The 144,179-nt window shown below is 37.7% G+C and overlaps 1 protein-coding gene across 1 annotated transcript; it reads right to left on the bottom strand.

The window, feature by feature from the left end:
• Nucleotides 1–46,186: 46,186 nt before the first annotated feature.
• Nucleotides 46,187–110,589, bottom strand: LOC134791548 (uncharacterized). Its single transcript, XM_063762597.1, has 7 exons — nucleotides 110,413–110,589; nucleotides 54,345–54,511; nucleotides 52,319–52,502; nucleotides 50,663–50,802; nucleotides 48,271–48,405; nucleotides 47,974–48,058; nucleotides 46,187–46,266 (listed from the first exon to the last, which is right to left on the bottom strand). Exons 1-7 carry the CDS (start codon nucleotides 110,480–110,482, stop codon nucleotides 46,187–46,189), a joined length of 861 nt encoding a protein of 286 aa, XP_063618667.1. The 5' UTR covers nucleotides 110,483–110,589.
• Between the last annotated feature and the right edge of the window lie 33,590 nt (nucleotides 110,590–144,179).

The following is a 144,179-nucleotide window of genomic DNA, read 5'->3' as shown; positions in this document are numbered from 1 at the left end:
GTACCTATAGCACCTCCTTATACACTACATTAGTGGTTCTCCCTTGGATTGCTAGAGGACGATAAACATTTGGGACTCAACTTTAGAGGAAGCTGCGTTGTGCGATTCTCCCTTCAAGCTGCGTGAACTTTTCATAATAATGTTAGTTTTTTGTCAACTTACTGACCCGTTAAGTCTCTGGGAAAAATATAAGGACAGTTTTTCGGACGACATTAAACGGCAACTTGAGAGAGAATTGCAAAATGGTGCGGAGTTTTACATGGATGAAGTGTATCAGTGTGTGTGATTTGCTGATACCCAGCGGAGGTGTCACGGTTTACCTCGGGGTGGGTTTGCTGATACCTAGCCGAGGTGTCACGGTTTACCTCGGGGTGGGCTTGCTGATACCTAGCTACTGCTTCTCTGTGTACATCAGGGTTCATTTTTTGGTAATTGCGCAGCTTGGTGATCTGATGATTTGTTTTGCATATATTTATTTGCGGCAGCTTTTAGTTGTTTGTTCCGTGTAGTATTCGTGAACCTGGCACGGCGTTTTTTAGTAACTGTTTTGGTAGCAGTAAGAGATAATGATGAGTCTGATTCTAAATGGGGTGGTAATCTCTTCATTCCTTCTCGTGGTAATCTTCTTGGCAACCACAGAGAGGAGTGAAGAAGGGGGCTCTGATATTGTGGGTCTTACGAGTAATTCACTGCGAATATATACGTCAAAATGACCGCTAGACAAATCACTTGAAAATCTTAGTTGGCCCACCGGATTACCCACAGTACCAACTCTCATATATAGCTCATTGTTGCGGTAAACTTCGAAAACCCACGGAAACAGTTGTCCTGCCGCTACCAACTCGCAGAGACTACCGTAAGTAAACGGGCGCGACATTTCAAGGCAGTATTCAACGGAGCTGGAGTAATTATCACCGTTACTGTTATGAGACATAATAACAAACTCCTCCCAGTTGGCCACCACGTGACTAACGATTTGCTCGCGCACCTCCCTGGCCATCACCTGCGTATCATACAGAAGATAGGAGATGGCGCGAAACAGCCGGCCTAGCCAAGGTTACAATCGCTATCGCTTCGACAACGAAAAGCATTATGTCTCTCTATCACTCTTCCATATTAGCGCGACAGTGACAGTTGCGTTTCGATCGCTACGGAGAGTAAGCGATTGGCATCTTGGCTACGCGGCCTGACAGGCTCCATCTCCAATTATAGATACTACGGCGTGAGCCAACATGGTCACATCAATATCCAACGATTCAACAGCCATTGTAGGTACCTATTAGTGAAATTTTCCCTGAGCTAATAGCTAAAAAAATTTACTTTAAGGCATTGCATTCTCAAAAGTCTGGATCACGTGTGGCTGTAAATCAGCGTGTATGTTACAACCGTCTATGCTATCTTCGTAATTAGCATTCCCCACCAGGGGCCATAGTTCACGTCGGCTACGTTATATTTTAATTTTGATCCCATTTTTGTAATTAGCGTCCCACAAAACCATGGAAATGATACCCATATTGATATTTTGAAATTTCAACCCCATTGCACCCCCACCAGGGGGATGATTGTTCACTTCGGCTACGTTAATTTTAATTTTGATGCCATTTTTGTTATTAGCGTCTCAAAATACTATGAAAACGATACCCATATTGATATTTTGAGATATCAACCCTATTGGGGACTTTTCCCCCTCTTAGGGGTTCAATTTTCAAAAAACCTGAAACACGTGTTTACTCATTTATCTTTAGGAATACTCCTGTGAAATTTGGAATAAAATAGTCTAACTAATCTTGTTTCCCCATACAAACTTTGGACCCCCATTTCACTCCTTTAGGGGATGAATTTTGAAAAATCCTTTCTTAGTGGACCCCTAGACCTTATAAGGAATCTAGTTGCCAAATTTGGACTTTCTAGTCCCAGCGGTTTGGGCTGTGCGTTGATTTAAGTCAGTCAGTCAGTCAGTCAGTCAGTCAATCAGGTCTTTCACGTTTATATATTTAGATAAGATAAGATAAGATAATCGTTTATTTGATAAAACATGAGTTATAAATAAGATGTCAATATATACAAATTCAGTTCTTTACATGTCTGGCTGGAATTTCAGCATTCAAATATTTATCACAAAATTACATAACAAATATTAAATAAGCAGTACAGAATAATGTTGAAGAGAAAGAAAAAAAATGTCAATGTGTATCAATGTCAAATTACTGAACTAAATTATCTAAATATTGTTAATTATAAATAGTTGTATTAAAGTTTTAATCATTCATGTCATTATCGATTTTCCAACAGTAAACTGTACAATTATTTACATGTCCGGCTGAAATTTCAGCATTCATAAACAAATTAAATTTCCAATAAAAGAAAAAATACAGAAAAAATAAAAAATGTTAATGTGTATCAATGTCAAATTCCTACTTAATTAAATCCTATCTAAAATTATTAATTTTAAAATGTTGTTTTATATCATTTAAGTTATAAAAACAATGTTCCAATAGTAGACTATACAATTTTTTTTGAAAGGCCTTTCCTTCTAGTATCCTTATACCAACAGGAAAAGAATTATACAAATTTACAGCCATACAATAGCAGTTATTTTGGAACAGCTTTAGCCTTTGATGCGTCGGTATCTCTAGGTCGTGTTTGTGCCGTTTATCGTTGCCCTTTTTTTTAAACAAACCTATATTATTTTTAACAAATTTACACATTTCGAACACGTACAAGGATGGTAAAGGCACTATTTTTTTTCTTTTAAATAATGGCTTGCAGCTATCTAAGTAGTGGGCCCCGCATAATGATCTCACACATCTTTTTTGCGCTGTATGTGGTCCATATGTTCATCTGTTCCCTCATAACTTCTAAAGTACTCATTGAAATTTAACAAACGACGTGTCGTTCGAATCATCTTAATTGTCCGCTGGTTATAGCCTATATGACGTCACAAAAAAATTAACACGGCGCTCTCTAGAGGCAGGCGCGGATCCACCGTTGTGGGCACGGTGGGCATGCCCACAACCCTAATAGGGTGCCCTATTGATTCCCCGAGTAGAATTACGCCGAGTTTCGCAGACGCTTTGGCAGAGGAACATTTGGCAGAATTTCATTAGGTATAAGTTGATCGATACGCAGATTTACTTTTCGTAGAATGATAGTTTGGTGAACGTCAAAATTGCCCGAGTAAATTAACCATTGCACCATTGGCCGAAAGACGGTAGGTACCAAGGTACTTAGTTAAATAGCACTCCTAGCTCTCATAAGTATTTAAATCAGCTGACAACTCAAATTATTAGTGATACAGAATATACAACAATTTTTTAAATTGTTAAGTTATGGAGTCTTAAATTTAAACATTCAGAAATTTTTGTACAATTTCTTAAAATAATTCCAGCTTTTAATTGACTGTCATAGGAGTTTTAGAGCGCAGGTCTATATGGGTATGAAAAGGGCCAGGGCAAAGACCTTACAAAAAATCGCATGCCATTTTTGGTGAAATTCCGATACTTTCTAAGTATAGGGGCAAGTGCTCATGTGTCATCATGTGCGCACATGTGGACATTTTCCAGATTTTGGCCTTTTGTTCATAAATCATAAACTATTGATAATGTCAAAAACTTATTTATTTCTTTTGAACAATAATTAAATAGTCTATAATTGCAGACTAGTTTTATCACGTCAGCTAAATAGGAACCAGAGATATAAAATAAATGTTAAAATTGATATTGTGTCCATAGGTACGATACGACTACTGTTTGTACGGTCTGCCAAGAAAGTGGTCTACCACTTTTCGACTCTATCAATCAGATGATAGAGTCGAAAAGTGGTAAACCGCTTTCTTGGCTGACTGTACCTATGGACTGTATGATATTAGGCAGGTTTTGTACCTATGGACAATATTCTTGGTACAACTTTTCAGCAATTATTTTGGACTTGATATTGTCTCCAGGGTCTACAAAGACCTCGGAATCATCGATTAATACGCAAAGCTTTAGACGAATAAAGCTTGATTTTTCGTTAGTCAGGGTGTCCATAGGTACACTACTCTGCCTCCTTTTTATTAACCATACTATTTAGTTATCAATTAAACATCTGGCGAAATGCGAAAACTGTAGAAAACTGTTGAAGCTTATTTTGTGATTATTTACACACTTGTATCATTTACCGAATTCACAAAAAACATTTATATTACGAGGATAAAAATTTAGTTACCTATTAATAAAATAACACTTTTATTATATACAACTACAAGTTATTAACATAATTTTTTTTCAGAGCCAAAAAAATCTCCGTACACTTATAAATATGGTGAATAACTAATTGTTAGTAATATAAGAAAATGATTTTTTTTAAGTTCACGATGGTAGTCTATCGTTAGTAGTTCTTTAAATACCGGCAGTGTCCACAGGTAAAACCGTCCACACTACTTATACTTATATGTAGTGTCATCGAGTGGCACTTGACAAAAACTTTATTTTTTTTTATAAAACCTTACTCGACTGAAGGTTGCTTGATGAAAAGATTACTCTACCAAATGAAATTCTTCTAATAATTGGTCTGCTAATTTACACAGAAGCGAACTGAATAATATGTGAATCAAGAGTCTACCAAAAGTTAGTCGATCAAAAGTTACATTTACGAATAATTGACTCTGCGAAACCATTTTCGGCGAAACGTAAGCGAATCGACAATCTGCTAAAAATTGGTTGGTGGCAATTAGGGTAGGTACCCCAGCTGAATACAGAGCCCTAATTATTTACTAACAATTATTTCTAGGTTAATGCCAGCTTTTAATTTACAGCCGAAGGAGTTTTTTAGCGTAGTTATCTATCTAAGTGTGTATAGACTGAAATAAATCGCTTGCGATCCCTCTGCGAATTTATTGGTCGGGGAATCATCAGGTCCCCTGAACCCCCACTTAACCGATTTTGGAGTGGCTGTGACCACAACCTTTTTTGAGGGCTGGATCCGCGCCTGTCTAGAGGTCATAAAGTCACGAACCAAAAAAATAAAAATAAGTAATAATGACGTGTTGTATATCATTTGAAAGAGCTCAATTAGCACATTTCAAATATATACATATTGTTAGCTTTTGCACCCGGCTTTGCTTGCATGCACCCGATAAAACATTAATTTATCTGGTAGGTAATTCGAACTACGAATCCACAATCGCTCTGGATTCTATCTATCCGCGTGTTACGCGACTACGGCGATACAAGAAGGATTTTTCAAAAGAAATTTGTTTGGCCGCTATATACATGGTGTTTTTTAATGATCTGCAATATTTTATAACGTGAATAGGTATAGAAGTCCAGATCAGCACATTTTTTTACGAGATCGGGTTTGGTCCCGTGGTAAAAGTTGCTTAGTAGGTAATCTTAGTATATTCACCTCGTTAAAATTCGCAGTGGTCAGGCAAAGCATACTGAAACGTACCTAAGTGACGCACCGGACTCGGTCCAAAAGGCGACACTAAAAGGGTCAGGCGTAGCCCGATGTACGTGGCGCGCTGTACGCGGTCCAAAGCCGGGCGCCTTCGGCACCCTCATACTAAAAGAGTCGGGCGTAGCCCAACGTACGAGGCCTGATGTACGCGTTCCAAAGCCGGGCGCCTTCGGCGCCCTCATACTAAAAGAGTCGGGCGTAGCCCGACGTACGAAGCACGATGTACGCGTTTCAAAGCCGGGCGCCTTCGGCGCCCTCATACTAAAAGAGTCGGGCGTAACCCGACGTACGAAGCACGATGTACGCGTTCCAAAGCCGGGCGCCTTCGGCGCCCTCATACTAAAAGAGTCGGGCGTAGCCCGACGTACGAGGCTCGCTGTACGCGTTCCAAAGCCGGGCGCCTTCGGCGCCCTCATATTAAAAGAGTCGGCCGTAGCCCGACGTACGAAGCACGATGTACGCGTTCCAAAGCCGGGCGCCTTCGGCGCCCTCATACTAAAAGAGTCGGGCATAGCCCGACGTACGAGGCACGATGTACGCGTTCCAAAGCCGGGCGCCTTCGGCGCCCTCACACTAAAAGGGTCAGACGTAGCCCGATGTACGTGGCGCGCTGTACGCGTTCCAAAGCCGGGCGCCTTCGGCGCCCTCATACTAAAAGAGTCGGGCGTAGCCCGACGTACTAGGCTCGCTGTACGCGTTCCAAAGCCGGGCGCCTTCGGCGCGCTCATACTAAAAGAGTCGGGCGTAGCCCGACGTACGAGGCACGATGTACGCCTTCCAAAGCCGGGCGTTGAAGGCGCCCTCATACTAAAAGAGTCGGGCGTAGCCCGACGTACGAGGCACGATGCACGCGTTCCAAAGCCGGGCGCCTTCGGCGCCCTCACACTAAAAGGGTCAGGCGTAGCCCGATGTACGTGGCGCGCTGTATGCGGTCCAAAGCCGGGCGCCTTCGGCGCCCTCATACTAAAAGAGTCGGCCGTAGCCCGACGTACGAAGCACGATGTACGCGTTCCAAAGCCAGGCGCCGAAGGCGCCTTCATGCCAAAGGTTGTCGGGCGTAGCCCGATATAAGCGGCGCTCTGCGTGCATTTCTGTACTGAGGAGACCCTCGCAAAAGTAATATAAAGTGACTTCAAATATTATTAGTAAGTAACGAAATCCTGACCCCAAACTTAATTAAATAAAAAATAAGTTCAAAAACTATAACCCGACTACTGCAAATCGCGCTCTAAAAAGTTTATGCCACGATTATAAACTTTAAGGTAAAGTGGCATACGACCACGGCTATCCTTTGAATATCTCTGTAAATATATAAAAAAATTATAACTCTTATAATTTTCCTATATGATAATTTCAGATAAGAATTCTATCTTTTTTCATACTTTTTAGAGCGCGATTTGCGCGGTTTTAGTTTTTGAACTTATTTTTTTCTATGTATAATGATAAATGAATTCTCATTAGTCTATCTTAAATAAACTATTTTAATTACATGCCTACGCGTGGTCCGACATGCATTTGGCCGGTATTTTCACCATTTCTACGAATTAGAGGTGTTTCATTGTTCATATTTCTACAAAGAAAGGCAACGGTCTTTTTTCCAACGGTTTTTACACGTCTATAAAAAGTTCGGTTTCGGCCCAAACTGAGTCAAAACCGGTTTCGATTTCGATTTAGACCTAATTTTAACAACATATTACTTGGACATCACTTTGTTCTGATCTGTATAACTATAACGTTATCTTTATACAGATCCGAAATTCGATACCTGTTAAATATAAAGGATCTCATTGTTGTATCTTGTTCTTTGTCCATAGTTTTGACAGGACGTCTATTGACTGTGAAGGGTTACCTTCACTTGCAATAATACACTAAAATATTTTTCTACGTACAATGAAGCATATATATGCGTACATACATTCATTCTTGAAAAAGCGAATTGTCAGTGTCGTGTATCATGTTGCGTAATTCTCTTTATCAGCAGGCCTATTATGGATGGGTTTATCCACGTGACAAAATATCCGTCACTTTTTAACAGAGCGCGATTGAAAGTGACGGATACCGTTTTATCACGCTGTCACGTAGACAAGCGTCCATCATATCCGTACTGCAGCGGTATCATGGTCGCATTTTTTCACCTGTTATGTCATGCGTCACTTTCGCACTTACGTACTTGTTAGAACGTGACAGGCGTGGTGACAAATGATAAAGACCCGACCAGCCCTACTGGTTTTAATTCAGCCCACAAACAATACATCAGTTTACAGGATACCAAAATATGCATTTCTCTATTTAGAGTTAGACGAAGAAAAGCCTGCATAGATTTTGATAGCCCACGCAGTGCGAGTGTTATTTTAAACGTCAAACTTCTATGAAATTATGCCGTATAAAATAACACTTGCACTGCGTGGGCTATCAAAATTGCTGCAGACTTTTCTTGGTCTTACTCTAATAAATTGCTCTTCCTTCAATCGAATTTACCTGTCACCTTCCTTACGTAGTCTAACGCCCATACTTCCGCCCGATCTTTCTGAGACGTCTGCAAGCGATTAATTATCGTCGACATCTCGTCTTCTCCACTCTGATTGATTACAGTGTAATCTTGTTTGTGACTTGACTGATGTTGGGAATTGTATCACGGTCTAGTTGCTCATCTTTTTTGTCGTTAAATTAGCGTAGTCTTTCATAGGCGGAGAGCAAATGCAGGAGCTGGTATTTGATATAAAATAAAACACATCCAGTTAAGTAATTTTACTATGCGTAAAATGCGTATTATTTTAAATATAACTTTATATTCTTAGGTAAACGTCAAATTAAATTTTCTAAGTAAAACTTTGATATATTATGTTCTCTTTCACACTTTCTGTCAAAATCGGTGCAAAACTTATTTCATACAAGATTCAGCAAAGCAAAGTTAAAACATATCGAACAAAGGCATTGCACACCTCATAAGTAACACTTTCACTGTACTGGAAACTATAACACGTGTCGCCGACTTTTCCGAGTTATAAATTCTCTGAAATGTCAAGGAGAACCTCCAATGTATTCAGGAGTGTCGTTTTATCGGCAAATATATCACGTTTCCGACGCTAAGGATGATTTATGTATGCTCTGAAATAACAATTCAATTCAACGTACACTACCTAAGTTGTTGAATCTGGTTCCTATTTAATCCATGTAACATGTTACAGACATCTAAGAGACTAAATATTTTTATACCATGAGTTCCAAAAAAAGTCTAATAAAAATAACTACAAGGAAAAATGTTTTTCGAGAATATGGATGATATGAATAGAAACTTGGTTCGCGGTAGGACCTCTGAACGTAAAGCAATTATTCGAACCTTTTAAAATCACAATGATCAACTGTTACTAGGGGACCAACTTTTACTGGGCTATTTCATACATTTTGCTGGTCTGATGTAGAAATATTCTATGGGATAGTTAATTTCTTTTTCGTGATATCGGGGTGGTCCCATAGTAAAAGTTGCTGAGTATGACCTAGACATTGACGGGTTTGAGTTTGTTTTACGTTCAGTTACATACTGTATAGCATAACTTGGTGCTAGGTAAAATAAGAACATATTAATCATTAGGGCTGATTTAACGGCGCGCGAACTCGTATGCGATTTTAGTTACATTGCGGACTGTTGGTTAAGTACGTCCAATTCAACTGACCGATCAAAACCCGCAATGTAATGAAACTCGCATGCGAGTTCTTGCATTGTCTAAATGAGCCCTTCACTTTGTATTCATTTTCCGTTTATTATAAAGCTTTATTCACACCCTCCCAAAGCCATTTTCAGGCAATCCTCTCACAAAACTCACGTAGTTCCCACATTTTCCTAAGTATCTTGTGGGTTCACTCCGAAGCACACTTTATCTCGTCTAGCTAATTCCGAGACACATCTGGCATTACGTCGGGGCATGCATCGCGCTCGCAGCGCCACCAGTAACGAACTTAAGTGAAGTTAATGACTTCCAACTCAACTAACTTGCCTCGCCTTCGTTGGAGTTGCCTCGGAATTGCTGTGTAACTAGCATTAACTTGACCCGCAATCGGAAGATACTGTAGAGCAAGTTCTTTGAAAAATGTGCTACGTTTTATGTTGGTTGATATGAGAAAAAGGGAAGTCAAATTTTAAACTGTCAAGTAAATCATACCGTAAGTTTTTACTAGAGAACATAATACAAAACTCTGAGGGCGTCACTAGGCCAATCACATGGCCTACTGTGAAACACGATAGTCGAAAGTTCGGTTTCTGCCTCTCTATCACTCTTGCCTATTCGGTCGATAAACAGGCAGATAAAGAAAAATCGTTTTCGCGTTTCACGGCAAGCCACCTGTAAACAAACCTCCTTGATGCATCAATGTCATAGTGAAAACTGGTAAAAAAACTGTTTAAGGCCACTAGGGGTTTGCGAACTTATACATATTTACTAATGTATAAATTACTCTCAGTTACTCTATGGTTTACTAAACAAATTAGTGCTGCACTCTGGCGGCAGAATATTGCAGTAATACTCCCCATTAAGGTGTCATAACCCTTCAAGTGGCGGTCAACCCGTGAATGGTCGATGCGAAAACCAGTAAACTGTCATCCACCAGTGAGTGGTTAATGAGGTGTTGACGTATTTAGAGGTGAAATTGAACGCATTTAAGTATAGTTACGCTCATCTAGCGCCCAAAATTAGGTAGCGAGTTAGAGAAGGATAGCATACCATAAGAAACACAAAAACACTTGGTATAAAATTTATAGGTGAGGACCATTGATTCGGGAGCGACCGCCTAGTCCGAGGTCAGTCTCGTTTTTTAAGAGGTTGTTTTGTAAAAGAAATTGTATCTTAGGTCCCTTTTATTGATCTAATCTTAAAGATAAAAGTCTTCCTTTGATAATTAAATAGCAATTACCTCCAATAATCAATTAGTTTCATGGTGGTAGTGATTTTTAACAAGGAAGCTGGAAAACTGTCATTCTTCCGGAGTTTGATTAGGTCTGGCCAAATGTATAAACATTAGAATAATTTAATTGCTATATTCAAATAGCCTATATAACGCTAATTCTAACAATATGTGATTTAATATACTTTCAAACATAGAAAAGCTTAAATCGACGATTTTGTAAAATTTTCTTAATCTGCGCTGACCACCCACCGGGGCCCCGCCACTTGACTACTTTTCGCGTTTTCGCTGGCTCCACTTGAAGGGATAATGATTTAATGTTTTTAATCGTCTTTTCTGTTCCAGCAAGTTAAGAACATTTTGTCTTACAATCGCCGATGATGTAGGTAATCGTTTTTATTTTTACAGTAGGTACCTACCTACATCTGGTGCTCCATTACCACATCCTGTGCTATAATAAGCACATTACGTAACTACGTCGAAAATTTAAAGGACCATATATATTGATTATATTGTAAAACGTTATACGATACATGTGCGAATGGGTAATTCGCAACTCGTTGCGAATTTCGTAGTTTTCGTTCTTGTATCGTAAATAACTATTAGACGGTAACTAATAACCAGAAGAACTAGTCAGGATGACAATCATACATTGACAAACGGTAAAAAAAGTATCGGGATGACAGATGCTACGAAAAATCACGTCTCTATTTCAATACATTATTTAAGTTTTGATGGGCGTTTTCTAGGCTCGCAATATCCTTAAGGATGACTCCGGGCCAGACCCGGACCGAGGCGTCTGACATGTCATTTTCTATGACGGCTGATCGGTGATCACGTGGTGATCGAAAACGAAGCGCCAAAAGCTCCTGCCCGGCCCCGGCCCGGTATAGCGTGAGTCAACCTTTGATTCTCGGGTACAAAAGAGATTATTTCTGTTATTCTGCTTAGGTATGTACGAACCTAATGGAAAAGTATGTTGTTAGAAACGTAGTAAAATACAGTATTATGTGGAAATCAAAAGCATAATGATGAATATGAATCCAGAATTAAATAATTTTAATACTGCCTTAAAAAATAAAATGTAAAGTAAAGTTTGACACAATCGACACCACATCACTAGCTGAAACTTCATTCACACAACTCAGCTCCGTTACCGCTACCTGACTCGGCTGACGCCGAAACAATACTCCCATTCATTATTCAGTACAGACTATCACTTTTCACGTACTTAGGCGCCAAGTTTTACTTTGATGCGAAGTTGGCGCAAGAACGGTATTTCCGTGCCACGGATATGTATATAAATAGACGTATGTAGGTATCGCAAATATTCGAAAGAGCGCAATTTTTAAGCTACTCATATATTTAGTTATGGTTGTTTCGTATCAATATGATATTTTGGTTCGGAACTAATATTTACTTTTAGCTGTAAAAAGTGTAATAGTACGTATTTTATATGCGAGTTTTTTTAGTCTCTCAAATTCAGTGTGTGCGTTACGCTAAACTACGCATATTTATTTTAAAACATTTTTATAGGTACATGCGCGTTGTTCAATTTTGCACTTTAATGTACACAAGGCAAGCTGAAATGTACACAAAACAAACAAGAGGTACAAAAATTGTAAAACTGTTAGTAAAGTTTGACTTTTAGTAAAGGATGACTCACGCTAGACCGGGCCGTAACAGGGCCGAGGCGTCCAAGAAGTAATTTTCTATGACGGCTGACCGGTGATCACGTGGTGCTTTCCATAGAAAACGAAACGGAAGCTCCGGCCCGGTCCCAGCCCGGTCTAGCCTGAGTCAATCTTAATACCAAAAACTCTTCGGTTTGAAGATCTTTAGTTTCCAGCAAAAATAAATTAGTTTACTTGAGTTGGTTTAAATAATTATATGTTCTTGTTTGGGTTTAAATAATGATATGTCTGTGTTCGTGTACTAATTAACGAGGTGCAGCTACTGCGAGAGTGCCGAGACTGCATTGTTGTGTGAATCCTGCACTCGCTGCGCTTAGCCTGGCTCCGCGTAGCATAAAGTCTAAAATTCTAAATGCTATGAAAATGTTGAATAAACGTAAAACATTGTTTTACTGAAGGTATAAATTAGCGAAATCCTCCTCCTCATGATCTTTAATATTCCTACAACAAACAAATAAGGATATTAGGACAGTTTTACACAGATTGAACTATCTCCACAATAAGTTTAATAGGGCTTGTACGGACTCGAATTACAACTCGAACAAATTAGTCAAAACTAGTTTCATCAAGTTACTTCGCGAAAACTAGTTTTGACTGAAAACTGAAGTTTTAGTGAAAAACGTTTTCTCCCGAAATGGAAGTTGTATGAATAAAGTTACTTTTGTCAGTAGCTATACTTCCCTCTTAAATACAAAACTTCTACAGGCTCTATTTTATTTTACTCTTTAAAAAAGACTTATTTGTCCTGACGTAAAACATTAAAATTATAACAAATATCTCACCATCTTGACCTGTGAACAACGCAATCTGGGCTCGGTCGCGGCTGCACCGCAAATGTACTTCGGCAGCAATATCGCCCACACGTGACACACGGCCCATTTTGGACAGCCGCAGTACACAGTGCGCGGTCTAATCTCCTCAAGATATATATCTCGGGTAGAAGTAGCAATAAATAAAATATAAAAAAATATTATACGACATTTTTACACAGATCGACCTAGTCCCACAGTAAGCTCAATAAGGCTTGTGTTGTGGATACTAGATGACGATATATCTAATATACATATATATATATATATATATATATAAATAAATACCTACTTATATAAATAGAAAACATCCATAACTCAGAAACAAATATTTGTGATGAACATACAAATAAATGCCCTTACCAGGATTCGAACCCGGGACCTCCTGCTTCGTAGGCAGGGTCACTACCGACTAGGCTAGGAGGCCGTTACCAAAAATTACAAAAATTGCAATGTGCCAAAAAGAATTGAATACATGATAATTATGTCATGAAAGTTTCCAGAAATTCTCGGAAATGTTGAGAATGTTCTTAATATTCTGCATCTTGCACATTGCTAGATAAAGTCTACTCCAGATGCCTCACAGATACTCCTTATTCATCAACTTCAACTTTCTTCGTATCGTTGTTACCCACAAGCCTAGCCTTACTGAGCTGATTGTGGGACTAGGTTGATCTATGTAAAATTGTCCTTTATTATTTGTTTAATGGTACTCGTATCTTTCAGGAAAAATTATTATTCTCCAGTCCATTCTAAAAGCCCACTGTCTTGACTCTGTGTGCCAGCTCAAGCACTAATGAAGCTGCCATGGCAGATTGGCGTTCGGTTGAACCCACTTAGGGCGGGGGAATTGGCTGCAACTTGAAAGAAATTCTGTAGCCTCTCGAATAAAACAGTGTAAGGTTAATTACGGAAAAGTGTGACTTACGAATGAAACAAAATTACTAGCTATTTTAAAAGAAATACCGCCATACTGCTAATACTGCCATACTGGCCATGACTAAAGAAATAAACCTAGGTTTTAATTTGTTGAAATCGATTGCAGTATCTTTAATTATATACTTGAACACAAAAACGAATTAGTTATTCAACTCAACGCGCAAACCAGTACAAATTTTACAGGTATCATTGAAATATCAAATATACTCCATTTTTTTTCATAACTATCTCGTGATTGGTGCCACTACCATATAACCTATTTATAGTAAATACAATCGGTATTGAGGCCCCGTTCGCACGGCAGCTTTTTCAACGCACGTTAAAAAAGCGTTTGAATGACACAAATGGATAACCATGTTTCAGGGTGGCCACTTTCTGGAAAACCGGGAAAACCGGGAAAAGTCAGGGAATTTCGCTAGTCATGGAAAAGTCAGGGAATTGTCAGGGAAATTTAATGGAGGTCAGGGAATAAAAATTGTCTCTGTATGTACATAATAAAATAAAAATAAATATATTAATTTTACCATCTGCAAACATTATATCTTCTTCTTCCTGGCGTTATCCCGGAATTTTGCCACGGCTCATGGGAGCCTGGGCACAGAATAAGTAATAGGCGTGGGGTCCGCTTGAGTACTAATCCCATGATTTGACGTAGGCACTAGTTTTTACGAAAGCGACTGCCACCTGACCTTCCAACCCAGAGGGGAAACTAGGCCTTGATGGGATTAGTCCGGTTTCCTCATCATGTTTTTCTTCACCGAAAAGCAACTGGTAAATATCAAATGATATTTCGTAGGTACATAAGTTCCGAAAAACTCATTGGTACGAGCCGGGGGTTTGAACCCGCGACCTCCGGATTGAAAGTCGGACGCTCTTACCGCTAGGCCACCATCGCTTCATTATATATCTATAATCTATGTATAATCTGCAAATATTATATATCTACTATAATTAGTCTAACGCATTCACTGCCAGGGGGCGTGGCCTAGGAACAAACTTGTATGACGGTGGACGCACATTTGCGTCGGGGGCAGTGAATGTGCTAACCTGTTCACTTTAAAAACCCCAAACGATGTACAGATTAGCCGTTTGGCACACGCATACTAGAGGTCAAAACAAAATTTTTGACCCGCAGTTCCTAAAAATATTTCCCGTAGGAGGGGAGTGCTGAGTCATTGTTTTTTTTGTATGGGAGGGAAATTTTTTTTTTTTCAGAAAAGCTTTTTGAGGCGATTCTAAAACTATACCACATCATTACATTTCAGCCATTTTTTTTAAATTAAAACAAAAATAATTTTCAAAACATACCAAGTTTGGGCTTCTCCAGATACGATATGGCTGATTTTTTTTGTACAATATACCTCAAATGATACGTGATATCCTCATATCTAACCCTAATAAAGCAATTTTGAAAATAATTTCATTTAGTATTTTTTTTTAATTTTTCAATAATACTAAGTGATACAGTCCTACTTCAGTACCTATTCTACGAGACTTAATGGAACTGTACTGCAGATACGGTGCATATTAATCATAAAATGATACGTAATATCCATATATCCAACGGGGAATACCTCTTTAACCCTACCATACACGATTGGTTTCTAAAAAAATTTTTTTTTCTCATACAAAAAAAAACAATGACTCGGCACTCCCCTCCTATGGATTTTTTTTTAGGAACTGCGGGTCAAAAATTTTATTTTGATCTCTAGTATGCGTGTGCCAAACGGCTAACCCCGTACATCGATTTGCGGTTTTCTATGAAATTGGGGTCGTACGTTTGCCGCTAAATAGGTTAATAATAGGTAACGCTATATCCTACCACGGCGGTATAGACAAAATAAATATTGAAAAAAAAATGATCCACGCGGCTCGTAAAGTGAGCATTACGAGCCGCGTGGATCATTTTTTTTTGTACACGGAGGAGCTACACAAAAAGATAGAAAATTTAAGTCCAGGGGGCCGATTTTTGAAATTCGACCACTCGATTTCGTTTATTTCGTTAAATGATATCTCCACTACTAGGCGTTTAAATTCTACTAATAGAATTGAAATCGAGTGGTCAATACCACTTTACCACTAGATTCCCAATTTCTATCGCTCGTATCTAGTAGATGATGAAAATATTTTGAATTAGTCTCTTTTTTCAAATTTAATTTCCAAAATATCGATCCTAGAAGAAAAATTGTGAGGACCAAACTTGTAGAGAATCAAATTTCCTAAAATTTTTGTCCTCACGGTTTTACTGTAAAATCAAAAATGGCCGAGTTATTCAAGAAAAACCGTTTTTCGAATATACACAGGAGCCTGAACACTACTTTTTGAATTTACACTCCCAGTGACCCCTCCCCCCCGAGGGACCTACGAATTAAATCCAACAACTGATTATTCACGGGTAGGGTCGGTTTTTTGGATATAATGACTGGACTAATTCAGATTCTGCAAAAACTCAAAAATGTATTCCAATTACATATTTTATATTTATTACATTTAAGATTATGGTCAGGGAAAAACTTGAAAAAACGCCTGGAAAACCGGGAAAAGTCAGGGAATTTGGGTTATAGTAAAGAGTGGTCACCCTGATGTTTGTATTCACACGGGCGCTTTTTATCAAGCGTTGTTGGATTTTCGACTTTAAGCCTTGGTCGTTAAGTCAAATTTAGAGTGTGGACAGATTCAAGCGCTTTTTTAACGCGCGTTGAAAAAGCTGTCGCGCGAATGGGGGCTTAAGATACATCAAATATTACGTCTAGATACGAAATGGATTAGATATTATTATGTCAGTGCCAAAAGTGACGTTTTTGTTTGAAGAAATCCATATCGTATCTAAAAAAAAATTAGACGCAATAATATTTGACGTGTCAAAAAGTACAAATCGGGCCGAATATGTTTGAGATAGGTACAACAAATTCCTGTTAGCCTTTGTTTCGAGGTAGATTAGTGAGTCTCCCCTTAAGCTCATATATTACACATTCGACCACGCTTTGTGGATCCTTTTAATCTCGTGCTTTACCGGCTTATTATAAAAGACAAGGGTTTTACGGTAGGTAGATATTTTGTCGGTAACAGAAAGATAAATAATGTAGGTACATGGGTTGGCCATATTTATAGAAAAACATTTTGTAATCATAGGGTAGGGTAGAGTAAAGTCCGGATTCGTCCTGAGGATCGCGACGTAAAAATCTAAACACAATGCGATTTTAGTGTCTAGTGACCTTCACCAAGGAGGAGTTTTGGCCGAAGGGTGTCAAGTTCAGGCGTATCACTTGCCGGAGCCTTTGATTTGTTATGATACGACTTTGACTTCCCTCCTAAGGCCCAGCCATATAAATGTAAAATCCAATGAACCTATGGTGTAGGAAATAGAGTTGATTCTGCGTTGTTGAAAAGGTACTATAGGTAGGACCTTGGGCCTTAGGAGGCTACTCGTAGGGCATTTTACACCATTCAGCGTGAGCGATCGTCGAGGTCGTATCTTAACAAGAACAAAACGATTTTTTTTAATTAATCAGAACCCAGCTCTTCGTTGAACTCGTCACAAAAAAGTTACGGACCCCTGGTTTGGAAAATTACCTACACTTTAAATTTAAGTAACGAGTTTCAAACTCTCAAAACATTCACTTAATAGGATTAAAACGTACATTTGGAATAATTATAGTCTCTTAAAAGTTACTATTAACTAGATGATTAATTAAATTTTGCTAAGTTTTAATGAATTCATAACGTGTGCATGTTGTGGAGAGCTGAGTGAGCCATAAACATCTTTATTCCTATTAAAATATAACGTTTATAAAGGCATTCCATACATTGTCGCACGTAGTACTATAATACCATCTAGGCCAAGTATAATTTCCCAGTTCAACTTATAAATAGGGACTCTAATAACAGACCCACGACAGACCGCTTGGCTCAGGTAATTCTCAATACCCTCGGATCGCAACAAGGATGTAATTCCATTTTCATAGCGAGCATGGGCGAGTCAAATGTACCTATGGGGCGAAGTAGCTACTCTCTGCACAGATGAAAAGAGCGACATGACATGAAAGTCCGGCAACGCACTTGAAACCCACAAACAAAACATCACGAACTGGTCACCAATCAAAACCACCACCACCACCACCATCTGGTCTGGTCTGGGCACCATTAAAAAATTGTAACTAAGTATTTTACCACAAAAACTATTAATATGAAAATTGCTTCTAAAAATGCGTAATGTTATTTCCGTTCGAACTCCTCGATTATTTTTTTACTATATTGAATTAATTAAAACAATTCAGTAACGTCACGTCCGTTCGCTCAGTGCTCAGCGAACTGCGTTCGGAGAAGGACCTGAACTCACTACACCTTAAGGTGAACTCACTACACCAACTTTACACCGGTTCGTACTAGGAATTACACGGCTATGAGCTTTCGTTTAGTTATTAACTTTTATCCTTTTTGGGGCCGTCCGGAGCCCTTATAATGTTGTTTCGTATGCTAGTTAAATAACTTTAAACGGAGTTCAGAGGTTTGTGTATTGGCTGTTAAATGTTTTACTAATTGTTTGATGAGGACGACTTCTTCTTTCTCAGGGATCACAAAGATCCTGTAATTAGGTAGTATTTGAAGGTAAAGTTACCGTTTGGTTTGGATTCAGACTACACCAACATTCGTGCAGCAGTATTGCAGTGCGACATAACTGCCGACAGCACTGCTGCCGCAAATGTCCAATCATCTGGGCATCCCGTTTTAGTCAATCTCTCTCTCTTCAATCGGTCCCTCATTGCTGAGGATCGTGACTCCGTTTGTTTCCGTCAACTAGTTGTCTTGTCTCCATCGGTCCCGTTCTGCAGCTTGGTGGAGTGCGTCGTGTTTAGTCAATAATAATGTGTAAAAATCGTGAAATTTTAGTCCGTAATGAAAATTCTTCTTCATCTTTGATGCACTCTTTACAAAGAGGTCGTGGTCATTATGTAAACTTTTGAGCAAATCGCTTAACGACACGTTGCCATTCCTCCCGTAGAGCTGCCTTCCGTGAGCATTCGCTTACTGTGGCCGACATACTGGATTTGATTTGGTCGGTCTATCTCATTGGCCATCTTCCTCTAAACCTATGACCTCCCACTCTTCCTTGCACAACCAGACGTAATGAGAATATACGTGCGGAATATTTGCGTAACTGGGTTGTTTTCCCGTTTTAATGATCTCGTTGTTTAGGGTTTCGTATTCTAAAGCAAGGAGGTAAAAATGAATCCCTTACAGTGCTTTATTTTATACTTGATTGTACCGACAAACATAACGTAAGAAATTTAGGTAGGTACTGAAACATCAAATGAGCAGATAATAACAACTTTGCCGTATTAACAATTCAGTAAACAATACATAATGACCCAATATATCTGAAATTCGATTTAATAACCATCCTGATGGCGGAAAGGGGGTGGAGAGGTACCTAGTGTACCTACACTGATACCTTTTAAAGGTACCTAACTACACTAAAACACACAGAAGATACAATATTTCTATAAGTTACTTAAGGTCTACCCGCCATCCTGGCGCCCACGATATTATCGATGGCACAATATCACCGCACGTCTGTCGCTTCATTTGTAATTAGGACAATACCTCAGCTTCTAATCAAAAGATCACAATACTTCATCAAGCATAAACGAATTATTACTACAACAATAGACAATCAGCAGGTTACGTACGGTAGGGCAATTATTGTCTTATCGCCATATTGTATATTGTATAACGTTCTAATTTGGTTTACTTACAGCAACGTCAAAGAGCCGTGAACATCGAAAATTGACCTTTAAATTAAGCCTCTATCGCTCTTTCATATTAGAGAGAGACAGAGAGAGACAATCCCAACAAACAATTAGGCGACACTTAGCACTTATTTTATCACCTAAAGACATATAACGGCTGGAGAATAGCTATATACTCTAAGCTTACAGGCTCTGGTGACATCAAGGTCTTTAAGAAGTCCATGTATAGCTTTAAGATCCACAGTAGCCGTTTTGGCCGCTATAATGGATCTTAAGCAGCTAGTGTTATAGCTCAAAGTGAATTCTACCACCTTAACATCTATATGAGTAATAAGCAGCTGCAATTTTCACTTAAGGTTCTAAACAGGCGATAAAAACTCTTTTATAGCTCCGTTACTCGCAATCGCTTCTTAACTCTCTTGTCTCACTTACAGTCGAAAAGAGAAGTTATGAGTCACTTTTATAGATCATGTAGTCGCAGACGGGCGTTATTCAATACCTTAGTACAACTTATAGTGTTATTAGAGTCTTACTTACAACCTAAGCCTATAGCGCCATGTTAATATGACCGATGAATCAATAAGCAAAACAAAAACTGTTAATTAGAACGTAAATACTTAATAAAAATCGATAATTTTACTCAATATAGACATAATGTTAGTATTGTTGTATTTAAAACCGGACTTCACGTATATTGTGTAATTTTGCGAAAATTAAATACGGTGGACCACAATTTAAAAAATATTATATTCAGATAAATATGCAAAGGATCAGAGGCCCTTTAAAATTTTGTTAGTAATACATATAGTTATTGACAGTGTAATTAATTTCGCCATCATAAATCCGCAGATAACACCGGCATCGGTGAACTAAAATAATTATTTGCTTTTATTTATCCGCCGTTACATTTCACTTCAAGCTGCCACAGTGCAAGCTTACAAATAATAATACAAAATGGAAACATCTGCAACCAAAGCAGTCAGGGCTAAGGAAAAAATGTGCAATTACCTTCTTGAGTGTTACAAATATTGACTTTAAATGCTAATATACCATCTAAAGCTGAAAGTATCATCTATATAGCTCTACACTACTACTCAAACAGTTAGTAGTCGCTTATTTGGCACCCTTTTAAATCCTAAGTTGTTAATCAACGCTATTACAGCACTACTGTAGCGCTCTTCTACTACAACAGTGTGTAGTCACCTATATGCAACCCATATAGCTCCTAAAGAATTAATTAACACTATTGTAGCTCCACTATACCGCTCTTATGTCTCTTTTTTTATCCCCTAACCCTACTGTAGCACTGTTATAAATCTTACGGTGATAAAATTTGTGCCCAATCCGGGGTTAAAACGGGGTTATAGCCGGCTATAACTCCTATTTTTAGAGTACTAACAACACCTAAAGAGTAAATAGGCGCTTATATAAATCTCTTGTAACCCTTAAATTTAGCGCCTAATGTTAGTTGGGAAATACAGGGTGATTCATGAGACGTGAGCAGGACTAATTTTGCACACTCAGTAACTGATAATTGATCGATCACCGTCATATTTAGGTGAAACAGCCAGATTTTTTCCTATTTTTTAACTTTTTGGTGAGGGCAAATTTAATCCTCTACAATCATGGTCACCCTACAAGACCTAATTAATAAGCATAAAACCTCTTTAATTTTTGATTACGAAGAAAATAAACTGTCAAACTTGAGTGAGATACGAGTTTTCAAAAGGAACCAGACCGCGATGACAGTGGTGACATTCAATTTGACACAGAATATCGGTAGTTTAGTATTCTAATTTTAGGGTGACCACGCATGTCGTAAATAAATTAATAACTTTTTTTTTCAACACGGCTAGAAAATTAACTAATACTGATACGAAAGTGTTGCTTATAATCTACGAAATGCGCAGTATTAGTCCTGCTCACGTCTCCTGCATCACCCTGTATACCAACAAACAACCGTTAAGCTCTGCAGCGAGTTATACCAGAATAGAGGGTCTACAGCGAATATCGAAGTTCGCCAATTTCGGGCATCTTTTTCTTTAATTCCAATAAAGGCGTAAATAGAGTGACAGAGATAGTTGTTCGAACTTTACGAACTTCGATTTTCGCGGTTATAACCCATCAGGGACGATGAATTGACAATGACGATTCATTGCATGATTCCATTAACCCAAAGTCAAGCTTATTAAAGTGATACTTCCCTGTTTTAAATTCAGAAAGGACATTTAAACCAAAGCCCGAATTTTATCACAAAGGACTCGAGACTTTTGCTTTTATAAAGAACAATTGACCGCGAGCAATTCTACCAGTGGAGGATGTTTTCTTTCATTCCAAAGAAACAATTAAAACAAGAACTGTGTATTTGTTGGAACCATTTCTCAGTTAAAATAACAAGCCTATAGAAAACGCCGAAATATGATTACCTCTGAATAACGTGCCATTCGTTAATACAGTGGAACCTCGATAGCACGAATCTCACGGGAAACGCCAAGAACTTCGTGTTAACGAGGTTTCGCCTTATCGAGGGCATCGATTTAGAGAGGTTCTTATAGGTTTCTGTTCGTCTTAAGGAGGTTTCGAGTTACAGAGGTAAAACGCTTGAAATTATAGATAATTATAGAAACGCAGAAAGTACAGTATTTACTGACTGTTTCGAGTTACAGAGGTTTGTTAGTAAATAACTTCGAGTTATAGGGGTGGTAAAACAATACGATAATTTTTTGAGTTATAGAGATAAAAAATGTACCTATACTGAATAGTCGTGAAGGGAATCGCTGCTTACTTCGTATTATGAGGTTGAATATTTCGAGCTACAGAGGTTTTAGGCTCTCAAGGGAAGGGAATGGCATTTTATTTCGTGTTAACGAGGATTTCGTCTTATCGAGGATAGAGTTAGCGAGGTTCCACTGTAGTACCTTACGATACAAGTGCGAAAAATAGGAAATTCGCACGTTGTATTGTACAACGTTTTACAGTACATATGGCCCTCTAAATTTTTGACATAGGCACGTATTGTCCTTAATCCCGCCCTAGGGCGGTAAAGTAGCACCATATTTATACTGTAAATATATTTTATATTATCGCTCAAAACCTATGCCTGCTAAGATCTTTTCAACTATATTTTATCACGTCCTTGTGTAACATTTCAGCTGCCGGGAAACTGTTTTGTCAAAGTTATTTCGCAGCCTTATGAGAGGAACAGTTAATTTAATGCTTTCAACTTCCTAAAGCAACTTTCCGTGCTCCTGCTTCAAGACATTGAAAAGCAGCTGCTTGTTTTGCAGCCAACATAATGAGATCTACTTGATCCCCTCCCACGCTTCTCTCATAGGTGTTTCAAGAGGCTGTAAATGCATATTCGGGGGTCTTAGTAAAATGGACCAGATTTAAAGGTACTATCAGGTCGGGGACACGGAGCGCGGTCGTAAAAAGGCAATTTTGCATAAAATTCGAGTGAACTGCATTTCATGGCTATTGCTTATTGGTAGTTTTCCAATATATTACAACTAATTGCGCATCGAAATAGCTTTTATGTCAATGATATACGCAGTTACCTTATCGTTCAATGATGCGCTTAAAATCATAGCCAGGGTTCGAATTTTTAGTGCGGATGTTTGCAGACATCTATCTATACATATAATAAAGCTGAAGACGGTCGAAAGTCTGTACATGGAAGATATTTGAAAAAAAGTTGGCTGGGGATACTTAGAATCGATAACAGAACACGTTCCAAAAGTTTTTAGAATTTTTATCTGTTTGTCTGTTTATCTGTTTATCTGTTTGTCTGTTTATTTGAACGCGCATCACGTGAAAACGGCTCAACGGATTTTGATGAAAACTTTACTAATCTGTCGAGAAAATCCCCGGCCAGGTTATAGGCTATAAAAATTCAACCCCTAAAAGGGGGGGGTAGCCACAAAACTCGATTGACTTAAGTTTGCCCCTGAATCTTATGGCGCTACTTAGGAAGGAGGGGCAAACTTTTTTCAAATATGTGCTACCACTATTGAGTACCCTGGTAAACTAACAGATGGCGCTGAATTTAATACGTTGTGACATGAATAAGCCACCGAAGAAAGATTTTGCCAAATTAACTCTAAGTTTAGAAGACACGGATATCAACAAAAATAATTGAATAATTATGTTGATTTAATAAATTAATATATATATCGAAAAATGTTCGCGCTCGCTTCGCTCGCGTTTTCAATGACTTTCTAAGATATGGCGACTGCTGCAGCATTACTCTGTTGCAACGTTGCAGCTGCAGCACTGTCAATTTTCGTGATAAAATGATGTGACTGACTTCCATACTAAAAGTAAAAATGTACAACTGTCTATCAAATTGGGTTTTTATATCGAAAAATTTTCGCGCTCGCTTCGCTCGCGTTTTCTATTACTTTCTAAGATATGGCGACTGCAGCAGCATTACTCTGTTGCAACGTTACTGCTGCAGCACTGTCAATTTTCATGATAAAATGATGTGACTGATTTCCATGCTAAAAGTAAAAATGTACAACTGTCTGTCAAATTGCGTTTTATATCGAAAAATTTTCGCGCTAGCTTCGCTCGCATTTTCAATAACTTTCTAAGATATGGCGACTGCAGCAGCATTACTCTGTTGCAACGTTATTGCTGTAGTACTGTCAATTTTCGTGATAAAATGATGTGACTGATTTCCATACTAAAAGTAAAAATGTACAACTGTCTATGAAATTGCGTTTTTATATCGAAAAATTTTCGCGCTCGCTTCGCTTGCGTTTTAAATCACTTTCTAATATATGACGACTGCAGCAGCATTACTCTGTTGCAACCTTACTGCTGCAGCACTGTCAATTTTCGTGATAAAATGATGTGACTGATTTCCATACTAAAAGTAAAAATGTACAGCTGTCTATCAAATTGCGTTTTTATATCGAAAACTTTTCGAGCTCGCTTCGCTCGCGTTTTCAATAACTTTCTAAGATATGGCGACTGCAGCAGCATTTCTCTATTGCAACGTTATTGCTGTAGCACTGTCAATTTTCGTGATAAAATGATGTGACTGATTTCCATACTAAAAGTAAAAATGTACAACTGTCTATGAAATTGCGTTTTTATATCGAAAAATTTTCGCGCTCGCTTCGCTCGCGTTTTAAATCACTTTCTAATATATGACGACTGCAGCAGCATTACTCTGTTGCAACCTTACTGCTGCAGCACTGTCAATTTTCGTGATAAAATGATGTGACTGATTTCCATACTAAAAGTAAAAATGTACAACTGTCTATCAAATTGCGTTTTTATATCGAAAAATTTTCGCGCTCGCTTCGCTCGCGTTTTTAATCACGTTCTAAAATATGACGACTGCAGCAGCATTACTCTGTTGCAACGTTACTGCTGTAGCACTGTCAATTTTCGTGATAAAATTATGTGACTAATTTCCATACTAAAAGTAAAAATGTACAACTGTCTATCAAATTGCGTTTTTATATCGAAATATTTTCGCGCTCGCTTCGCTCGCGTTTTTAATCACTTTCTAATATATGACGACTGCAGCAGCATTACTCTGTTGCAACGTTACTGCTGCAGCACTGTCCATTTTCGTGATAAAATGATGTGACTGATTTCCATACTAAAAGTAAAAATGTACAACTGTCTGTCAAATTGCGTTTTATATCGAAAAATTTTCGCGCTAGCTTCGCTCGCATTTTCAATAACTTTCTAAGATATGGCGACTGCAGCAGCATTACTCTGTTGCAACGTTATTGCTGTAGTACTGTCAATTTTCGTGATAAAATGATGTGACTGATTTCCATACTAAAAGTAAAAATGTACAACTCTGTCTATCAAATTGCGTTTTTATATCGAAAAATTTTCGCGCACGCTTCGCTTCGCTCGCGTTTTCAATCACTTTCTAAGCTATAGCGACTCCAGCAGTATTACTCTGTTGCAACGTTACTGCTGCAGCACTGTCAATTTTCGTGATAAAATGATGTGACTGATTTCCATACTAAAAGTAAAAATGTACAACTGTCTATAAAATTGCGTTTTTATATCGAAAAATTTTCGCGCTCGCTTCGCTCGCGTTTTCAATGACATTCTAGGATGTGATAAAGGTGACATTCGGGTGGCGACTGCAGCAGCATTAGGTACTCTGTTGCAACGTTACTGCTGCGGCACTGTCAATTGTCGTGATAAAATGATGTGATTAATTTCCATTCTCAGCTGTAATGCGGCAATGAACGTCACTCAATTTACCAAAAAATTCACAGATTTCGTGCCTCACACGACTATCGAGCACATTGGAAATGAATCTACGGAATTCGAAAAAATATTGTCGCTGAGCGACGAGAAAGTCTGGATAAGGAAAAAGTTACAAAATAAAACTACAACAAAACATAAAACGGACATAACGCATGTGAACAAACAAATTGCATAATTTCCACACGCGGATCGAAGTTTGAATAATTGTCGCCGTGGCGCATAAGTATAGGTACATATTTCATTTTTCGATTAATAAGCAGGATATATTAATGTTCAAAGTACAAGAAAATTATTACACGGCAAATCCGTAGTCAACTCGAGAAGTGGTAGCCACATCGCCGTTATCGTCACTCGAGTCTTGATCGGCAGCGGCCCATTTGCTGCAAGATATGTATTTTTCTTGACAGCAGTTTGACGCGACGAGAGATGACCATAACAGCGTTTGTCTATGTTGCACCAAACCTGAGTTCCAATAGGTACTACCAGGGTTCAGCATCAGCTATCTTGGGTACTACTCTCCTAAGTGCTCATCAAGACGAGTCGGATGACCAAAACAGCGTGTGCCACAAACCTGAGTTCCTTTAGGTACAGCCAGGGTTCAGCATCAGCTCTATCTTGGGTACTACTCTCCTAAGTGCTCATCGAGACGAGTCCGATGACCAAAACAGCGTGTACTTATGTTGTATTAAACCCGAGCTCCCTCTCCCTCTCCCTCTCCCTCTCCCTCTCCCTCTCCCTCTCCCTCTCCCCTCTCCCTCTCCCTCTCCCCTCTCCTCTCCCTCTCCCTCTCCCTCTCCCTCTCCCTCTCCCTCTCCCCTCTCCCTCTCCCTCTCCCTCTCCCTCTCCCTCTCCCTCTCCCTCTCCCTCTCCCTCTCCTCTCCTCCCTCTCCCTCTCCCTCTCCCTCTCCCCTCTCCCTCTCCCTCTCCCTCTCCCTCCCTCTCCCTCTCCCTCTCCCTCTCCCTCTCCCTCTCCCTCTCCCTCTCCCTCTCCCTCTCCCTCTCCCTCTCTCCCTCTCCCTCTCCCTCTCCCTCTCCCTCTCCCTCTCCCTCTCCCTCTCCCTCTCCCTCTCCCTCTCCCTCTCCCCTCTCCCTCTCCCTCTCCCTCTCCCTCTCCCTCTCCCTCTCCCTCTCCCTCTCCCTCTCCCTCTCCCTCTCCCTCTCCCTCTCCCTCTCCCCTCTCCCTCTCCCTCTCCCTCTCCCTCTCCCTCTCCCTCTCCCTCTCCCTCTCCCTCTCCCTCTCCCCCTCTCCCTCTCCCTCTCCCTCTCCCTCTCCCTCTCCCTCTGCCTCTCCCTCTCCCTCTCCCTCTCCCTCTCCCCTCTCCCTCTCCCTCTCCCTCTCCCTCTCCCTCTCCCTCTCCCTCTCCCTCCCTCTCCCTCTCCCTCTCCCTCTCCCCTCTCCCTCTCCCTCTCCCTCTCCCTCTCCCTCTCCCTATCGATAATTCACAACAAACACCGATAACGAACTCAGCGAAACCTGAAGTCATAAATGTCATGTGAAAAATGTCGTTCTGACTTTTTGACTATTTAAAGGTTAGGCTACAGGGCAAACCCTTAACCCGATCGTCTTTGTTTTAGGCTCAAATTGTAGCTGACTAAATTGTCCAGAGCCGTTTTTCTCAAATTTTTGATATCATTCTTCGTTTCCAAATTATCGAGCACCAAAATCAAAAATTCGGAAAAAAATTAATTTTATTTTCACTATTTCGACCATAACTTTTTTTGTTTTTGACTTTCTCGAATAATTATTTTTGCACCTTACAGCTCTCGTGATTATGCGTCTTTTGAGCCTATTTTTTAATATCATATCTTCACAACTTTCCGAGATATAAGGGGATCGCACTTTTTCGTGAAATCGGAGCCTATACTGGAGCGAACGAAAAGACATTTCCAATGTCAAAAATTCAATGTAATCTTGATGACCCTAGGGAGAGGGGGCACCATGGTCTAGAAATGCTTAGGGCATCAAAATATCTTAATCCGGCACTGGTCGTTTGCGCAGTCAAGTGATTTGGGACTCGCATTACCATGCATTCCCGAAAACAATCGAATCACTCCCGAAAGTCTCGCAACGCATTGAGGTTACAAGGGGCACGTGTCTTCCTCAGGAGTCTGAAGAACACCACGGTGAGTGGCGGTCTAGCCAGGCAGGCCGCTTCGCTTTCGCTCGCGCGCGTATACCTTACGGCTTACTGTATCGTCCGATATACACCTACTACCTGTATATCGGACGTAAATTTGAATAAGGGCGAAAAAACTATTGACTTTGGAGTGTAGTTTTATTTAGTGGTACCTAATTGTAAAATATTTTATCTGGACTACAGTCCTCTAGCATATCCATCTGTTAACTTTACCTACTTCAAGTACTGCCTCCAGGGGAGAGGGAAAGAAATTAGGATTAGAAATTAGCCGCTTACTGACACAGACCGAATTCCACGCGGGCGGAGCCGCGGGCACAGCTAGTGGTCAATAAAATAAGTCTCACAAAGGTTGTTATAAGGGTAATTTTATTTTATTAAATTTGTGTTTTAGACGACGAAAGACTACTGATAATTTCAAGTGGCGTAATTGTTAAATAAAGAGGTAAGTAATTGTTTACTAAAAGACTATTTGAAGTCACCTATGTGTGGTTTGACGTCATCGACACTAAAAGTTCGAGCCCTAATCATAGCATTCTTGATAAATAAATGTGTACATTACTTGCACAATAAATGCCAGTGCTATTAAGCTTGTACACTTTACAGAAAATGTTAGGACATTTTTTGACGTTTTCTTTTAAAATCGTCGGCATTTGTTCAGCTCTGCGTTGAAATGTTAGCTGGTATTTTCCTACATTTATCATGTAAAGCGGATTAACCACTCATAAACGAATCCCGTCGACTCGAGGGTTGTCACCTCATTTTTTATGTAGATTGGCTTGAGAAAGTTTTAATAACGGTAGCTTAGAGCGTTAACTAACTTAACAGTTTGGCATCCATGTTTAAATTTACCAAGGAAGTTCCTTCTTACGCTCGGAGTTATTTTACAATTTCTTATTTTGTTTTAATTAAATAGGCGATAACTAACTACAGTAGCGGATGAAAGAACGCGTCAAAAGTATCTGTTACCCTAGAATTATTTTCCAAATAGAAATGTTACATATCTCTGCAGTTCGTGTTCAAAAGTATTTGTAACTGTCTAATTGTTCTCTTTTTGTTAAGTTATTAAAGAAAATATTTTTGATGCTGACTGTACCTGTGATGAAATGTGTAATTGCATTTAGTTAAACACATGCAAAATGCAAACAGGACGTAAAAGTTAATGTATACGTTCCCGTGCGCAAAATAAACAAGAATTGCAAAACGAATTTGTACAAACTGACAAATTGATGGATCTAATCATTTATTTAAAACCTTCCCGGCAACTATTCCATATCCGAATAAATTGGTGAAAAAACACATGACGTACAAGTGAAATAATGAATGAATTCGCTGACAGCCCTCGTGAATCCGAAATGTTCCCGAACACGAGATCGGCTTGCCTCATACGTTATTCAACAACTATTTACTGGGACTGGAAAGCTGATCTTTTTATCCTCTGACGTTTGCGAGTCGACATAGAGTCAATCAGGGGTAATGTGCGTTAGTTTGTGTTTCTATACATATGTTATGGTCGCACAATTTCCGTAACGAGTACATCCGTGGCAGCCTCGCAGTCCGTGACGTAGCAGAGAAGCTCCAAGAATGTCGCCTCCGGTGGTTCGGCCACGTTTGTCGCAGGCCAGCTGACTACGTAGGAAACATATGCCTTAACCTAGCCCTTGACGGCCCCCGACCCCAAGGCAGACCAAAAAAGCGATGGCTTGATGTCGTGAAAGCAGATATGAGCGTGAACGGGCTCAGACGAGACGACGCCCAGGATCGCGCAAAGTGGAGGAACGCAAGTAGGAAAACGGACCCTGGCAAAGGCCGGGATAACGCTAGGTAGAAGAAGAAGATGGTCGCACAATTTGTATATGTGCCTGCGTTATACGAGTAAGAACAGTGAGGCGTATTCATATTGATTACGTAGTGTTAAGTACGGGTTCAGACATTTGTCAACACATTAAGTAACATTAATTAACGTGTAAACAGGCCAGCGGGCACCACGCAGTAGATCAGTACGGATATGATGGTCGTTTATGTCTACGTGACAGCGTGATAAAACGATGTCGGTCACTTTCTATCCCGCGGAGTTAAACAGTGACAGTTATTTTATCACATGGATAATGCGATCCATGATAGGCCTGCAGGTCGTTCGTGTCAACATAAGATTGAATTGATAACTACTCCTTTTTTTGAAGTATTTTAAAAATTATGTTTGTGACACAAACTCGATCCAGTCGTGAGCCAAACTGTGCGTGTGAAGTTGTAAAGTCGTGCCATCATTTTCAATTTTTAAAAATGCCTAAAAACTAGTGTCCTGAAAGAGTGTAAAAACTATTACAGAAATTTAAAAAGTGTTGATTTTATCTAGTATATTTCTTGCTTAAAATGTCTATCATACTGTCGCTAGTCTCATATTCCATATGGTCCTTTGTAAAGTAATAGAATATTTACCGACTAGTATTTTATGGCATTTTTTGTATGTTCTGTTTGTTTATAATTAATTGTACATTTATTGTTGTCTATTCCTCGACAACAACATTCGTGTTAAGAATAATAACTAAATATTGAGAATAGAAAAGAACCTTACATAGATTCATTCATGATTATTAAAACACAACTTTCTCTCGAGCCTCGCAAATAAATTTCTCATCAAAAAGCAAAAGGCAAAAGAAAAATCTTTATTTAAATGCATGGGTCAACAGTCAAAAGGAAAGTTCATCTCACGTTCAGTCTCGCCAAGGAATTTGTAATAAGCAAAGTCCTGCGCCCGCGTAAGTTTTCAATGCAACATTTAAAAAAATACCTAGTGAAAAGCTTACGAGTTTTTTTTAAGCGAAAACTTTTTTAGCGGCGCTGTGCACTTTTTGTAATGGGGAAAAAATGTTAAACTCGCGACAGCGTAAGACGTAAGACGCTTCGTAAGACGGACACGTGACCTGATCGAAAAACTGTTACAATGGCATTGAGTTTTCACTTCTGCCGGCACTCCCGGAGTGCAACCCGTTGTTTTTTTTTTTTGTTTAGAACCCACTCCTTTTTAGGGTTCCGTACCCTTAGGGTTCCTACCGTAGGGTAAAAACGGGACCTTATTACTAAGACTCCGCTGTCCGTCTGTCTGTCACCAGGCTGTATCTCATGAACCGTGAGAGCTAGGCAGTTGCAATTTTCACAGATGATGTATTTCTGTTGCCGCTATAACAGCAAATATGTACTAAAAATAGAATATAAAAAATATTTGACTGGGCCTCCCATAAAACAAACGTGATTTTTTGCCGTTTTTCGCGTAATGGTACGGAACCCTTCGTGCGCGAGTCCGACTCGCACTTGGCCAGTTTTTTTAAGTATTCTGGTTCTCAAATTGTATGTACTTATGTTCCACAATATGTATAGGTATTGCTTTGGATATTTTTTTTTAGCGGGAATGGGGACCCATTAAGTACCTACTTACCTAAATACTTCACAATTGATCCCATTGTAATGAAGTCAGTGTAACTGTAAAGGTACTGTTCGGATTAACACTCCACCTGCGTTACTACCTCCAACAAAATTGTCATGATTGACATGTCAAAAACCGGGGCAGTAACATCGATTTTGACATTTGCGGCAGTAACGTCGTGCTGCAATATTGCTGTAGTGATGGTGCCGACTGCGTTATTGCAAAAACCGGGCAAGTGCGAGTCGGACTCGCGCACGAAGAGTTCCGTAGCATAATGCAAAAAACGGCAAAAAAAAAAAACGGCCACCCATCCAAGTACTGACCCCGCCCGACGTTGCTTAACTTCGGTCAAAAATCACGTTTGTTGTATGGGAGCCCCACTTAAATCTATATTTTATTCTGTTTTTAGTATTTGTTGTTATAGCGGCAACAGAAATACATCATCTGTGAAAATTTCAACTGTCTAGCTATCACGGTTCGTGAGATACAGCCTGGTGACAGTCGGACGGACGGACGGACGGACGGACGGACAGCGGAGTCTTAGTAATAGGGTCCCGTTTTACCCTTTGGGTACGGAACCCTAAAAACCATCAAATTTAATATAAATTTGTCGTTAAAATTCACTTTTTTTTTGTTTTTTGCAGATCATAAGATTAAATCTGGCTTATAAAATGTCGTTTAACAAAATCAGTGTTTTATTACATGAAACAAGTTCTTTGTTAACCGATTCTCGTGTAATTTTGTGAACAGATTCTATGATTATATAGATTTTTTTTTGCCGATCCAGTTCTTGGAAATATTTAAATGCGGAAATTGTCATGAAGGACTTAAGCGCCAATAGCTTATATGGCGCAAAATTATTTTTCAAAGCTATCCTGTTACATCGTTTCGTGAAGCTGTTTGCACAAAAACACCTTTGACAAATCTAGAAACACGTACGGTAAATCTACTTACGTAAACTACATAAATCAATAAATTACATACGCCCGAAAGGCGTATATCGCGAACACAATCTCTTCAAGTCTCTAGGGACACCCTTCCGATCCAATTCAATTTACTTAACAACGAATAGGCACTAAATTTCATATGAAGAGACATTAATCAGACATGGTTGAATGTGCACAGTTAATTAAACTAATTTAATAAAAATAATCAACATTTTCACACTATTCGGAGACATTTAATATAGGTATTTTAATTTAATTCACAACGAACCAATATGTAAGCGTAAGTGCAATGATTGCCGAGATACCTAATTATATTTTTAGAATATTATTATTAAAACCTAAATTGAATTTGCACAATAGAGTACCTACCTATGCTCCTAATCTAAGAGTATGAACTATCATATCATAACATAGGTAGGTGCGGTAGGTAGTGGTTACTAGCAGGTCTAATAGATTGTAGGTACATATATGTGTAGATAGATAGATAGATAGAATACTCTTTATTGGCACACCTCAGTAAAAAGATACAAAAGAAAAGAACAACTGATTAAATGTAGAGGCAGACAACAGGCTGTCTTATCGCTAAAGAGCGATCTCTTCCAGACAACCTTTGGGTAGCGGAAACAGAGAAATAATCGAAAAAGTAGATGTTGCAAAAACATTATGGAGCCTACGTTTACATACACAATCACATTGAATAAACATACACATACGAAATACAAAATAGACATACATACATAAACATAAGACATACATAAACATACATATAAATATATATAAAATAAACCGGAATATTCGTTGATATTCAATAATTATTTTGTACGAAATAAATACCACTTTATTGCAAAATAAACGTACATATTTCGAGTTGGCCGGATATTAAAATGTGGTTAAAAGATACGTGCATGTTTTATGAAGCAGTTACATCGCAAAAAATCGTTCATCGGCGGAATAAAATTCGTTAGTTCAAATGGGATTTTTATCAGGGGTATTCGTGTTTTATGAGAGCTCGTTATATACATGGTCATGCAGCGAGCACGGATTGGAGCACTAAAACAAGCTTGTGCTGTGCTGGCTGTCAACTTTTTGTCCTTGTTCTGGAGTCCATCTGAGCTAACTCTAATGATTCACGGTTACTGCTACTACTACCTACAAAATGAATAACTAAAAATCTAATTTACTAAATATTCAGTAAGTAATCAAATCACACTCAAAAGTAACACTGTAAACTTTCGCTAAGCAAGTTCAACTCGTACCTATTTATTTTATTACTAAGTATACAACGTAATATACGATCAAGGAATTAGATTTCTAAACCATGTCATAGTAACAATAAAACCAGATCTCTGGCGGCGCACCCGACACTTCGATTCTACAATGGGTGATCGGTGATAACGTAATCCTTTATTGACCCATTTTGTTTGTCAGGCTGTCACTGTAAGAGGTATTAGTAGGAGATCCCGCATATATGGTCGACCTTCACCAATACGTCTGACGGATGAAACTTATATTCTATGAAAGAAAATATGTTCCCGATCATAAATAAATAGGGTTGCCTAAAGAATGACCATATTTCTTTAGGCTATTTTTAATACATTTTTTAAAAAAAATGTTTTTCGTCAAATTTCACCGATTTGTCTGACGAATGAAATAAGTTTCAATGGAAACTATATAACTTGTACAACATAAATCAACTAGGTTGTCTATCTTTTAAGCCTAAAAGTCTTCCCTTCTTATTTTATTTAAAAGCCTGGCAACCATTATTTGTGACCGGATTTTCGCAGGCAACCCTATACCCTACCCTATATGTAATTGCAATAAAATTGCCATCATATTGATGTATTATTCAAGCGTCAGACAGTGCAATTATCGATATAAAATCACCTCTTTAAACACGGCAACCACATAATAGTGACCGGAAAAAGATAGGCAACCTAGTTGATTTATGTTGTACAAGTTATATACTTTCCATTGAAACTTATTTCGTTCGTCAGACAAATCGGTGAAATTCGACGAAAAAAAATTTTTTTTTTCAATTTAAAAAAAAAATAGCCTTGACCATATTTCTTTAGGCAACTCTATTTATTTATGTTCTGGAACATATTTTCTTTCATAAAATATAAGTTTCATCCGTCAGACGTATTGGTGAAGGTCGATATATGCGGGATCTTCTACTATATGAAATGGTAAAGAAATCAAATTCCTTGACATCAGCGTTTAAAGAATTGCAAATAATAAGCGTAAAAGCTTCATTACAATATTTCATTACTAAAGTAAACACTTAGCGATGCGGGCCGTTAAATATCCGAATAAATGCCTAGTTATAGGCTCAAAGGCCTTTGAGGCACGTTCGAGGTGTTTATATAATCGCGCGAGTGCACAGCCAAGAGCGGAAGCGTTGGCACCTTCAAACAATTAAGACCAATTTTGGCAAAGGATCAGACAGCATTAGTTCAAATATAGGGATGTGATTGTGTAGTCACAGAATGTTTTTTTAATTAGGAGCTAAGTATATACATCGTGTCTTTATATGGAGTTTTAAACAGTGCATGTATTGTGCTATGAGTACAATACAATACAATACAAATACTCTTTATTGCACACCTCATTACAGAAAACAATACAAATAATACAGGAAGAAGAGGACCTACCTAAGTATCTACTCGTATAATATGTGGTTTCATATATTTTAAGGCTCATAAATAGTTTCAGTAAATACTTATTCTGCTTTTATGTCTTCTAAATTGTTCTAGAATAGAAATTTTTATACTCCGTTTAATACCTGGTATAAGTCTGTGCGGAAAGAGAATAGTCGTAGACTGTAATGGCCCCCTTACATTCCACGACTCTTCTCTTTCCGCACAGACTCTATTCATTTAGGATGTCCTTACCTAACCTAGTTCATGGAAATCAACATGTGTTTTTGTGGGATACTTATTTTTAAATAGGCATACAATGGTATTTTACTTGATACATTTTTCTTTTTACTGATACACGGCGCGATTCGGGAAATGAATTAGAAATTCACTAGATATGAAATATGTAGTAAAGATATGTGACGTTCCACGGCAAAATGTACCTTATGATGGCTGGCGCTTACGCTATTATTAACGCCGCTCCAATATATGCAGCCGGGGTAATGGTACCTTTTGCCGCGGAACGTCACATATCTTTACTATTTCATATCTAGTGAATCTCTAATTCATTTCCCGAATCGAGCCGATATTATTTTCAATGTAAGTACAGTCAGCATAAAAAGTAACAGATCCTACAGATCAGACTACGCGTCAAAATAATTTACAATTCTCTAATAGCCAAAAAGACATAAGTATGTACTAAGTCCTGTATATGGAACAATCAGAATGTGACAGATACTTTTGGAGCATTATGTCATCCGCTACTATTCTGTACAGCATCAAGCTAACTGTACCTACATAACTCATTATTGTAATGTATATTAGCATAATCTCTTAAGTTAAAAGCAATTTGAAGAAAACGAATTAATCCTATTATTTGCGTCCGAAGGCCATGCGGAAGTTGTATTATATTTGTCCGTGGCGGTCAGAATCGAAATATAATTGAATTTGTTCAGTAAATGACATACAAACACCACCAATTGCGTTTTGTTCCTTTCGGATGAAGCGGCGGCGAACGAAAATATTTGTAGAGGTGATTGGGAATTCTAGATACCTATTTCGATCTTTCGGTGTGTACATAGACGTTCAAATTAAAAAGATTAACCAGGTTGGTTAATCTTTTATGTAAATTTCTTTTTAAATAAGTAAATAAGGGTAGACATCTCAGCAGGTGCGTGTTCCTTCGGGGGTTACCACTATAAGGAAAGTGGCAACCGTGCACATCGGTCCCCGTAGGGACCCCACTCGGGGTCACCACTTTAGTGGAACTGGGTTGGGTGAGTAAAGACTCCGCTGACTGGTAATCTTAGACTGATTTATTCGATCATACCTAAGTGTTTTAATACATCTTGTTATCTTTACGACACATACAATATCTCAACTGAATCAGTGCGTGCTCCAATCCATACTAAGTTATCGACACGCACTGATTATTTTCATGTAGTTTTTTACATCAAAACTGAAATGTGGAACATTCAATTTGTACACACGTTTTCACGTTCGATCTGCAGCCTAATGCTTCAAATAACATAATTATAATTTAAATATAACGTTCTAGTTACAACTGTGTTGTTTTTACATCGTTGACTTAATGTAAATTGGAAGCACCTCGATACAGATGTCGTGCATAATTATTTTCACGGAAACATACGAACGTGTCTTGCTATTTCAGTCAGTCTAGGTACAAAAATGACTGAACTAGCATTACAAATACGAACGCGTCCGAGAAGACACGATGGAAAACAATTATGCACTACATCTGTAATAATATAACAGTGACAACAGACACACGGCTCGATTCGGAAAATGAATTGGATTTCTACTAGACTTCAACAAGTTACGATACGGATAATTTAAAGATATTTGTAAGATAGATATGTCAAATTTGACGTTTCCGCGATTCTGGAGGTCCTCTTGAACGATTTCGACAAGTTATGACTTAGATATCCAAGTCACATCTAGTCGATATCTAATGTAGATCTAGTTGATCTCTAAATCGTCTCAAGCTCTTGTGATTATCTCCAAATCCGAATAGGCCTGACAGTGACGTAACAGTACAATCATAACAGGAAGTCCCTGCAAGTTACCTAGCTAGCTACATAGCTACAACCACCGCAAGTTATTCTTGCTAATTAACAACTGCAGACAGCGAACAATGTTCAGAGAAGCGAATAAACTCACTAAACACTTTGACAAGGGACCAAGGATCAAATCTTGTTAACAAATTGTAAATTACTGAAGTATTTCGTTTATTTGAGGCAACGCTTCGAGATTGAAGTTATGTTTTGTCAACTTGGCTGGATAATTCGGTCTTTATAAGACTTCGGCAATTAATAAAGTACTTATTTGATTAATGTTTCAATTTAATTTTCAGTCAGCGTTTAAGTTACATAAGTTATTACTAGATAAGTAGATTAAGTAAGTTTTCGAGCTTGTTAAAACAGCAAGGGCAGTCGACTGCGAAAAAGAGTACTTAACCACTTGTATAAGAAACTTTTGTGATGAAGTATCCCATAGTGGTCTCCTTACTTAGTATATTATATTTAAGATTTGTATAAAATTGTGCCATAATTATACTTAGATTATAACAATTCATGTATGTACATATAGCTCTATGGATAATAGTTAAGTTAAATTTAATGTAGGTATTGAATATTTGTACGCCATATTATGGTAAAATAAGGAATAAGAATGACATTTGTATACCACTTGTTTTGTACCCTTATTTATGCAAATAAATATTTTAATTGATTGATTGATTGATACTTATTATATAGTACAATTTTTAATAAGTAGGAATATATTTAAGTAAAAACGCGAACTGCAAAAGCTCTAAGATCATGACGCAAATAACTTTCATGTCAGATTTCATTTTGTATGCAAACAAAATTAACAGTTCAAAAGGCTCTCATTTACCAGCGGGTCACCACGAACCCTCGGCTCATTTTTTATGTAGATTGCGTCGAAGAAAAGTTTTACAATATCAGTCTGCGACGCGCGAGATCCCGTCAGAGGGCCTACCGCGAACCACGTTCGACGTGTTGCCCCTCTGTCGCACTTGTAAATTTGTACGTAAGTGCGACAGGGAGGCAACACGTCGAACGTGGTTCGCAGTAGGCCCTCTGGGCCTTAGGGACCAGCGCATTATTAAATTCAGCTATTTTCTTCTGTCTGCCGCCATTCGAACACTTCACAGGCTTAAGTGCCGCGAGAACCTTTACGAGGGCGAGACGAACGAGACGCTTCGAAAATATTAAAACGGTTACGTATGAATCAGTAACGCTGATGGCGCACTCGAGCGATCAAACATTGTTTAAACTGCGCAAATTCGAAGATGGAAAAGAAAGGAGACGTGGAATCGTTAAATGTACTCAGTTAAAATAAATGTCTTGCTCTTGTGTGGTGAAATGAACATTAACATGTTGTTACCTCGTGAAATAACTAGGTAACACTTGAATCAAGTAACAATAAGGAAAATCGGGAAAATACAAATCTATACACAATCATAACATTTTACCCTCTGGGTTGGAAGGTCAGACGGCAGTCGCTTTCGTAAAAACTAGTGCCTACGCCAATTCTGGGGATTAGGTTGTCAAGCGGACCCCAGGCTCCCATGAGCCGTGGCAAAATACCGGGACAACGCGAGGAAGGTGATGATGACACGATCATAACATAAACAGTCAAAAATTGTATTTATACCCAAAATGTAAAGATACCTTTTAGGTACCTATATACCTGTGTTCGTTTTTATAATGCTTCTGGCTACTGACCGTACGCTCACATCAAGCATAAATAGTTAAATACCTCCGTCTGCTGAGGAGAGTTATGTTGTAAGATATGAACATTTTAGCTGAACAATGTTCCTTCGCATTTTACTTCGCGAATATAAGGGAATAAATATATTCCTGAAGACTGTTCAGGCATGCATAGAACTGGCAAGAACGAAGATTCACACACAACCAGCCGGCGTTATTATTTTATTATACAAATAGTTGAAAAATATGCTTACCAAAGATAGCAAAGCTCGTTTAGATTCCAACAACAGTCCTAAAGTCGCTATGTAAATAAATAAACAACGGAGTTATGGTACGGAACGGAATGTCAGCGATTTTTATGCATGTTTCATTTTAAATGGAATAAACGAAGTGAAAAGGAGAAAAAACATCTCGAAAGCAAATTACAGGAAGCGAACGAAACTAAAATGCGGGACGGCTCGCTCTGGCTTGAACTATACAATATTTGCATCCAAACGAGGCCAGCTACAAGAAGATGGAAATGCAAAACCCGCTGTGGAATAATGCATATTGTGTGTTCACGCTTATAGAAAAGGGCATTTTATTAAAACAGAAACTCGCTATTAGACGACTTTACCAATCACTCAAACTAGCTTAACTAATTTAGAGCCAGTTCCTCCAACCACAGTTGACAGACTGATCAACATTAGTCAGCAGTGAACTATGAAACTTCCGATACAAAAATATTTAAGGAACGCTTTAAAGGGGCCCACTGATTAACAGTCCGCCGGACGGTATCGGCCTGTCAGTTGTTCGAAACTGTCAAAATTTTGTTCTAACTGACAGGCCGATACCGTCCGGCGGACTGTTAATCAGTGGGCCCCTTAAGGGGCTACCCGAGGTTTTCATCGATTCTTGACGTTATGTTTAATCGTGTTATGGGAATTAGCCATTACATTTTTAGGGTTCCGTAACCAAACCCATCACATTTGTTCATGGGACCTACGAAAAAATTACAAAAGTTATTTATAAAAATCGAAGGACATATATTATCATTTCATCAAAAGAAAAATCGGGAAAATACAATCATAACATAAACAGTCATAAAAATAAATACCTATTAAGTAGTTACCTGTGTTCATTTTTAGGGTTCCGTACCCAAAAGGGTAAAGCGGGACCGTATTACTAAGACTCCATTGTCCGTCTGTCCGTCTGTCTGTCACCAGACTGTATCTCATGAACCGTGATAGCTAGACAGTTGTAATTTTCACAGATGATGTAATATCTGTTGCCCTCGGTGGGCGAGTTTGACTCGCACTTGTCCGGTTTTTTCTCTAACATTTTGATTTGTTTTCAAGGTTTGATTAGATTTTTAATTTCTATGCGTTTTAACTTACAGACGACCGGCGTCCTACACCCTACACTCCACTACACTAGGACATAGGTACAATTAAGTTTTGACCCTTTGTCAACTTGGGAGAGTCAGGAGGTTAAAGTAAATTCGGCTTCTAAATTGTAAGAAAAATTCGATGCTTATTATTATATCGAAATTAGCAACTTTCTTTCACAAAGATTTTCGCAAAATTAAGTAGATATTAACCCGTTACAACGTATATTAAGTACGCTCGAAATACTTTTGTTATATGCGAACTTGCGGTTGGCTGTGGTTGTGAACATTATACTATAACGTTCGCTCCTATTGGTCTAGCGAGCTCGGGCGAGTGTACTTCTCAGTGGAACCAATGTGAGATGACCTCGAGATCCATAACAACTGTATATAGTTGAAGAACGCACTTATACTAGTCCGTCTGAACCTTCAATGTGCGTGTACTCGGTTAGTTGTTAGAATGGTGGCTGTACGTTGAGCTTTTGTTCTGCTACGAGCATGTTGGTAATTAAATGGCGAAATGGCCTAATAATTAATCTCGGATTCTCTCAAATGCTGTGAAGAGATACTGGAGAGATTATTTAACAAACACATTACAGAAATTAAGGGGATGTGGTATTTGATAAAGTTTTTTTTTATATTATAAACTGTGTGATAAACTAACACCTTGGTGTCATCAAATAAGATATCAATCAATGTTCCAGATGGGCTCAATTAAAGCCTTTTTATTCTAGTTTTGGATATCTGTATAAGATTTTTTTATATTTTTAGGAAACACCGGCGACGGAAGAAAATATGTCACATTTTTACATATACTCTATCACTTTTATTGATATTAAAGATCGAGATTGCGTAAAGTTATGCGATATTACACGGTGCTAAAACAACCGAATTCGGGATGTCACTTGCTTATCGTGTAACAACCTTTTTATTTCACCGCCTTCGCAATAATTTGATAAAATCTGGTGAATATGGGGCTCGTTGTCAACCCGCCAGGCTGGACGGTCGCCAGGCGGTATACGCGGCTTTTTATACACGCACGAACTCGCTGTGGTATACTCCGTTTTAATTTAGCCATTTTGGCACGTCCCTGCGGAACTGCGGATCATTTGTATTAGGAATACGGATAATATGATCCGAGAGGCGACGACTAAATTACTCTCCCCCCTAGGGGAGTCGGTCGTTTGCGTTATTATGAGTCGTCTCGAAAGCCTCTAGTTATTCCCCTCCGTAAACATAAAACGGCGTATTTTGGAAAAATAATTACTCTGTGCATACACATTATTTTTATCACCAATTCGCCCTGTTGTTTTATTTGCCCTCGTGATGTATTGTTATATTGTTTGTTTAGATGTTGTAACCGGTATAAAATTTGTATTTTATTTCCTTTGTTCTTACAGCATAATTAAGAAGGCACTTTTGAAAGATATATAAAAGATATAAAGATATATAAGGTTTATAATTATAATATCATTATAATTATAAACATTTGCTAAATTATGTTAAAATAAAATATGGATAATTAGGTATCTTGTATGGTCGGTGCCCTAATTTAAGTACCCTCGTCGCTATATTAATTGTATAGAAAAGTGGATACCTGTACTAATATATCTATGTACATACATAACATTCATTCTGTTTTTTAATGTATTCCTGGTACCCCGCGATACAGGCGAACCCTAGTGCGGAGACCCCTGCCACACTCTGTAATTTGTATTTTTGGAAATAAAGATTTATTATATTATTATAATATGATACTTTAGGAGTCAGCCTCGCGACTAGCTAAAACCTACATAGTAGAATATACATATCTTCTTTTCCATAAACCTACTGTCATTACCTACGCTACGCCCTCGGTTATTAGTAAAAAGGTTAACATTTGTATATTGACACCTCAAGTCTCATTTAGATGACTTTGAATACTTGATGTACCTATGTATGTAACATCCCTATTGTGTAGGCATCCTTGCCTAATGGCTCGATTCGGGAAATGAATTAGAGATTAACTAGATATGAAATATTAAAGACATTATCTTCATTAATTCATTTTCCGAATCGCACCGTAAGTGTTTAAAATCAAGAAATTTTTAGCTCAAAATAGACGAAACATTTTTAAAGCATCCATTCGTTATTGAAACTACAGTAAAACTATCGAATCTCAATGGAAAAAGTTGACAAAACTCGCGTAGCTGCTACGAGTACACTGCTACGTGCGCTACGTCGAAACTCGTAGCTGATATTACTCGCTACGTGGAAGCTGTCCCAGAGGGCCTACCGCGAACCACATTCGACGTGCTACCTCCCTGGCAGACTCATGTAAGAATTTGCAAGTGCGACAGAGAGGCAACACGTCGAACGTGTTTCGCGGTAGACCCTCAGACCAGTGGCGAGCGATCAGTGGGAATCGAGTAGAGTTAAACCAAGACAAGTCTGCAACCATTTAGCACACGCAGTGCAAGTGTTATTTTAAACGTCAAATTTTATGAAATTATGGCGTATAAATAACACTTGCACTGCGTATGCTATCAAAATCGTTGCAGACTTTGCTTGGTCTAACTCTAGTGATGTGGGAGATTTTCTTTCTCGAATAAGTTTTTCTTCATGCATTAAAAACTTGCGTCGCCATTATGAACAGTCAGCTTCAAATAGCCGCTCCATGCTCGCTAATTATTGTTAGAAAATATTACTGGTGTATTCATTAATATTCAGATCGAAAAATAATATCATACCAATTCCATTTTAATGACAGTTTGTCCTCACATCAATTTACCTGTAAAAAAATCATCCTCTGTGAAAAAGCTCTAAGACGACGGGTGAAAATTTATTCCCATAGATTATCACTACTCCACGTCATTAAATTTGTGAATTTTAATTATTTTGTGGTGAGCGTTCCGACCGAACATCTAGCGACCTTCACCAAGGAGGAGTTTTGGCCGAAGAGTGTCAAGTTCCGGCGGTTCCGCGGCCGGCTCCCTGACACTGCGGGGGTGCGAACTGCATCGCAGCCATAATTGTGTGTCTTTAGTTTTAAGATATATTTTATAATAATACGTATGCTGTTTTAAGGTATTTATCTATGGGCCAATAGTAGCCTGAAAATAAATATTTTCATTTCATTTCATTAAATACTGTTAGGATTAGCTAATACACATGTAAATAATTCTCTTTGAACCCAAACATATTGATGTTTGTGTTGGGTTTCGTTTGTGGGTGGGCACACATTTCCATGATAACTCGTTTATTTTCAGTAAACTTCAGTTTTAGGCGAGAAGAGCTCTTTCATTTTACTTTTTAAGAAATAGAAAACATTTTTAAAATGAACTGTGTATTTTTAGGTTTATCAAAAAATATTAACGTAGCTCCTCCGATCCTGAAATGAATGTACTTACACCTGAATACTTTTATATTCAGAAGGCTAAATAAAAATATGTACGTAATAGAACCGAGATTTTAAAACATTGGGGTTATTAAATGAATTACTTTTCAAAAGATAGTCTTGGAGTTATGGTTTAATTACTTTAACACATTCATTGCCACAATTTTTTTTTTATTATTACCGTGAGAAGCGCTGGTGGCCTAGCGGTAAGAGCGTGCGACTTGCAATTCGGAGGTCGCGGGTTAAAACCCCGGCTCGTGCCAATGAGTTTTTTGGAACTTATGTACGAAATATAATTTGATATTTACCAGTCGCTTTTCGGTGAAGGAAAACATCGTGATGAAACCGGACTAATCCCAATAAGGTCTAGTTTACCCTCTGGGTTGGAAGGTCAGATGGCAGTCTCTTTCGTAAAAACTAGTGTCTACGTCAATTCTTGCTATTAGTTGCCAAGCGGACCCCAGGCTCACATGAGCCGTGGCAAAATGCCGGGACAACGCGAAGAAGAAGAGTTTTTTTTAATAGCCTTCGCGATTTAATTATGACAGGACGAATCGACAAATCTTACATCAATATTCGCTTATCAAGACGATCACTGACGTGAACGTGACAAATGCTCCCTCTTTTCGACCAATTATTCTCGTTCCAAATCTGCATAAAAATTGCTTTTTATCATAATATTCCCAGCAAACGCGAGGACGTATCAGGGAGTTCCCGAGGGAGGCATCCCGTCTGTTGATTTATCCGGCGAGTTATTCGGCGGCTCAAAAATAATAATTTAACGATGTTGTTAAACCCTCCCTATAAAAGTGAAATATCCCGTTTCCAGCTACAGGTTGAATACGAACGGAATATTAAGTTACTTTGAAATAAATACTTTCACTTTTAATTGACTGTATTCAGTGAAAGAATATTCGCCGCAGCTTTTCAGTCGAGCTTTTCAATATGGTTAGTTTTACCTCGATGTAGATAGATTTAGTTTCAGACGGAAATCTAATTTTGTTGGGGCGAGACCAGAATATTGCATTGCTGCCTGTTCGACGAGGATAAGGTTAATTGGTTGACTTCGATTGCATTTAAGTAAATCCTACTGGAGTTAGACCAAGATAAGTCTGCAACGATTTCGATAGCACACAGTGCAAGTGTTAATCATATTATAATTACACTTGCACTGCATGTGCTTTTAAAATCGTTGTAGACTTTTCTTGGTCTAACTCTACCCAATTTTTAAACATAGCCGAAACATCATCACTTGAGTAATTTGATTGGTAAACGAGTATATGTACAGTGTGTCCAGGGGCCCATTCCTCGAACGGTATTACACCAATATTATTAGTCCACGAACTGTCAAATCGTATGGGTTACCATGGCAACACGCTAATATTATTAGTCTAATATCGTTCGAGAAATAGGCCCCAGCGTAGCAGCGTGCATAATGCGTCTGTGAGTGTGTGCGAATGTGTCGTGTGAGGCGTCTCTAACCAAAGGATTTTCACTATTAGCAAGGCGTAAGTTTTGCAGTAATTTCGGAATCTGCTGTAAACACATCGTCAACACAAAAAAAATCTTCTTCCTCGCGTTGTCCCGGCATTTTGCCACGGCTCATGGGAGCCTGGGGTCCGCTTTAAAGCTAAAAAAGATGTGATTAAATAACTGAAATCTACATTCATCTTCTTTTCATAAAAAAAGTAAGTATATAGATTATGGCTTAAATCTTTTTTTCCTAATATTTTGAAATTGGTAAACCGGCATTGGGCATTCTGTATTACCTCATTATTACGCATACCAGACGTAAGACGTAACAGGATTTAGTAATGGCTTCTGCAGCTAATAGGGCAAAATAGCGTAAATAAGAAAATAACATGAACGCATTAGTTTTTATACTTTTATTTACGTATCCCATTTATAATGTTACGATAATTTAAACAAAAACAACAATTTTGTGTAACTGTACAGTTTAGTTTAAAAGATGTGCAAAGAATTGACGTTACCTTAAGTAAAACACAGCCATTAGATTAATGCCTACTTATGTCTATAAATAATATAAGGACGTACATTGACCTGCCATTTTCGATCTCTATCGCACACTCGTACCTAACTATTTAGCTGTCCCGCTCATGATGCCGGCGGCCACTGTGCGCGCGGGACAACAACATTATATTATGCGCGTGCGATAGAGATAGGACATTGCTGGTCGATGTACAACATTCTTCGTGCTGTTCGTCCTTACTTTAGTAAAACTAATTAACGTTCAGAGAAGCTACAAAACATTATATCTTTGAGAAACAAATGCTTTATTTTACTTAGATTAAACTCTACACACTTTGGGTATAATTTAAATGTGCTTTATACATTTTAAGTTTATTTTCGTTAACATTGAGTTATAATTTACAATGTACAAAAAATATTTTCCCGTTTGATAAGCATTGACGAGGGTATATATGATCTTCATTTGTCTTCTTAAGTTAAAGGCCAGAGCACACCGGCAACGTGTGCGTAAACGTGCACGCATGCGTCACGCAAGCTGTGTGCCGTCTCTCATAAGGATCGGTATATTACAACGCGCACGTCCACGTCTACGGATACGCATCCGATGTGCAGAGGCCTTAAATGTAACTAACTGATCATCTGATGGAGGTACATTTCTATCTATGGACATTTTATGAAACATTTCATTCACATTGAACTAAATTTTAATTTTGAAACGTAGGCCGGTGAAAATGTATCTATACACTTACATCTAATATCACCAGACATGATTACATCGATCCTCATAAGCTCATAAACCTTGATATTATAGTGAAGATCAAAATTCCAACTACCGCATTTGCGTTCATGTAGACTTTTCCACCTGCAACAGAAAAACAACGTGTCATTGTATTTTTCACCACACCAGCTCGTAAAAGGTTTCTTTATTGTTCAAAAACTATTGAAAAATTGTATTTTGTCCTCGAGAGCGGCAAAGTAGGTACCTAATTTGTTGCTTTTGAGTTCTTTCCGGCTGGTAGAATTGATTTTAAGTGACGATTTAAAGTGATCAATATTTAAAAGCATTCAGTTATATTTGATTTGTAATGTTTAACAATTAGTTATTTCCTTCGCGTTGGTGAAGTAAAAATGTTGTGTTTCACTCGGTGGCCAAGTGTAGTCGCCGTTATAAAAAGTTTTCAACAACTGAATCTAGGTAGGTATAGGTATAAGCTCGAGAATCAATTGAGAAATGCGACCTGGAGGGCAATTCGAACGTAAATTTTGACATTTAGTTATCAATCGCGCATGCATTTCTCTCGTATTTATCGTGACGTCATTTTGATGTCAAAATGTAATATTTAATATTTAATTGGCCCCCGTGGAGGAGAGCAGCCGGACACAATTTTGCCGAAGTCTAATATTTTACACAAAAACAGTAAAAGTCTAATATTTTACACATAATGATTAAGTATATAATAATAGTATAATACTAAATAAATTGTAAATTAGATATGGAAGAGCGGTGCCTCCCAGCACAGGTTATTTTGTAAATAACTTACACGGAGACACCAGCCATTGTTAAAAATAATGTTTTTTTATAAAATAAAGAATTTTGTATTTTTGTTTTTTTTTTTTGGAGATGCCTTCGTTAATTTCGCAATTATAACGTCGACTTTGAGCCGAACCCTAGTTTTTCAATTTATCATTATTTTAAATTACTTTTCGAATATCTCAGTTTTCTAATTAATGTGCATAATGGACAAATACCTAGTTATAAGATCAAATGCCTTCGATAACATCGCAATTATAACGTGTTTAATCACCTCAAGCCGAACTGTAGTTTTTCAATTTATCATTTTAATTCAAAACATATTTGATCAGATGTACCTACTTAATATAAATAACAATTTTAGTATCAAAATGAATCCCTAAGCAGACAGAGAAAAGTTCTACGAACCTGAATAAATATTAGCCTCATATTCCCTAGTTGAGAGTTACAGAACGGGGTCGCGGCGCTGACAGCGCCCCGCCTGGCGTTATGACTCATAGTTGGTCACTAACATTTCCAAATAAACGATGTTAAACTAACTTGATAAAGTTAATATTTTGGCATACAGTTATATGTATTAAACTAGCTACCCGCCCCAGCTTCCCACGGGTTAACAAATTATACACCTAAACCTAAACCTTCTTCAAGAATCACTCTATTGATAGGTGAAGACCGCATGGAAATCGACGTGGCAACGCGGCGAGCGTGATGGGCTCCTTTGCATCTAGAGGGGCGCGGGGCGAATTTCGTGAATAGTTTTTGTGTTGTTAGTTTAGGTTAAGACATTTGTAATTTTGTAGGTATCTAGCTAGTAGATGACCTTAGAAAACTTCATCCTTGACTTTACGCTCTAGGCGTTAGGCGTTTGTAGGCGTAACACATTAAGCACCAGTCGCACCATCCCACTTACCCGGGTTTAACCGGTTACACCTGTAAAAGTACTATTTGACACTGGGTTAACGGTTTAACCGGTTAACCCCGAATTAGTGGGCTGGTGCTAGTGGCGCTAAGTATACCTATTGTTTATTAAAAACCAACCTTTATTAGAAACGTATTTAGAGAGCTGCGTCCTCGAGTAGACGGTGACGGTGGCGCTGACGTCGCGCAGCACGGGCGGGTCCACCTGCCCACAGAAAATACAAATAAATACTCTAGAGAAGAACCTCGTGTCTGTGTTACGCCTCGGCCACGAAACTCTGATTAAAACAGGACCAACCGCGAACGACGTTCGACGTGTTGCCGCTCTGTCCTATTTGTAAATTCGTAGGTAAGTGTGACAGGGAGGCAACATGTCGAACGTGGTTCGCGGTAGCCCCTCAGATTACATGGACTCACCTGCAGCACGGACTCGCATCGCACGCGCAGCGCGCCGCTGGCGGTGGCGGGCACGCGTACGCGCAGCACGCGCCACGACGCGCGCAGCCCGCCCGCCAGCGGCGCGCTCAGCTCCGTGTGCTGCCACGCTTCGGGCTGCAACAATACGTCTATTACTCTCTCGGACTATGTAGTTCCTTGTTCACACTTCATGGGAAAGTACATTCCACTGGCCTTGGCCGCGGATGACTAATGTCCCAGTAAAATGATAAACCAGAGATACGCGAAAATTAATTAAAAATACCAAACGAAAGTCTATGAAAAAGTTGGTAACTTAGTAATAATTACATTCTAAACACGCCCACCTTACGTTACACTAATAACAATTTAAGCAATGATCCGACACACAACACTCACAAAATAAGTTCGCGATAGTTGTAGTAGTAAGTATAGATATAGTTAAAATAATGATCTCATTACAAACCCTCTCCAATCAGACTTTTACAGTTAAGAACGTATAAAGTTTTACAAGATTTCTTTAAATAGTGACATTTTCTATTTCTACTTAGAAAACTAAGAATAAATAAAGATAATTTCAGCCTATATACGTCCCACTGCTGGGCCCAGGCCCGAGACATAACATAACATGCGCGAGAGCCCAAGGGCTATAGTCCTCACGCTAGCCCAATGCGGGTTGGGGACTTCAAATACACCTTTAAATTTTTCATGTCAGGTTTCCTCACAAGGTTTACCTTCACCGAAAAGCTAGTGGTAAATATCAAATGATATTTTCGTACACAAGTTCTGAAAAACTTATTGGATTTGAACCCGCGACCTCCGGATTGAAAGTCGGACGTAATATCCACTCATATCCACTTATAGACTTAGAGAACTATTATGTTTAAATCTTAATTACTTTGAATTATGCAAACTAAAACTAGAAGTAATTAAACTGGAATAAAGAAGGTAATTAAATGTCAAATTAATTCTTAAAACTTAATTCCCCGAGTCCCGATTTCCAGTGAAATTTAATAGAAAAAATCATTTATTTACATACAATATATATACAGTGGTACTACTAAACGAAATTAATAACTAGCTTAAATCTAAAATAGGCCCTTGAGGCATTGTACCAAGGATGCTGGCGGCATTTCCTCGCTGTATCGCAATGCTGATACGTTGTGCGAGGTAGCCGCCAGCTCTTCGGTCACCAGTTACGTCAACCAGACGCTTCGCGATTTCTGCGAACAACTTATGCGCGCTGGGACCCCATGGACCTAGAGTTTCAACACCAAATGGTACAAAATGGTACTCTCTACCGAGGCTCTTATATTTGTTACGTTTTAGAATTTCGGCGCTTTCCGCCGCTCCGCCCGCTTTTACAGTAGTCCGTTGGAGGTGGGACGGTGCCAGTGTGTGTAAATTTAATTAACCTAAATGGAGTAGCGATCTCAATTATTTCAAGTCCCCGCAATCGTATTATGTAGGTAGGTGAATCTCCTAAAAGCAAATTAGTCAATCACAGCCCACAGCCTAGGTTTTACTCGCAGTCTCTTTATTAACCTCGTAAGACCCAATGTGCAATACAATGTACACTCTGTATCACATATTTAATTACACAAACGGGTCTACCGCGATATAATTTCATTGTATTGTTTATATCGCGGTAGACCCGTTTGTGTAGGAAATTAAATATGTGCACAAAACCTAGTACTATTATTTATTCTGTGACAAAACGCGAGAGTTTACACTCTCTGTATCAATCTAATTTGAACCTTTCAAAAGCTAAATAAGGTAGCATCGCATTTCTTTTGTTTCATTGTTTTGTTAAAACAAACGTAAGTCGCCCTAATCTACTATACAACAAGGTTCAAATTCAAAATAGGGAAACTTTGTATGGTGGGCCTTACGAGGAGGAACAATTTGTTTGTAGGTTTTATTTGTCAGGTAAATTTTTCGCAATAATACATAGGTAGGTATATACATATTATATAATCTATTAGAATTAACTTATGTAGGAATGACTTGCGAATAATTATAATCCATGTGGGCATAGTGGAATTAGTGGACTTTATGTATCTTTATTATGTGTTTTATAATGAGCAAAAAATAATACTTACTAATTAATTTAATAACGAAATGGAATACGTATTTCTGTGTACTCGTATACAGTATATTTAACGAAAATAAATGTTATTCCAAGAGAGGTATTAATAATCTTAGTACTAGGACTTTAAAATTTAAAATTTGATAAATGTTTTTAGGCACTAAAACTCTCTGAGTACCTAGTCTATGTAGTCTCGTAAATTGTATTCCAAATTTCATTACCTAATAGAATAGCCTATTAACAGGGTCAACGCGTCCCCTGGGCGCGTTCGCCCTCATTGTGTAAAGGCTTGATATTGCCACTAACCTTTTGTATTTCGTTGTCGATGTACCAATTAATGTCTGAGGGCGGTAGCGAGTAGTCCGTCGAACAGTTCAACAGCATCTGATCCCCCGGCCGGACCAGATTCGGAGCCCCACTTATAACTGGGTCCTTGTCCGGCATCGCTGCGGGGAAATTAATTTGAATAAATCACAAAGTTGTAGTAAGCTTATTAAGAAGTTAGCCATGAAATTGAAGGAGAGTAATAGTAATAAATAAGAATAAGTCTCTGAAGAGAATAGTCATTTGAGTTTTTTTAAGAAAATGAGTTGGTACAAAGGATTGAAGCGTAATTAAATTTAGGTGTAGAAGCGCTCTAAGTGGCGGCGCGACGTCTCGTTATAGCAGAATCAAAGGAATCTCTCGGCAAATTTAATAGTAGCGTATTTTTACTTGATACCCCTTTAATCTCTTAATATCAGGTTAATATTATTTAATTATTTCAATTAATTTTGAACAAAATTGAGTAAATCTTTATTAACGTTTCGGCATTTCAGAATCTAAAATAATAATTTGTTAAATTACAAACAATGTCACACCAAAGCGTATTTCATAAATATGTACAGTCGACTTCAAAGATATGTTTACATTTTTCGCCTTATTACAAAGGTCCAAAAGTGTAAACATATATTTGACGTCGACTGTACTTACTCGTAATTCGCTCTTGGAAAATGATAATTGCTTTGCTGCGTGCGGCGGCACGGGAAACTGAAGATCGGCTTTATTTTTGTTATTTCTCGCTTTCATTGTGATAAGCCTTCTCCATGAAATGAATTTCTTGCTGAATAAAGGGATACAACCTTAAGGTCTCTGCCCACTACACCGTATCATACCATGACCGTGCTATGAACGTATCAGGCACGGGATGTAACGCGATACGGACTACTATGCCCACTACACCGTGTCCACATTGTTTCATATCCGTACATAACGGGTTTAGTGCCCGTAGTAACCGCGCATCATCCCCATAGCATCCGCCTATAATCCCCGTAGCATTCGCGTTTCATACCCTTAGTACCCGCGTTTTATCCGCGAGAGCATGACTCGTCAGAAAGAGCGAGCGAATAGTTATCAGACTGGTAAGAGCGAGCAAGAAATATAGCAACGCGTTTATAACGGGCTTAGAACGGTCACCATACGCGGCTATAACCCGTATGCCCATCGTTTCGCCGCCTGCACGCACCGTTCTGGCAACGTTGCGTGCCGTGCACGGAGCGTTTCGGCACCGGCAAAATATCCTCGCCGACAATTTTTGACGGTCCGTGCATAGCACGGTACGGGTATGGTCGGTGACGGAACGGGCTAGTGGGCATAGTCTCTTATAGGTACGCAACCAAGCGTGTAGATAGATACCTAACCGCTCGAAATTCAAACTGTATTTGCTTAGATTCATTTGCATTTTAGAATCTGCATATGGCGTTACGATAAGCTGCAAGGCAGGCAACAGCAACCAGCTAATAGTTGCCAATAGGACTACAGTTAGGACAATAGTTTATAACCGAACATATTACGTACTAAATAGAGTGACAAATGCAGCGACCACGGGAAAACGTCCGTGACCTTTACGAGTGCAACCGTATACCCACAAACAAATTAAACCAGTCGGGGCGAATAAAAGGATGCAGATAAAACAATTCTCACCAACAACGGTCATGCGTTTGGTCTGGCGGGCGATCTGGAACATGGGTCCCTCGGTGGAGACCTCGCAGGTGTAGGCGGCCCGCGTGGCCTGCGGCAGCGGCATGACGCGCACCACGCACGACTCCAGCTCGCAGGACCCGCCTTGCACCATGACACCGGTCACGTTGAACAAGCGGATCTGCGTCTGTGGAAAGACACAGGTGGTTAAAAATTGGCCGTCTGACGGTACTTATACTCTTGGTTGATCAACTTTTCTCAAAGAAACCGATGATTTTTCCGCGTAAGTGTGTAGTCAGTGTAAATAGTAGTACCTATACCTAGTACTAGTAGTAGTGTAGTAGTGTGTCAGTGTAGTGTCAATAGTAGGTAGCGGACAAAAGTATTTCATATTCGTCGGTGCAATATACAATCATGATTTCATTTTGAAAAAGATACTTAAAATGTCATTTTGAATTTATATTTCACGCTTATTGGAGAAAATTAGCATAACCATTAAGAATATTAGCACAAGCAAGATACAGACTACTTAGGTAAATACTTATAAAATTCATGCAAAACCTTTGCTAGATTCGACTTACTTCTTTTTGGCACGTATTTAACCGGTGAACTAATTAATCGAATTTGGGTAGTTTAAAATAATAGAAATGGGCACTAAAATTAATAGTTTGGCAACAAAAACGGAGTCTTAAAATATTTCAATATGAGTTGTATTTTAATGCCGTTACATCTTTTGTTTATTTTTAGGCAGGTACCAAATATTTATTTGGCAACTGAATTATTATTATGGAGACTATTTATGAAGTACATTTTAAAAAGAAAACGGCTATCTATTAATTTAAAATGATGTTTTTTTTTAATATTTTGTTTGGTCACTACACGGTCCTAACACGCTCCTCCTCGCTTCGCTCGTCGTCGCGCCTATCTTTTGACTCTGGCAGAACACATTAGTAATTAAAAATTTAAAGACCTAATGGTATAATGGCCATTAGGTGTTTAGGAATTTCGACTAAAAGTATAGTAAGTATAGTAGGGTATTATTGGTAAATAAATTTGTGGTGTTTTGTGGATTAGGAAATTTGTCAATTTAAAGTAAGTACTCGGTATATGCATATGTTTAAATTTAAATTATTTCTAAATTGAGTATTGAAAGGTTATGTATATAGGTATCTTAGGTATTCTGTATATGTACAAAATATATAAACAACCAAATTTTATGATCGCTTTACAATATTAGTTGCCAATTTATTATTTTAGACGCCAACCTATCAATTCAAGTTCCCTATATTTTTTTTGGGTGGCTTGATTTTGCTGCCAGTTTTTTTAATAATATGATGCAAATGATGCTTAAATTTGAGGCTAATATAAATTTATAGTTGCTAAAATATTAATGCACAGCCAAATTATATTATTATATGCCCAGTGAAAGTTCCTGTTTAATATTTTAGTTGCCCGGTTAATAATAAGCCCTTCTTTTTTATATTTACTTACTTACTTAAAATTTTATGTAGGTAGGTATTTTTGAAGGAAAACGGATGAAATAAACCTTGATATTTTATTTATGAACGACGACAGGCGCTCAATTATTAATTAAATTTGCTTCACGAGAAAGACCCTATAATAAATTACAAATTTATATCCTTTCGTGACGAACAAAGCCTCAAAATGTCGTCTTCGGTTTCACTTAAAACACTGAAAATAAAGATGTTGATTCAAGCCTTAAGTTTTTCTAAACTTTGCTCATTAAACAAGGTCAGACGTAATTTTATTACGAAATCTTATTTTGGCAAACTACTACCTACGTTAAAATGAATATTATTTTTAGGACAACAGATGTTCTTAGTTATTTTGAAAGTCTTGAAATTACAAATGATAGTAATTACAAATACAGACATACTCATATACAAATTTAGAGGAACGCACAAAAAAGGTTTACAACACAAAAGTACTTATTTCAAAATTTAGTACTTAGTTAAAACTTTTTTTGGCGTTCCTCTAAACTTGTCCATGAGTGTATAAACTGTCTAACCTTTTGCGAGGGGTTGTACCGGAAGATCTCGTGCAGGTCGCGGTACCACTTGACGGAGTGCAGTTTCTGGCCGTCCATGTGGAAGTGGCAGCTGAGCTCGGCCGCGCGCCGCGGGTCCGCGTGCAGCGGCACCTTCAGCTGCGTTATCTCGTGGCCCGATGTCAGGACTGCCGACAAGGAAACATTATTGAAACATACGTTAATCACTCACGTTAAACCGCGCCGTGTCCGGGCCGGAGCTTCCGGCGCTTACTTTTCTATGACATGACTATAAACGACCAACTACTAGGCACAGGAACAAAGGAAAACTCCAAACGGTTAGATTAGGAATGTTTATTTCAACTACTTGATTACATTCACTTGTTTAATACTCTAGACGCTTAAACTCAACATCCATTTACTTTATTACTCTAGACACTTAAACTCAACATTCGTTTACACATCAATTAATTAACTTAGCTAGCTAGCAAGCCTAGGCAACCTAGGTTACCCACAGCCGTGAGCACGTCACTCCGAATAAGCTACCTATTTCCACGAACGCTCCAAACAGAAATGCACGAGTTTGATCAACTCCCGACCAAGAACCGTTGCCAATATGGCGGGAAAATAGAGCCTCGCGATTGGTGGACGACATCGCGTGATATCGATGACGTCAACCAATCGTTGAACGATATTATTCGCCCGCCAAGACATCAACCAATCACGTTATAGCGATGTTGCCAGAAATAAACCATAAATGTTACTAGTGTAAACCATAAATAATTAACTAAATAAGACTATTGAAAATAAATAATTGGTAAAATTGATAAATATTAACGTTAAAAATAACGTAACCTAACAATCGGCTGTCCTGACATCGTGTGCGTCCCGCACACGACACCAGGTGGTAACCCAAGCAACCTAACAATCTGCTATCTTGACTATTTAAAACAAACTTATTCAACAAATTAGTCTAAATTATGCTTAACAATTTAATTATTCATTTATAACTTTTACATTACAATGCAAATGCAGACATTGATCTATCAAGTAATATTTAACATACAACATGTAAAATAATAATAGTTATTTTATTAGTACATTTTAACACTAGTCTAGTTAACATTATAGTTAACCCAAATTAAATTTAATCATAAACTGCAAAATTTTCGAAGCTATCATGTACCAAAATAAACTATAAGCTACATACATAATCCAAGTAATCAATCAATCAATCAAATTTATTTCAGGCAAAAAAAAAAATACCCATACAAAATATTAAAATTATTAAGATTAAAATATTATCATATAAAAATTAACAATAAACTTAAAAACATGTCAACAAAAATTACATTAAAATTAAATTAAAATCTACATATATATTTACATTACATTATACACTATGCCTATGGATCCCATATGTAGGTCATTCCAGTGCCTCCAGAGTGTACCAGCAGAATCTCCAGGAATGAGCTAAAGCAGACTGTTGGAACTGTCACGTACTCGGCGCATGAGGGAGGCAGTGCGTTTACGGATTATCGGAATAAGTATAAGATTTTAATTTAAATAACAAATTCTATGAACATTCGATTGAATATCGAATCTAGTGAACCCAAACGATCGATTGATTGGGCCATGGGAACATCAAAATGAAATCACAACCGATCGATTATGTCGTGAAATACATTATTTACATCAAACGAGTATTCTGAACGATCGATTATTCAGAATACCTACATATATCCCCTGAACGATCGATTAATCAGGGTTCCCTAACCTCCTGAACGATCGATTCTTTCAGGATGCCTATCGACGCCCGTCCGAGCCGATCGATTAATGCTCGTAATGGCAGTCGAAGGGCTTTATTCGACACTTATTGCACCAAGCCGCGAACCGATCGATTCTCGCGTACTTGATCTGTAACAACGAAAAAAACATTCTGTAGCAAATCAATCTGGATAAAATATCCTAACAAATATGATATCCATAATAATATCCATGTTCTAACTCGAATCGTTTCCATCATCACTCTCAAGATCATCATTAGGCTCTTTTCCATTAACTTCTAGAGCGGTCACGTGTATCCACGGCTTCATGCGGTCAGCAGCTACGGTCGTTGACCGCCTATTTTCTGTATCGACTAATCCAGGTATTGGAGCTACAACATAGCGGTCATTGCCTAAGACCTTACTCACACGGTATGGCCCTATAAAAGAAGGGATTAATTTCTTGCTCTGTCCGTTATTATTGAAACAAGTTTTTGTTATTTTAACGAGGGAGATCCTCTTTATATATACGTGAAGGTGTCCTTCCCAAATCATACCTCTCTTTTTGTTTAGCCTGCTCCTGATCTATCCTAGCCTTAACACTGTCACGTATTTCACACAAATCATCATCTTCACGGCTATCGAAAACGACGTCATTGAGCATGGGGTTAATTTCGCTATTCATAAGAGTTCCGAGCATCACTTCCGACGGCTTCCTACCTATAGTTTTCTGAATGGTGTTATTCAGACCCCATTGAATGCGTCCCAAATGCGTATCCCAACTTTTCTCGCCATGTTTAACGCTTCGTGCCTTGAGAGAGTCTAAAACTGTGCGGTTATACCGCTCAACTTGGCCATTAGACCTGGGGCTAGCGACCGCATTTAAAACATGTTTTATTCCTTTATCTAAGCAAAACCGTTTGAACGTGTGCGAGGTAAAACAACTACCTCTGTCACTAAAGAGCCGGTCAGGGTTTCCTAAATATGCTAAAAATGTCTTCTAGAACCTTAATCGCATTTTGGGCATTTGTGTTTCTGACAGGTCTGAGAAAACAGAACTTGGTAAAACTATCAACAACCACCAACAAATGAGTAAAACCACCACCAATGAGTAAACACCTGCCACCTTGCGCCCTTTGGTACCGCCCACCGCGATTATCTTTAAGGACAAAATTCTGTTTGATATATTCTAATCCCTTTTCGTCTAGATCACTTTTCAGAATGTCAATTATTCTGCTCCACTCAGAATCGCCTAACTGCAGCGTGTGAAGCCAATCTTCGCTACGAATACCCATTACCACCGGAAACAGATCCTCGAGACATTCTGACGGCTCAACCGGATTTCGAGATAACGCGTCAACGTGACTCATTTTTACTCCAGCCCTATACTCGACAGTACAATCAAATTCCTGGAGGGTTAGCCACTAGCGTGCTATCCTTGGTATCAGATCACGCTTTGAAAATGTGAAGCGCAATGCACTGCAGTCGGTTATAATATTAAATTCCTTCCCAAGTAAATAGACTAAACTTACGAAGGGAACACACTACCGCTAGTGTTTCCAACTCTTAAGAGTGGAAGTTTTTCTCCTCGGGAGAAGTTTGCCGACTAAAATGCCACTGGGTGAAAGTTCTCATTACCTTGCGTTCGTTGCAGAAAGAAATCGTCGTAAATAGCAAGAACCAGCCTATTAACCAAAATCGACTTTAGACTAAAATGCTCGTTCCTGTTCGTCACTCCACTGCCAGACTGCGTCCTTTTTCAATAGCTTGCTAAGAGGAGACGAAATTTGAGCAAAATTCTCTATAAATTTGCGAAAGTAACTGGCTAGGCCTAGGAACAGTCTCACATTATGAACATTCTGGGGACGAGGGAAATTGACTACGGTCAAAATCTTCTTTTCACCAGGCCGGATACCACTAGCGCTAATTTCGTAGTCAAGATAATCAACCTTGTCACACAAAAACTCGTATTTCGACAGATTCAATGTCAGATTCGCCTGTTCAAACATTTGCAGCACCTCTTCAAGGCGTTCTAGACACTGAGCAAAGTCCTTTCCAAAAATAAGTACATCATCAATGTACGCGGTCGCCTTACTAAATCGCGCCGGACCAAGTATCGTGTTTATCATCCGTTGAAAAACTGCCGGAGCATTCGCTAGGCCGAACGGCACACGATTGAATTCGTATTGGCCGTCCGGCGTAACTAATGACGTCAGATGTTTGCTCTGCTCAGAGATCGGCACCTGGTAATAGCCAGACGCAAGATCAAGAATTATGAAACAAGATTGACCAGCGAGACGCGCTATTTCATCCTCAATAATGGGCATTGGGTACCGCTCTTTAATGGTTACTGAATTAAGCATACGGTAGTCAACGCACAACCTTGAGGAACCATCCTTTTTACGCACAAGTAGAATAGGACTCGCGTAATCTGAAGTCGATTCTCGAATCACACAGGCGTCTAACATATCTCCAACCATCGACCGCACCTCCCGTTCGTGGTGTGACAACCTGTATGGACGATAAACGACTGGACGCTGACTATTAAGTTCTATACTCATTTCAGTGATGCCTGTACAGCCTAGGTCTCTCAAGGAAGTAGCAAAACAATGCTGATATTTCGCCAACAGCTCCATCAGGTTCCGTCTTACGTCAGCTGGTACACCTCTGCCCACGTTCACCTGACTTTCATCTAGCGCCTGCCGAATATGAGTCTCACCCTGCGGAACATCCACTACCCGCTTCACAACGTTGACAATTTCTGCACGACAGAAGATAAGGTTAGCCGGGATGCGACAAGATTCTGAACATGGCACGACAAGTACATTATTGTATCCATTTATCGCTCGATGAAACCCGCCGCTAATGAAATACTGCTCGTTCGGCTTTCCTGCTACACAATTTTTCAAAAGAACCTCGCCGTTGAAAGCCGGCTTAGCTTGTACCATGACAGAAGCAGCTCCATAAATTTCAATTGTCCTAGCTGGGTAAAACATCAACAAGGCATCGCTATTATCAACAAGCTCTGAAGTAGGCAGCTCCTTCCCTACATCAAAGAATTGCAATTTATTACTACTCTTACATACGAATACATACGCCTGTTCTGTGAACGACTGTCCCACAGGAACAGGGACCTCTAGCCAATGATCACTCACAACCTTGAAAGGTACCTTAGCTTCTACCCCATCGACGTTCATATCGAGACTTAGATTCCCTAGCGATTGGACTAAACCATTACCAAATCCCTTCAAGATCTGAGGAATATTATGTAACAGACCTAATCTACTAGCAGTTGTTTCCCTTATGAGCGTAGCGTCGCTTTCGAAATCTATGAACGCCCTCAACTCAGCACTGTCGACTTTGATATCTGTATAATATTTAGAGCCTGGAGAGTCCACCATGTCTATGCTGTCCTTAATTCGCATAGTTTTCTGCACTGTACCGCTAGTATTTGCTTGCACTTTGTCATCTGACTTAGAGAAACATTTCTCCACAGTGTGGCCGATTTTATTACATCGCGCACATTTAAGCAGCGGCTTAGGGCAGTGCAGGAAACTATGACCCCTTTCTTTGCAGTTGTAACACCCTGTACCGTTGGTTGATCTATTGCTATCTATCAGATTTAGGATTTGCTGTGTTTTGACTAACTGATGTAACATCCTATGTATACCCTATCTTTCGCAAATAAATAACTTATGACTTAGTCATATTCCTAACATTCGATCGATCAGATTGGTTGGTTTGATTATAATCCCTATTACTGATCAAATACTGTAAGAGCTGGTCGGGGTGGGTACAACGTAGTGCCAAAGCCCCGGACTTAAGCGTCTTGTCCGTAATACCATGTATTATGCACTCAGCTGCGCGGGCATCTACTATCTCGCATCGATTCACCAAACTCAACTTCTCATAATAGTACACCTCTATGGACTCATTGTACCTACTCTTCCTCCTAATCATATCCTCCAAGGTCTGGCCATAGTTTTGTTCACATGGGAAAACACTCAACAACTTATCTTGCCACTCGGCCCATGTAAACAAAATACTATTCAGACTCATTGGCCAAACCTTGAAGTTTCTGCATAGCAAAATGCGTAGTTGTTCTTTCATCCCACCCGTACACCGAGGCGCACTCGTTCACCTTCTTCAACCATATATCCATCCTCTGATTTTTTGATGAAGAATCAAAATTTGGCAATATATTCTTATGATCGATTTTCTGTAATGGTTGGGGTGCGCCTTGGTTCACGGGCAACGATGCTAGACCGTCTCGCAGATTTTTAAATATATCGAGTAAATCATTCTTTGAAAAGGAAGGGCTACGTGACCTGTTAATCCGTTTTTCGGTGTCAGGCTGTCGTGATCCGCGCTCAGCTCGACGCTCCTCATCCTGGCCCCTCGCTGACACGGGGATGCTTCGATGACGGCTGGCCGCTTGAGGTGAGCTGGCGCGCCGCGAAGATTCTCGTAGGTCTTCGGCAGCACGTACGCGGTTGCGCTCACGCCGTACTTCTTCCTCCAGCATCCGTAGTCGCTCGCGTCCCAGATCCACGTCCCGATCCGGCCGGTGTCGACTGTTGCTTCGGCTTCGCAGGCGACTACGGCTCCGGCTCGCGTTCGAGTGTGCATCTCTTCGTCTCGGAGTCACGAGCCTTCGTCGGTCTGGCGGCTCTGACATAGTCTGAAATCTCACGTCAGAGGATTTTAGAATCTTATAGACATAAGGAAGCAAACTACTAAGTTTAAGGTAAAAGATCCCATTAATTAAGGAAACGAATGATCAAAGCAATAACGGTTCATATAAATAAATCACAACCCGACTTACTTGAAATATCATTACGTTACACAAGTTCTTTGCTCCAATAATGCTATTAAATATAGAAAGGCGTTAACGTTCACTGGATTACAATTTAATCTGTTCCATTGTTGTCCGGGATTCGAACCCAATTGATGTATTAACTACTGTAACTTCAGCTATATAAATAAGGTATAGTATCACTAGGCTTTATTTCAATAGATAAAATAAGTAATCGAACGAAAATACTACCCACTTTCTATCGTAAAATGATATGAACACTAAATAGCATTAACAAAGAAATTGTTTGTTAAATTTAAACTGTTAACAGTATATTATAGCAATAACCACGGTTGAGATTTTAAAATAACATCACTAGGTAATACTTAAACTTTATCGTTAACTTTTAAATAAATAACGTTCACTTGAAATCACTTCGCACAAAAATAGCTTACTATTGGGGCGTGTACTTACGTTTTAACTGTTCATCCCACTTCTGAAATATAAACGACCAACTACTAGGCACCGGAACAAAGGAAAACTCCAAACGGTTAGATTAGGAATGTTTATTTCAACTACTTGATTACATTCACTTGTTTAATACTCTAGACGCTTAAACTCAACATCCATTTACTTTATTACTCTAGACACTTAAACTCAACATTCGTTTACACATCAATTAATTAACTTAGCTAGCTAGCAAGCCTAGGCAACCTAGGTTACCCACAGCCGTGAGCACGTCACTCCGAATAAGCTACCTATTTCCACGAACGCTCCAAACAGAAATGCACGAGTTTGATCAACTCCCGACCAAGAACCGTTGCCAATATGGCGGGAAAATAGAGCCTCGCGATTGGTGGACGACATCGCGTGATATCGATGACGTCAACCAATCGTTGAACGATATTATTCGCCCGCCAAGACATCAACCAATCACGTTATAGCGATGTTGCCAGAAATAAACCATAAATGTTACTAGTGTAAACCATAAATAATTAACTAAATAAGACTATTGAAAATAAATAATTGGTAAAATTGATAAATATTAACGTTAAAAATAACGTAACCTAACATGACAGGCGATCACGTGATCCTTTTCATATTACAACCATGGTATAATAATATACTCCGCCTGGTACTCTATTCCGAGATTCGCGTATGACCTAACTGACACGGGCCTACGTCATCATGCTGTTTACAGGTTCTCAAACTTTAAAATGTGGGAGAATTTTAACCAACGGTGAAAATTATTTTAACGGCATTAATTTTAAGTTATTCATGTAGAAACATAGTAAAATAAAACAAATCTAATGTATTAAATTAAACTTTATTTATCTATACAAGACAAACGTTTAAAAAACTAATTCACAGTTACACATTAATTACCAAGCTTACGACGTGAAAAGTTTGGAAAACACTGCTACTGCTGACACTGAGCGAGAAGGAAATAACAATTAACACATGGTCTAATAAAACATGGTCTTCTATTCCCAGAGTGACACGGGCCTACGTCACAATAACATTGCCACTTTATTTCAACATAACATGTTACATGGGTACATTATAGCTATGGTTAATAAGTTAAAATATTTCTTTATAATTTTATAATTTTCATTTATAATGTATTTTATCTTAAATTTTACAATAACACGTCATTTTTAATTATTCGTTAGCAATATCTTCCGATTCACGAAAGAAATTTCAGACGTTCGGGTAATTATGTTTACATTACTGGCAACACAAGATAGCGCTGTCACATTTGACAATTCGGATCTAGATAACTTCATGCCCTGACCGTCATCCTTGTAGAACGCGTGTTAATTGTTATTTCCTTCTCGCTCAGTGTCAGCAGTCGCAGTGTTTTCCAAACTTTTCACGTCGTATGCTTGGTAATTAATGTGTAACTGTGAATTAGTTTTTTAAACGTTTGTCTTGTATAGATAAATAAAGTTTAATTTAATACATTAGATTTGTTTTATTTTACTATGTTTCTACATGAATAACTTAAAATTAATGCCGTTAAAATAATTTTCACCGTTGGTTAAAATTCTCCCACATTTTAAAGTTTGAGAACCTGTAAACAGCATGATGACGTAGGCCCGTGTCAGTTAGGTCATACGCGAATCTCGGAATAGAGTACCAGGCGGAGTATATTATTATACCATGAATTAACACGCGTTCGACAAGGATGACGGTCAGGGCATGAAGTTATCTAGATCCGAATTGTCAAATGTGACAGCGCTATCCTGTGTTGCCAGTAATGTAAACAAAATTACCCGAACGTCTGAAATTTCTTTCGTGAATCGGAAGATATTGCTAACGAATAATTAAAAATGACGTGTTATTGTAAAATTTAAGATAAAATACATTATAAATGAAAATTATAAAATTATAAAGAAATATTTTAACTTATTAACCATAGCTATAATGTACCCATGTAACATGTTATGTTGAAATAAAGTGGCAATGTTATTGTGACGTAGGCCCGTGTCACTCTGGGAATAGAAGACCATGTTTTATTAGACCATGATTACAACGATGCGCCGGAAGCTCCGGCCCGGTCTAACGTGAGTCATCCTTTAATCTCACACGTTTATGATCACACTTTATAAGTAAATGGTCGCATAAAGTGCAGTTTTAGATGATTTTTCTCTCGTGAACGTTTACGGATTTAACTCGATCCTTGTCGAGTTTTTTTTCAAGGAGCAGCATAACCAACAAACCAACCAACCGTTCGCCAACAAAATGTCATGCAGTTTGGCGAAAAAATATGTCCAATAAATATTGCTGTGTATTTTTTTATTGAGCAAAATAAATGTAAACTAATTAGGTTTTTTAAAACGGTTTAGTTAAAATACATTCGCTACTATCTAACAAACTAGTGCATTCCAAATTTTATATTAAAGGAAAAAATGGAAAAATTTGGAATGGAAATTTGGAATATCGCTCGCAGACGTATCTGCTTGTTTAAAAATTAAACTAGTGCATTAAAATATATTTATTATACATACCTATAGGTAGTCTTACCTAATACCATTACTGAACGTTTACCACAAATTGCAATGTACCCACCGAAATTCAACGTTAGCGAAATAGGTTTTAAATTATGACAAATTGTATACTGGGCAAACTTGTTAAACGCACGGGAGTAGAAACTATTCCCCGATTCTGGCCCCACCTCTCAGTGGTCACCGATCCTGACCCCAGGGCCGATCCACCGCCCCCGGTGAACCTAAAAAAAAAAAAAAAAAAAAACAAAAAAAAAAAAAAAAAAAAAACAAATAGCCCCCCATTTGAATTGATTGCGCTAGGTCTCAGCAGTGCCCGGCGCCTCCTTCAGGTACTTACGAAATACGCTAATTAAACAATACACCTTGCTCACCACGGTAACAATACGCTTATCGACCCTTTTCTATTGTTCGATCTCGACTCGGGCGCGTTATTGTGTTACCGAGAATACTACCTGGACCCTTCACCCACCGACGTCTTCATTCATGCCTTCTTTATGTGTGTATTATACTGTAGGTGTTTGTGATAGGTATTAGCGATAGGTATTTGCAATAGGTATTACCGATAGGTATTTGCAAAAGGTACTTATTTGCGATTCATTATCTTATTATCTTACAACCTCTTGGAGCTATTTCGATTTATAAGGAATACAGTTCTAACCTAACCTAACCTAATTAGAATTTACACAAGTAATCCGTCGGTAGCCTAAACTAACCTAAACCTTCTTTTACCAAACCTAACTAAAATCAACCTAACTTCTCATTTCAAACTAACCTGCTTTCATCTAGTCTTCGTTCAAGTTATGTTTTAACCTAAATACCTAAACTTCTTACCTATCCAAACTAAAGCATCCTACATATCGTATACATACTTACCTATATTGTGCATATTGTATTGTGTTATTTTATTTAGTTTTACCTATTTCTAACTCATTATTTTTGTCTGCGATAAATGCAATTCAACCTAATGTAGCCTTTTTTATTCTTAAACTATTCCATCTTCTTAAACTTAGTATGTAAGTATGTCTCATTATCTAATACTATAAAGTTTATTTTCACATACATTTTTATGTTCTTTGTAACACGATAGAAAGTAAACTCGTAGCTACTTGTTTCTTTGTATTATTAAAATAATAACTAGGCGTGTGAGGCATTTCTTGTGCACTTGTTTTCATTGTTATAACAGCTTAATTGCTTTATTGATAGACGTCTATTATATTTTATGCTGACAATGGATTATTATGTGGATATAATTTGGGTTTGAGTACAGGGAGCGTCTGTTTAGATGAACTTGTTGAGACATGTTACTTTGTATGATTTTAAAAAAATAACGAGACGTGTCAACTGGTTTCAACATGATTTAGTCTAATACGTCGGCATTTCTTGTGTGTTGGTATTCATTGTTATAACAGCATAATTGCTTTATTGGTAGACATCTATTATATTTTATACTAACAATGGATTTATTGTTTCCTATTATGCTTTTGAATTTGGGTTTTAGTAAAGAGAGCGTCTGTATTAGATGAACCTGTTGAGACATGATTTGAACGATACTGTATCCTGCTCACTATCACAGTATAAAAGCCGAAGAGAAATGGCTTTGAGTAAGTATTACTGTCGTGGCAGTCCTCTGTATCAGAGCTCCTTGTATCTACTGCAGTATATAGAAATATAGTGTTAGTTCAACAGTGAAGTGTTTAAGTGTTTATAGAAAGACCCAACAATGGATGTAAGTATGTCTTTTATTACCGTAACTTACTTTGTTTTGTTTTCACTTGTGTTCTTTGTGTTTTAATTATCAAGATTGTAGACAGTGTGTAAATTATTGTTTTATATTGTTTCAGTTCACTGAAAATACTTTCAAGAACTATTACTACCCGGATGATAATAAAGATGAATCAAGCGATGAAGAGGGTACGCTTGGTCTCAAAGTTAAACAAGCCATCGCAAAGAAACGTTCAGGAAACAATATCGATAGCTTCTTTGAACGACCTAAAAAGCAGTCTAAAGTTGTGAAACGGTCTTCAAATGTGAGCAAAAGTTCACCAGACGGTGTTGCAAACTTGTCATCCGGACAAGACGACGGGGCCTATGCATCACATTTGATTAAAATCGAGATATATGATATGCATAAAATCAAAAACGTCCCACCCATGGAACACTGGAAGCATGCGGACTTCAGATTGAAATATTTTGCGTTGGAAGACGATTTGGAGCTACAAAATACGCGAAATATTATTTATAACATAACAAAGCAATTAGCTTCTAAGGACAGTAGTGTGAAATATTTTATAGATAATAAGAAACAGTGATAGTTATAATTATTAATGATAGTAGTAGCTTAATGATTGTGTTAACGTATTTCTCATTTTTTACCTCTCCTTAAGTACATTTTCCATGTAACAGATTATTTTTATTGTATCACATTACAACAAGTTTTAATTTAATACTTCTCATTTGTAAAGATTACAGTCCCCACTCTTAGAAATCTTATACCTGTAGTCAACTATTTAAATGAAAGAAAGCACTGTATGATTTCTCATTTCATAATGGACTCTTTGAGTTGTGATGTCTACGATCTTGAACTTATCAGACTCTGTGAAGAAATAGAAGAAAATGAAGATCTATGCGAGGCTGCCCGTCTTGTGAGCCAACTACATCGAGAGGCGTAAGTAAAAGTATTCCTGTTCATACATGTTTATAACTCTTAACCAGTACCTGTTTAACAAAGGATGGGTTCCTCCTAACTTGTTGTGACCAGAACTTATTGTTAGGATAAACGTGGGGTGGGAGAGTGCTGGTTATATAAGCGGGGTATCTCGAGTTCATATCATTCAGTGTTTTGGTGCCGTGCTTGTACTGTGATATCCTTTTCCATAATGGTGTTTACGTACTATCATATTGGACTCACTTTGCCTCGTGATAAGATTGAGGAATTAAGTAAAGAATTTATTTTAGCATATTTTCATAGAAATATAAGAATGTGGTATATATCAAACAAATTACCTCACTCGTTACTGGAAGATTCTGATATTATACCGTATTATACACCATGTGATGGGCATATCAAAAATTCCAAGGGGAATACTCAGTCATCAGATGTGATTGATGGAGTTTTGATGATGCGGGCCTATTGTCAGCAGTGTCGAAAAGACTTACGTTAGTATATACAACCAACCGTTTTAGTAATTATTTTTATTTTATCTGACAATAAGATATTTATGTTTATTATGTATTGTTATAGATCTTCTCAAATAGGACGGGGAGTAAAAAGGACAGCTGCAGTTTTGGAGACCGAAGAATTCTTGGTGAAGAAAAACCGTTCAGCAGCTGCTGAACCTGTAGCATCAACATCATCCGAACCAGTTCCCGATGTCATTGTGAGTACAAATAATAATCATGAAATTGAATGTTCTGTGTGTAATAAGTTTGTTTCTAAAAGATATTTTAAAAATCATTTAAATAGTAATCTTCACAAAAATAATGTTTTAAGGGCTGACATTGAATGGGTTAATGTTCAGTTAATTGAAAATGCTTTTAAGAATAGGGTGGCCACTTACAGAATACTATTAAATGAAAATGTTCACCAACCATTTACTCCCGAATCCATTTTACTAGGAAATAAAGAGAAAATCTTTGCATTATTGAATCGTTCTCTCACTGATCACCATGCTTTAAAAGTAAACTTTATTTTGAATGCGGATTTTACTCAAGAGAGCAAACAAGTAAATAATACATTTGATTTCCAATTATGTAACAATGTAGTTGATGTTAGCAGCGACAAAGATGATATTTTCGAGTCAGTTGTTAAAGATATATTAACAAAATTATTTAACTTTGAGAGAAAAGACAGTGGATGGAGTTTAGTAAAATTTAACTATCTAGATGTCAATGTAAACAAATTTAATCCATTGCGTGGTTCTTCCTATATCGAATTACCACGTGATATTCAGAACAGAAAAGCAGTTATTAATGTAAAAAATAATGATCATGAATGTTTTAGATGGGCTGTATTGTCAGGCTTGTATCCACCTACAAGTCATCGTTCAAACACTGCGAAATCGTATATAGCGCATAAAAATAAATTAAATTTTAGAAATTTAACTTTCCCACTTAAGGTTGGAGATATTCAGAAATTTGAAAAAATGAATGATATAAGTATAAACGTTTTTGGTCTTGAATACAATTCGAAAAGTAAAAAACATGACGTAGTAGGCCCATTACACTTAACAAAGTGCAAAAAAGCTACCCACTTGAATTTATTGTACATATCCAAAGACAGTAAGGGGCATTATTGCTATATCAAAAATTTATCTAGGTTAGTATCTAAACAATTATCAAATACACAGCATGCTGCACATATTTGTGATGGTTGTTTGTCGAACTTTACAACTCGCAACAATTTAATGAATCACCAAAGAAACGATTGTTTCCATGTTTGTACACATTTACCTTCAGAACAGGATAAAAAGAAAAACTGGTTCAATGAAAACGTTTCCTCCAATATACTTACTTTCGATAATTATGAACGTAAATTAAGGGTACCTTTTGTTATTTATGCTGATTTCGAGGCCTTTCTAAACCCGATTCAAACAGGTACAATTAATCCTACTACATCCTCAACCACAAATGTACAAAAACATGAGGTATATAGTTTTGGATACTACATTAAATGTTCTTATAATGATAAATTGTCAGTGTACAGAACATATAAAGGCAAAAATTGCACCCAGGAATTTATGAAGTATATGGAACAAGACTTAAAGGCCATTTGTAGGAGAAATACTTTTGTAAAAACTCCATTGCCTTTATCTAATGCAAATAATGTGCATATTGCTCAGAGTAGTACATGTTATATTTGTGATAAAAATTTAAACGAGGATTCAGTCATTTCCTATAATTACCATACTGGTCTTTATGAAGGAGTGGCACATACATTTTGTTCTGAAAAATACAGGGCACCTAATTTTGTACCTGTATTTTTCCATAATTTGTGTAACTATGATAGTCATTTTATAGTGCATGGGCTTGGTTTGGCGGAAGGCGACATTGAACTGATTCCAGAGAACAAAGAGAAATACATTTCATTTTCTAAGAGCTTACAAATAAATAATCGCACAATTAAATTGAGATTTGTCGATTCACTTAAATTTATGTCCAGTAGTCTTGACAAATTGGCAAAAAACTTGTTGCCTGAACAATTTCATGAATTAAAATTGAATTTTTCATGCGAGGAGGATTTTAAACGCTTATTACGAAAGGGTGTCTATCCCTATGAACACATGTCATCATACGATTCTTTAAACTTAACAGCTCTTCCCTCTAAAGATGATTTCTTTAGTTCCTTGTCTGATAGTCACATCTCAGAAGAGGATTATGATCACGCAAAAGATGTTTGGTCTCATTTTCAATGCAAAAATATGGGTGATTATTCTGATTTATATTTAAAAACTGATGTTCTATTACTAACTGATATATTTGAAAATTTTAGAAACCTTTGTCTTAAGACGTATGGATTAGACCCCGCTCATTATTATACTGCTCCGGGATTAAGTTGGGATGCAATGTTAAGAACTACAAAAATAAAACTAGAACTCCTAACTGATATCGATAAAATAGCTTTTATATCAAAAAATATTCGAGGTGGCATATCACAATGTAGTAATAGATACGCGAAGGCTAATAATATTTTTTTGGAAGATTATAATCAAAATATCCCATCGTCATTTCTTATGTACTTTGATGCAAATAACCTTTACGGGTGGGCTATGTCTCAATGTCTTCCTACCGGTAAATTTGAATGGGTAAATACAGATACTGACTTTAATATATCTGATGACGCTGATCATGGTTTAATTTTAGAAGTTGATCTCGAATACCCTAACGAGTTGCATGACTCTCATTCAGATTTGCCATTTTGTCCTGAAAACGTTTGTTTGGGTAATTCCAAAGAAAAAAAATTAATTCCTAATTTAAATAAAAAAACGAATTATGTCAGTCGGATGACATGTGCCTGTTGTTCGCCGGCAAGGACGTCGCAGACATGGTGAGTAAGGTGCAGGTGGATTTTGAGAATGTTACTAAATGGGCCCATGACAATGGAATAATTTTGAATTTAAATAAAACTAAATGTATGCATATATTTTCTCCGTACAACAAGATAGCCAAAAATGTAAAGGCATGTGAAATTAATGTCGTAGGACATTCATATGAATGTTTACATAAAAATAAAAATAATTGCACTTGTAATAAATTAGAAGTAGTTGAGGAATTTAAGTATCTGGGATTACTAATAGATAAACATTTCAATTTCAAACTTCATATAAATCAAATATGCAATAGGCTTAGGTCTATTTTGGGTCAATTTTACCACCTAAATCGAATTGTTAATAAACGCACCTTGCACATTGTTTACCATGCACTTGCTGACGCATTATTAAGCTATGGACTCAGCTGTTACGGACTTACCTTTAAAACTTATTTAGATAAAATAAAGCTACTCCAGATAAGATTAATTAAATATTTGGTCGGTTATAAAACTAGGAAAAAGCACAGACATAATTATGATACACTTTTCTCAACTTGTAAGATACTTCCTGTGCATTGTAAGGTTGTATATTTAAATGTGTTACATAGTTACTACACTGATGATTGTAAAATACCAAGAATAAGTAAGCGTGACACTAGGTCTGCTAAGAGAATAAGATTGACACAACCGTCAGCAAAAAACTATTATGGTCGAAGAACAAAAGAATACTTGATCCCCAAAATTTATAACGAGTACCCTCTTTTACTTGAAACACCTAAATTGAACATAGGTAGATTGAAGTCGAAATTTAAACAGATTTTACTACACAAATATGAAAATTTAACCTAGCTACCTACTTTCTTGTGTTAACAAAGCGTTTGTGCCGCTATAATATTATAAGAATTCTTCCTGTTATGTTCGTGTTATGAAATGTCACTATTAGTACTATGTTAGATTATAGCAAGATAGATTTAGGATACATACATATAGGTAAATTTATATGTTCTTAATGATAACTTAACTTGTCACTTAATAATTCGTGTACCTATTTAGCTTAAGATTAGTTTAGAGCGCACCGCCAACAAACTGTCTCACAGTTTGGCGAAACATTAGATTAAGGTACTAAATATTGTATTTTTTCTGTTAAATTTTCAATAAAAAAAAAAAAAAAAATTATAGAAATCTAAAACAGTGTTTGAAGAATGGTTTGAAATTGAGTAAAATCCATCGCATTCTTAAATTTCAGCAGTCTATGTGGTTAAAAAGTTACATAGATTTGAACACCCACATGCGATCACAGGCATCATCCGATTTTGAAAAAGATTTCTTTAAACTAATGAACAATTCAGTGTTCGGTAAGACCATGGAAAATGTTGCAAAACGCGTAAATGTCAAATTATTAAATCACTGGGAAAATCGAGGAAAAACGCAGGGGGTTCAATCTTTGATAGCGAAACCTGAGTTCCATAGTTTATCCATATTCTCTGAGAATTTAGTGGCCGTTCAATTGAATAAAACTAAAATATTTTATAATAAACCGATTTATCTGGGATTTTGCGTATTAGATATATCGAAAACTTTGATGTATGACTTTCACTACAGCTACATGAAAACCAAATATCCAGACAATCTTAAGCTTCTTTATACAGATACTGATAGCTTAGTATATCAAATTTTCACGGAAAATTATTACGCAGATATAAAATCAGATCTTAATTTATATTTTGATACATCTGACTATCCTCCTAACAATAAATATGATTTGCCGTTAATAAATAAAAAGCAATTAGGGTTTTTCAAAGATGAAAATAATGGTAGAATTTTAAAAGAGTTTGTAGGTCTGAGATCTAAAATGTATACCTTAGATGTTGAAAAATATGACGAGAATGATGAGAAAACCGAAAAATACGGTGTTTTATCAAAAGCCAAAGGAGTCAATAAATGTGTTACAAAAAAATTTACTCTTGACAATTACAAAACGTGTTTATTTAATAAAAATTTGCAACGCGCTCAAATGCTAAGATTTAAGTCTATAAAACATATAATATTCACTCAAAAAATAAATAAAATATCATTATCGCATGAAGATACAAAACGGTACTTATTAGAAAACTCTTCTGACACTCTAGCGTGGGGTCATTATAAAATACCGCAATAATGAAAAAGTTTCAAAGTTGTAATATAATCACACAGAACATTCGAATTCCAAATTATTGTTTGTACATTGTATATTTTTTAAGGTATTACTTGTAAACATGTAAAAAAATGTATGAATTTTATTTTATTGTATCTTTTAAGGTATTTTTGTAAATATGAAACAAAAAAAATAATGTTAAAAGTGTGATCATAAATAATAAAAAAAAATTTACGTAATCATTTTGTTTTGTTTTTTTGTCTACTATATCTGAGTTGTTTAAATAGTAATCATCTTTCTGAATATTACCATTTAAAGTCCATCCGTTAACATATCAACACTCACCCACACACATACACACATACACATAGATTACGATATTTAATAATGATTCACTTTTATCATCCTTTCACCACCATTGTCGCAGGTCCTAGTGGGTGTGGTAAAACGCAATTTGTTACAAACTTTTTGAATAACTCCAAAGAGATATGTAATGTTGAATTTGATGAAATTATTTGGTGTTATGATGAAATGCAACCTCTCTACAATCTGGAAAATTATAGTCAAGGAATACCAGATTTTTCAATTTTTGATGGGAAGAAACCTAAACTTCTTATTATAGATGATTTGATGAGAGAATCAGATGGACGAATCGTTGACATTTTTACGAAAGGTAGTCATCATAGAAACTTAAGTGTTTTTTATATTACACAAAACGTATTTCATCAAGGTAGAGGTCAACGTGATATTTCATTGAATACAAGCTACATTGTATTTTTTAAAAATCCCAGGGATAAAACTCAAATACGCTACCTGTCACGACAAGTTTACCCAGAAAACTCAAAGTTTGTGGACGAAGCCTACAAAGATGCTACAAAGGAGGCTCATGGTTACCTCATGATTGACCTGAAACAAAATACAAATGACATATGCCGTTTTAAAACAAAAATATTTCCGTTTGATGGGCATTGCACAGTGTATGTACCTAAAAAGGGGTTTAAATATGATAAAAATCATCATATTTTAGTCAGTTCTACATGATGCATGCAAGAGTAAACACATATAAACATTTACTTGAAGCATTGCAGTTGCTTAAACCCAAATATCGTACTGCATTACTTAAATCTTGTGACGATGAAGAGATCAACATTATTTGTGAGTGCATTTATAACGTCCTAAATGGGAAAATTCCATTAGAAAAAAAAGAAAAGACGAAACTAAAAAAATATAAAGATATTTTAAGAAAATTAGTTTCGAAAGGGAAACATAAAATAAGAAAAACTGTTATAGTTCAAAAAGGAGGTGCATTTCTACCTATTATTTTAGGTGCAGTTTTAAGTGCTTTAGTGAACTCTTTATCATAAACAAAATGGAAAACACAAAAAAAATGTTATTAGTTGAATCAGATTTTATTGAAAGGCTGAAACGGAATGAGAGTCCACCCGAAAATTCCTCATCTCGGCTAGATGGAGAGATGCAAAAAATCCTTAAAAGTAAAATGAATGATCGCGAAAAGTGGACGTTATATTCTCAAGCATTACAAAGATTTCTACATTTTATTGAAACAGATCGAAAACCGTTTAGAATACCCATCGTGATGGAGGGGGTAGATCAAGTCATCAACGAAAGTAATGATATTATAAAAACAAAAGTGAACAAAAAGGAGGAGATTGAAAATAATGAGTCAGTTACAGATAATGTAACTGAAGCAGCCACACCGTCATCGTTTAATACACCACCTGGCGAAATAAATCAAGAACTAATGCCAATTAGTCCGTCAAAAATTATAAACATATTACCCAAATCTTATGAAAAAAAAGCTCGAACGTTGTTAGATTACATTGTTTCAAGTAAACCGAAAATTTGGTGGAAACAGACTGGTGAAGTTGTTATAAATAACCAAACCATTCAAAATAGTAATATTACTGATTTGGTAAGCGACACCGTTAGATGTCTTAAACGTCCTAAGCCAATTGGATGGGAAGTGTTTGCTTTACTTTTAAAAGATATCGAAGTTCCTAGGTCATGCATAGGTAATCCTACAAATTTAGCATTTATTAATGGTACTCCTTTGATTGAACCCTTTACCCCATCCACATCTGTGAGGACGAGAGCCTCAACAGATAAAGATAATAACACTTCTACGCCTCTTGCTACACGGGAGCAAAAGCGATCCGGAAAGAAAATAGAGTGGGAAAGATGGACTCCTTATTAGATATTAACAGAATCTATTATGACGTCTCTAATCCAGCTGGCTATAGCAGTTTAAATAATTTATCAAAGGAAATGAAAGGTCAAATGAATAAAGAGGAAGTGAAAAAATGGTTACAATCTCAAGATACGCACACGCTGCATAAACCTATTCATAGACGATTTACTAGAAATAAATACATTCTCTCGAACTTTAATGAACTTTGGCAAGCTGATTTAAGTGATATGAGTACTTATAGTCAATATAATGATGGGTACAAATATATTCTTTGTGTTATTGATGTGTTCAGTAAATATGCTTTTGCAAGAGCCATGAAGAAGAAGGATTCAGCAACTGTTAAACAATGTTTTGAAAGCATATTTACTGAAGCCAACTCTGTTCCCCGTCACATCCAATCTGATAAAGGTACAGAATTTGTTTCAAAGGCGGTTAGAGATTACTTTAAGAGCAAAAATATTAATTATTATACCACTAATAACCCCGACATTAAAGCAAGTATAGTAGAAAGGTTTCAAAGAACACTTAAAATGAAAATGTGGCGTTACTTCACTCATAAGAATACATATAACTACACAAATATATTACAAGATCTTCTACATTCTTACAACCATAGCTATCATTCTAGCATTAAAATGCGCCCAGTTGATGTTAGCTCTAATAATATTATGACTGTTTGGTGTAATTTATATGATCGCAAAAAAGATAGGCAAATTTCATTAGAAACTAAAAAACTAAATGTAGGTGATCATGTTAGAATCACTAAATATAAGCATGTGTTTCAAAAAGGTTATGAAAGTAATTGGAGTGATGAAATATTTATTATTGATTCGATTATTAACAGATCGCCACGAGTTGTTTATACAATAAAGGATTTAGAAGGTGAACCCATCATTGGTACATTTTATTCTAAAGAATTACAAAAGGTAACTTACCTCCCCTCCAACGAGTATAAAATTGATAAAATAATACGCTCGCGTCGAGTTGCTGGCAGAAAGGAAATACTAGTTAAGTGGCAAGGTTATCCTAATAAATTTAATTCTTGGATACCTGAATCAAACTTAAAGAAAATATGAGTGAAAATAGTTTTTATCTAACTTTGTTAAGTAATAGTTCATCAGATTACTACACGGATAACACGACTGCACATTTCTTAACTAAATTACCAAAGACCATTAAATTGGATGGAGAATGGGTAGTTGGGTTGGTGGAATTTCAATATCCTTGTTCCATGTATAATGTTCAAGAGCACGAAAACATCATTTATTTAAAGAAAAAGGTGTTATCACCCACCGATAAAACTACAAAAATAGTAGATATAAAAACTCATATACCAGCCACTACATATGATAATATAGATCATTTTCTTCAAGCGTTTAATGAAAACCCACAGTTAAAAAATAACGTAAAATTTCGATATGATGGGTTAACAAAACTGGTTGGAATAGCAACAACAAATAAAGAAATAACATCTATCATTACAACTCCGATACTAAGTCTGCAATTGGGTTTTAAACCGAAAACAAATTTAAAACAAAATACATTAGGAAAAAGCCCTGCAAATTTATATTTAGGTTTACCATCTCAAATATTTGTTTATACTGATATAATACACCCACAAGTAGTCGGAGATGTTATTACTTCATTACTCAGAATAATACCTTTAGATCCAACTAAGTTCATTTATGGAGCTTATAAAACTCACATCTTCTCACCCGCTCATTATGTACCAGTTTTACGAAGAGAGTTCGATACCATTGAAATAGATATAAGAACAACGACTGGTGTCAGAGTACCATTTCAATTTGGATCTTCTTGCGTGAAGCTACACTTTCAACGAGTAAAATGATTTACAACAGATCGTCAGTCTCTTGTCCTTACGAACATTATTATTCACACCAAGCCGGCTCTGGGATAGGTATTGTCTATAAGGGAGTTCCATATCAACGAGGACATGGTATAGGCAGTTTTTTGGGTGGACTATTTAGATCAGTGCTCCCTTTGTTATCTAGCGGTTTAAAAACCATTGGAAAAGAAACCTTAGGGGCAGGGGTTGGTTTGTTAACTGATATGGTAAATTCTCGTCCTATGGATAGTTCCATTCGATCACGATTTAAGGAAGCGAGCGCTAACCTAAAAAGAAAGGCTGATGAAAAAATTGATTCTCTCATGTCAGGATCTGGGTATAAAATGTCGAATAAAAGAAGAGAACCGCTCATTACTCGAAAAGCATCGCGACGAAGAGGAAGTAGAAACAATAATAAAAATAACGATATCTTTTCAAGTTAAATAATGTCATTTCTACACAGTCATTCATGTGAATGTGCAAAATCTGAATTAGATATATTTGCCCTTCCATCAACTCAAACAAGTATTGAAAGCGGACATTGGATTCATTACAAACCAATTTCATCTTTAAGTGATGATGGCCCCATTGAATTTCAAGTACCTGGATCAGGAGATGACTACATTGATCTATCACACACAATGTTACATATTACTGCTAAAGTATTGAATCAAGATGGGACAAAATTAAAAGCAGATGCCGGAGTTGGACCCACCAATAACTGGCTACATTCCCTTTTCAACCAACTTGATGTATATTTAAATCAAAAACTCATATCACCCCCAAACAATACATATGCTTACCGTGCTTATATGGAAAATCTTCTCAACTATGGACCGGCAGCCAAAAAAACCCATCTTACTTGTGGGTTATGGTATGAGGATACCCCAGGTTTTATGGATACCGTTGACGCCAACAACAAAGGATTTCAGAAAAGACTAGAATTTATCAAAGAGAGTAAGGAAGTGGAAATGATTGGACATTTGCATGGCGATATATTTAACCAAGAGAAATTCTTGATAAATGGTGTTGAATTGCGTATTAAGTTAGTCCGATCAAAAGAATCATTTAATTTAATTTGTCATCAAGATAAAAAACTTAAAGTACAAATAACAGATGCTAGTCTCATTGTTAGAAGAACAAAAATCAATCCTAGCGTTTTGTTAGCCCATCAAAAAGTATTGGCAACAACGACTGCGAAGTACCCCATTACGAGAGCAGAAGTTAAGGTTCTCACAATACCAACAGGGGTCCAGGGTAAAACATTGGATAATATATTTCTCGGACAAATTCCTAAACGCTGTATTATTGGATTTGTATCAAATTCAGGTTTTAATGGAAATATAGCTTTGAATCCATTTAATTTTCAAAATTATAATATGAATTCATTTAGCTTGTTTGTAGATGGTCATGAAATTCCTTCTAAAACATTACAACCGTCATTTAGTTCTGGTTTAATAGCGGCGGCATATCACACCTTATTTTCTGGAACTGGTATTCATTTTCACAACGAAGGTAATGGAATAAGTAGAACAGATTATGGTGGAGGATATTGTTTGTTATGTTTTGATTTAACCCCTGATTTATCTGCTAGTTCAACTTCACACTGGAATCTTGTTAGACATGGAAGTGTTCGGATAGAAGTACGCTTTGATTCGGCTCTAACTAGCACCATTAATTGTATCGTGTATGCAGAATTTGACAACATTATTGAAATAAACAAAAACCGTGATGTATCTGTAGATTATAATAGTTGAATAACATAATTATATAAATACAATGTTTTCTTTCGTTTACTTTATTTTGTTGTAGTCATTGTTTGCAGCATCATCAAGACATAAATTGTTATTAATTAAGTAATTATGGATACTAATGAGATTCAATTTTGTATGAAGAAATTAAACCCACTTTTTGAATCAAATGTTTTTGCTGCTAACAAAATACCTATTTGGGTCGATCTACCTGTCTTTATTGTTAGTAATTTGGACCCTGACACGAAACCAGGCTCCCACTGGGTTGCCATACACATTGATGTTACTGGTATAGGAGAATATTTTGATTCCTTCGGACGGAAACCTTCAGGTTACCATAACTTATTTTTAAAAAGAAACACCAGACAGTGGTTTTATAACAATAAACCTCTTCAAAACCATTTTACTTCAGTTTGTGGTGAATATTGTCTAGTTTATTTGTATTTTAAATATCATGGAAAAACTATGACAGATATGCTAAGTTTGTTTTCTGATAATTCTGTATGTAATGACCTTATATTAAGGAATATGTTTAAAACATTTTTTGTGAAATAAAATAATACGTGTACTTAAATAAGATTTTTTATTTTTTCATATAATACAAAGACCTTTTAAACCACACATTATTTTTTTAATTTTATTATTTACAAAATATTTCTTAACATTCTTTGTTACTTAAAAAACGAGATGACACAAAAAAAATCTGTTACATGGAAAATGTACTTAAGGAGAGGTAAAAAATGAGAAATACGTTAACACAATCATTAAGCTACTACTATCATTAATAATTATAACTATCACTGTTTCTTATTATCTATAAAATATTTCACACTACTGTCCTTAGAAGCTAATTGCTTTGTTATGTTATAAATAATATTTCGCGTATTTTGTAGCTCCAAATCGTCTTCCAACGCAAAATATTTCAATCTGAAGTCCGCATGCTTCCAGTGTTCCATGGGTGGGACGTTTTTGATTTTATGCATATCATATATCTCGATTTTAATCAAATGTGATGCATAGGCCCCGTCGTCTTGTCCGGATGACAAGTTTGCAACACCGTCTGGTGAACTTTTGCTCACATTTGAAGACCGTTTCACAACTTTAGACTGCTTTTTAGGTCGTTCAAAGAAGCTATCGATATTGTTTCCTGAACGTTTCTTTGCGATGGCTTGTTTAACTTTGAGACCAAGCGTACCCTCTTCATCGCTTGATTCATCTTTATTATCATCCGGGTAGTAATAGTTCTTGAAAGTATTTTCAGTGAACTGAAACAATATAAAACAATAATTTACACACTGTCTACAATCTTGATAATTAAAACACAAAGAACACAAGTGAAAACAAAACAAAGTAAGTTACGGTAATAAAAGACATACTTACATCCATTGTTGGGTCTTTCTATAAACACTTAAACACTTCACTGTTGAACTAACACTATATTTCTATATACTGCAGTAGATACAAGGAGCTCTGATACAGAGGACTGCCACGACAGTAATACTTACTCAAAGCCATTTCTCTTCGGCTTTTATACTGTGATAGTGAGCAGGATACAGTATCGTTCAAATCATGTCTCAACAGGTTCATCTAATACAGACGCTCTCTTTACTAAAACCCAAATTCAAAAGCATAATAGGAAACAATAAATCCATTGTTAGTATAAAATATAATAGATGTCTACCAATAAAGCAATTATGCTGTTATAACAATGAATACCAACACACAAGAAATGCCGACGTATTAGACTAAATCATGTTGAAACCAGTTGACACGTCTCGTTATTTTTTTAAAATCATACAAAGTAACATGTCTCAACAAGTTCATCTAAACAGACGCTCCCTGTACTCAAACCCAAATTATATCCACATAATAATCCATTGTCAGCATAAAATATAATAGACGTCTATCAATAAAGCAATTAAGCTGTTATAACAATGAAAACAAGTGCACAAGAAATGCCTCACACGCCTAGTTATTATTTTAATAATACAAAGAAACAAGTAGCTACGAGTTTACTTTCTATCGTGTTACAAAGAACATAAAAATGTATGTGAAAATAAACTTTATAGTATTAGATAATGAGACATACTTACATACTAAGTTTAAGAAGATGGAATAGTTTAAGAATAAAAAAGGCTACATTAGGTTGAATTGCATTTATCGCAGACAAAAATAATGAGTTAGAAATAGGTAAAACTAAATAAAATAACACAATACAATATGCACAATATAGGTAAGTATGTATACGATATGTAGGATGCTTTAGTTTGGATAGGTAAGAAGTTTAGGTATTTAGGTTAAAACATAACTTGAACGAAGACTAGATGAAAGCAGGTTAGTTTGAAATGAGAAGTTAGGTTGATTTTAGTTAGGTTTGGTAAAAGAAGGTTTAGGTTAGTTTAGGCTACCGACGGATTACTTGTGTAAATTCTAATTAGGTTAGGTTAGGTTAGAACTGTATTCCTTATAAATCGAAATAGCTCCAAGAGGTTGTAAGATAATAAGATAATGAATCGCAAATAAGTACCTTTTGCAAATACCTATCGGTAATACCTATTGCAAATACCTATCGCTAATACCTATCACAAACACCTACAGTATAATACACACATAAAGAAGGCATGAATGAAGACGTCGGTGGGTGAAGGGTCCAGGTAGTATTCTCGGTAACACAATAACGCGCCCGAGTCGAGATCGAACAATAGAAAAGGGTCGATAAGCGTATTGTTACCGTGGTGAGCAAGGTGTATTGTTTAATTAGCGTATTTCGTAAGTACCTGAAGGAGGCGCCGGGCACTGCTGAGACCTAGCGCAATCAATTCAAATGGGGGGCTATTTGTTTTTTTTTTTTTTTTTTTTTTTTTTTTTTTTTTTTTTTTTTTTTTTTTTTTTTTTTTAGGTTCACCGGGGGCGGTGGATCGGCCCTGGGGTCAGGATCGGTGACCACTGAGAGGTGGGGCCAGAATCGGGGAATAGTTTCTACTCACGGGCAAATGTTTGTACGCCAGGTACGCACCCGTAAACATGCGGTTAATGCAGCCAATTTTGAGCCCGCGACCTGCAGCGTATGGCCCATGAATTCGCATCACGCATAGCGTATTTTTGCGGAAATATACAGTCGGTGCCCTAACATAAGTATCCACTCTTCTATACACAGCTAGTATGGCGACGTAAGTACTTTGGGGCACTTACTATACATACGAGTATTTCGTAAGCTTTCCAATTCAATCTAGGGTAGTATATTCGAACGAGCGAGCGAAGCGAACGAAGTTCTTACATTCGACTTGGGACACGCGGCTGCGCTAGGGGCACGTCCCGGCATTTCGATGTTTTTAAGATGAACTATCAGAGGATAGTTTGATACTCAAGAACTTAAGTAAATTTGTTCTAATTATTGGGTAAACGTATAGTTGAGGGCATTATATTTTAGTCATTAAATTATGAGCAGGCTTGATCAAGGGGTTATTGAGTTAGAAGAGCTTAGAAGGCTGAAAAGCTATTTGTGAGGGGTCTTGCTACTCTGGTCATCTTTTTGCAAGAAAGTATGGTCGAGTTTGGTATCAAATGAAAGTGCTCGGCTTGCACTTATATAATATCGTTTTTAAATTTACCATTTTGAAATAATTAGTAAGATAAAAATAAACGTAATATAGGTATTTGACATTTGACAGGAAATATTTCGGCTTACCACAGATACAGTATCAGTTAAGGGCTCCACAGACCTTGTAATATATCCACGCGATTTTTGATCCATTACCGCCTATAGTGGGACATAAAATAAAATAGTAGAAATTAAATAAAATGGAACTCTAAAATTTCCATACTATAGTCGGTCAAACAAGTTTGTAACTAGAAAAAGGCGCGATATTCAAATTTTCTATGGGACGATAACCCTTCGCGCCTACATTTTTAGCCGCTTTTTTGTACTGACGGAAATGGCTTGACAGACTATAAATTGTTGCCATGTGTAAGCATTTTACGTCAAAATTGTGACAGCTACGTAGAAAGTGGCGCCCTCATTCATTACCCGACTTCTAAATCTCAAAAGGAGGACATTCGATTGTGATTTTTTTTTATGTTTGTTACTCCATATCTCCGTCATTACTAGACCGATTTTGAAAATTATTTTTTGATTGTATGTATGTGCATACAGATTATTCCCGTTTTTGTCAAAACCCAGTTCTGATGATGGGATCCATGAGGAATCGAGGGAACTCCTCAAATCTTAAAGGCATACATATAGTGATTTATGTGTTTTATCAACAAAACAAGCATGTACATTCAAAAAAGTGACATTTGATGAAGTGGAACTGCTGATGATGATCAGAACGGAGCTCTTTAACGAAGCATAGTTCACGTTTGGAGATTTGTCCTCTTCGTTATGTTTGTTAAGCAAGTTAAGTTTTTAATCCACATTTTTGTCAAGCTCGAGGTCTGATGATGGTATCCATGAGGAATCGAGGGAACTCCTCAAATCTTAAAGGCATGCGTATAGAGATTTGTGTATTTTCATCAGAAAATCCAGAATTTACATTAAAAACTGTCGCATTTGATGAAGTGGAACTGCTGATGATGATCAGAACAGAACTCTTCAATGACTACACGTTTGGCGATTTCGAATTTAGATTTTAACGGAGCTGGCCCTGGAGCCAGACCTGACCCGGATCCGGGCTCTTATCTGGACCTGAACCCGGACCTGGACCCGGACTTGGACCTGGACTTGGACCTGGACCAAGACCTAGACTTGGACCTCGACCTGGACCAAGACCTAGACCTGTACCTCGACCTGGACCTGGTCCTGCACCCGGAACTGGACCCTAACCCGGACTCGGACCCTGACCCGGAAAACCACTGATACCTAAGTTAAATAAACCACTATGATTACCTCTACCATAAAATGTAGGTATAAAGTATAATGATGCCAAACTTACTAGCCCCTTCCGCTTGAACCCCCGTATACCGCACCGCACGTGCCGTTAAGTGGGTTAGGTTAGGTTTGAACTGCGATCCTCACAGAACCGAAAAAAAGTAGGTTAGGTTAAATTAGAACTGCGAGCCTTACAGAAACGAAATGCTACTAGAAAAGTGGTTTTGGTTAGGTTCGAACTGCAATCCTCACAGAACCGAACTGCTATGAAAGAAGTGGGTTCGTGAGGCTAAAACTGCGACCTTTACATAAACGAAATGCTACCTACTAGAAAAGTGGGTGGTTTCACCTCCTTATCTACATAGTGCACCATCTGTGTACAATAATCTTTCACCGGCCCCCATATAAGTAGTTTTTTTTTGAAAATTATTTTCTACTATTTTATGTCGAACTATACAAGTATGTAGGTGCAACAAAGTCAATCACTCTATATAATTTTTGGCAAACCGCGAGTTCTCAGTTCGGGGCGAACTACTAGTTTTAGCCAATTCAGCAGCGATACGGGAGTGACAGCGATGGACATTCGAAATGTCTCGTGCCATTCAGTACAGGTTAAGATTAGTTAAGGTTCAGCAAGTATTTATTAAAAACTGATGATGGGAATGATGACAACGCTGACGAACATCAACTTCACAAATTACATGAAATCAATTGAGTATTTTGCTGACTGTTGTTGTTATACTAGTGTTGTCCCATGGCTTGTAAAAATATAGGAATATTTTTTTGCGAAACCGATGTCCATAAAGAATCTGTCTATGACGGCTTCATTAAAAATATTCCTCGAACTTTTTTCTTTTGAACTTTTAGGACTTCTTTTTTTACACATTTGGTGTCATACTAATATGCTACGCTGGACAATAGCACACAAAAAACTTCTCCAAATTGTTTATCTCTATATTGTGCCCTAATAGATACCTATAAACTTTTTTACAATAGGTTATTAATTGTGTGCGAACTAAAACAGACTCAGATCTTGCAGACGCGTAGTACACTGGTATTGGCGGAAAATTGTATTGGAATAAGTGCCCTCCTCTCCGAGAGACGGAGAGGTGCAGGATGCAGCCAGCGAAGTGCACAGTAACGCCGTAACAGCCGCATCCGCTCCCAACGATCAAATACCACAAATCGAAATGTTTGCACTCCAAATATTTAACCGATAATTGCAACGATGGTGGACGTCTTTTTGAAGAGTAATTTACTGTAATATTCCTAGGTAATTTATTCTCCAAACGGAAATTCCGGTCCATTTACTCTACTTTAGCACTTTGGTTCGGTGGAGGGAAAGAAATGCTTTTAATAAAAGTAATTTCGGAACAAATTTACTAGATTCGGCTCGGATAAAGGTTGAATAATAATTATGGCGGAGAGCTCCCGTAATTTGTTTAAGTACTACAGATATTTAGACGAAGTGGCAGAATTGGAGTTTTTATTCAAAATATTGTTTTGCTCGAATTGTTACTTTTGAATATTCATTGTTCTAAGAACATTTCACAATTTCGGCATACATTTTTAGTTACAAATTGTTTGCCAATGTGTTTTATTTTTTGATGTAAGATGCTTTCATGCTGGAAGAAATGCATGATAGAGGTAGGTACCTATAGACGGTCAAGCAAATCTTGTCAGTAAAAAAAGGCGCGAAATTCAATTTTTCTATGGGACGATATCCCTTCGCGCCTACATTTTTCAAATTTGCCCCCTTTTTCTACTGACAAGATCTGCTTGACCAAGTATAGTTACACTCCTTTTCATCTCTCTCTCTCTCTCTCTCTCTCTCTCTCTCTTATAAAAAATAAGGCAAGTGGGTATTATCTGGTATTATTCAACCACAGTACCTACTAGTGAACAGTAACTGTGAATTAATAACAGAAAAAAACCTATATGTTTAGGTATACCTATTATTAAACATATCAATTACGATCCTCACTTAAGTGAAAACGTGAAGTGACTCTAGATAATTCATCACGAACTTATTGTACAGCCTCATCTCATAACTTTAACAATGATATACGCCGCTCTGTGCTCCAGGAAGTCAGCACGCCAAACCGTGGCAGGCGCGTGAGGCATTGCCTCTTCCTCGCCTCCTGAGACCCTGTACTAATAATAAACAATTCTGCAATAACTAAGCCGGACACAATAAGCGTGTTAATAGTGATATGCTGTGGATTCATTACCGAGCTTGGGAATGTTACCATGTTCTCTAGAATATTGTACAAACTAAGGAGAAATTGATGTAATGAATAAAAGATTATTAATATTTTTAATGAAACTCGATGTGCACATGTTCTTTATGGCATGTACCGAGCATTTATTAAACAACATTGGTCAAACTTCTCCCTTCCCAGTTCTGAAGAGTTTTGGAAATGATATTAAGCAGTAGGTAAGACGTGCGTATCTTTTAGTTCGTCAATATGTTATATTAATGTATGGAAAGCCAGAACTCCCCAAAGAATTGAATAGAATCACAGGTCAATGAATACATTATATCACAATTATTAATAATATTTATGTTACACTGATATTAATGAATATCACATTTATTTTGTGTCCTAAATTCTTATTTAAAATAATTGGCCAAGCACGAAGTCAAGACTACGGTGTTCAGAGCACCGTTCCCTTTCTCTATACGCCTTACTAACTCTATGTGCTCTATTGTGAAAAAAAAAAACACAACGACAGTGAAGAACGGAATTCTTAATTTGAATTTTTTCAGATAAACTGCAATAATAAATATGATTCTTACTGGGCACATTGAGATAGTCAATTGGTTGGAAAGCCTGTTCGAAATTTAAACTTATTTGCAATATAATAAGGTTGTATTTTGTACTTATAGTAGGCTATTCAGAAAAAAAAAAATATCCCACAAAAATAAGCAAGCAGAATTAAACTTTGTATCAAAGACATAAGTCATAAATTTCAATGCCAAAGTTTTAACTAAGGATCTTTCTCGCTAAAACTACATCCTAATATGAAATGACCAGTGTAAGCATCAGTTAGCTAGCCCTAAGCAACCAAAGATCAGGCTGCAGTTGAAAAAGTAATAAAGATAAAGTTAAGCTGATAATTTTCCCGCCGTCTCCATGCTTCTTTAAGTTGGGTATTGACTGGTCAGCTGCCTGTTAGCTATAGTTTTCGCGAAAATCGCCAGGACAGAGGTGAATATTTTTGTATGAAAACTTGCAACTTTAAATGCATTTTTTATCGAAACTATTGCACTCTAAAATGAAGTCAAAATCAGTCCATCGACTCAATTTTTGCAAGCTTTCTAATGGTACCCCACACGATTCTTACAAATACCAGTGTGGATGAGGAGGATTTCACAGTGGTATCAAGAAAGAAGAAGGCGCGCACGGCGCCTCGTAAGACTCAGTGTGGTACCGCCGAACCGGCTAATTCTGGCTTGCGGATTGCTACACCGAGTAAGGCACTGTACGTATCGCGCCTGCATTACACTGCCACGGCTGCGGAAGTGGTGGAGTATGTACACCAGAAGACCGGCTACACGCTGAGGGTGTTCCAGCTTCGATCGCGCCACTACGTGCACTTCAACTCTTTTGTGGTGCGCGTGCCGCGACCGCTGCAGGGAACCATCGAGTGCGTCGACTTCTGGCTGAAAGGTGTCGTGTTTCGGAGGTTCCGGGGCAAACTGCCGAATCCGACACAAGAGCAGCCGATGCAACGGAGCCACGCCGTTTTGTCGACTAAATAGTGTTTAGTTTTAAGTTTATAAAATACATATGTATGTTAGTCTGTAAGGTATTTGTAATATGGGCCTTGTTGCCTGAATTAAATTTCTAAATAAAATAAATAAATAAATACATAAATAAATAAATAAAAAAAAATTCAAGCTACCCCTCTCAACCCCCTAAATTTCCCCCTAAAATCTGAAATAAGCAGTTTTGACTTATTCACAGTGTTAGTGATGGTACTTGCCATAACTATTCCAAATTTTAGGTACCTACATCAAACGGTCTTTGAGAAAAACGCATTTAACCGATTTGCAAGACCGAAGTGATCCCATAAGAGCACCGTGAACAAAGTTTTGTACGGTGCTCTAAAAATGCGGGAATATACATATTCTCGTGGTATGTTTCTAATTGAAAACAATATAAGTAGGGTAAAAAATCTTCGTAGGTACTTAAATATGTATAAAATAATTCCAGCAACAGCCACTTTTTCTATCTAACCTTAAATACGCAATAAAAACGGGAATATTTCTAGTGATATTCCCGGGATACATCCTTAAATATAGTAGGAGATCCCACATATATGGTGGACCTTCACCAATCTGTCTGACGGATGAAACTATGAAAATATGTTCCAGAACATAAATAAATAGGGTTGCCTAGAGAAATATGGTCAAGGCTATTTAAAAAAATAATTGAAAAAATTTTTTTCGGCAAATTTCACCGATTTGTCTAACGAACGAAATAAGTTTCAATGGAAAGTATACAACTTGTACAACATTAAATCAACTAGGTTGCCTATCTTTTTCCGGTCACTATTATGTGGTTGCCGTGTTTAAAGAGGTGATTTTATATCGATAATTGCACTCATCTGTCTGACGCTTGAATTATACATCAAAATGATGGTAATTTTATTGCAAGTACAATGGTATAGGGTTGCCTGCGAAAATCCGGTCACAAATAAGGGTTGCCAGGCTTTTAATTAAAATAAGAAGGGAAGACTTTTAGCGATAACTCATAAACGGCTTAATTGATCAAGTTTGTTTTAATTTTATTTGATTGAGTTTTTAAGCACTATTTTTATGATTTTATTCATATTTTTTGGACACATTGTTCAAAAGTTAGAAGGAAAACCCTTTTTTTTTTCTAAATGATTATTTCCGAAATGATTTACTTTATCAAGAAATGTTGTTTACAGACCCCTATTTATTTTGAAAGGCCTATCCAACGACATCCCACACTATAAGGTTGAAACGATAAAAAAATTGTCACACACATCTTGTTTCTTTCAAAGCGATTATTTCCAAAAATATTCACTTTAATAAAAAAAATCTTCTAAAACCCCTATTCATTTTGAAAGACCTTTCCAACAACATCCCACACCACAGGGTTGACACGAAAAAATATCCTCACGTACATTTTGTTTATTTCGAGGCGATAAAAAAACGTATTTATTTCAATGACATGTCACACTATACGGTTGAAGCGAAAAAAATGGTCACATATATTTTTTTTTTTCGTTTGATATCTATGTTGTAAAATGACATTTGATATGAGTTTTAAAATAAGTAGGGTTCTTCAAAAAAACATTTTTTGATAAAGTGAATATTTTAGGAAATAATCGCTTTGAAAGAAACAAAATATATGTGACAATTTTTTTATCGTTTCAACCTTATAGTGTGGGATGTCGTTGGATAGGCCTTTCAAAATAAATAGAGGTCTTTAAACAACATTTCTTGATAAATTAAGTAAGTAAGTACCTAAGTAAATATTCTTTATTGCACCAATAATTATATATTTTACATACATGTAAAACTACAAAGAAATTTTAACGGAAAAATAGAACCCCGTAACAACAGGCGGTCTTATCGCTAAAAAGCGATCTCTTCCAGACAACCTTTGGGTAGCAGGAAATGAAGAACTCAAACAAAAGTCAACACGTAGTGCACGGTGCGAAATATGGAGACTATTAAACACAAACACACATATTACATACTACAACAAAACCTAATACACAAATAAATATACAATATACGTAATATATATTTATACTTACATATATATACAATATATAAAATGGCAACTTAAGGCAGAGATAAAAAGTATACTTTCAGGCCTTTCAGCAGATTTTTGAAAATGGGGAGAGATTTAGCTAATCTTAATTCTACTGGCAAAGCATTCCACAATCGAACAGCCCGGAAGGTAAACGAGGTGTTATAGAATTTTGAAGTATGTCGGGATATCGGGAGGCCGAACAGGCGTGTCTAATAACCAAGGCCAACTAATGCCACCAAGGCCAACTAATGCCACCAAGGCCAACTAATGCCACCAAGGCCAACTAATGCCACCAAGCAGTGGCGTAGCTAGCATGGGTGGCACCCGGGGCGGAAATTGTGGGTGTCACCCCAAAATTCAATCAAAATTGTAAAATATGTTTAATATTTTACAATTATAAAATTACGTTTAATATCCGAACCGGCTAACTCTGGCTTGCGGGTTGCTACACCGAGTAAGGCGCTATATGTGTCGCGCCTGCACTACACCGCCACGGCTGCTGAAGTGGTGGAGTACGTACACCAGAAGACCGGTTACTCGCTGAGGGTGTTCCAGCTTCGATCGCGCCACTACGTGCACTTCAACTCTTTTGTGGTGCGCGTGCCGCGACCGCTGCAAGAGACCATCGAGTGCGCCGACTTCTGGCCGAAAGGTGTCGTGTTTCGGAGGTTCCGGGGCAAACTGCCGAATCCGACACAAGAACAGCCGATTCAACGGAGCCACGCCGTTTTGTCGCATAAATAGTGTTTAGTTTTTAAGTTTATAATATATATATGTATGTTAGTCTGTAAGGTATTTGTAATATGGGCCTTGTTGCCTGATTTAAATTTTAAATAAATAAATAAATAAATAAATATTCCATAGCTCACAATTTACTCCATCGCTTTCATTTTAGATTCCATGAACTCTCAATAATCCACACCCGCGGGTGTTGCCTCTGCGCGCGTTCTATGACACGGGCAAGGACAGCATCCGCTCGGTGTAACCCACATTTTATAAGTGTCATAAGGGCATCTACATGTTGGCTTGGGCTCCGCGCACGCCTCGCAAAGGTCCGAGTCATCATTGTCCCGTGAAAGATATACAAATAATTTACGTTAAAAAAAAATTAAAAACTTTTTTTGCCAAGTGCGCGATTTGAAAGAGATTCTGGAAAATCCCATTTCACAATGAATTTCAAATAGTCCAGAGTCACCCAATTAGAAACAGTGACATAGCTTCTCAATTACAGAAATAATCACATAATAAAAAAAAAACTTTTCTGAATAAAAAAACCTACGAGGCGCCAACATATTATTGTTACATACCAGGAACCCCGAGACATTTTAACCATGCATTTCTGAGGCCAAAATAAGGAAAAATACTAAAAGAGTTTACGTCAATTTCGCCAAAATAAAATTGTTTTTCGATTTTTTGTACATAAAATATAAATGCTATAATTTGTAAAACTGTCACCCAAAAATAATTTTAACTTTTTTTTGTCAATTACAGAAATAATCACATAATTAAAAAAAAACCTTTACAATGGTCCTGAATTAAAAAAACCTACGAGGCGCCAAAATATTATTGCTACATACCAGGTGCCAACGAGGAACCCGATAGATTTTAACCACGCATTTCCGAGGCCAAAGAAGGAAAAAATATTAAAAGAGTTAGAGTATTAGGTACGTCAATTTCACGAAACACAAATTCTTTTTTCAATTTTTTTGTACGTAATGTACAATCAGCCAAGAAAGTGGTCTACCACTTTTCGACTCTATCATCTGATTGATAGAGTCGAAAAGTGGTAGACCACTTTCTTGGCTGACCGTACCTACATAAAATATAAATGCTATTTGTAAAACTATCACTCAAAAAGAATTTTAACTTTTTTTGTAAAACCTAGTTTTTGCAAAGTGTACTTGTCACTTTTTTACATTATATCAATAAGGATATTTGGACTAGGTCCCATAGTAGCAACATCGCCATAAAAAAAACATTTTGCACTAAGTAACAATAAAAAGATGCTTTTTTTAGCCTGCTGGTGGTACTGGACTATGAAACTAGGCGAATTCCAAAACAGTTTATAGGACATTTTAGTCTTTAAATATGATCAGGAATATTCTGTCAAAATCTCTTGGGTTCCTCGTGGGCATGTTGTATATTATTTCCTTAATGGCGGTTGTGCAATCTGCCACAGTTTTACGAATTCTTATAGATGGCACTACTGATGTTCACGGTCGGGTGTCACCCCCCAATAGGGTGACACCCGGGGCGGGCCGCCCCCGCCGCCCCCCCCTAGCTACGCCACTGCCACCAAGGCCAATTATTGCCACCAAGGCCAACTAATATCCAAGGTAAATAACGCCACTGAGATCAACAAATGCCACTAAGGCAACATTATGGCATCTAAGCTGCTAATTTCACCAAGACTACCATACTGCTCAAGTCTTTTACCATAACACACACACAAACCAACACAAAAATAGCAACACCACTTATTTACTCACCAGCGCCGTTAGGGCATCCTGACGCTAAGCTACTTTCGGTTGTTTCCAACGCGGTATTCAAGTCCAATGGAACATAGCAATCGGGCATTCGTCGTAGACGATCATGCGCGTATTTATACGTCCGATTAGAGTTCAATGCCTTTAGCAGATATCTATCACCATCAAGCAACTCAGCCACTCGAAACGGACCCTTGAATTTAGGTTCCAACTTAGTTTTATTACGTTCGTGATTTTCGATCAAAACATAGTCACCTACTTCAAAATTCTTTACCTTAGCTTTCCCTTTATCAAACCTATCTTTCTCTATGGAGGCATTCGTGTTTATGGCCCGGGTCGCTTGCTCTCTAATAGTGTCCAAGTCAATTTCAGTGTCAACCGTATCTAAAGTCATTAATTGCAAAGGTCTGGCAACCTTTCCTATCAGCAGTTCGAGAGGACTAGCCCTAGTAGTGCGATGAAATGTGCAATTTATGGCTAGTTGTATTTCTGGCAATGCTGCTTGCCACGACTTATGGTTTCCGGTTTCAACAGCTGTAAGCATGTTCTTTAAAGTTGACATCACTCGTTCTACTTGCCCGTTAGCACGACTGCTGCCCGTTGCTATGAGGTGTAGGTTTACGTTATGGGTCGTACAAAAATCTTTAAACTCCTTTCCAGCGAAACATCTACCTTGATCTGCTATAATGCGTGTGGCGGCACCGAACAAAGAAAGGCCGGCCTGCAAAGCTTTAATAGCGCTTTTAGCGTCAATATTTAGTGAATGGTGCAAGAGTACATATTTTGTAAATGCGTCTATTGTTACGAAGACATACTCTTTTGTGTCTCTCTTACCACTCAACTTCCCGGTTGCGTCCATGTGAATAGTATGCCAAGGAATGGTTACTTTAGGAATTGGATGGAGTTCAGCTTGAACTTTCCCGGAATGTGATTTAGATACCCTACACGTTATGCAATTGTCCACAAATTTTCTTACGTACTTGTTCATATTAGGGAACCAATAATGACAAAAAGCCTTTTCTAAAGTTTTCTCCCATCCTAGGTGCATAATGCTCTCATGCACATGATTTATGACTGCCCATTGAAACGGTCTTGGTACAACCGGTAACCAAACACTTCTATTATTGCGCTCTATTTTGCGGTGCAAAACACCTCGCCTGGTTTCATATGTCTTAGCAATGTCGTCATTAAGCTCATTACCATTAAGTTTCGTTATAAGGGACCTAATTTCATCGTCTTTTTGTTGTTCTGCCTGAAGCCAAGAATCAGAGATCTCTGTCAAGCAAACCCGCTTCTGTTCTACTTTTGGAATTTGCTGTGTTGATACAGGAAGAGGATTGCGGGACAAGAAATCAACATGACTCATGTTTTTACCCTGGCGATACTCGATATCAAACTCAAAAGTTTGTAGAAAACACCACCAACGGTGGACACGTGGTGTCAGGTCTACCTTCGACTTGGACGCCTTGACTTGACGGCATTACAATCAGTGACTACTTTAAACTTACGCCCGTGCAAATAGTGCCGGAAGTGTTTTATGGCATTTACAACGGCTAAGGTCTCTAGCTCGTATGAGTGATACCGAGACTCAGCGCTGGAGGTACGGCGGCTATAGTATTCGATCACGCGTAATTTACCGTCGACGGGTTGCATCAGAATAGCTCCATAACCTTCAGCGCTGGCATCGGTATGCAACTCAATCAACTGATCAGGGTCAAAAATAGTTAGAACTGGCTTATCAGTAAGAATAGCCACAATGTCTTGCCGAATTTTCTCAAACTCCGGCGTCCAAACAATTTTCCCTTTTCCGGATGTCAGTCTGTAAAGAGGGGCCGTCTTTTGAGAAAATCCCGGGATGAACTGCCTAAAATATGAGGCCAGCCCAATAAATTGTCTTAGCTGCGTAACTGTTTCGGGTGGCGCAAGTTCTGTTAACGCTTTTATTTTTCTTGGGTTAGGCCGTATTTCACCCGCAGAAACATGATAGCCCAAATATTCTACTTCCGTCTTCAGGAAAGCGCATTTCTTTAAATTTAGCGAGAAACCCGCACTACTTAAGGCCCCTAATACTTGGCGCAACCGATCCAAGCCCTCTTCTACTGTACGGGAGGGAATAATGACGTCATCCAGATATACTACAGCAAACGTCTCACTTAAAGGACCTAGCGCCTTATTTATAGCACGTTGATACACCGCAGGGGCGTTTCGGAGGCCAAATGGCATAGTAAGATATTCGAACTGCCCGTCCGGTGTCACGAAACTAGTCCGCTCTATAGAATCCTTATGAACTGGTATCTGATGGTACCCACTTGCCATGTCAAGTGAAGTAAAGAACTTGGCTCCTACTAGCCGCTGAATTTGATCAGAAATAATGTGAAGTGGGTAACGATCGGGCACAGTGTTATTATTAAGTTCTCGGTAGTCTACGCAGAGTCGGTCGGTACCGTCTTTCTTTTTGACTAATAAAATGGGGCTCGAGAATGGGGAACAACTTTCTTGAATTATGCCAGCGTCCAAAAGATCTTTAATTTTATCACGTACTAATTCCCTTTCTTCTGAACTCAGCCTATACGGACGCCTTTGTACAGTGCGACTTGGGTCAGCTAATTTGATTTCTAATTGCCCGGTGCTAACTCTACCAGTTGGCGTACCTTCCACGAAATGGTCTGCGTTTTCTTCGAGTAACGTCAGTAATTGTCCCCGAAAATCAGTAGGAATGTCGGTATCAATGTTTTGGAAACCATTTACTTTAGAACCTACTTCACAAACTGCTACCGTCTTAATTTTCTTAACAATAACTTGATCCTCAGTCATTTCTACTGAATACCCTAACGCCAATAAATCTCGCCCCACTTGGATAGACTGAGATATGCAATCATCAGGTACAGTATAGAAAAGCAATTGCACTAAGAACCCCTGTATGTTGACCGTGGCTAAAATTTGATTATTGCATTGTAAACCACTAGATCCTTTATCAATGCCAAGTAAATTTACAATGTTTTGCTGTCGCTTACCAGGGAAATTCTTAGCTACACTTTCTCTAATTAGAGAGCATTCAGCTCCCGAATCAAAACAGAATGAATACTTCTCACCGTGATTAGTAGACAGTTGGTCTGAAGCTTGCTTGACAGTGCAGACATTCACTCGACGCTCCACAACCGCTTCGCTTGATTTATCTTCTTTCTTCGTGCAGCGTGTCGATATGCGAGGATGGTTTTGTTGGAACATCAGCCGTATTCTTCGATGTCGATGCTTGCGTTGAATCATTTTTAACACGGCAATCGATTGCCAAGTGATTGTGAAGTGGCTTGTTGCATATGTAACACCTCCGTAATGAATCAATACGGGGTCGTTTAGCATCATTTTGTGCCAACGGCTTATCCTGTGTCGCAGGCCCTCTTTTACGATAAGTATAGGCCATCAGTTCTTGTTGCATTTTCACTCGCGTATCGATTTCCGTAGTAAAAGCCAGTCTTTGTAGTCGTGGATCAGTTTTTGATGCATGTGCTAACGTTACAGCTATCGCTATCTGCTCATTTGATAAAGAACTCCATCTATTCATCAGCGTGCTTAAAAAGCGATTAGCATATGATGCCAAACATTCACCGTCCTTTGGGTTCTCGTTAAGCAGCCTGTATAATGTAGCAGCAGGTGTTTCGACGTAGTCAAAGCGAGCGAGAAAAGAATCTTTTATCTGAGTCCAAGTTATCCCAGCAAAACTATTCTGGGCCAGCCATGACGCTGCCGTACCTTTAAGCGCTCGACTCAGGGCAATGATTAGGTTGCTACTAGTTATCTCTTTTTCTTGCATGCACAAATCCACAGTAGTACACCACGCCCTAGCATCGCTGTCTCGAGACTCAGGATTAAATTCAGGAAGCACTAGTTTAATATCTTTAGCATTAGGTTCCTTAATTGTACGAATTAGTTCCATCATTTGACGTTGCTGCATTTCAAATAACATTTTCCACATTTGATTGTCAGTACTATTTAAATTAACATCACTCTGACCTGTAGGGCGATCCTGCGTCGTTTCTGGTTGTCGCACTTCTGATGTCGGGATATCGGGAGGCCGAACAGGCGTGTCTGAAGGCGTGTTCGACATATTGATGTCGTGTGGGCGTGCACGTGCAGGATTTTACGAAATAATAATCTCACGGTACAATCAAAACACTGTATTTCTTATTTGAATTGTTCAACAACAACAATATTAACGGATTAGAACAATAAATTACGATTAAGAGCCAATGGGTTTGTAAGCGACCATTCCGTGCGGGGCGCTGTCAACGAATGACGTCCCGCGCCGTCATGACACTTACAACTCCATTCGGGATTACCCGCTCTTAAAATAAATCAACTTGTCAATGTCAAACATAATCACAACTACCCGATAAATTTAACAATTTAAAAGAATCGGATCGCATCAAATCGAACTAAATAAATCGCGCGCCGTTAAGTAGATAAAGTGAATCATTTCGGAAATAATCGTTTAGAAAAAAAGAAAAAGGTTTTTCCTTCTAACTTTTGAACCATGTGTCCAAAAAATATGAAAAAAATCATTAAAAAACTCAATCAAATAGAATTAAAACAAACTTGATTCAGTTAATCCGTTTATGAGTTATGGCTAATAGTCTACCCTTCTTATTTTAATTAAAAGCCTGGCAACCCTTATTTGTGACCGGATTTTCGCAAGCAACCCTATACCACTGTATTTGAAATAAAATTACCATCATTTTGATGTACAATTCCAGCGTCAGACAGATGAGTGCAATTATCGATATAAAATCACCTCTTTAAACACGGTAACCACGTATAGTGACCGGAAAAAGATAGGCAACCTAGTTGATTTATGTTGTACAAGTTGTACAATTTCCATTGAAACTTATTTCGTTCGTCAGACAAATCGGTGAAATTTGCCGAAAAAAATTTTTTTTTTTTTCAAAAGTTTATTAAAAATAACCTTGACCTTATTTCTTTAGGCAACCCTATTTATTTATGTTCTGGAACATATTTTCTTTCATGTTTTCATAGTTTCATCCGTCAGACAGATTGGTGAAGGTCGACCTACTATTACGTATTACTCTAATTAAGTATTCCCATGTACCGCCCCCGCCCTAATTTACGGCTTCAACTTGACTTATAAATAAAAGTAAGTTTATTCAAACAAAGCCCAAGGGCTTATCCTTATCTTTTATGACAATAAAAACAAAGGCTCTTGAAGTTATGATTGTAGGTCCCTCTCCCGTCATTAATATCGCAGGAGTAGCGATGTGCCGTTCTCGAAACTTTCCCGAGATCAGAGAAATCTATCGGAAACGTTCTCGGAAATGTTCTCTGAGAATTTTAGGGTAAAATTCCATTTCTGACCGGAGCTGCAATACTAGTACGAACGCGTCGGTGTTATTGTCAATTTCCATAGTAAAATGAATGGTAGTGCTGCTGTCGTTGGAAATGGACTGTCACCGTCACCTTTTGTGTAATCGCTTAGTGTAGGAGATAAGACAAATACCATAGAAGCTTAAAAGCAAATACTTGGCACCATTCATAGCAATATAAAAAAATAATACTAATTGATAAAAAAACAGGAGTAAAACAACACAAAATTGCCCAAACAAGTTATTTGAGGCAAAAGGTATAAAACTTAACCAAAGTAAATAATTATGCCATTCCATTAAAATAATTATAAGATTGTTTATAACTTATTTATGCTAATAAGAAAACGTTCTCGAGAAAGTTGGAAATTTTCCGGAAATTATTCGGAAATTTCTTTCTCAGAAAGGAAAACGTTCTCATCGGCACATCACTAAGTGGCAGACCCACGAGCCAAACTTTTCTCGTTTTATTCGTACTTCAGTTTTGTTGATAGGTACTTTATTACTCATCTAAATATCCTTAACTTTACTTCATAACTGCGAACTTTTGAAATTCAATCGGCATTTTTCTCACATTTTCAGTGCTGGAAAATTGTCGGGTGTATGTTGCCTTAGAATGGTATCAATGGCTCAAAGGAATTGTCGCCTGTTCTGTCCACAATATTATATTGAGAGCGGCCATTTTATCTAGAAATGGACAAAACAAATGATATCTGCAATTTACCCAAATGTACAAATAGACAGAGACGGCCGAAGTAGCCAAATATATCTTACACACCTTTGCTACCATGGAAATAAGGATGTCTTTCGATATATTTAGCCGCTTTGACCGTCACTATCTATTTGATACTCGTGTGTTTACAAAATGTATTTATTTGTTTAATACAAAGTTGCAATATATCATATTAAAACGATTCTAATGTTTGATATTTGACTCGACTACGCAATATTTTAATATTTACTTTACTACTGAACAATTTCATAGTTCAGGATTAGCTCCATTTATTCGAAATACGTTGCAAATTCTGAAACTATAACACATGGAATGGTTCGGCTATACAATAGTAATTTACCAAAATCTATTGGCCGTCTCCGTGCACTTATCGTTCCATTAGATGAAATTGTCAATTCGTACGCGGCAGTGACCTCAATCGAGGGAAATAATAGCGCGGTCGGCGTTTTAGAAGGACCACAGTAATTGCGACGGAGTAATGGATGGGATCATCACGAGACCCGAATGAATTGACGTATTTAACCACTTTCTCTTAATGTCGGCTGTACGCACTCATCGAGAGCCTCTCGGCACCGCTCCGATCCAATCGAAGAAGCGCGAGACGACACAAGGAAGAGCGAGCCGAGAAGGGAGCAGCATGTACCTACGCACTCATTCTCGGCCTGTCTCGGGGTCTCTCGACGAGTGTATACAGCCCACGTAAGATTGTCGTATAATCCTAGCTGTCACTAGAATAATACAAGAAACAAGTATCTGCTATTCGGTTTTTGACAGCAGCAGCGTGAAACGGGTAGATGTCACTGTCAATTTCCTTGATAAATTATGTTGCAATCGTGGTCGCATTTGCTGTCACGAAAAGAAAGTACAAGTATAGTTGCATTATCGAGAGCGTGGAATTGCATATGTAGTAGTATTGTTTGTTTACAGGCATTCTATATTTGAATTTTCTATTTTCTTGTACTATCAGCATACAACCACTACAAATGCAATTCCATCTTCTCGATAATTCAACTATAGTACAACTCCATCACCCATTTTATCGAGGAAATTGACAGTGTCATCGCCCGTTTCCCGCTGCTGCAGTCGCGATCGGAATGTACAGTCAACAACAGAGCTATGAATACAGGCAAAGTGCCAAAAATATGTATATACGACCTTAATGTACAGGCAATAAAGTACTGTATACATATTTTTGACACTTTGCCTGTATTCATAGCTCTGTTGTTGACTGTACTAGAGTTAGAATGATAGCCCACGCAGTGCAAGTGTTGTTTTAAACGTCATAATTTCATAGAAGTTTGACGTTTAAAATAACACTTGCACTGCGTGGGCTATCAAAATCGTTGCAGACTTTTCTTGGTCTAACTATATTGACCTTACCTCTTTCGTATTCAATAAAGACGAAAACACAAGAATTCCGAAAATGCTGGCAATCCCTATAAGTGGATAAGGGGTATGTGGATTGTGTGGAATGCAGCTTCTTTCGCGTAATATCCCCGCATTCCGCGCCATGATGCCAATCCGTTGAGATTTTGGCAACAATAAGTCAATACCGTAAAATGTACATTCTTTGCTCCGCACTGGGTAATTCATCTGCTCCAACTTTTTTTATATGTGTAGTAAGGGTTACTCCACGGACGAAAACAACGTACTTATATCTCAGTCGGCTTCTTTATTGAAATGCTTCCTAACTATCTATGTACAGTTACTAACAACTTTTACGTAGCTATTGTAACGTCAGCAGGCGTTTCGACAGAGACACCGCACTGTGATCACAATAACTAATTCGCAAGATTAATGTTGGAAGGTGTTCAATAGCTTGAATGCAGCCAACCAAGCAGTAATCCGCTCCTAACATTTGACATCGATCGTAATTTGCACCTCGGAGGTCACTATTCTACGTCGACACACCGTTAGCGTGTTCTATCTCGGAGGTGGCGCCATCTCTGGACGAGTTTGGGTACTACATCCCCCCCCCCATTTGTTTCCGAGATGCCCCAGCGAGGGTAACTCACTGTTTCTTCGGTCGGCCGCGACCCCGGATGGGACGATCTTGCTGGGTTGCCTTGCGTGGTCGACCTCGTTTCCTCAGAGGTTGGGCGGGAGTAGGTAACTCATTGGTTGAGCCTGTATAAGGTGTCAGCGCTGAAGAATGGTAGATTCCGAGGCACACCCCAGGGTTTGAAGGGTCTGCGACTGCATATGAAGAAGGTCCGTGCTGTTTGGTGATTAGATACGGACCGTCTCTCTTTGGGGCAAACTTGGCGCTGATGCCTTTGTTGGCGGAACTAAGTGGGTGTAGTGCCACCATAACCATGTTACCTTCAACGTAGTCTGGCCTAGTCTGGCGGGATTGGTCTGCCAGCTCTTTCCTCTTTTCTTCTTCTATCTCTTGCACTTCTCTAGTTTTCTCTATTGTGTCTGCTAATTGCAGCAACTTCGGTGTTATCTCTGGTATGAAGTTTTCCGAGAGTACTATTCGCCGAAAGTCATGGTAGTTGTCATCAATCGTTCTCAGTTGTCGCCCGAAAGTCAGGTAGGCTGGAGTGAAGGACGTCGATTTGCAGACCGCGGTGTTCATGGCGAACCTGATGCTTGGGAGGTGTTCTGGCCACTCCCTATGGTTTTGTCCAATAATCATTGCTAACTGTGTCTTTAAATCCCGATTCTTTCTTTCCACGGGGTTTGCCTCGGGATGATATACAGGCGTATAGGCATGCTTGATCTTTAAACAGAAAGAAACTTGTTGCATGATGGCACTGACGAACTGTGGCCCGTTGTCGCTGATCATCCTTCTAGGGAACCCGTAACGAAGGAAGACTTCGTTTATTAGAATATTCGCACATCTTTCCGCTGTTGCATCTTCCAATGCGAAGAGTTCTACCCAACGCGAGTTTATGTCTTCGATGATGAAGATCCAGGTTTTGTCGTCAGATGAAGGAGGTAATGGCCCAAAGAGGTCAAACGAAATCACTTCGAACCGCTGACTCAGTGCATGGGTCTGTAGGAGTCCAGCCGGCTTATAGTTAGAAGGCTTGTAACGTTGGCACTTGATGCAGAGTTTAACGTAGCTCTCAATGTACTTCCGCATGCCAATCCAATAATATCTGCGTGATATGGCCTGAAGCGTCTTATCAGCACCATAGTGACCTGCTTTAGGATCATCATGATAGATGGCCAACACATTAGCCCATTCGTGTTCCGGTACAACTAGTTGTGCCTCATCCGAATTGGAGTCTGTTTTATGACGATACGATGTTGGCAGGACAGTATCCGCTTGGCCATTGCCAGCTTCCATTGTCTTTTTGCGTTTTCTACACTCTTCTATGACATGACCTAGCTTCTTGCAGAAATTACATCGAGATGCTTTCTTCGCCCGCGACGGGGCCGAATTGTCTGATTTGGAGGTCTCTGCAGTTTTGTCGTTGCTTTCTTTCTTCTCTTCCCCCAGTGCTTTCTCTTTCAGTAAAGCTTCAGCGCTGCGTGCCTGTTTTAGAAGGTCATCAAAGTCCTTAACTTTCTCTATAGGGACTTTCTCCCTAATTTTAAGGTTTAACAGTCCATAAGTTATGTTAAGCTGCTGCTTCTGATTAAGGACTTCATCGCTGGGAAGTTCGGAGAACAGCATTCTCTTCTTTGTGACGAAATCGTCCGTAGAGACTCCTGGCCCTTGCTTGGTTCCGCAAGCTTCCAAATAAATTTCATATACGGGTTTCTTGGGAGCGAACGTGTTTCTTAGTGCGTCTTCAAATATAGCCCATGTGTTGACGATGCTCTTGGTACCTTGCCACCACACCGCAGCCTCGTCTCGCAGGATTAAAGGTAGACCAGCTAGTGCGTCACTATCGGTTATATTTTCAAGCTTCTTGAAAACTTGCACCGCCGTAAGAAAGGCTTCCACTGTCTCCCTATCCTTTCGACCGTTATAAGTAGCTTTGCATGACGTCATACTGCCTTTCCGACTACTTCCTATGTTGGCCAATAGTTGCTGGAACTGCTCCTGAGTTAGGTTGACAGACATCTTATCTTCGCCTTTCCCCCGGAGAGCTTTTACTGGATAAGTTGTCTTCCTTCCGAGTCGTGTAACCACGTATCTGGGTTCGTTCGAGCCCGAGTTGGCCGCCACTGTAGTAAGGGTTACTCCACGGACGAAAACAACGTAGTTATATCTCAGTCGGCTTCTTTATTGAAATGCTTCCTAACTATCTATGTACAGTTACTAACAACTTTTACGTAGCTATTGTAACGTCAGCAGGCGTTTCGACAGAGACACCGCACTGTGATCACAATAACTAGTTCGCAAGATTAATGTTGGAAGGTGTTCAATAGCTTGAATGCAGCCAACCAAGCAGTAATCCGCTCCTAACATTTGACATCGATCGTAATTTGCACCTCGGAGGTCACTATTCTACGTCGACACACCGTTAGCGTGTTCTATCTCGGAGGTGGCGCCATCTCTGGATGAGTTTGGGTACTACATCCGTACTTATATCATGACCTAATTTAATTGTTACAACATGCTGATGGTCTTCTTTACTAAATTGATTAAACAAAATCTATCACTATTATCCTGTAGGGCTAAGATGGTCGACTGTTTATCATTTGTCACCATGCCTGTCACGTTCTAACAAATATGTCAGTGCGAAAGTGATGCATGGCATGACAGGTGATAAAAAGCGGCCAAGTGCGAGTCGGACTCGCCCATGAAGGGTTCCGTAGCAGCAAGTAACATAATAAAATTGCGACAGACAGACATGACGAATCCATAAGGGTTCCGTTTTTTGCCATTTGGCTACGGAACCCTAAAAATGCGACCATGATACCGCTTCTGTACGGATATGATAGTCGTTCTTGTCTACGTGACAGCGTGATAAAACGGTGTCCGCCACATTCTATCCCGCGGTGTTAAAAAGTGGCCGTTATTTTATCACGTGGATAAAACCATCTATAATACGCCGGTTGAATTTTTTATTAGATACTTTGATAGATAGATAAATCATTTATTTGACACTTACTTTGATATTAATTTAAAGTTATTTTGAGTTAGGTCAATTTAAAAACAAATACATCCTTACGTCTGAACAGAAAATAATCAACCTTTCAGAGCCCTTGGCGATCAAAATACAATAACGTATTATCCAACTAAACGTTACTTTACACTTTTCAACATAAAATGCATTAAACTAACATTATTGGATCGTATAAAATAATGGGACCTCGTAAACGTATTTCCGAACGACAATATCCATGTTTCACGATTTATGCTCAACGTAGACAATGTCGGCACCGCACCGTTTGCATATCAACACCTCAACACCGACCCTTTTGCGCCCCTGAACATAAAAGATAGGAGTAAATATTTTTTTCATCACACTTGCTCGGAAAAGATGTATTTACACGTAGGGCTTGCGGGCGGGAAATTGAATTTTTCGCCCTAGGGCGGAAAAAATCTTTTCCGAGCAAGTGTGATGAAAAACACTTATTTACACGTAGGGCTTGCGGGCGGGAAATTGAAATTTTCGCCCTAGGGCGGAAAAGTGTTTTATACAGAAGTTTGTTTTTATTAATTCTCCTTTTTTTCCTTACAAGTGTGATGAAAAACATTGTGTGTGCCACGGGCGGTAAAGAAATTCCGAACTCGTGAACATTTTAAGCCCTCGCTTCGCGTCGGGCTTAAAATTGACACTCGTTCGTAATTTCTTATTTCCCGCCCTTAATACACAATGTACTATTACAGTACATATGGTGCTACTTTACCGCCCTAGGGCGGGATTAAAGACGATACCTACGTGCCATGTCAAAAATTTAAAGGGCCATATGTACTGTAAAACGTTCTACGATACACGTGCGAAAAGGTAATTCGCAACTCGTGCCGATTTAAAACAATGCCTTCGGTCGTGTTTCAATTTATCGCCACTCATTGTGAATTTGCTACTTTTCGCACTTGAATCGTAATGTACTAATTTAATTAAGTTGACATTACTTACTTCAAATTAGGTCCGGAAATACTACGTAGGTATCCGGTGCAATGAGTGAAGATGATATGTAAAGGGATTTCATACAGCCTTACACACCTAGGCCTGTAAAACAACCTTCTGTTTTTGACAGCAGCCGCGGCCCGCGATACCTTCATACTCGTACGCGCCCCGGCCGCGGGGCCCGGCGGGTTGGTGAACGCGACACCTCCTCGTAACAGTCGTAATTCATGAGGCCCCGGTACTTGCTCCGTGCTAAATTACATTTTTAGACAGTTTTTTCTCGATTTTGGCCACCGTAGCCCAAGGATATTTCATTGCAAATTTGAGAAAAGCACTATACAAATCTCTGCGAGAAACGGGGTCTATATCTACTTGGTCTACAACCCTTCGTTTCCCGGCCTCTATAGTAATGTACTATTCACAGGAACACCGTTTTAAATCCAAGTCCCTAGCTTTCAAAGAATAAACGTCCATCATTACAGTCGGTCGCTGCACACGAAAATTCTTTCATGTCCATTCAGTCGGGTTCCGAAGCAGTTTGAATAGTGCACCAGTGAAATAATCGCCATAGTAAAGCACAATCGCTGGCTGGAAGGGTGCCAAGCCATCGCGACGTACGAGCTAAGCTAGGACGTGGTTTCCTGTGTTTCGTTTCGATAGAATTAACAATTTCCCTTGCCATCGGCCATCGACAGTCACGGTCCGTAGAGCAATGCTTGTCGATAACCGTTCAGGATAAACTACGTTACGTACAGGGAGGCTCGGCAAAAATTCATTCGGATTGGTTTTTGTCTTTGGTAATACCCCTAGCTCAGAATAAGTAATAGGTACCGTACAGAAATGACACTTCCTACAAAACCGAAGTATGACAGCGATACTGGGACGAATCATGTTGTCCCTTTTTAATGTATGGGACTATTCCTTTCGGCTATTTAGGGCTGTATACTTCATGTATATCTTATCTGTGGTTGTTCACTCAAAGGAACGTCAAGTTTTGCCAACCCTAATAATTGCTCGTAGCAACGCTGAGCCGAATGGGGCCGAAAGGTGCAGTGTCACACCACTGCCCCTACCCCGGTTTTTACGGGCCAAAACGTACAAGTGCTAGTGATTAACTAAATATCGTGTTATCGATAGCGATAGCAATTAATTTCTAAATAATAATAACAAATATGAATCATTCTTGAAGTAAACAATTATTAATAACTAGAGTGTTAGATCTATTATTACCTAATATCTCCTCAATGATTTATTCTCGTTGCAACTGTACATATCTGACGTCGACTTCTTGTAATTCTGATTCTACCATAATTAATCAATACAGTTCATCAACACTTTATAACCGTCAAACCAAATTGTCTCGTCAACCTGGGGTATAGAATACCGGATGGGCTGCCGGATTGAGCCGTGTGTGCGATACGCGTTATACGTAGCCAGATTATCATGTGTAGGGATTTAGCTGATCACTAGAGTTATTACGGCGACCATTATGAGCGTTTAATAGTCTCATAATTGCTTATCACAGGATATATGTAAATGATATTATTATGTACCTAATACTCGTACTATGTAATATTAACGTTATTTAAAAGGAAGTAGCATGTAATTATTAAATTGCACAACGGGACTAAATCGCGTATTTAGGTAAGTTTTCAGATTTACCTGTGACGTTTCGAGGACGGCGTTGTGCTCGTGGTCTCGGAGAAGACTGGCTAAAGTTGGCATCAACATCTTCTAGCCGCGCGAGTTTTTCGAACCCGCACATTGGTCTTGTTTATCAGTTTGAACGTCCTCGAAACGTCGGAGGAAGTCCTGTTGTGCAATTTAATAATGTTTAAAAATCGTGAAAGTTTAAATCAAGTACCATGTAACCAGAACACATGACAGAACCCACACCACCACCAGAACAGAGTGTACATGCAACCAGAAGATAATCAATAAAAATGTATACCTATATACATAGTATTTATGTTTGGTCTTTTTAGAAATGTTCTTAGCTCTCTATCTTTAGCAATAATCGTTTGCATTAATGTAAGTACCGATTTGTGAGCAAAGAGTATGCAAGCTCCATCCTTTTTTATGGCCTAAGTAAGGCTTAACTTTCGCAGAACACTGAATATTAACTTTGTAACAGCTGTTTACATTCTGCCAAAAAAAGAGTTTTTTCAAAGTTTAGATATTTATTGTACAACCACGACCTTAACTTTTAATGTAAACGGCTGGGCGGATAAATAATTGAGAGTGAAAATTTGATCCGCGGGTCTAACAAGTACGTACCGTAAAACACTATAACATTGCCCTTTAAACATAACATTGCCCACCGCGGCACAGTTCAGTGCAAGCGAAATAACTTAAAAGTAACTTAAAAGACTAAGTAACTTAAAAGTATGGTGGAAAGATTTGCTGGCTATGGATGAGGTCTTGGTGGCTCAGATGGCAGCGCACTGGAGTATCGATCCAGGGGTCGTGAGTTCAAGTCTCACCCAAGACAGTATTTTTTTTTTCCACTTTTAAATTTATTCTAAGCTTAATAGCATCGTTCGCAGACGTTTCTGCTTGTTAAAAATTAAAACTTAAAAGTAGTTACTGATACACTCTCTGAAGAAAGCGAAGAAAGGGTAGGTATCTGTAGGTAACTACTTAGATTATTTCGCTTTAACTGAACTGTGCCGCGGCGGGTAAAGTTATGTTGAAACTGCAATGTTATTGTGTTTTAAGGTAGGTTATATGAGTTCGAGAATGGCGCATAAAGAATGACATCCATCCATACTGAAATATCGATATGCACAAGAGCAACTAGGTACGTGACAGGACAACACCAAATTAAAAGTGTCACTCGCGTAGTTAGAACCTTGTACACGTTTGATTCGTTAAATATAAATAAATCCGTTGCCACTTCAGAAACTTATAAATTTGATAGTCTCGTACGGATGTTGCTATACGGAAAGATGATGTTTTACAACGTTTGCTAAAATTCGCCTGTTGTTCTTAAAAACGAACATAAGAAATCAGTAAAAAGTTTACAAGTTTACCTATTATAATAAATAACAACAAAGTAAGCGAAACTTCTCTAACGCAACCACGGAACTATTTACAGAAAAAAAATAGTCATGCATGCTTTTGAGTCTTTTGACTGAATGTTCAAGACCTTCGAATAGAAAGCAAATAGAGTCAGAACAAGCTAACTCTGCAAGGCATTACAACGACAAATTTCTATGAAAATAAAGGATGATTCACGTTAGACCGGGCCGTGTCCGGGCCGGAGCTTCCGGCGCATCGTTTTCTATGGAAAGCATCACGTGATCACCTGTCATCTGTCATAGAAAAGTAAGCACCGGAAGCTCCGGCCCGGACACGGCCCGGACACGGCCCGGACACGGCCCGGACACGGCCCGGTCTAGCGTGAGTCATTTTTAAACCGTTTAATATATATATAATGACTTAATGACACTCCCTCACTTCTATTCAACTAGGTGCAAAGTAATCTTAGACGGATCCTGGTGCAGTGATTGATTTTCCATAAGCCCCTTAATCCAAGTTTTTTAAAAAAGCGCTAATTTCCGCAAGCTAATGAATATAATATCCCCCCCAGGGATGAAGGCAGGCTTATCTGTGACGTGGCACGAAGGAGATCCACGATTTATTAAATTTTTTCGTTTACCTTCGTCACCGGCACATTCTTCGCAAATTGTACCAGTAAATAAACAATACTACGGCTGGCCACGAGCCAACTCTCCCACGTCGTCAAGAAACGGCAAACTTCGTTTAATTCCGCAGACAATCGACAAAATTGTAATTAAAATTAATTAAAAGACGTTGACGAACTCAACAATGGATGTTGTTTCGAGTTGCTGCGACTTTAGCAGGATTAAAATACCACGCCTTTGTAAATTACGTCTAAGATAATCCTTTTACAATAATCTCACTCAAACCCCACCATTTGTAAAGGGAGACAGTTGAGCCCCGTTAAATTATCTCAAATTCGGTTAATTCCTTAAAAGAGGTTCGCTTTATGTCTTGCGGATTGTTAGGTACTTAAGCTAAAGGAATCTTGGAGCTGCCAAATTTTCATGTAGCATTGATGTTTAACTAGGTATTGCCGAGTCGTAATTATAATGTTGCGAGAGCTCTCAAGCATAATTACGTTACAGCTAAACCTAATCACTGTTTGGTAAGTGATTATGAGGGGTGACATCCCGCCTGGACGCATAATTATTAACAGTGCTTAGCTCAAGTGAATATTCAACTTGCCTATTACAAAGCAATTAGAGCTGTTTCCCACTGACGTCCAGTTTTTTGCGGGTACGGTTTTCTGCAGGATCCCGTTTTAGTAGTGTACGTGCTATAGTAACGTTCACACGAGCATTCTGTTTGCGGGATACTGCACGCATACTACAGAAAACTGTATCTGGCAGAAAACCGTACCCGCAAAAAACTGTACGTCAGTGGGAAAGAGTTCTTACAGCAATCCAGGTACTAAATAGAAAGAGACACGTACGGACTAGTACGAGCGAAGTCGTGTATTCAGTGTGACATCAGTTAGCCATTCTGATGTCAGTGGCGACAGTGGAATGCGGTGATACGTTTGAATTGGCCTGTTAATACCAATTTGCTATAGGTATGCCTTTACTAGGCTAACAAAACAAGCTAACCTGTCTTGACCTATCTTTCCATTTACAAGTCTTATAAGTTTCTCGTAACTATATTTCAAAGCCAAGGATTGAATGGATCCAAGGATTTATGTTAGCTCAATTTTAATATATTTCGATATAAAAGAAACGTATTTCATCGTCGTTTGAACATTATATAACGCCATGATGGTGCCACTGAAGCTGTGCTTGTAATCCTAGAAACTCTGGAAAAGGAAACTGGCAGAAATAATTAAACATGCCTTAATTAAAAAACTTGTTACTGACGTAACAAACATGTTAAACTTAGCTTGGTTTTGAAACTTGCTACTGAATTTCTCGTTTATATTAACATTGCGGATACGAATTACTTTCGGGGAACTATTTTAGTAATTAAAACTGACATAAAATGTCAGTTATTAAAAACTTCATTTTTAAGGTTCCGTACCCAAAGGGTAAAAGCGGGACCCTATTACTAAGACTCCACTGTCTGTCTGTCTGTCACCAGGCTGTATCGCATGAACCGTGATAGACAGACAAACTATACAGTTGAAATTTTCACACATGATGTAGTTCTGTTGCCGCTATAACAACAAATACTGTGGGTGGTAGAGTCCGAATCGCACTTGCCCGGTTTTTTATTATAGTTGGTCAAACCAATTTGTCAGTCAGTAACAACCAGGAAAACTATACTCATCCTTTTCTTTTGGGTGCTAGTAGGTACTAGTGTAAGACAAAGATTGATTCTCTCTGTCTATGATTGAAATGAGGCAGTCCTTTGACAAACTATAGGTATGTATGTCATTTGGATAATGTATGGAGTAAAAAAAATAACTACGGAGTAACTACGGAGACATCCTATTCACATAGTGTGACTAAATAAAGTAAAACATTATCTGAGTAATCTTTATCTTTTTTATCCGTGTCTTGTCAAAAGTTATATCTAATTGGCAAGATAAGCTTCTTGGCAACATGTCAATGGCTTTGTTCCACACAAAGTAAAAGTATGTCCTCCGAATGTAAGTTCTTGTAGCTCCACCATTTTCACGCGTTTCGTTACGTCTCTATTTATTGGAGAAGCGAGACGGTCGTAAAAATGTTTATGAGCAATATCTAAACGCGAGCTCACCCGCCGTTCATCATCTGTCATTGGCTAAACGATGTTTTAATTTAAATAAAACCGTTAGCGCGGCCATTAAAATGGCCGCAAATTTACACATAACGCTATTGTTGAAATGGTGGTATTTGAAGTGAACAATATGATTAGTAGATCAAAAATGTTTTTTTTTAATAATTACTTACATATAACCGAGTCTATATTGTCACTTGTAGGTACATGTACATGCCTGGCATGACATTGTATAACTGTGATCAACTCTAGCCAACGTTCGAGCCCACAACTATAAATTATAATTAATTAAATTAACTCTGTCTTCTATTTACCAAAATGTACATACAACATACCTGTACTTAAAATTGCAATTTCATTTACCGACGGCTCTGCTATGAAATATATATTATTTTAAAATCTTTATCTTTACACATGTATATTTAATAAATACCAAATATTATTTTATACAAAATTTCCATCGTAAATCAACGCACGAAACTTTAATCATAAATAACAAGAACAATAGGCGGTGGCATCCGTTATTCGGGTCAGATCATAGATAGCAATCAAATTTAAATTTACGAACCTACAAAATAAAATATACCTATATACCTAACACCTATAAATTACTACGGCAATTAGGCCGATAACAGCATCAAATAAAATCATCAGAACCATTCGTTACGGAGCTTATACCTACTGATTTATAAATACGAAAGTAAATTAAATATGTCTGTCTAGTGTCTGTATGTCTGTTACCCGATCCTCTTCACGCTGAAACCGCCGTGGTTTAGATAATTTTTGATATGGAGATAGTTTGAGGTCCGAGAAACGACAGAATAGTTATAGTTAGATACCACACAGACGAAGTTGTAAGCAGAAGCTAGTCCACTTATAAAAGTTTAGTAAATCGGGTAAAAAAACGTAGGTTCAAATTGAGAATACAGAAAACTCAAAAGATTAAAACTCTGCAGAAAAATCTTAACGTCTAAAAACGAGCCAATCAGTGCAGTTTCTGAGAGCTGGATAAAATAATGTCCTGCACTTAGGTATTTTTGGAGCGAAAACTTCTCGGGCTATCGACTCAGCTTTATGACGGCGCCATATTTATTAGGCCTTTAATTTATCCGAATCTCGAAGGTTTTAAACGAGCGGAACGAGAGCCTGTGCATTATTTATTAAAAACCAAAATACTGGCTGTAAAATACTGGCTGGAAAATTTGTATTTGGAATCGGAGTCGCGATGAGAGGTTTTATGAGAGTTGTAAACAATTCGCATTAGTGTACTAAAGGGTGTTACATGGAAATGTGATAGCCTTTGTTCCTTTCAATTAAAAGTTTTGGATAGGCTCTCTCTTAGCCGTCTAGCGATTTAGACAGAAGTTCTTAGCATTAGTCCAGGAAAATGGGCATAGTTTTCCTTATTATATGTTCAAATTAACTATGTATTGAATAAAAGTATCCCAGTTCTTTAGATAACTAGAATATGTAATCAGGAGCTGGCGGGATGATCTTAAACAACAAATAAAATATAAAATAAAACAGAAACACTGATTATGGGACACTTAAATTTACTCACCACATAACGTTATTAGCAGCAAAAGCATCATTTTAACATTTTTATACAGCGTTTTGTTTGATAATGGCATAAGTTAATTCACACGTGCACTTCAAATAATTACAATTCAAGTAATTACTTAGTCACATCATACGTTTGTAATTCACTAGTCTTATCAACTCCATCTCTTCTTTCACCATAAAATACCCATTCAATTTTTTTTAATAGATTTCGTTCAAATCTCTTTCTAAATTTAAAAACTTTCGTCCGGTAGACGGTTTACAATTTACAAATAACGGAGCGCGATCGTAGGCCATGTCAGCGCGAGGTGCCGCGAGCGTGCCGGCCGAGTGCGCGCCGCGAGCCGAGTGCCCTCCGTGCTCGCTACCCTAGCGACATGCGCACTCCACACTACCCCTAAAGGGTCCTTAAGTGGATTAAGTTTTTAAACTTTGACAATTGATGAAATGACGTAAACTTTGCTAAGTGAAAAGTTGGAAATTAAGCAATGTTTTGATTGCTGTTGTAAAATTTGTAACATGCCGGGAGCGAATTTGGAGCCAGATTACAGCTTTCTTCGCCTACATTTTTTAACGTCCAACCCTTGTCATTTTTGTAGAATAGATATGTTTATTGTGAATGTAATTTTTGTTTTCGAAAACGTCAGTCAATTATATTAATATGTCATGAAGAAATACATTTTCTTTGTTTTTTTTTTCAATGGTTAGTCTAGGGCTCCACAGCCTCTACTATTTCAGTCAGTAGTTCAAAATCAGTTCGTTTATAACTGGATAACTAATAAAGACTACTTACAACAACCATCTCAGTTCAAAAACGTATCCTGAATCGTCCTTGAATATTCTTGAAAAACTTATACACACTAATGAAATCAAGATTTAAAGAAATTCCACATTAATATTTTAGTATTAAACCGCATTTAACACTAATCAATGTGTAAATCGGGCCAAAGGAAGTCACTAATATGATAATGAAAATGATGTTGGCTGATTTATCTTTAAAATTGCATTACACAATTTCACGTCCTCGTGCCGCCCAATGTACATTAGGATGTATATTCAGTTTCGATGGAATTTCAACCTTAATAAAAAACAAAGTAGGAAGCATTTCATTTGTCTCGTAAAATTTTCGAACAAATGAAATTCAACCCAATTGAAAATACAACAAGATTCAAATTTCCTTGACTATAATTTTGTATGGTGGGCGGCACAAGGTTTTAAAAAAGTATAGAAACGAGCACACAACGTCTACTCCTATTTTCACTCGCCGCGGTTTTAAATGGCCGCGCGACACACGACTGCGCAGCCTTAGCTACATAAAGTCATATGTCACGCATACAAAATGCACGCCAAAGATATCTACACATTTTACTCCCTGCTACAATGACATAAGGTGCATATTTGTGAACATATAATTGACGCTGATCGCCCCTCCATCATATAGGACGTTCCCAACCAAGAACTAGTATCGTGGACTTTTTACAGAGTGCAGCGACGAAGATTATTGCTGACGCGGCCTGTAACAGGTGCTTAGGTTATTTAGGTCAAAAGCACAGGAGTACTCGGAAACCTAGAAGTGTGTAGCTTTTTTTTCACTTGCAATGTTGTTACGTATTCTGTTTAAATGCAAATTCAAACGATTGAACTGAGATTTGGCATACTTAATATGCTTAGGCAATGGAATTTTTAACGTGACTGCATTGCGTCCCTTTTCAAATGCGTCCATTTGAAATTTAGTTCAGTTGCAATTGGAGGGGCGTTAAAACTTTTAAAATCTGTTTTTGGTGTGTTCTTAGACAGTGCATCGTCAATATTTAAGTATGAGGAGGATGTACCTACGGGTGAATGATGTTAAAATGAGTTAAAAGTTACACCTAGTTGTAATTAGATACGTTTAAATTATCATGAGTCATTTTTTGAGTGTTTTTATTTACTTCGTGGCGCAAATGCGTTCATGAATTTCCGACGTATTCGAAATTTAAATAGGTAACTATAATATGTTTGTATGTCTAATATATTTGTAGTTATATTCACTGTTATTCTACTAGTACAGTCATTATAGATTTTGACCCGTGAATAATTAGTTCTTGGATTTTTTTTTCGTAGGTCCCTCGGGGGGGTCACTGGGAGTGTAAATTCAAAAAGTAGGCTGAATCAGGCTCCTGCGTATATTCGAAAAACGGTTTTTTTTTTAAAAAGCGGTTTTTCTTCAACAACTCGGCCATTTTTGATTTTACAGTAAAACCGTAAGGACAAAAATTGTAGGAAATTTGATTCTCTACAAGTTAGTCCAGTCATTATATCCAAAAAACCGACCCTTCCCGTGAATAATCAGTTCTTGGATTTTTTTTTCGTACGTCCCTCGGGGGAATCACTGGGAGTGTAAATTCAAAAAGTAGACTGAATCAGGGTCCTGTGTATATTCGAAAAACGGTTTTTCTTGAATAACTCGGTCATTTTTGATTTTACAGTAAAACCGTGAGGACAAAAATTTTAGAAAATTTGATTCTCTACAAGTTTATTTCTCTTCATTTATGCCGTAAAGTTGAAAATAAACGAGATAATGATAATATTTCGAATTTGTCGCTTTTTTAGGTCCTATTCAAAAAATATCGTTTTGGTGCAAAAAAAGTTCGAACAAAAATTGTTCAGAATTTGATTCTCTACAACTTTGTTTCCCTTCATTTATGCCGTAAAGCGTGGAACATAGGAGATAGTGATAATATTTTGAATTTGTCGCGTTTTTCAGGTTTAATTTCTAAAATATCGATTTTGGGGGAAAAAAGGTGAGAACCAAAATTGTTCAGAATTTGATTCTCTACAAGTTTAGTCCTCTTCATTTATGTCGTAAAATTGAAAATAAACGAGATGTTGAAAATATTTTGAATTAGTTGCTTTTTTCAAATTTTATTTCCAAACTATCGATCCTAGAAGAAAAATTGTGAGGACCAAACTTGTAGAGAATCAAATTTTCTAAAATTTTTGTCCTCACGGTTTTACTGTAAAATCAAAAATGACCGAGTTATTCAAGAAAAACCGTTTTTCGAATATACACAGGACTCTGATTCAGTCTACTTTTTGAATTTACACTCCCAGTGATTCCCCCGAGGGACGTACGAAAAAAAAATCCAAGAACTGATTATTCACGGGAAGGGTCGATTTTTTGGATATAATGACTGGACTAACTTGTAGAGAATCAAATTTCCTACAATTTTTGTCCTTACGGTTTTACTGTAAAATCAAAAATAGCCGAGTTATTGAAGAAAACCCGTTTTTTTGGAAAAAAATCATTTTTCGAATATACGCAGGAGCCTGATAAAGCCTACTTTTTGAATTTACACTCCCAGTGACCCCCCCGAGGGACCTACGAAAAAAAAATCCAAGAACTAATTATTCACGGGTAGGGTCGGTTTTTTGGATATAATGACTGTACTATACGACCGTATTGCTACATCGTCGTTGCCCGTAGCATATTAAAATCTACAAACACTTGAAAGCCCACCCTGTGAGCCTTGTTCTGGGGATTATTATGCTGCTTTCAAATATAAAGTCGATGTTCTTCTTGACAGGTTTATAATTAATATTCGTTTTACAAAGCAAGTTTCTCATTTAGCCGCCATACTTCACAAGTTGACAGGCAAAAGCTAAGAGTCACAGATAACATATATCAGCCCTACGCACTGTCATTAGAACTAATATTACAATCATCGTACGTTGGTACACTGTATTAGCCATATTGTTTTATTAAGCCGTTACGTTGTTAAGCTTGGAATAATACTATATAATATAAACTAGTACAGAATATAAAATGCTAATATTCGGCCAATCCTGGAGTACAACGCGTCTCTGCGTTTTAAAGAGTTAAACATAAGTAATCCACATTATACATACTTAATGCACACCAGAACAATAGAATCAATATTACTCAACTTATGAACTATATCACTACAGGCATTCCTCAAATGCCTGCAACGACTCACTCTTATAAACTACATCAATACATGCCTTCACATGTTATTGACTCACTGTTTCTTACAAACTACATCAATGCATGCTTTTACATGTCATTGACTCACTGTTACATCAATACATACATTCACATGTTATTGACTCACTGTTACTTATAAACGACATCAATACATGGATTCAGATGCACATGCCATTGACTCACTGTTACTTATTTAATACATCGATACATGGGTTCACATGTTAATGACTCACTGATACTTAATACATGGATTCACATGTCATTGACTCACTTTAAATCACTTAATGCATCATTACATGGACTCACTGTTACTCACTGAATACATCAATACATGGGTTCACTTGTCATTGACTCACTGATACTTAATAAATGGACTCACATGTCATTGACTCACTTTAAATCCATACATCATTACAAGGACTCACTGTTACTCATATAATACATCAATACATGGGTTCACTAGTCATTGACTTACTGATACTTAATACATCATTATATGGATTCACATGTCATTCACTGTTAATCACTTAATGCATCATTACATAGACTCACTGTTACTCATTTAATACAAAATACATGGATTCACATTTATCATTGACTCACTGTTATTTGTTACATCAATACATGGACTAACATGTCATTGTCTCACTGATACTCACTTAATAGATCAATACATGGACTTACATGTCATTGACTCAGTTACTCATTTACTATATCAATACATGGACTCATGTCAGTTACTCACTGTTACTCATTTTATACAAAAATACATGGATTCACATATATCATTAACTCACTGTCACTCGTTACATCAATACATGGACTAATATGTTATTGGTTTCACTGTTACTCATTTACTATATCAATAGGTACATAATACATACCATTGCCTCACTGTTACTCATTGAATACAAAAATAAATGGACTAACATATCATTGATTCACTATTATTCATTTACTACATCATTGCAGCTCTCCACCTGCAATGCCTCACTGTTAATGTATGTACCATATATAGCTCACTCAAATTTAATAATTGCATGTCTTTTATACTGAATCACTCTTTATTGTTTGACATATTACCATATTGCTATATTATTCTTTATAAATTCGCTCTTATAACTCCTGTGTTACAAATTATTATACAATACCTTTTTCTCTTTAACGTCACAAAATGTATTATTCTTTATAAATTCGCTCTTATAATTACTCTTGTGTTACAAATTATTATACAATACGTTTTCTCATTAAGGTCACAAAATGTATTATTCTTTAAAAATTCGCTCTTATAATAATTACTCTTGTGTTACAAATTATTATACAATACGTTTTCTCTTTAAGGTCACAAAATGTATTATTCTTTAAAAATTCGCTCTTATAATAATTACTCTTGTGTTACAAATTATTATACAATACGTTTTCTCTTTAAGGTCACAAAATGTATTATTCTTTAAAAATTCGCTCTTATAATAATTACTCTTGTTGTTACAAATAATTATACAATAAGTACTTCTCTTTAAGGTCACAAAATTCTCTAACTCACTTTTTTTTTTTTAATGATCATGGATAAGTACCTATATATAAAATAAATAAATATTAGGGAACATCTTCACTGGTCAGGTACTTAACTATCTCTTAATAATATAAGTTTCTCTGTTTCACTTCATAACCAGTTGTATTGAATTGAATATATCTTTCACAATTTCATTATATTCATATTACTGTTACTCTTGTAGTGATCTCATCACAATTTCAACACAAAGATAAATAGGTAATATTTTAAACAGTCACATGCATAATTTAAGTTTTTAAGTCTCTTGACTCTCTTGTATTCCAAATTCCAAGTTATTATCACAAATATTAGTTTGCTAAGCATTTCAATTTTGCAACAGCTATGAATACTACTTTATTTTAAATTATGATTAATAAACCTCAAATTGATCATGATCACACCTTTTCACTAGGCTTGTGCCTGCTCATTCACTATAGAGAGTGCTCTGCTCTCGGTCAAAAGAACTATTTCGGTCTTTTAGTTCCTATAGTTAATGACTGACTCAAGCTTACTTTTCACATATATCATCATTATCTTTTATTTAATAACATCTTTAACATTATTAACATATATCAATTGTTGTGATAGTAAACATATTTACCCTCTGCTTTCACTCTGAATCACTATGTATGTATACTAGTATACTTATCTCCCACAAAAAAAATATTTTAAGCCTTAACACCTTGTTTATTAGTTTAGTACCCTCTCTATTAAGTTCTACATCAACTTGTACCGGACATAAAATCATATCATTGCGCAACTCTAGGTATGAAATCATATTTACTAACTGTGCTGCAAATGGCAATTCAACCATTTATTACTTTAAGGGTCTAGCAAAGTTTATATATTCCTAAATCATCCTAAAGGACACATACACATAGAGTACACAACAGTCAGTGTTTTAATAATTTGTAGAGTATAATTTACTTTCATAAGGCGCTAACTGACTGCCACTAAAGTGCCTGCAATAGCTTGTGAGCCCAATGAATAGGCTACATTCCTACTAGTCAAATCAGCTTCTTTTTTTAGAACTGTCAAAACGATTTTTTTAATATGGAATTTATATGAAAACAAATATAGTGACGTCACGGTAAACTCACCTACTTTTTATATTTCAATCCGATTTATGAAATACAAATTGTGTTTAAAAATAGCTGTTATCTATGTTTTTCTAATAATTATCTGGTGCTTTATTTCATGCACGGTTTGAAATAATTTATTTTAAGTACAGGAAACATCCCTGTTGTACATAATCCATCAGGGGTAACCGTGTACAACACTGCAGTCTATACATAAACATTACAGGACTTGAACAGGAAAACATTTTTACTAATTTCATACAAACATAAGTCATCAATAATTTTAACGACATTCTATAACATACTACAGTAATAAATAAAACTTAAATTATCATTCTGACATTGTCTACTTCTATGGTCACTACTTTCCTACCTACATGATTAACTAACAAATTGCATAAACCCCACAATAAAGTTATTAAGGTGACATGGACTGACCGGGTCCATGAGTAAATTTCAAACATCAGTTCTCTCTCTCTTTCTCTCAGGATGCTTGGTAGCTCAGGCTTTCAAAATCAACTTATGCCTGGTATTGTACCCTGCTAATATAAATTTACTTGAAATTATTACCTATTTTTTTTTTATATATGTTACCTGAACCAGCCTTTTTACTGAATATCTTTTTTTCGCTAGGTGGCTCTGCTACCGCCATCATCCAAAATTACGTCTCGCATTTTTACTTTGATATAAAAAAAACTACAATGTTTCGATCAAGAAATATCAACGTCAGTGAATTATTATCAAACAAACTTTATGCACAAGTGTTGTTCAAAATACTATCTACATATAACTTGTACAAGTATCTATGCAGATTTGTCTCCCCTCCCCTCACCCCGCCCGCGCGGCCCTCTAATTAGTTGACACCTATGACAGACGAAATAAGACATGCACCTAGACGCCTGTGTGTTGTGTACCGCGAACCTGGTGAATTTTGCATTCCTGGAAGATTTGTGTGTCCTGGCACTCCTGGCCAGGTCCTCTGTACGGATCCCAACTCCCGGAGAAAGGTTAGTGCTGTCTTGACAAACTGACAAATGTTTATTCCAAAATTGTGTACCTACTTGTCCCGTTCTCAAACATTTTTGGTAGCAGAGCGTGGTTAGATCCCCTCTTTAAGTATTTTTTAAGCCTCTTGCTATAAAACCTACAATTCCCCCTTTTCTTAACTTTATTCCCCTGTTCAGTGAATTATCCATAGTTTTAAATCCTAAAATTGCATTCTGGTATTGGTTACATAACCTTATAACGGTATCCTGCAATCGACTCGCCTTTAGATTAACCCGGTCGCCGTATGGTAATTAGTACCTTATTTCAAGGGCCGACGGCTCAATATCGCTTGCAAGTTTTAATAACTACCACGTGGATTTAAAATTTACATTCAATTAAATCAATGCTATATAATCGTTCCCCTTAAAAGTAATTCGTTTAACTAGTATTCTTTAAACCCCCCTTTAGTGTTTTGACTATAAAATAGAATTGTTAATTTTTTACGTACTTAAGTATAAATTGTTGTTGTTAGGCAAACCACCGCGCTTCCCAATTAGATCCTTATCTGCAAGTAAATAAGTTTCAATTTAAAGTGTCTTACGATTCCTATTTAATTTTCCTGTTACTAAGTGCTGTTTATCGTTTGAGTTAAAAATGACTGACGAAGGAAATAATGATACAATTAGATCGACATTATTCACGGAAACTCCTGATTATAGAAAATCAATCGGGACTTTAAGACTAACCAGTGAGTGGATTTCGAATGCGCACTCACAACTTAATACCACGGACCGTGCTCGACTTATGGTTTATGTAAATGACCTTGAAGAACAATACAAGGAGTTTCGGGAGGCTAGTGCCCAGCTCCTCGGCGGTTTAGACCAGGCGATAGATGTGGAGGAATATACCTATGTTCAAGGCCTCGTTCGGACAGTCCGCGACCAAGTTGTCGATATTAAAGTTAAACGTAACGAGATAGTCGCCCCTATCTCCGCGAGTACTCCGATGCGTTCGGTGCCCGACCGGGCTACTATTGTTGCCGCTGACCTGGACCTCCCGCGTCGCCAAAAATTACCTGATCTTCCAATCCCAAGGTTTAATGGGCGCTCGGACGCCTGGATTAGTTTTATTGATCAATTTGACAGCGTCGTTGACACTCGAAGTGATTTATTACCCACCCATAAAATGCATTATTTAATGAGTGCCTTATCTGACGAACCAAAACGTTTGGTACAACATTTGAAAGTCGAAGCCGGTAACTATTGTGTAGCCCGTGACCTTCTTAAAAGAAGGTATCATAATACACGCGTCCTTGCCGATACCTACATTGCCCAAATAATATCCCTGCCGGATATTAGTCCTCTGTTGACTGGACTACGCGCCAGTTTCCTCAATCCTTTGCTTACTGCCTATCGTTGTTTAGAACGACTCGAGTTACCAGTGAAACACTGGTCATATATACTTGTTCATATTTGTTTTGGAAAACTTCCCGCGGACTTGAGGTCACGTTTTGAACGCCGCCACGGGGACGGCCAAAGGGATCTGCCGTCCTTTGATAAACTTATAGATTTCCTAGAAGAAGAATGCCGGCACCACGATAACGTTGGAAATACCTCTCTGGTGGATGCCGCGCCTTCCTACTCCAAAACCGGTACAGTACCGAGGGCCCCACGTGACCCACGTCATGCGTTGGTTGTCGAATCCAACGGCCGTACATCGAAGTGTCCTATGTGTTCGAGTCAAACTCATTACTTACGTGAGTGCCGAGATTTTTTGGATATGAGTCCCCGCGACCGCTCGAATTTCGTAAAATCAAATGGTCTGTGTTATAGATGTTTAGATAAACATTCAATCGCATCGTGTACGCGCGATTATCGTTGCAGTACTTGCCGCCGCCCTACCCATCACACGCTTCTGTGTTTTAATGACCCGCGAAACCCGGCATACCCCCGTGGAAACCCGCAGACTCGATCGGTTGCCTTTCGTCGCTCTCCTGAACCAAACAGACCTAGCTCCCCCCATCCTCGCACGGGCGGGGGTGCTCGCTATTACGTCATGAACCGCTCTTCACCCCGTCCTACTTCACCGACTTCACCCCGTGCATCCCCCCCTCCATCTCCTTCTAGAACTTGGCGCCGCTCTCCGAACCACTCCCCTACACGGTACTCTTCCCCACCCCTTCGTCGTGATGTGCGTTCCCCTACCCCTACCACTAGTAGAGATAGGCGTGCAGCGTCTCCACGCCATTCTCGGCCTGAAACTTATAAGGGCTCTCACCGCGAGAGTCCACAATAGCTAGACTGCCCCCCTCCCCCGCTCCCTTCTCGTGCTTCAATAATTATAAACCCAGATCTGGTCGTACTCGCTACTGCTATTATTCATATGAAAACGTCTAACGGATATTACGTTGAAGCACGGGCCCTGATTGATAATGGTGCTCAAGGTTGTATGATTACTTGCAATTTAGCGGTAACCCGGCTCAATGTGCACTTAATCCCTCCCCCCTCGTCTCCAATGGTACTTTATGGCATTGGAAATATTCCCGCCTTGTCAATACGCGATTGTATCCCTGTCACGTTCAAGCCTGCTCACTCTTCGTCACCAGTTACTACGGTTACCTCAACTATGGTCGTAGATACCATTGCCGGCATCCACCCGGATGTGGAACTGCCCCTATCGGTCCGATCGGCAACACGATCACTGCACCTCGCCGATCCTTTATTTTATAAACCCGGCCAAATAGATGTTTTACTAGGAGCCGATGTCTTTGGATCTTTTTTACAACCCGACGTAATTCAAATACAACCCTGCGGTCTAACGGCTATATCAACTAACTTTGGCTACATCCTATCTGGGCCAGTCACGAATCTCCCTAGTTCAAGGCCCCCTATGACAGCCCTTTCTTTAACTCAAGTCGTTGAGCGATTCTGGAAAATAGAGGAATCCCCTGAGCTACCTCAACCCAACCCTTTAGATATTGAATGTGAGACATTTTTCAAGACCACTACTACTAGAAACTCTGATGGTACCTTCGTGACAAGATTACCCCTCCTAAGTGACCGTCCCTCCCTAGGTGAGACCCGCAGTATAGCTGAAAAAAGATTCCTTAATTTAGAAAAGCGATTACAAATGAACCCCCGATTAAAATCAAAATATATTGAATTTATGAGCGAGTATCAGAGGTTAAATCACATGTCAGTATCCTCCGTAGATTTGCGTTCAGTAGAGCATTATTTTGTGCCCCACCACGGAGTATTTAAAGCTTCTGACTAGACCCACCAATAGGATTATTCGTTTACCCGTTGACAAACCTGTCAATTAACCTATTCCATTCCAGAATGCAACAAATTACATAAGCAATATTTTTTCCTTTTCTCGTAAACATGGTGATGTTTAGGGCGGGGGTATGTTCAAAATACTATCTACATATAACTTGTACAAGTATCTATGCAGATTTGTCTCCCCTCCCCTCACCCCGCCCGCGCGGCCCTCTAATTAGTTGACACCTATGACAGACGAAATAAGACATGCACCTAGACGCCTGTGTGTTGTGTACCGCGAACCTGGTGAATTTTGCATTCCTGGAAGATTTGTGTGTCCTGGCACTCCTGGCCAGGTCCTCTGTACGGATCCCAACTCCCGGAGAAAGGTTAGTGCTGTCTTGACAAACTGACAAATGTTTATTCCAAAATTGTGTACCTACTTGTCCCGTTCTCAAACAAGTGTTATTATAGTGAATCCCGTGATATTTGTGGTATAAACTTGCCGAAACTTGTGATTTCTGAACCAAAGCAGGGGTGCGAAACTCCTGACTTCGGTCAAACTCGGCTCCGCTCGGCTCAGCATTGCTCCGAGCAATTATTAGGGTTGGCACCACTTGACTTCCTTTTGCGTGCACGACCACAGATAAGATAATCACTTGATTTTTGACAACCCTAAATAGCCGAAAGGGATAGTGCCATATATTAGAAAGGGACGGCATGATTCGACCCTGAAACGCTGTCAAACTTCGGTTTTGTAGGAAGTTTCCTTTCTGTTTTGACATTTAAGTGCTTACTTTTCACCCCATTATAAAATTCCATTCATGCACAGACTACCCTATTTCCAACTCCTGTAACTGTGATTCAATACAGAATACTGATGTAATAAAATATCTTGGTCTATTAGTAGATGAAAAACTGAATTTCAAAAACCACATTCACAAACTCTCTGCTAGAATAAGAAAATCCATATTTATTTTTAAAAAGCTTCGTAACACTGCCGATGATTCTGTGCTTAAATTAGTTTACACCGCGCTCGGTCGGTCTGTGATTAGCTACTGCATCACAGTTCACAGTTTGGGGAAGTGCGGCAAAAGACCTCTATGCTGGAAATTGAAAGGGCTCAACGCTCTGTTTTAAAATTGATGCTTAAAAAACCCTTTTGATTTCCAACCATAGATCTCTACGCCGAAGCCAAGGTCTTAACTGTATGTCAGCTATTTTAATGAAAATCTCTTTACACACACACAAATTCTCAAAATTGTTGCCTTGCTATAGTTCTTTAATTAATAAACGCATCTTTAACTTACCAATTCCAGAAGTCCGTTCCGCCTTTGGGAAACTTTTTGGGGAAAGAGTCAGAGTGACTACTTACAACGCTTTGCTTAAACACTGCAACCTTAAATATTTAAACCATTATAGAAGCTAAAATAATCTTATTTAAATTTTTACATTCACTTACTTATGCCGAGACAGAAGATATTGTAGTTAAAATACTTTAAGTTTAGTTTCCATACCTTGCAATAAGATTGTATATTTTCTCTTACTTGTATTTAAGTGAAATTGAAATCGTTTATTGCATATCACATAGCAGCTTCGTGCTTCTCTTTAAGTTTGTTATTTGTAATTGTAACTTTATTGTGTAACTAGTTCAATAATTTTAACTGTAACTGGTTCCCCTCGATACAGGCGTAGCCTTTTGTGGAGACCTGGAGACCCCTGACATATTCTGTTGTGTGTTTTTATTGATAATAAAATTTATTCTTATTCTTATTTTTATCTCACTTATTACCTAATGCCATTTTATCATGATAATAATTTTCTATGCCGTGTGAAAATATCTGATGGCAGGCCTCGCTACCATCTATGTGAATGAGATGAATGACTATTACAACAATCCATATCCAGAGACCTACTTCTCACTTGTCTATATTATGGTGCATACTGATATTTGATATAGTACTGCCTTGCCTTGCACTTGACTTTTCCTTACTTTTTCTGTCACACTTTCTACTACAACCATGGAATCTTCCCATTTTTCACTTTTACTGTTTAAACTGACAATATGAAAACAAATCCACATACACATAACATGATAGTTACAACCAGTAATTCAGAGTGAAATTCAAAAGTAACAATTATGTACCAGAATTTCCTTAAAACTGATTTCCATTCACAATCAATACACTCACGAGAAGCCAAACACATACTATTAATCGCTTGGTACTATTACAGCTATTGGAGTTACTGTAAGCATTTCAATAACAAAAAAAAAGAAATTACGCACACGAACAAAAGATAAACACATGAAACATGCTCTTGTTAGTACATTCACGACACAAATCACGCTATGTTATCTTATTCTTTTATTATGTGGACGTCAGTAAGTAGTGTAAAGTTTGTTCAAATAGGTTAGTTTTCCTTAAACGGATATCACTTTCTCCAACTCCCAGATTTGTTAGTGAATAATCACTTCTCTGACTGCCAAAACACGGTGAAAACAGATGAAAATAATTGGAATTATCAGACCTCTGGCTCCCAATTTATAGAAATAGCGTCTTTTCCAACTAGCGGGCGTCGGTTTCAAAGCAAGCTGCTCCAACATATCCCGGCTTCTGAATTGAAAGCCCACCCTGTGAGCCTTGTTCTGGGGATTATTATGCTGCTTTCAAATATAAAGACGATGTTCTTCTTGACAGGTTTATAATTAATATTCGTTTTACAAAGCAAGTTTCTCATTTAGCCGCCATACTTCACAAGTTGACAGGCAAAAGCTAAGAGTCACAGATAACATATATCAGCCCTACGCACTGTCATTAGAACTAATATTACAATCATCGTACGTTGGTACACTGTATTAGCCATATTGTTTTATTAAGCCGTTACGTTGTTAAGCTTGGAATAATACTATATAATATAAACTAGTACAGAATATAAAATGCTAATACACTGGTGTATAAATTTTTGTACTAATCAAATATGCACTAATCTTGTGTAATAAGCAAATACTAAGCTCATTTCGTCAAATGAACCGACTAAGAAGTAATAGGTGTTCCATAAAATTCCTAGACAATAGGTACACAGTTACAAACTCAAAGTCCTCAACCGATACTGAGCGAGCACAAAGCACCTTCTAAAATATTGGAATCCTCTTGTGAGTCTAAAGAGGCCGCGACCGTGTACCTACACGGTTCAGAGAATTGTCACAGTAGGTACCTACCAACTGTGAAAATTCGCAAGCTATATAATGTGTATGGTCCATAAGCACATATTGTATAGTCGTACACAGATTACTCCAACTATCCGTTAGTCGGGTTAGATAAAGAAAACGGCCCACTTCACGTTTATTGGCAAAGGACAAACGCTTTCACGAAAGATAAGGGTGATTATTGTTGTATCCTGGAATAGCTACGGGCGCCCACGTCCACAGTTAGCCTCGGGTCGGATAAGGCAATGCAATTCCGGGAGTATTTGCGAAACTAGGTCCGGGGTGGAAATAGTGGGAAAAATACTAAAATTTTATAGGAAGCTTAGTGGTTAGAAGCTCACACTCGGCAGTGTAGCTTGCATGAGAGAGGCTCGGATATTTTTAGGAGTATTCAGAGCATTCAAAGCTGTTGTTTTTCCCAGGACGTAGTTGTACTGGGTATGGCGCATAGCGAGTTGGTATCTAAAGGGTTTTTTTTTGCAACAAACGACGGAATTTGCCCTGATATGTTTACAATAATAGGCTGCGAAGCACCATGTTGCAAGTGGGTACTGTAATAAAACGCGCCGGCAATGCATTTTCATATACAACATTACCGGCCGGCAAATAGTCTCTCACGCATGTCACATGTGCTGCAGCACGCCGGCTCCTGCGTGATATTAGACAGTCAATTTCTGTATGAATATTTTATTACTACGCCTGAAAAATGAGATCAGACTAAGTTTATTCCGAATACAGTACAAGGCCCCTTTAAACAATAGCTATTTCTTAAGTTTCGGCATTGGTAACCGGTTACCATAAGGGCCGGATTATTTGCCACTGACGTAGCGTAAAGGAAGTTTTTGCTTAGTTCCGAAGTTTATTTGCCGGAACCTGTTTTTGTGGGAAAACTAACGAGGGATGATCTCTTGCTTTTGCTTTCATTCAATAACTTTGGTAGTTATCAAACTATCTCTCAGACTAAGTATATGGGGGTTACTGATCGGTGTAATAGAGAAATCATCATTTATTCGAACGTTTTGTCAAATTGAGCTAAATGTAGGAATAAATCTAAATAAGGGCATATTGCGAAACTACTGTCTCTTGTGTTTTCTCTTTTTAGCTGAGAAATTTATAGATAGATTGATATTTTTAATTCATTTAAACTCTTTAGCTGGCTGTATTTTAATTGCTAATTTTCTGAGTGTAATGATCAAACGAAGTATAATTACTCTGTCAAGCTATTAGAACAGAGCGGCAAATTTAAAAAGTGTAGGCGCGAACATTTAACGGCCCATAGAAAATATGAATTTTGCGCCTTGTTCTACTGACAAACTTGTTTGACCGGGTATAATCACCATGACAGGTAAATTCGTAAAATAAAGAGTTGAAAGTAACTTTAATTATTTCATCACGGTCATACAAAAATATCCCGTAGTTTCTTCATTTCTGTATGTTTGGTTTATGTCAGGATCTCAGGATCTACGTGTCTTTATTAAATCTGGGAACGCTGCATCGAAAGGACTGACCAATCGTCCATTAGCGGATTGTAAAGTCGGCATTAGACGGCAGTGTTGAGTTCCCTCAGGAACCGCAGGGTACAGAGAAAGGGCCGGACCCGCGGCCATTACAACACTCCGCAAGGCCCGGATACTCAGCTTTTGGCCACGTAATAAAGTATGGACATGCATTTCAATTTCTTAACATTTTTATTTTGTTAGTTAAGGCGCGTTGAGGTAATTGCAAAGACAAGTTTACTCCCAAAATTTGTTTTGAACCGTAGTAGATTGCACTAAATAAAACTAGAAACTAGATAGTATTATCCCTCAAAGCATTCTCTAATAGTGTAAAACATTGGGCGAAGAATGGAAAATGTGTAAGAAGCGAGAAGCTAGTTTTGTTATTTTATAACATCAGCAAAATTCCGCTAACTTTAACTTTGGTACTCGTTTTAAAAGTTAAATACTTTTAGAAGTTAAAGACTTGAAAATAGCCATATAACAAACTGAACTAAGTGTCCATATTTAAAACATGATTTAGTAAAAGTGTTCGAGCTTGTAAGTTCTGGCACGGCAACAATGTAGCTTGGCTGGCTTGGCACACAGCTCGGTTATTGAGCATAACAATTTACGGCGACGTCGCAAAAGATAAGCGTATCAATACTACACAATGTTATATGGTTTTTGATGGAATGAACTAAATTATGCTGAACATGATTGGTTAACGCAAAATAAGATTAAATAAGTAAAGATACACTGCGTCCCTAAAATTCACATATTTTTACCCAAAACTACATAGGTGCCGAATATTGCTTTGATTTTAGATCAGTATATGAGATATATTTTGCGCTTTTGAGGAGCGCATCGTAATTAATGTTCCATTACGTTGCTACATTCGTCCGTTAATCACTACACCTTATAAAACAAAGTCCCCCGCCGCCTGTCTGTCAAAGTCTGTCTGTTCGCGTGTATGTATGTTCGCGATAAACTCAAAAACTACGGATTTTCATGCGGTTTTCACCTATCAATAGTGATTCCTGAGGAAGGTTTAGGTGTATAATTTGTTAAGGTTTTGTGTAACCCGTGCGAAGCCTAGGCGGGTCGCTAGTTGGTTATATAATCAACTTCCCAATTTATGTAGATACATTCTCATGTAGTTGACTAGTATTTACATTCGATGTAACGCCTCCGGGTGGATTTCATCACAAAAAATTTCACCATACAAAAAAATATTTTTTTTTAATGTTTAATTTAACACGATTCTAGCTGGGTAAAGTAATAGGGGGCTGTATATTGAGGATATTTATGGTATTTATACAATCATTTGTGGCTTATATTTGAAGTTATCGCTTTCGGAAAATAAAAACGCAAGATGGTGATGACAATCATGGTATGGTAATGACTCTTTTATGGACGGTGATGATACTGCATGTACGGTAATGACGATTTGCGAACTAATTTATATATGTATTAAAAACGTATTAAAAAAACAACAACTTTTTTTAATTGTAAGGCTTTAGAACTTTAATAAACATTACAAATAACATGTTTTTGAACATAAGGCTAGCTACAAAAATAATTTTTAGAAAATTATAAAAAATACATTCACTCATATAAATAAATATATAACAAGTATTTTTTTTCCATAATTTTAAATAATTTATATTCCGACATAAACAATTTATGTATTTAATGATATTTTTGGGTTTTTACAATGTTAAATCATATTAACAATATTGTACCCTTATTATCAGTTTAAACCTGCATCTTCTTTTATCTACTGCATAACTTGGTATTTATATCATATTATAAAATTGCTGGCTTACCAATGAGCTTAATTTTTATGATATATTACTTTTTTTTGATAATTTGATTCATTGCATAAGTTTGTATTTTTGTTGTTTTATAAATTAACTTTAAAAATAGCTATAATGTTTTAAATTCAGATATATTTTGTTTAATAGCTAAACATTTATATATAATCAGTGTTTTATAAGTTGCAAGACCCCTACTTGTAATGCATGTCATAAGTTACAAAATGTTAGGTATTGGGTCCGGTGACTACCCAATGGTATAACTATTAATTGCTGTAATTATATACGTCAATTAATATAATATTATCAAAAAACATAAGGCCATTACGATAGTGAGCCAGTACCGTAGCCTATGGTCGCTTAAAACTTAATATATGTTGCTTGTTTAAACACTTTGTTTTAACACGACTAACATGCAATTACAGACTCTAAGTTTCACGATTTACATTATTAGATTATAAAAATAATAATTTGTATGTTCTAAGTTCTAAGTGACCTAAATTTTGCCTACTTCAGTCAAAATGTTATTTAAAACTTAACCATACTCTAGTGTGAAAGAAATAGTCATATCTTCTTCTACATTTATTCTACATTTATAAGGTAGACATTATATAGTGTTAGAAGACATAGAGAACATTTTTCAAACATACAGCTTAATTTCGTAATGAAATATAGCAAAATAACTAGAAAAGTTTCTGAGAACCGTCATCACCATACACATGAAATCATCACCGGTCGTCATTTTATGGGTATGGTGTTGACGATTAGAGAGTTTCTTGTTTTTATTTCTAGAATACGAATAATAGTAGTTAATGTCTATGCTATACAATAAACTTCATGTATTTTGCCATTCATTTCAGTAATTACTTTTAATATATCATTTGTAACTTTTTTAAACCAAAGCATAACGGTGATGATGCTCTGTTGTGACAAACTACGTTTTACAAATTTGTTCGTAATATTTCTCACGATTCAATGATGTGACTTTATAGTGAAATATTTTTTTGCATTTTATACTAAAGTGAAAAATAGGGCAAGGACCTTTAGCGGTATTTCGTTGGTCCTACACGGAGATAAGCTCACATTGACATTACCATGACGGTGTTGACGAATATTCGTGACAAAATTTAAAAAAAAAATTAGATGTACTTTCTCGGTGAAGGAATTATTGCATATTTTTTCATGTGTTAAACAACAACATGGAAAAGATAAACGTAAAAGAAAAATCGCAATCGTACGATAGGTATGCTATAATTTTGCACTGCAAACAAAAAAGTTCAGATTTTTCCGGTAGACGGTGATGATTTTAGACACATAAAACATTTTATATAAAATGTACGTGTATAAAAAAAACTATTAAGTTATTGGAGATGGTAATTGAAGGAACATGAAGATAATAGTTCTTAAAAACATATAAAAAAGTTGCAACTCGCGCATCCTACTAGTTTTTTTTATAAAGACCGAACCATAAGTTTTCGCAGGATTTTGAAATCCACCCCTCCACGTGTGCAAGTTTGTCACAGAACCCGTATTCCGGTCACACGGAGGCATCAGCATCTACAGCGATCCATTTGTATCCATTTATTTGTCCAAATCCTCATCTGTGAGGCAAAGCTGAGACGAAAATCAACGCTTCCTATTCAAACACAGTTACGTACATTTCGGTTTAGCGTTATCTTGTGAATCCTAGACTCGTTTATGTGTTTCGTGGATAAGGATCCTTAATTAAGCGTGGTTTTGAAATTGATTCATTGTGGGTATTGATGTTAAGATACAAATATTTACAGCTGTTTTTTGCTGTTTCTATGCCAATTTAAAGAGTTTCTGATTCTAATTAAACTAGTTAAGTTGTTTTGGTGCTTTTTTTTGTTGTTCACTTTTTTGGGGTTTATTAATTAGGTAGGTACTTAGGTACCTACCGTAATTAATTCATAAAATTGTGTAAATTGAACAGTACCTACCCAAAGACAATAGGTACTATTATCTTAATCGAAATATTTACCAACCCGAATGTTATAAGCGTTTTCCGATGTTCAAAAGTAGTGACATCGATCTTTTTACCTATTTCTCATTAGGCGAGTTTATGGTCGTAAAAAATGAAATTTTCGGTTTGTATAGGTAATTTCACCAAATACCAGCCAAACGTTCATGTTCGTTTGTTCTTACAAGCACTACGAGTAATTTTAAAATTAAATCTATATCAGACTCAAGTTCGAATTTTCTTCCGTATTTGATTATGATTTACAGACCGCTCGAGTCCGACCCGCGGGGACATGGAAAGGGTCGATCGTGACCCGCGGTACACGGCACAAGGTACCCAATTACATTCCTGAAAGAAAGACAATGACAGATGAGATTGATTTAGAATTGTAACCGGGAAATACGTGTTTAAAAAGTAGGTATGTTAATTCGAAATGGAATCTAAACAGAAATCTGAAACTGGAGTGATAAGGTAAACGTACTGGTGCTCGTTGCGGTCCCAGTACATGTCGTCTTGAAACTTAAGTCATTGTCAGTATAGAGGTAACAAAAAGGTGTCTCCTATTGGGCATTAGCATGTCGAGCACTAGTACGTTTACCTTACCTATAGGTTTGCCTATCTGTTCTAAGGTATCTACCTAATAAATATTGGATCTAACCTTAGTTAATGCCTAAAACTGCCCAAGGATAAGTACTATTAAGTACTTTCTACAGCTAATTTGCGTGTGTAAATCCTAAAGCTTAATCGGATCATCAGTGATGATTCACTTCAGTTAACCTAGGTTTTTAATTCAGAAAATTGTTAACTTTAGAAGTTGCGCGGTAATTTCTATAGTAGAGTCTGTGCGGAAAGAGAAGAATCGTGGAATGTATGGGGCCCAATACATTCCACGACTCTTAATTCTCTTTCCGCACAGACCCAATTTTTTCGAATAGAAACTGAAGCTCAGGTAGCTGCATTACTGTTGCAGCGTTACAGCTGCGGCCTTGACTCGGGCTCTCGGCACTGTCAATTTCTTAGATTTGCATATCAAGGATTTTGCTATATTTATTTAATAATTCACCGGTGGGTAACCATATCACGAACCGCCTTAAAACAGGTCGAATCCATTAAGAATGACAAGGAGGCCCACAACGGTCGGTCTTAATTAAAATCCAAACGCAATCTATTAAGGGCCTATCACACCGCCAGCGTATGAAATTACAACTCTAATTGGAAATTACTCGCATGAACCGCACAAATGCCATCTTAATGAACACATTTCAAGGAATATTGCTTGTCAGTGAAGTCGTGCATAAACTCCACTGATGGGAAACCTTGTTTATATTTTAATTTTGATTGATCTGTTATCTATAGCAGCGGCCGGTATATTGGACTTAAGATATCCTTTATTTCTCTACAATATGGAAAATGGTCCTCAGCTCTACGATGCATTTGTCAAAAAATATGGGAGAGTTATTGAAAGTGAAGCTGAAAAGGAAATGAGGTATAAAGAGTTTATGAAAAATGTTGAGTATATAAATAATAACAATGCTATGATTGGTTCGCAGAAGCTGACGCTAAATAAATATGCAGATTATACTGAAGGAGAGAAAAAGAAGTTAAGTGAACAGACAGAGAAGCCTTATCGGGTTATAGATCCAGAACTACAGATTCTAGAAGATGAAAAAAAAATAAACCATCCTAGTATGAAAGTGAGAAGCTTGTTTAACATTCAATAAATATATAGGTCTTTTAAAAGTAAATATATTATTATAGTTTTTCCTTTGTTTCTATGTTAATAGTAGAAATAGGTAGTGTCTTCTTTTCTTGATAGATAAAATGAAAGATTAGGATTCAGTTATCGCTTATTTGGCTCTGAAACACAGAGAATTTTCAAATATTATTAGGTTTCAAATCTCGGTTTAGGTACCTACTACTACCTATCTAATACTAACGCAAGTGTATCTACCCTTAAATATTTGGCCCCCAAACGCCTATAAAATTACAATATCACTTGAAACTTCTAGAACTGAGTCAGGACCATTCAATTTCATAGACAAAATTGTTGGGATTTCCGCTCAGATGAGAACTCCCGAAGGGTTAAGCTAGTTTTGAACTTTGTGTTTGTGTTCCGAGGGAGTTGTCATAAATATCGGGCCTCTGCTTGTCTATGTCTAACTCGAAGGAACTACATCAAACTGCTTTGTTGACGCAAAGTTGGAGAGCTCAATATCCGGGTTCTTGTGGAGAGCTATTGCGAGTTCTTTAATGACTGTTTGTACACAGAGTGGACGTGGAGTATAGGGGTCACTCTCAAAAAAATATGTTGACCGTCTAATTGCCGCGACCCATACAAAATGTATGAAAAAGTCGTGGCAATTAGACGCAACGGCAGCGATTTTGCACGCACGTTTACTAAGTACTTACTAATCGGGTTTAGACGAAGAATTCTGCGTGTTATGAAAACAATTCTTCACCACACCAGCTAGTAAAGGCTCTCTTAATCTTTCGCTTACTCAAGTAACATTAGCACAAGAGGTTAACAACTTTGCCCCTTTGTGACAGAAATAACTATTTTGTCTTTGCGATCGTGGTGTTCGACGGTCGCAAAATCCACGATGACGCTTGGTTAGACACTCGCAAGTAAGCGAGCCAAGCGTCATCAGCCCGACATCTGGTTGCCACGGACACACTACACCTGCCTGTTTTGCGGTCGTGGTTGCCGCTCCCGTATTGGCTTATACAGCCATGACAAACGTTGTCGCCCTGCCTGACACTGTTTATATAGTCTGCCATAAACTGAAAGGCCTATGATGATGATACCTACAGTTGTCAAAAATTTCGTTAGGGAGAGGGAGTTTGTCAGGAATTTGGGTCAAGTGCGTATCGCATTTGCGCGTGCATTGTTTGAGATTTGAGATCATCGTTGAGATTTGTTTAGCAAGTATTTAGGTTAAGAGGGAATTCATTCGCTCTGGAAATCTGAGCTAATTTTCCACGTTAAATATTGCGCAGGTTCTGTTGCTGTTGACTAAGCGCTTCAATTGTAATTTTCTATTTAATTACTAGGTACAGTCAGCATCTATAATAGCTTATAAACAATGCGCGTAAAGTATCTGCCACCCTCTAATACTTCTCCAAATAAATATAAATCTCTACAGTTCTTACTGAAAATTATTACCTACAGTCTAATAACATTTCGTATAAAGATATATGTCTCTCTTTGCCAAGTTATTAGAAAATGTAGATAGGTACCTACTCGTCTCATTTCTGATCCACTACTTTTAATGCTGAGTGTACCCATATAATACAATTTACACCGATATGCCATAAAACTTAGAAATTGATGTACAAAATATCTGCTCAATTTATGTCTAAAATATTTAAATATTCTAAGTACATATAAACATTTATAAGAATTATAAGACATCCTTTTTTTCTTAACCGCAACCTTAATTCTGGTCTTCATAATTTGTTAAAGGACGTACAAACCAAACACGGTGTTATAGAAAAAAGACAACTTTAAATTTAATTTATAAGTATATGCTAAAATAAAGCGGAATCATCCCACAGGAAGATGTCATAAAATTAACGGTAAAGGAGCTTATGACTCTGAAATACACTAATTATTCCCAATTTGTTACAGTAATGAATTCGCAATTTTATCTTCTGTCTGAACTGTATTACTTGGCATTAAAAATTTCTATAAGTCAAACACAATTAGAGAACAACTGGATCTTGCCAATGTACGGCAAGCGATTGGAATTGAGCACCTCGAAGTCGCCACGAATATTCTGCTAAGATTTAGTTCCACATGATTTATTGCATCCTGCTGGTGTCCAAATGGGATGAAATGGATGTGCAGCGTTATAATTTCACTGCACATCTTTACGACTTTCGGAATGATATCGCTGGGACAGAAAGAAGAAGATAGGAAGATGTTTTTACCACACCAGCTAGTAAAACAAAATCAAAACAAAAATATACAACAAACAAAACAAACCAGCTAGAATAAGTATACTTTAAGTAAGTGTAGTGTAAGACACGTTTTCTCATTTTCACCCCATTTTTTTCATCGTAGGTAGGTACATGAAATTATAGTGACCCCTGTCCCCTTGTAAAATTAATAACTACTAGCGTTTACAAATTTTACACATAAACCTTCCTCAAGAGTCACTCTATCGATAGGTGAAAACCGCATGAAAATCCGTTCAGTCGTTTTTTTTTATGTAATAGGAAGCAAACGAGCAGACGAGCTGCCTGATGGGAAGCAGTGATCGCCGCCCATGGACATAAGCAATATCAGAGTAGCCTTTTATGCGTTTTTGAGTTTATTGCGAACATAAATACACACAAACAGACAGACGCGGCGGGGGACTTTGTTTTATACGTTTATGAAAATTACACGTGTCAGGAAATAAATATCACTTCCTTGCTAATTCAATAGTAATCACAAAGTAGGTAAGTACCTAGGTACCATAATAACTTTTATCCATTTCCCACGTCGAAGTACAAACTTATCTGTAATAAAATGACTGCTTTCTAGTTTTGCTTACGTGTTAGTGGATATTAAAGTTAATTCCCACACTAAAACTTTCGGGAAATTGGAAAGCTCGTAACCCGTTTACCGGTTCGGTAAAGATAGATATCAATGTGCACCTACTTAGGTACACTGATGTCCAAAATAGGAATGTTGACTTAAGTAAACCGCTCGTTATTTAACATACTTAAGTAATGCTACCATTTAGAGCGTACTGTCAGGTGTTTAACACGTGCGGTTTGTAGATAAGTTTTACACAGAGTTGGGCTTAAAACATAATGCGAGTCCAGTATAACAATATCCTTAGGATGTTGTTAAGGCTGCCGAGGCAGTGTAGTGCGTCAGGCACATTTCTCAAGCGATTCTCGTTTAATTTTGTGAGCAGGTTCTATAGTGATATAGTTTTTTCCAGTCGCTTTTCGGTGAAGGAAAACATCGTGAGGAGACCGGACTAATCACAATAATAAGGCCTAGTTTCCCTGGGTTGGAAGGGCAGTCGCTTTCGTAAAAACTAGTGCCTACGTCCTACGTCAAATCATGGGATTAGTTGTCAAGCGGCCCCAGGCTCCCATGAGCCGTGGCAAAATGCCGGGATAACGCGAGGAAGAAGATAGTTTTTTCTTTTAATTTAGGAGTTCGCCTTCAGGGTATACGGCGCTTAATTTGGAAAAAGTTTCGAGCCCGGGGTTGAACCCGCGACCTCCGGATTGAAAGGCGGAGGCAGATCCACTCGGCCACCCCAGTTTTATCCATCTATCCAAGATAGGGTGCCGCCATGACCATGACATATAGATACCCTCCATGACACCCTTCAAGCGCTCAATAACGGTTGGATAATCTGAGTCCACAGTACGTGACTTTCCGAGGACACTGGCCGCCGTCGGGCGCATTTTTCACGGGAATAGATTTTGCTCGAAGAAAAATTGCAAATTTCTGCAACGATCGCTACGAACGTCACGACCCTGCTTTGTTCTCGAATGTTTATTTGACGTATCGAAAATGTATTGGTTGCTTTCGTTCTGTTTCGAGCCAAGTTATACACCTATTGAAATGTAGAATAAACACAAAAATTTAAAACAAATACCACCGTCATCGGCAATAAAAAAATGATGCGTCCAAAGTCCCAACACGCATACTATTTTGAACTTGTGTACCTAACTTTATACGGTTGCCAAGCGTGCTGTAGCAGAAATTGCTCAAATGTAAATTGGTATTATATATTTTGTTTCTGAATGTAGTCCCCAGTCCGCTAGTGTATGTTGCTACATGATACTTTATGTTACACTTCATTTAATGGACTGGAATGGATTTCTCAGGTTTCTGAAAAATGGCGGATCTTAACATTGTAATCGTCTATCTCTACCTATACATATATGTAGTACCTTTAGGTAAAGTAACTTTACTTATATGGTTATGCAGAGGTCAACGGAAAAGTTTATGACGTCTTCAGGTCTCCAGACTCAAGTCAGGAAGAGACTTACATTTGTTTACTCAAACCACTTTATTAAATATTTGATTCCAAAATTGACCATTTAAAAATAGTCTAGTAGTTTTTTCTTTATGTAAGTATGTATTTATTTTAACATAAAATAAAAAATCTCGAAACCAAGTCATCAAATTTCATAATTGTAAAATAAATAATTAGCTAAAGTCGTCGTTTCCGAATTTCGATGTATATGTATGTTAGGGTGTTACGTTATAATTTCATACCCTGGTACCCTATTATTCTGAAACACTTCACCAACCTGCGTAAATCAAACTTATCGTATTGTATACGCAATTATCTTAATTGGGCGCAATTGATTTTAATTTCACCGGTAATGGCAAGGAAAGGCAATTAAACAGTTACATTTCAGGCCAATTCACATATTGGAATTTCAATGCTGTACGGCCGGGTGCACCGCGTAGGCACATCGAGTGTATAAAGAGGCATGAGCTCACAAAGAGGAATTCTCCACAGTTCACATTAGCAGCGGTTTCCTGCGGAGTCGAATAAATGTGGGCAATTTGCGAGAGCGTTTATCACCTAAAGAAAAGTTCTGGCGTCGTCTGAAACTGCTGTAATTCCGCACCGAAATTCGAGGGTTAATCACGTAAGCTATATATCAACGCTTAATTTGATACGGGCAACTTTGTTTGGGATTCAGTCATGGGTTTTCACAGCAACTCAAGGGTTTAGCAAACATTACCTTTGAGAGTGACAGAGTGTCCGAGCTTAGCCCACGTCCGGAATGATATGAAAACTATGAAAACGTGACGCTTATCTTTACACAAACAGGGAGGAGGTAGCCGCTAATCTAATCTTCATTTTTGGTAAAAACCTTTATTACCACAAAGCTTAATAGAACTTTGCTTACTACCCGCCGAGAGAAGATTTGACAACACACACTGACACACAAAATAAATTGATTTTAATAATAACCGCTCTCTCTATTTACCGCTGCAAAATATTTGCTTTAAATGATAATTCAATAATACCTATTTCATTGCTTTAGGTATATATACTTAATTTATAAAATAAATAAACCTAAAACATTTAGAAAATTAAAAGATTTATAGATTCGAAAACAATATTAATAAATGCCTAGATTTAGGAACCATACCGTGAACTAGTACCTTTTGGTACCTTCAAACCTCGAAACGTACCAACCAACATACCTATGTAGGAACCATAAATTTTCATAAATCTTATATTTTAAACGAGCAATTTTTGTATATATATTTATTTATATATATGTTTCGGGGATCTCGGAAACGGCTCTAAAGATTTCGATGAAATTGGTTAAATATGCGAGTTTTCTTATCTCTGGGAAAACGCGCATTTTTGAGTTTTTATATGTTTTCCGAGCAAAGCTCGGTCTCCCAGATATTTTTCGTTAAACTAAATATTACCTTAATAGGTAATATTTAGTTTAACGAAAAATATCTGGGTGACCGAGCTTTGCTTTGAGGTAATCCTCGGCGTCGGACTTATCGGTTTGTTATTGTATTTTTGTAATATTAATCAATACGTCTTGTAAAAAATACCAAAATATTTTTTTTTCTAGCTAACGTAATATTTAGTAGGTGATGCGCACACTTTGTTGATGCAGCGCTCGCTCGGCTGTGTCTAGAAAATCTATACATATAATAAAGCTGAAGACGGTCGAAAGTCTGTACATGGAAGATATTTGAAAAAAAGTTGGCTGGGGATACTTAGAATCGATAACAGAACACGTTCCAAAAGTTTTTAGAATTTTTGTCTGTTTGTCTGTTTATCTGTTTATCTGTTTGTCTGTTTATTTGAACGCGCATCACGTGAAAACGGCTGAACGGATTTAGATGAAAACTTTACTAATCTGTCGAGAAAATCCCCGGCCAGGTTATAGGCTATAAAAAATCAACCCCTAAAAGGGGGGGTAGCCACAACACTCGATTGACTTAAGTTTGCCCCTGAATCGTATGGCGCTACTTAGGAAGGAGGGGCAAACTTTTTTCAAATATGTGCTACCACTATTGAGTACCCTGGTAAACTAACAGATGGCGCTGAATTTAATACGTTGTGACATGAATAAGCCACCGAGGAAAGATTTTGCCAAATTAACTCTAAGTTTAGAACAGGGGGTACGGATATCAACAAAAATAATTGAATAATTAAGTTGATTTAATAAATTAATAATACAACAAAATTAAACGACAGTAAATTAATTGCCCCTCATTGCACAGTCTTTAGGGGAACTGAGTAAACATTAATTAATAAAGAAAACTAAAAATGAGTTTACATAGTTACATAGTGGAAAAATAAACACACATAATTATCAACACGCGTATAATTGCATAATTATTTAAAATTATTAATTTTCTCCATCATGAATTATACCTAATCGTAATTATATCGCACCCATATCAAATCCATATTCATACAAGGTGGGTACTTTGAAAAAAAAAACATTGACCTCTGTCATTTGCAGTGCCGGATTAACCCTTTTAGGCAAAATAAGCACTTGCTTAGGGCACCACGTCTAGGGGGCACCAAAACCGTAGGCAAAAAAAAGCGCAGGCCGCATCAGCATTGCAGTCGTCGAGGAGTAGGTACCTACATGAAACTTTTATACGTGTACAAGTACCCATCTGATAACGTCCCATCCCTTCTCTGCATGAAATCCTGTATTCGCGCCTGGTTGGGACTAAAAGTAAAAATGTACAACTGTCTATCAAACTGCGTTTTTATATCGAAAACTTTTCGCGCTCGCTTCGCTCGCGTTTACAATAACATTATGAGATATGATAAAAGTGACATTCGGGTGGCGACTGCAGCAGAATTACTCTGTTGTAACGTTACTGCTGCAGCACTGTTAATTTTCGTGATAAAATGATGTCACTGATTTCCATACTAAAAATAAAAATGTACAACTGTCTATCAAATTGCGTTTATATATCGAAAAATTTTCGCGCTTCGCTCGCGTTTTCAATAACTTTCTAATTCAGATTGCGTTTTTTATATCGAAAAATTTTCGCTCTTGCTTCGCTCGCGTTTTCAGTAACATTCTAAGATATGATAAAGGTGACATTCGGGTGGCGACTGCAGTAGCATTACTCTGTTGCAACGTTACTGCTGCAGTACTGTCAATTTTCGTGATAAAATGATGTGACTGATTTCCATACTAAAAGTAGAAATGTACAACTGTCTATCAAATTGCGTTTTTATATCGAAAAATTTTCGCGCTCGCTTCGCTCGCTTTTTCAATAACTTTCTAAGATATGGCGACTGCAGCAACTTTACTCTGTTACAACGTTACTGCTGCAACACTGTCCATTTTCGTGATAAAATGATGTGACTGATTTCCATACTAAAAGTAGAAATGTACAACTGTCTATCAAATTGCGTTTTTATATCGAAAAATTTTCGCGCTCGCTTCGCTCGCGTTTTCAATTACTTTCTAAGTTATGGCTACTGTAGCAGCATTACTCTGTTGCAACGTTACTGCTGCAACACTGTCAATTTTCGTGATAAAATGTTGTGACTGATTTCCATACTAATAGTAGAAATGTACAACTGTCTATCAAATTGCGTTTTTATATAGAAATATTTTCGCGCTCGCTTCGCTCGCGTTTTCAATCACTTTCTAAGGTTTGGCGACTGCAGCAGCATTTCTCTGTTGCAACGTTACTGTTGCAGCACTGTCAATTTTCGTGATAAAATGATGTGACTGATTTCCATACTAAAAGTAAAAATGTACAACTGTCTATCAAATTGCGTTTTTATATCGAAAAATTTTCGCGCTCGCTTCGCTCGCGTTTTCAATAACTTTCTAAGATATGGCGACTGCAGCAGCATTGCTTTGTTGCAACGTTACTGCTGCAGCACTGTCAATTTTCGTGATAATATTATGTGACTCATTTCCATACTAAAAGTAGATATGTACAACTGTCTAAATTGCGTTTTTATATCGAAAAATTTTCGCGCTCGCTTCGCTCGCGTTTTCAATAACTTTCTGAGATATGGCGACTGCAGCAGCATTGCTTTGTTGCAACGTTACTGCTGCAGCACTGACAATTTTCGTGATAATATTATGTGACTGATTTCCATACTAAAAGTAGAAATGTACAACTGTCTAAATTGCGTTTTTATATAGAAATATTTTCGCGCTCGCTTCGCTCGCGTTTTCAATCACTTTCTAAGGTTTGGCGACTGCAGCAGCATTTCTCTGTTGCAACGTTACTGTTGCAGCACTGTCAATTTTCGTGATAAAATGATGTGACTGATTTCCATACTAAAAGTAAAAATGTACAACTGTCTATCAAATTGCGTTTTTATATCGAAAAATTTTCGCGCTCGCTTCGCTCGCGTTTTCAATAACTTTCTAAGATATGGCGACTGCAGCAGCATTGCTTTGTTGCAACGTTACTGCTGCAGCACTGTCAATTTTCGTGATAATATTATGTGACTCATTTCCATACTAAAAGTAGATATGTACAACTGTCTAAATTGCGTTTTTATATCTAAAAATTTTCGCGCTCGCTTCGCTCGCGTTTTCAATCACTTTCTAGGGTTTGGCGACTGCAGCAGCATTTCTCTGTTGCAACGTTACTGCTGCAGCACTGTCAATTTTCGTGATAAAATGATGTGACTGATTTCCATACTAAAAGTAAAAATGTACAACTGTCTATCAAATTGCGTTTTTATATCGAAAAATTTTCGCGCTCGCTTCGCTCGCGTTTTCAATAACTTTCTGAGATATGGCGACTGCAGCAGCATTGCTTTGTTGCAACGTTACTGCTGCAGCACTGTCAATTTTCGTGATAATATTATGTGACTGATTTCCATACTAAAAGTAGAAATGTACAACTGTCTAAATTGCGTTTTTATATAGAAATATTTTCGCGCTCGCTTCGCTCGCGTTTTCAATCACTTTCTAAGGTTTGGCGACTGCAGCAGCATTTCTCTGTTGCAACGTTACTGTTGCAGCACTGTCAATTTTCGTGATAAAATGATGTGACTGATTTCCATACTAAAAGTAAAAATGTACAACTGTCTAAATTGCGTTTTTATATCGAAAAATTTTCGCGCTCGCTTCGCTCGCGTTTTCAATAACTTTCTAAGGTATGGCTACTGTAGCAGCATTACTCTGTTGCAACGTTACTGCTGCAGCACTGTTAATTTTCGTGATAAAATGATGTGACTGATTTCCATACTAAAAGTAAAAATGTACAACTGTCTATCAAATTGCGTTTTTATATCGAAAAATTTTCGCGCTCGCTTCGCTCGCGTTTTCAATCACTTTCTAAGCTATGGCGACTGCAGCAGCATTACTCTGTTGCAACGTTACTGCTGCAGAACTGTCAATTTTCGTGATAATATTATTTGACTGATTTCCATACTAAAAGTAAAAATGTACAACTGTCTATCAAATTGCGTTTTTATATCGAAAAATTTTCGCGCTCGCTTAGCTCGCGTTTTCAATCACTTTCTAAGGTATGGCGACTGCAGCAGCATTACTCTGTTGCAACGTTACTGCTGCAGAACTGTCAATTTTCGTGATAAAATGATGTGACTAATTTCCATTCTCAGCTGTAATGCGGCAATGAACGTCACTCAACTTACCAAAAAAATTCAATGTAATCTCGATGACCCTAGGGAGAGGGGGCACCATGGTCTAGAAATGCTTAGGGCATCAAAACGGCACTGGTCGTTTGTGGAGTCAAACGATTTGGGACTCGCATTTAATACGCATTACCATGCCTTCCAGAAAAAAATCCAATCAATCGCGAAAGTCTCGCAACGCATTGAGGTTACAAGGAGCACGTAGTCTTCCTCAGGAGTCTGAAGAAGACCACAGTGAGTGGCGCTCTAGCCAGGCAGGCCGCTTCGCTTTCGCTCGCGCGCGTATACCTTACTGTATCGTCCGATATACATCTACTACTCTGTCGTTTAAATCACGTGTAAAATTTGAATAGGTACTTAAGGGCGAAAAAAAATATTGATTTTGGAGTGTAGTTTTATTTAGTGGTACCTAATTGTAAAATATTTTATCTGGACTGCAGTCCTCTAGCATATCCATCTGTCAACTTGACTTCAAGTTCCGCCTCCAGGGGACAGGGAGAGAAATTAGGATTAGTAATTAGCCGCTTACTGACACAGACCGAATTCCACGCGGGCGGAGCCGCGGGCACAGCTATCTATACATATAATAAAGCTGAAGACGGTCGAAAGTCTGTACATGGAAGATATTTGAAAAAAAGTTGGCTGGGGATACTTAGAATCGATAACAGAACACGTTCCAAAAGTTTTTAGAATTTTTGTCTGTTTGTCTGTTTATCTGTTTATCTGTTTGTCTGTTTATTTGAACGCGCATCACGTGAAAACGGCTGAACGGATTTAGATGAAAACTTTACTAATCTGTCGAGAAAATCCCCGGCCAGGTTATAGGCTATAAAAAATCAACCCCTAAAAGGGGGGGTAGCCACAACACTCGATTGACTTAAGTTTGCCCCTGAATCGTATGGCGCTACTTAGGAAGGAGGGGCAAACTTTTTTCAAATATGTGCTACCACTATTGAGTACCCTGGTAAACTAACAGATGGCGCTGAATTTAATACGTTGTGACATGAATAAGCCACCGAGGAAAGATTTTGCCAAATTAACTCTAAGTTTAGAACAGGGGGTACGGATATCAACAAAAATAATTGAATAATTAAGTTGATTTAATAAATTAATAATACAACAAAATTAAACGACAGTAAATTAATTGCCCCTCATTGCACAGTCTTTAGGGGAACTGAGTAAACATTAATTAATAAAGAAAACTAAAAATGAGTTTACATAGTTACATAGTGGAAAAATAAACACACATAATTATCAACACGCGTATAATTGCATAATTATTTAAAATTATTAATTTTCTCCATCATGAATTATACCTAATCGTAATTATATCGCACCCATATCAAATCCATATTCATACAAGGTGGGTACTTTGAAAAAAAAAACATTGACCTCTGTCATTTGCAGTGCCGGATTAACCCTTTTAGGCAAAATAAGCACTTGCTTAGGGCACCACGTCTAGGGGGCACCAAAACCGTAGGCAAAAAAAAGCGCAGGCCGCATCAGCATTGCAGTCGTCGAGGAGTAGGTACCTACATGAAACTTTTATACGTGTACAAGTACCCATCTGATAACGTCCCATCCCTTCTCTGCATGAAATCCTGTATTCGCGCCTGGTTGGGACTAAAAGTAAAAATGTACAACTGTCTATCAAACTGCGTTTTTATATCGAAAACTTTTCGCGCTCGCTTCGCTCGCGTTTACAATAACATTATGAGATATGATAAAAGTGACATTCGGGTGGCGACTGCAGCAGAATTACTCTGTTGTAACGTTACTGCTGCAGCACTGTTAATTTTCGTGATAAAATGATGTCACTGATTTCCATACTAAAAATAAAAATGTACAACTGTCTATCAAATTGCGTTTATATATCGAAAAATTTTCGCGCTTCGCTCGCGTTTTCAATAACTTTCTAATTCAGATTGCGTTTTTTATATCGAAAAATTTTCGCTCTTGCTTCGCTCGCGTTTTCAGTAACATTCTAAGATATGATAAAGGTGACATTCGGGTGGCGACTGCAGTAGCATTACTCTGTTGCAACGTTACTGCTGCAGTACTGTCAATTTTCGTGATAAAATGATGTGACTGATTTCCATACTAAAAGTAGAAATGTACAACTGTCTATCAAATTGCGTTTTTATATCGAAAAATTTTCGCGCTCGCTTCGCTCGCTTTTTCAATAACTTTCTAAGATATGGCGACTGCAGCAACTTTACTCTGTTACAACGTTACTGCTGCAACACTGTCCATTTTCGTGATAAAATGATGTGACTGATTTCCATACTAAAAGTAGAAATGTACAACTGTCTATCAAATTGCGTTTTTATATCGAAAAATTTTCGCGCTCGCTTCGCTCGCGTTTTCAATTACTTTCTAAGTTATGGCTACTGTAGCAGCATTACTCTGTTGCAACGTTACTGCTGCAACACTGTCAATTTTCGTGATAAAATGTTGTGACTGATTTCCATACTAATAGTAGAAATGTACAACTGTCTATCAAATTGCGTTTTTATATAGAAATATTTTCGCGCTCGCTTCGCTCGCGTTTTCAATCACTTTCTAAGGTTTGGCGACTGCAGCAGCATTTCTCTGTTGCAACGTTACTGTTGCAGCACTGTCAATTTTCGTGATAAAATGATGTGACTGATTTCCATACTAAAAGTAAAAATGTACAACTGTCTATCAAATTGCGTTTTTATATCGAAAAATTTTCGCGCTCGCTTCGCTCGCGTTTTCAATAACTTTCTAAGATATGGCGACTGCAGCAGCATTGCTTTGTTGCAACGTTACTGCTGCAGCACTGTCAATTTTCGTG

Source organism: Cydia splendana, chromosome 6 (genome assembly GCF_910591565.1).
Source record: "Cydia splendana chromosome 6, ilCydSple1.2, whole genome shotgun sequence".
NCBI classification, from domain to species: domain Eukaryota; kingdom Metazoa; phylum Arthropoda; class Insecta; order Lepidoptera; family Tortricidae; genus Cydia; species Cydia splendana.
This window is presented reverse-complemented; position numbering and strand designations above follow the sequence as displayed.

Bases quoted from the DNA above. Each gene is read 5' to 3' on its own strand.
- LOC134791548 (XM_063762597.1), bottom strand. From the start codon at position 110,482: ATGCCATTATCAAACAAAACGCTGTATAAAAATGTTAAAATGATGCTT. The intron at 52,503-54,344 runs GTTAGACAGTTT...GTCTTTCCACAG, and splicing joins GGTACAACCCCTCGCAAAAG to ACGCAGATCCGCTTGTTCAA. The intron at 48,406-50,662 runs GTTAGTGGCAAT...GTATTGTTGCAG, and splicing joins TCGACAACGAAATACAAAAG to CCCGAAGCGTGGCAGCACAC.